The sequence below is a fragment of the Maylandia zebra genome, linkage group LG7, assembly GCF_041146795.1.
Source record: "Maylandia zebra isolate NMK-2024a linkage group LG7, Mzebra_GT3a, whole genome shotgun sequence".
NCBI classification, from domain to species: Eukaryota; Metazoa; Chordata; class Actinopteri; order Cichliformes; family Cichlidae; genus Maylandia; species Maylandia zebra.
In genome coordinates, this window is record NC_135173.1 from 26,847,281 (window position 1) to 26,982,532 (window position 135,252).

General features: G+C 39.2%; 4 protein-coding genes across 12 annotated transcripts; 2 read left to right on the forward strand and 2 right to left on the reverse strand.

The window, feature by feature from the left end:
- The first annotated feature begins 17,360 nt into the window (after positions 1–17,360).
- pot1 (protection of telomeres 1 homolog) lies at positions 17,361–74,924 on the forward strand. 5 transcript variants are annotated; one of them, XM_076886147.1, is made up of 20 exons: positions 17,361–17,414; positions 25,435–25,572; positions 28,241–28,313; positions 29,378–29,478; positions 36,976–37,083; positions 41,447–41,518; positions 42,411–42,534; positions 44,335–44,465; positions 44,652–44,948; positions 45,788–45,943; positions 68,808–68,989; positions 69,669–69,766; positions 70,458–70,484; positions 70,776–70,932; positions 71,316–71,524; positions 71,649–71,784; positions 72,503–72,585; positions 73,369–73,463; positions 73,819–73,920; positions 74,618–74,924. In XM_076886147.1, exons 2-20 carry the CDS (start codon positions 25,459–25,461, stop codon positions 74,645–74,647), a joined length of 2,295 nt encoding a protein of 764 aa, XP_076742262.1. In that variant the 5' UTR covers positions 17,361–17,414; positions 25,435–25,458; the 3' UTR covers positions 74,648–74,924. The 5 variants fall into 5 exon arrangements, with proteins under 5 accessions (XP_076742262.1, XP_012775905.2, XP_076742263.1 ...); XM_012920451.4 differs by having other exon boundaries at positions 73,844–73,924; XM_076886148.1 differs by having other exon boundaries at positions 73,844–73,920.
- Positions 74,925–77,747: 2,823 nt separating this feature from the next.
- Positions 77,748–85,296, forward strand: gpr37a (G protein-coupled receptor 37a). Of its 3 annotated transcripts, none has more exons than XM_076886149.1 (2): positions 77,748–79,062; positions 83,036–85,296. In XM_076886149.1, the coding sequence occupies exons 1-2, from the start codon at positions 78,157–78,159 to the stop codon at positions 83,879–83,881; spliced, it is 1,752 nt and encodes a 583-aa protein (XP_076742264.1). In that variant the 5' UTR covers positions 77,748–78,156; the 3' UTR covers positions 83,882–85,296. The 3 variants fall into 3 exon arrangements, with proteins under 3 accessions (XP_076742264.1, XP_004556330.2, XP_076742265.1); XM_004556273.3 differs by having other exon boundaries at positions 83,048–85,296; XM_076886150.1 differs by having other exon boundaries at positions 77,748–78,777; positions 83,048–85,296.
- Positions 85,297–105,238: 19,942 nt separating this feature from the next.
- Positions 105,239–114,227, reverse strand: spam1 (sperm adhesion molecule 1). The gene is made up of 4 exons (XM_004556272.3): positions 114,138–114,227; positions 107,730–108,654; positions 107,159–107,248; positions 105,239–106,412 (listed from the first exon to the last, which is right to left on the reverse strand). The coding sequence occupies exons 2-4, from the start codon at positions 108,642–108,644 to the stop codon at positions 106,083–106,085; spliced, it is 1,335 nt and encodes a 444-aa protein (XP_004556329.3). The 5' UTR covers positions 108,645–108,654; positions 114,138–114,227; the 3' UTR covers positions 105,239–106,082.
- Positions 111,174–128,121, reverse strand: hyal4 (hyaluronidase 4). 3 transcript variants are annotated; one of them, XM_004556270.5, is made up of 5 exons: positions 128,042–128,097; positions 120,312–120,446; positions 118,532–119,521; positions 114,138–114,227; positions 111,174–113,588 (listed from the first exon to the last, which is right to left on the reverse strand). In XM_004556270.5, exons 3-5 carry the CDS (start codon positions 119,486–119,488, stop codon positions 113,088–113,090), a joined length of 1,548 nt encoding a protein of 515 aa, XP_004556327.1. In that variant the 5' UTR covers positions 119,489–119,521; positions 120,312–120,446; positions 128,042–128,097; the 3' UTR covers positions 111,174–113,087. The 3 variants fall into 3 exon arrangements, with proteins under 3 accessions (XP_004556327.1, XP_004556328.1, XP_076742266.1); XM_004556271.4 differs by lacking the exon at positions 120,312–120,446 and having other exon boundaries at positions 128,042–128,121; XM_076886151.1 differs by lacking the exon at positions 128,042–128,097 and having other exon boundaries at positions 120,312–121,412.
- Positions 128,122–135,252: the final 7,131 nt, after the last annotated feature.

The following is a 135,252-nucleotide window of genomic DNA, read 5'->3' on the forward strand; positions in this document are numbered from 1 at the left end:
GTCCTGGCGCCTGGCTCTCATCTTGAATTAATTTTATCTGTCAGCCCCACCCATCAAACTCAGGGGGCGGGGTTAACACTGCCCATGCAGCTTCTCTAACATTTGATTGGTTGCCGTGCAAAATAAGTCAAAACAGGTCGATCCTAGATAATCGATTGCTTGTGTAGACTGGCTTGTGTAGCCAGGTGTCCCAGAATGCATTTCAAATCACAGGCAACAATGGTGGTGGTGTAGTTTTAAAATACCCCCTTTTCCTTCACCAACTACACTTTTAACAGTGTTTTAGCCGCGAATGTCGCGCCGTAATCTTCACATGTCTGGTCAGGTTGTCAACATAGAACATGTTTGCAAAAGTGCTCAGATGTTTTCAGAGATTTCCACATGTTGCATTCGCAGATTCTCATTTTCACAGAACGATCGTCTCTTTCCGCCTGGTCTTGTGTCTCTGTGCTTCTGCAACATAAAGAACGAACTGACATTTTTCTCACGAAACCAGCGATCAGCTCAACAGACCCTCAGTTTACCTGCATGCATCCTCCTCCTCACCTGTCAGTTGTTTAACACCTGCTGCTAATTCAAGAAACACGCCCACGTTACCTGGTGATAGTCACAGTTTAACTGTGCAGCCGGTACTCGATATAAAGCAATGTCAGCGCATTTCTCAAGGTTCAAGGTTCTTTATTTGTCACATGCATAGTTATACAAGTATAACACACAGTGAAATGTAGCCTGACACGCTCCTCGACATGTGCAAAAAAATTGGGGGGGGGGGGGGTGTGTAGAGGAAGAACATTATATATATATATATATACATTGGGTGAATGTGCAGTAGTAGCAGCAAGCAGGTGAATTCTGTACATTAATATGAATAGACATCTGACTATTTTACAGGATAGACAATATAAACATATTTAAAATTAAAGGAATTGAAATGTACATTTTTCTGCACAAGATAAGTAAATATAGTATTTTTCCCGAGCGCAGAGCTGCTGGAGCTTGTTTCCTTACAGAGCACTTTATAGGCGAACAGCTTCATCAGCGGCTGATGTCCAATCACCGGCACACAGCTTTGAAACCTCAGCTGAGTTTTAGCTCTCAGTGGTTAAACGCTGGACTTCATTCACTCAGGTTCTGTCTGTCGGGTCACGTTTACTTTGCTGTTTTATTTACAACTGAGCAAATCAGTTTGGCTGAGGTTAAAGTTACGTTTCAGAACTGCATAGTTTTACAGACCTTTAATGGTTCACTGACACATGTGTTAGACTGAACTATTCGCTTTTCTTTATCTGGTGTGTTTTGGATTTAACAGTGAATCTTGAGAGTAAACTGACTTTTAAAATGTTTTAAAGAAAGAGAAGAGAAGGCGCATTTCCACCGAGAGGAGCAGAGTTTGCAACAGCGTGTTCATCATGAAGACTGCAACCTGGATAGAAATATTATATCATCTGTTTTTTAATAGTTATTCAACTGTATTCTAAGCACCAGCTGTCTGTTAGAATATTTAGAGTTTACTTAAATAAAAATAAATGAAGTTAACATATAATTTGTGATTTTTTTTTCTCTTTTTTTCTCTTTTTCGGTCATGTTATGTTTACCTGTCAAAGGCTTGTTACAAACTATGAAACACATCGTGCAGACTTCTGGATGTTTTGTTCTTTATGCTGTAGATTTTCACGTCTCTGGAATAGTTGGCAGTAATAAGGATGATTTTCTGTAAAATCATATTGATATGACCCGTGACATATTCGTAGATGACCGTTAGATTAGTCAGCTGGGAAACTCTGTGTTAACTCATAGAGCTGAAGATATCGTGGATATGCTGACCTCGCTCCGTGGTGTACAGGTCCGTTTACCCCCAGGATTAATATTCACAATAAAAAGATTAGGAATATTACATCATGAAGTCTGTATGTGTTTCATAGTGTCAAACAACCTTTGTACAGTTAAAGCCAGCAGTTACTACATGACGGAAACACCAACGTTATCTCTTTTATGCGTTTATACGCAGGTCACACTGATGACTGAACAAAAACCCAAAGATCAGATGTTAAACAGATTTATTTGCTCTCTCTCCTCCTTAAACATGTTTTTAATGTTAGTTGTAATTCAGAATTGGCGACTGAAACACGTAGGACACATACGAACATCAGGAAATAAAACCTCGATAAAAATAATCTTAGTAAAAGAAGTCAGTGTCAACGGGGGTTATTACAGCTGTGTACCGGGGCCTGCGCTTTGTCGGTGGTAATAACAGCTCGATTGCTTGCAAGGCGAACGGGTCTATCCACGCTTTGCCGTGAGACTGGGCAGACATCTCCGAAATCATCGAAGCACTTTTGCAAAGAGGCTGTATCTTGACAAACAGACCAGACACATGAAGATTAAACCACTACATTCTCGGCTAAAAAAATATTAAAACGGTATTTGGTGACACACAAACAGGGTTTTTCAAAGTTCAGTTCTGTTAGCTTCCACATGCCGGTTGTTGTGTGCTAGAAACAATGGCCACCAGGCCAAAGCAATGGTTTTGACTCGATCAGCGTTAGCCCCGCCCCCTGAGTTTGATGGGTGAGGCTGACAGATAAAATTATTTCATGGTGAGACCTGAAGGAGTCAACTGTGCAATAATTAATTAAAATGTGAAATAAAGAAATAATTAATTAAATGTGTCATTAATTAATTAAATATGTCAATAATTAATTAATTAATGACATGTGTCATAAATATTTATTTCCGGTTTTAATTAATTATTGCCACATTTAATTATTTTTTTAATGGTGTATTTAATTAATTCATTATGGCAGTCCTGGCGTTCCATACAAATACCACTATTAGTGGTTTCCACTTAATAAGAACATCTCACAAACCTTCAGTCACAGAATAACAGGCATCTCACTTCACAGCACAAACCTGTCATATCAGTCTAAATTGTTTTTCAAGTAATTCTACATACTAAACAGACCAACGTTTAGTCACATTTTAAACAGATTTTTTTTGTTTGTTCCTGTTTTACCACTTGCATCTGTGGACAGTCTCAGAATGAAGACATAGCTATTTGTGAGTAAATTTATTGCTTTTGTGTTCGAAGTGGAATCAACAAGATTTATGAATCATTTGAAAGTTTCTGGCTCAAATAGTTGCAGCTAAGAAACGATGACCTGGATGACTGAGAACCTTCACAGACATGTAGAAGGCTTGTTAGACATTATGAACATCACAGATCTCTGGATTTTAGAAGAGAACCAACAAGGTACATGAATAAGACTGGAAAAGAAGGAAAGTGTCCTTTAGATCTAGTTTATCATCATAGTTTATATAGCACTTGTATGTTATTTATATGTTAAGTCTGTTGATTATATTTCAGTAATAGCCTGTTTATTTCAACATAGTGGAGCACAGTTTTTTTTTAACCGTTTATACTGCATCCTTTTTTCTTCCTACTTGGAAAGCCCACAAGTGTCCACGGCTTAAGCACTGGAGCCAGTTTCTTGGAGAGGAGCGAGACTGTCCCAGTCTGCAGTTGCCTTTGGTGAGAGGCGTTGGGCTGGGTATCCCCTTAGGTTTATGTCTGTATGTTGGAGTTATTCCCAGTGGATTAGTGGGTTTGTTCCCCGCGCCTTCGGGTCAGGGAGCAGGTCCTGACTGTCGTCTGCACTTTTGCACTGAACGACCGTTCAGAGTATCCATCCTTGCTGTAGACCCTGGATGGGGTGCTTAAGGGTGCTCCACCTGGAGACTCTGATGTTGTACTGAGATTTCAATGGTCACATGGGCAACAACAGTTGGAGGGGCGTGAATGAGAGGCACAGCCTGCCTGAGTTGTTCTGTTATTGGACTTCTGTGCAGACCACAGTTTGTCCATAATGAAAAACATGTTTGTGTCCATAAGTGCACATGGCACCAAAACACCCTAGGCCATAGGTTGATAATCAGTTGTGTAATTGTATCATCAGATGTGCTGCCATATGTTCTAGACACTTAAGCAGAATGTGGCTTGGGCAGTGGCGGAAGCAAAAATGGTGAGGCCATGATAAAAGACTTTCGAACTGCCTCGAAACAATTCTGGCAAACCATCAAGTGACTCAGGAGGGGAAAGCGGGGCTTTATTGAGTTTTATCGAGTTTTCCCTCTTGATGTGTTTTCTGTGTTTCTGCCATAATGATTAGTTAATAAGTTCCTGCTTTCTGCTTAGTATGAGTTGTTTTTCAGGGGGGTAAATATTTTGTTACCTTAATACTCCTGTTGCAGCTGGTGGGTCCACTCATTAGAGCAGGCAATAAACTTGAGTTTACAACTTATACTGATGCTTTACCTTTAAACATCTTTTTTTAATGATATTTCTATGTTAAGGAATGTTTAGCAGCACAGACTTTAAGTCTTTCTTGGCTGAAGGCCTTCCTCATCAGACAAGCAGTGTGGGCCGTGTAAATAGAGCAGGGATAGAAAGGAAACAGTGAAGTGTATCTGGGCATACAGGTATACTGGTTGACATGGGATGAATGCTTTTTGAGTAATGAATTCAGAAAGAGGCAGAAGCCAAGAATAACATATGCTGGAGACAGATAAGTGTGATGAGTAACACCTAAACAGGTTCAGCAAATAATTTGTTAATTGTTCAGAAATTTACCAGCGGATCACAGGTAGGATGGTGGGATGACACCAACTTGCTTGTCTTACACCTTCAAATAAAAGACACATTCAGTACCTTGTTGTGTTCATATGCATAAACAAGGATTTGAGTTACTAAATATAGTCCCATGTTTTGTTTTGTTTTTTGTCTTTTTCAGAAAAGTCAGTGGAACTAAAAATTAGATATGTTCATGCCAATAAATGGAGGAGAAGAGAGGAAAAGAAAAAGGAAAAAAAGGCTGAACTATATTTAGGCGTTGGCTGCTAGAGATTCCCATGATGCACTGACTATTTTTTCTTCAATCTTGGTCTTGTCTTCCTCCCATCCCCCCAACCAGTTATGGCAGATGGCCACCCCTTCCTGAGCCCAAGTTTCTGCCTGCTAAAAGGGAGTGTTTCTTTTCCACTGTCGCTTGCTTATAGGGGGTCGTATTATTGTTGGGGTTTTCTCTGTAGTATTATTATAGGGTCTTCCTCGGGCAACTGTTGTTGTGATTTGATGGTGGATAAATAAAATAAAATTGAACTGAATACTCTCCAAAAAAAAAAACCTTCGGGACAAGTTGAACAAGACTTACGGAAGCCAGCACACCTTAATATTAAGTTTAAGATAACTATAAAATAGAGGTAACTCATTCAGTTCAGGAATTTTTAAAAACATGTTTAGTCTTGTAAACAGTGCTGTGAAAAAGCCTTGAACCACCAGTGGCCCTGATGTTCATGAGCCCATATCTGGTCCAAGACGTTCTCGTTGTATGGCAAAGCCCAAAGTTAACTAGCAAACAAATAAAAAAAAGAGCACATAAAAAAACACAGAGGCAGCCGTCACAGGTGACACCTTGTAAATTTTTTTTATGTTTAAAAATTCCCACCATGCCTTGAGGGAAGTGTTTATAAGGTTTTTAAAACAGTTATGAATCTTAATGGTCAGAAAGATCCCCGGCAGGCAGATCAAACATTTTGACTTAGAGTGCTTGGTTTAGGCCTAGCCAAGGACTGTCTAACAAACTTGATTTGATCCATTTTAAAACATACAGTAATCTTTTAGCTAAGAAGTAGTGATACAAAATTTGGCATTCCAGACCACCAATATTTTTGGAGTTTTTAAACTTTTTTGGTAAATGGTCTGTATTTGTATAGCACTTTTAGTAGTCCTCCCTAGGTACCCCAAAGCGCTTTACACACCCAGTCATCCACATAATTCACACACTGGTGGAGGCAGCTACAGTTGTAGCCACAGCTGCCCTGGGAAAGACTGACAGAAGCGAGGCTGCCATATCGCGCCATCGGCCCTTCTGGCCAACACCAGTAAGCGGTAGGTGAAGTGTCTTGCCCAAGGACACAACGACCAAGACTGTCCGAGCCGGGGCTCAAACCAAATCAAATCAAATCAAATCAAATCAAATCACTTTTTATTGTCACATCACATGTGCAGGCACACTGGCACAGCACATGCGAGTGAAATTCTTGTGTGCGAGCCCCACAAGCAACAGAGATGTGCAAACACAACAACACAAACGAGCAGAATACAAGAATGGCCAACCTGAAACTAATAAATATATGTACAATATATAATAGTGTATGCATTTCTGGATGTGTATACTAAATATTTTCCTACGTGTGTGTGTGTGTGTGTGTGTGTGTATACACATTTTTACAAATTAAATAGTAAAAAAATAAAATAAAATAATAATAATAATAATAATAAAATATATAAAATATACAGAGTTGAATATGTGCAAAACAAGTGGCATTTATATACAGTGTGGAGTGCATAATGTTGAAGTTCCAGTAGTGAAGCTGAGGTGTCTATGACGTGTTCAGCAGTCTGATGGCCTGATGGAAGAAGCTGTCTCTCAGTCTGCTGGTACGGGACCGGATGCTGCAGAACCTCCTTCCTGATGGAAGCAGTCTGAACAGTTTATGGCTGGGGTGACTGGAGTCCTTGATGATCCTCCCCGCTTTCCTCAGGCAGCGCTTCCTGTAGATGTCTTGGAGGGAGGGAAGCTCACCTCCAATTATCCGTTCAGAGCACCGGCAACCTTCCGATTACAAGGCGAACTCCCAACTCTTGAGCCACAATCGACCCTTTTTGTGGTGGTTTGTCTTTCTATAAGAATTTTGAGATGTTTGGGTCAAGTGACTTTGTGATAACACATGCATTTGGAGAGCTGTATAGTATTTTTATCCAGTCAATGAAGAATGAGCCAAACCTAATTTCTGTGGAACTTCTTATATAAATTTCCAGTTAACCCGTTAAATGCTTTTATCTCCATCTAAATAAACAGCTATTCCTTATTTACCATTAATAAGTTGACATGGAATTATTGCCATGTTCAAAGTTTTCCAAAGGCAGCCTTTCAACTAGAAATTGCACCATCTTATCAATTATTTCATTAAATTATCATTTTTGTTTTCTTATGTTCCTAATTATATGTTCTCGTGGTGAGGCAGCATAGGCATCTTCTGATTATGTTTTTGCTGTAATTTTAATATTAAAGAGTTTTTTTTCTTAATTCAACAATAAGATACTGTTTTACTCTGCATTCCCAAAGAACACATATGTCATTCTTGGCAGGTCACTGTTTTCAAAGTATGTTACTCACTTGTTTTTGAAATAGTTAAGAAAATCTTGCTCTTTAAATAATGATGTATTAAATCTCCACTTCCTTTTATTTGTCAAAGAGAGACACTGGTGCATAATCACATTATAGTAATGGGATGAATCTGAGCATTTTGGATGTCCGTTATAATGAAGCTGCTAAAAAGTAGTATAAGCAAAAATGTAAGAGGTGTACTGATGAAAAGAAGTTGCAATCCTTGAAAATGTTGCATTGTAAAAACCAAAATGCTTCATGTACTGTTTAAGAATGGTTATAGACTACCAGTACCTCTGACTCAGTGCTTTACTGGACCTATCAATGGATTAAATGCTAAGCTGATACTTCCTCCTATTATAAGTGTGGTACCAGAGCAATCAAAAAGTGAAGTGAAGAAGGTATGAAAAAGGAGGGGTTATCAACATTTCATCCATGGCAAGAAATAAATTCATATTTTGAATATATAAATATTGTATATTAGTATAAGTATTATAAATCAACCTTCTGAATCTATGATAGTGTTGCTAATGGTGAAGTTTATAACGGAAGCTGATGGTTTTCATTGTGTCCTCTAATAGTTTCAGGTGAGTCTGAATAACATCTCTTACTATTGTTTCTGGGCCTTCTTCTCCCTTTGCAAGCGACCATAACCATGACTTTAACCGTAACTTTAACCATAAACTTATAACCTTAACCCTATCACATAGAATTTTCCAAAGTGATTCAGGATCAGAATGTAAAACACATTTACATGTATAGATTCATTCCAACTGGCACTCTTGCCTCCGAACATACCGACGGTTTGTCACATTCGTCGGTATGTTTCACGTTGGGATGAGAACGTGTTGACAACTAACACTGTCACCCTGACAACTATCAATACGAAGCTGCAAACTGTCACTATATATGGCTTCTGTAAATCCACCAAACTGTCTATAAAAGTACTTAATATATTAAAATATGAAGACATTATCTCTTTGCTAAGATACCTGTTTGATAATAATCAGGGCAAATATGATGTTTTCATAGCATTACCTTTACCTTTTTATACCTGACAAAACAGATTATGAAATGTGAATATTCACAACCTGAACCCTTCGATACCAAAGATAAAACATGCAGTTCCTGTTGTTGTTATTTTTTCCTGAGTATTACTAATGAAGATTACGATATGCTGCGAAGTTGCCGTCCTGAATCTGTCAGTGCAGATGAAGCCTGGAGCTGCACTGGAGCCTTTAGTTCAGTTATTAGTCATCAGTCCTCTCCTGCTGTCATCTAACATGTTGTCTTCACTTCATGCTAAGATGGAAGAGCTGAACTCCATCATGGTGTCTAGATATATTCAAATCAAGCCTTTTGTTAAAACGGTTGTCACAAGCAACAGTAAGTCAGAAAAATACCCTTTTCCAAGTCGTAGGCATGGGTTGCTATTAATGCCGGAAAACCATTACTGAGTGTGACAGAACAATTTCACTACACTGACTATTCAGTGGAGGTAATAATACTGCAAACTGTTGCTAGTTTACTCTCTACCACACCTAAACTTTGAAAGTTTTTGGATGCAACACCAGAAATTCCATAAGTTGCAGTTGCCATACTTCAGTATCTAGCTAGCGCTGAAAAAGCGGAGAAAGCATAAAGCGAATAATGTTTTTTAAGTAGCAGGTAATTCCTAAGTAGCATAATTCTAAATGCAACATTTCTATCAGCTCAACAAACACCAGCAAACACAAACTGTGTGTGCTGTTTGTCACACACCTAAAGGTGCAGCTGCTGTTTTTCACAGGGAGAGAATGAGACTGCACTCAGAGATGAAGAAAGGCAGGAAAGACAGCACAGGAGAGGAAGAAGACAGGTTAGTTTCAAAGGTAAAGACTGTTCAGTGCGATATAAAAAAAACCTTGAAATTTAAAGTTTACATTTAAGTCCTCATATTTTAAATCAGATATTGGGTGTGTGCGTGTGACAATATGCTTTTTCATATTGTAAAACATGCTGCAAAACAAACTAAGGTAAAGTATGTTATTTAAAATTTGCATGAAAATACTCTGCAGTCTAGTGCATGATAAACTGGTTAGGTGCATTAATGTTAAGAATTTAAAATAAAGCACTGTGTTGGACTGGTGCACAGAGACTGTGGTGCTCATGGTCAGAGTTGGATCACATTAAATATAGTAGAGATGAATTTGAAGTTAAGCTGATGGTGCTTAGATTCATTCACTGAATTCCACTTCATACTATTTGGTATAAAGGCAGCGTGAACAGTGTACTGACAGTGTAGCGGATGGAACAGGACAACTCATAAAACACCTGCTTACATCTTGTTAAATTCACAAAGAGCAGTAGGGCAGCAGTAGTCCAGATCAGCTGATCACAGCATGTACACAAAGAAAATCTGCCGGAGCCCATAATAGAAATTGATTCTTTTGCACATGCTGAGCCACTACAACCTGTTTCAGGGTTCTGCCAACTGCTGACTTCCATATTAACCTCTAACTGTACTAATTTTCTGTTTAGAATCAAATTCACTCTCTACAATGTAGGCAACAGAAATAAGAGCTATTTTGTTTTCCTTTTTTGTCTGCCTTTTTTCTACTTAGGTGATTCAAGCTAAGTAGACCGATTAGAATGAAAATGTAAACTCAATTAAAATTTATATATTATTACATTAATATAGTGCATAGTTCATTTAGTTTTGTACAAAAACAGCTCAAAGAAATGAAAATCAAAGACTTACTTTTTGCTTACTTATTCTGAGTACATTTCAGAGCCTGTACTTTTTCACTTTTACTTGAGTAAAAAGGTTGAATAGGGGCTTTTACTGGAGTATTTTTTCAACTCTAGTGTCTGTACTTGCATACAGAATGCCTGTACATTTGCCACCTCTGACCATTACACAACAGCGCTTGTAACAACATGCCCTGTATTAAAAGATAAAGTCCCTACAATGTGATAAAGAGAACAGTCAACCCCCAGCAATGGAGGAAGCAATAGTGACAGTGGGGAGAAAGAACTCACTTTTGGTTGGGCAGCACAGTTCCTGGCAGTGCACAATTTTCAGAACTTCTCCTGGTCCAACGACACAACATCACTGGCCAAGAAGGCTCAGTCTGCAAGATTATCGGTGTCCCTCTGCCCTCCTTAATAGACATTTATGAAACCAGCCTCATCAGCAGAGCCATCAGCAATGCTGGCAACCACCTCACCCTGAGCCTACTGCCCTCAGGGAGGAGATATCGGAGGCTCAGTGCTTGCTCCATGACACTGTTGAACAGCTTTATTCACCATGCTATAAGGAGGCTGAACTTTGTTTACCCCATCCACTGTCACTGTGAAGTTGTCTTACTGATGTCTTCATTTTATTCAACTTACTATACTTATTCAACTATTGTGTCATTGTTTTATTATGTGTTTTATCTTATTGTACAGTGTCCTTTGGTGTCTTGAAAGGCGCTTTATAAATAAAATGTATTATTATTATTATTATTATTATTATTATTATTATTAATAACCTCCTAAGGACAGAATAAAACCTTCATCAAACTAGGCTGAATGTGTTTTATTCACCCTAAAGGAGAATGAACTAAGAATGATGTGAGCATACACACTGCCAGCATGGCTGTGGACAAATGCAGCATTTTACTGTTCTTCTAATCCTGTTGTCTGCATAAGCTGAGAATACCACCTGCAGCAGACTTTAATATTTCCAGTTGATTTGTTTGTTTGTTTTTAATGAGGACCCTTCATAAGGGTTTAATCTCCAGTTGGAGACTACACAGTAAACTACAATGTATAAACAATGGTACAATGTACCATGTTTACTGAGGCCTAAGTTAACATCCTCCAAGCCAATAGCCATCATCATCTTGAGCATCATAATAAAAAAAACAAACATTGAATGTATTTAAGTGTAATTTATTGACAGTCCAGATAACCTTTTGCTAACCCCAACATGGAATATCTGCCACTGCTGATGGAGGAGTTTATTTTAGGATACAGTTATGTACAAAACAGCTCTGCAGTATATTAGGTCCATATAAGTTGTGCCTTCATTTGAGAATGCTATTTGTGCAAAGAGAGTCTTATATAAGAAGCATGTTATGAGTGTTTTAAAGTAGACTGGAATGCAGAACAAGACAGAGACTGACAAGTTGAGCAAACAAAAGATTTAATGTAACAAAAGATAATGCATCAGAAGTTAAAACAACAAGATTAATTCAAAAGGCGAAAGAACCAACACAAACACAATCAGGGAGAAATGGCAGGAAACCCAGGCAGAGCCAGGGGCATCAGAGGTTGATTCAGGCCATGGTGCAGATAGGAAGTGTAATCTTTAATGAAGAGTGTTTTGGAAGTGAAAAGATTGTTATGTGAGGGAGCTACAATTGCGGGTACCACCAGAAGACACATGTTAAGTGTGTTCTATGTCTTCTGCAGAATAAACCGTGAAAAGCCAAGCTCTATGAGCGTCTGTGATTTATGAAGAGCTGGAATTGTTACAGTTAGACAGATTGAAACTGGATGGATTGATGTTGAATTATTTTGGAGTATATACCCCACAAGTTGGATGCCAAGAGGAATTCTGGAATAACTTGATTTAAGCAATATTATTGAGTAAGCAGGTGAAGACTTGCCAAATGGCTGAAATGCAGCGACCCGGGTTTGAGTCCAATCCCTTTCCTGCATCTGCTTTCCATTCTATTGTTATATACTGTATGAACCACGAGTATGCCTGTAGTCCAAGAACAAAGTACTCTATTAGGATGATATAGTCCTAACTGGTGTTCTGGATTTAACAGGGAGTCAATAAAGAAATGGCATAAGAATATGGGAGAAATATGCTCTCTCTTTCTTGTCCCTGTCATTACTCCCACTGCAGAATTCTGGATCAACTGAAAGCCTCTCAGTCAGCCTAAATTACAACCTGGTAATAATGAACAGCAGTCAAGCCTAGGACTAGTAAATGCATGAGCTACTTTTTCCAGCATCATTCCAGTTTCTAATTTAGAGATATTGCATAAATGTAAGAAAGCAGTCCTACACATTTATTGAAGGGCATATTCTAGTTTAAAAATTACTCCAAGATTGCTCGCAAATCCAAGAAGAATTCACAGGAGCAAGGAATACTAAATACTGTTGTAAGTAAAACTGGGCACTAAACATATAGGAAACGTATTACCAAAATAAAACATGAAAAAACAAATAGAGACAAGGTCTCAAACATATGAACTTGACACAGAAAGACTACCATGGACTCTGGAAGGCAGACAAGAATAAGGGCACAGAAAGAAAGCACCAAGAGGACTCATAAGCCAAGGAACTAAGATTAGTGCCATAAATAATTAAACCACAGAAAACCAATAATAAAGATGAGAGTGATATCAGAAACCTTATGAACATAAGGAAACACAAAATTGACTGATTTATCACTTTTTGAGAGGTAGATATCCTCTGTTTCTCTGATATAGAGTCCCTTTTGTTCCTATGGGACCACAATGTCAAACATGGAGCACATGGTGACTGTAGCCACCAACATTTTTTGGTATGATTTCTTAGGTGTTGGAGAACTAAATCAATGGAAGAGGGGCAGACACGGAGTGAGACAGAGACTTCAGTTGCAAGGCCATTGGAGGATCCCTCCTGTCACAATCATCCATGCCAATGCACAATCTTTACGCAATAAAACTGACTGTCTTCAGTCAAATGTCAGTTTTTTAACAAAGCACAAGAATGTCAGCCTTATTACCCTGATGGAGGGACTTAAAATAAGGGCTTAATCAATGGTTTTAAGTCCACTTGGTGTGTGGTCAGAGGAGATACTTGTGTTTTTCTTGTATTGACTGAGCCTTATTCTAAAATGTTTGCTATGACTTGAATGAAATAACAGACTGTCACAGAATAAGTGTGAGGACCTGTCAATCCCAAAGGAGGAAATGGACATATTTTCAAATATCAAACCTTGGATGTGTAAAGCTTTGAAAAAATATTATAAATCAGAGGACTGTTGCATTTAACAGTCGGTGATGGTTGTGTTCAGGGCAGAGAGTTTTCTGGAATTTTTTCTATTTCTCTTCTCAGTGTCTCTTGAGCTTCCGGGGGTTCTTCACATTTTAAAAGGACTGCATTACTGATGTATAATGCATTCTTGTGAAAACTTCACTTTTGTGTACCACTCAGGAAAAATTACCCCCCCTTCAATTTGCCAGTAGATCGGTTTGAACCTTAACCAGCAATGAGTTCATGAATTTCTTTACAAATAAAATTTTAACTATTTGAGAAAAAATGATTTATAACCATCTGACAGACATATCATTATGTACAGCTACTTTGAGTACTGCTATTACATAGACCCTTTCTAACTGATTTGATTTACTGAGTTAACTTCAATAATTACTTCCTCCAAATCTCAACATGTTTATTAGACGTCATTCCTACAAGACTGCTCAAAGAAGTCCTACCATGAATTAATGGTAGGATTGATCATATTAATTTACAAATATGATGAGTCTGTTCTCATTACTGGGCCACAGGCCTTTAAAGTGTCATGCTTAAACCATTACTGCCATGGTGCTGGGTCTGGAGGCCCAGTCTATGTGTTTTGATTATTGGAATTCTGGGATTTAGTGGTTTTTCATGGTTTCGTTTTTTATTTCTTGCTCATTTAGTCATCCTTTTCTAGTTGTTAGGTTTTGTTTCTGTGTCTGTAAGATGTTTGAGATCTAAGAGAGGTGATCAGGGAATCGCAGGCTTCTAAGGGCTCACAGGTTTGGGAATCACAGAGAGAACTGGCTGATGCAAGGAACTGGCAATGATTAAATCTTTGTTCAAGCCTTGAGTAGCCAGCCGAATAGACGATGAACAGCGGGTGAGTCAGGACAGCTGATTACTGACAGGTGAGCTGCTGACAGGGAGACAGAGAGACAGAGAGACCCAAAACGAAGTACAATGTGCACAAACACCAACACAGAGAAGCAGGGAAGTGAGACTCAGGGATCATGACACAGAAAAACGTATTCACACTAAATGTAGGTGCTGTGGACCAAACTGTTCCAGAAACTGCCTCTTAGTGTTGAACTGACAGTAATAAAACTGTTATAGAGCTTTACTTACCGTTACCCTGTGGTGGACTGCTGAGCTGAGATGCATACACAAGGCTTTGCTTGTGTTTCAATATCACAGTTATTTAAATTTACCTAACATCATTATTTATCAAGTGCCTGTAGCGCATCAGGAGGTCATCTACTAGTTGGAATGTTGGTGGTTCTATCCCTGGCTGCTCCAGTCTGCATGCCAAGTATTCTTGATAGAAAGCATCTCAGTGGAGAGAGAAAATAAGGCATAGTGTTTGTATGAATGTGTTTGAATGGGTGAATGAAACAAGTTTTGCGTAGGAAAACTACATAGGAAACAGTCTATTTACTATTTAATTAATGTTGTTCCACAAGCAACACTTAAACTGTCCAAACACTTTGCTGTGAACACATAGCTTTGCAAAATAAAGTTTCTGCAAAGCCGGGAGACATTTTCTGGCAAAAACAAAGAAGCTCAAAGATACTGTTGCTTTTAAAAAAATTTCAGTTGCAGTTCGTTCAGATTTAGCGAGCAGAACTACTCACTTAGATTTAGGTTAGCTTAATAACATTTTTGGCTAACACAGAAACCTGAAAAACAGCACACATTATTGACCTTTTAGTGCATGTAGTAGGAGGGTTTTTCAGTACCATCTAATATTTTTCTGTTTCCCTTATCAGAAAGAAATATAGTCATTTGCTTCAGTATCAGATTTTTCAGAAGACAAATCTTCTATTCCACATCTTATTGCAGTTCTCATACCTCCTTCTCCATCTTTTGAGCTTTACTTCTATCCTACTTCTTGCACCAATAACCCATAGAGCTCACTTTGCATTTCCTTTCATGTACACATGCAGGAGAAACCTGGATGTTAACTTTGGGATGTATCGGAAAGATACCCTAGATATGTCGAACTTACATCATACTACAGGACCAAGCCAAAATACAAAACAGTTGAAGTAAGGAAACTGCAGAATGGATGTGTGGAGAAGGTGACTTGAGTGTGATGATGGAAAATCAAATGCTCAACTTACTTTTATAACTTCCACTTCACTTATTCCTGCCTTTTCTTATTTGTATCCCTTAAATTTCACATAATGTGAAAATATTTGATTGTGATATGTTTAAATTGGAATAAAGTGTCATTTGAATTGTTAATTTTAAATTTGAGTGTTGAAAGCAGCTTGTATTTTAATTGTAAGAGAGTGTGGCTGGAGTGTTCACACACATCTTCAACCTTTCCCTCTCTCTGTCTGTAGTCCCAGCCTGCTTCAAAATGGCCACCATCGTCCCTGTACCCAAATCCTCCACCATCTCCTCATTGAACGACTGGCGACCTGTAGCCCTGACCCCCATCGTAAGCAAATGCTTCGAGAAGCTGGTCAGGGACTTCATCTGCTCTGCACTACCCGACTCACTGGACCCTCTACAGTTTGCATACCGCCACAACAGGTCCACTGATGATGCCATAGCCCTGACACTACACACTGCCCTGTCACACCTGGAGAAGAGAGACACGTATGTGAGAATGCTGTTTGTAGATTACAGCTCAGCATTCAATACCATCGTTCCCTCGAAGCTGGACAGGAAACTGCAGGATCTAGGACTGAGCAGCTCCCTCTGCAGCTGGATCCTTAGCTTCCTGTCTGACAGACGCCAGGTGGTCAGACTGGGCAGCATCATCTCATCCCCCATCACACTGAACACTGGTGCTCCACAGGGGTGTGTACTGAGCCCTCTCCTGTACTCACTCTACACCTACGACTGCACAGCCACTAATAGCTCCAACATCATTGTGAAGTTTGCGGACGACACTACAGTGGTGGGTCTTATCACCAACGGTGATGAGACGGCTTACAGGGAGGAGGTCAGCACCCTGACCCACTGGTGTCAAGACAACCATCTCACCCTCAACGTCGCAAAGACAAAGGAGTTGATAGTGGACTTCCGGAGGTGCAGAGAAGTACACACCCCCATCACCATCAACGGCGCTGCTGTGGAGAGAGTGAGCAGCTTCCGGTTCCTTGGAGTACATCTGGCTGAGGATCTTACGTGGTCAGTACACACAAACAAAACAGTGAAGAAGGCGCAGCAGCGCCTCTTCTTTCTCAGGAGACTGAAAAGATTCGGCATGAGCCCCCGCATCCTCAGGACCTTCTATCACTGTGCCATTGAGAGCATCCTCACTGGATGCATCACCACCTGGTATGGCAACAGCACCGCCTACAACTGCAAAGCTCTCCAGAGAGTAGTGCGGTGCTCTGAACGGATAATTGCAGGTGAGCTTCCCTCCCTCCAAGACATCTACAGGAAGCGCTGCCTGAGGAAAGCGGGGAGGATCATCAAGGACTCCAGTCACCCCAGCCATAAACTGTTCAGACTGCTTCCATCAGGAAGGAGGTTCTGCAGCATCCGGTCCCGTACCAGCAGACTGAGAGACAGCTTCTTCCACCAGGCCATCAGACTGCTGAACACGTCATAGACACCTCAGCTTCACTACTGGAACTTTAACATTATGCACTCCATACTGTATATAAATGCCACTTGTTTTGCACATTTTCAACTCTGTATATTTTATATATTTTATTATTATTATTATTATTATTATTATTATTATTATTATTATTATTATTATTTTTTTTTTACTATTTAATTTGTAAAAATGTGTATACACACACACACACACACACACACACACACACGTAGGAAAATATTTAGTATACACATCCAGAAATGCATACACTATTATATATTGTACATATATTTATTAGTTTCAGGTTGGCCATTCTTGTATTTTGCTCGTTTGTGTTGTTGTGTTTGCACATCTCTGTTGCTTGTGGGGCTCGCACACAAGAATTTCACTCGCATGTGCTGTGCCAGTGTGCCTGCACATGTGATGTGACAATAAAAGTGATTTGATTTGATTTGAAGTTTAAACACAATTTGATTTTTGATTTTCTTTTTTTTCAAGACTGACTTTGATTTTGACTTTTCTTATTTTTTCAAGCATTACGTCTTTGATCATGTTTATGCAGTGCCCTGGGTTATTTTCTACGCATGCGCGTAGCAGAATCAGCCTGTCAATTCGAAAGCAAGCGAGGGAAAACTGCTGTGGTAGGTTTTTCACGTTTATTGACAGCGTGTATTATGCTCTTTCATTATAATGACTACTTCAGATTCGTTTTCGGATTTTCTTTTATTAACTTTAATTAGTTTGCAGATAGTTTGTTCGATGGGCGTTTGACGTCGTTGTACTTATGAAAAAGCGTGTGTTGCGAATCACCTTGTTGTTGAATTGTGCTATACAAATAAACTCGCCTTGCCTTACATCATACACAGCACATGCCCAGATGTTTTAATAACAAGCAGACTGCATTCTGGAGTTCGACCGACATCTAAATTAGTAGTATTATTTACGTAAAGAAAAGCAAGTTTATTTAGATCCTCTTTGTCTTCCGCGTGTCCACAACTTCTCAAAGTTTAAGCCATAAACGTGCAGCATTATGTGTCTAATATTATCCGAAATTCCCAGTACGAGGTATATATTTATAAAAAATATATGTATAGTATCTTCTGTTTCATTGCGTTGTTGTCCAGATCAGCAAAATTTAAATTGAAGCATTTCTGAGTGGAGTTTGGTTTGGGGTTATTTGAAAAACAGAACTTATTTCTCGCTTTTCCTTGTTTTCTACCTTAATCCATCAGGTTGCAGGGTCAATAAGAAGTCTTTAATTTTCCTTAAATAAGTGCTAAATGGGTTATGAGTTCGTGTTAAACTGGTTATGGGTTCACGTTAAACTGGATGCTAGCAAAGCTGCTAGTCTTTGTGGTAGTGTTTGCTAGCTAACGACCTCGTTAACAACTTAATTCCCTGTGACATTAGTTGAACGGAAGATAATATTACAGTACAACAGCCCGTTGTCAATACCCAAGTAGGCAAGTTTGTACTTGGTAAGTTCACTTGGAAGTCCAGACTTCCGAGGACTCTACACAAACTTTACAACTGGAAGCGGGGAGTACTTGATGACGTCACAGCTCTGCTCAGCTCACAGTGTGTTTTTACTGCCACCCCCTTAATTTTATTGTGATCAATACTTACAGAAATTCCTCTGATACGCCTAATCACTAGATTTCTTTAAAAACAGTTTATTTAGGAAAGTGTTTTTAATCACTTTGGCAAAATGCTTGGCTATAAAACAGCCATCCATGTGAAATTATTGGGAAAGAGTTCAGTAAAGACTCATTATTTACATTGGTGTGATCTTAGAAGATGGTAATGAACTTTATGCCACTATACTGAAATAAATATTGAATAATCAATATTCATTTTCAAGTAACATACGTATTTGTGTAACATACATGTAATTATAATCTTATACACCTCCACCTATTCTTAGTCTTATTCATAACCATTATTTTATTATTATAATTTGCCTTCTAACATCCATAGAATTATATGCTCTTTTATATCATCTATGATCTGCTTCATAGTGTCTAACAAACTTCATACAGTTAAGCATTAAGAGTCCCTACAGGACTGAAGGATACACTTCATCTCTCTCAATAACACATTTGACCTGTATACATAGCTCACACTATGTATTGAACAGAAAAGAAACAGATCAAATGTTACAATTACTTTATATCTTATACTATTATTCCTAGACTCTCAAAACTTACATTAAACAGTAGGTATTAACAATAAAGTTGACTAAATATTAAAAAGATGTAATTTGGTCTTTTCCAAAGAATAAATTTGCAAATATACTGACAGTTCTCCACGGAGACATAAAAATTAAATAAAATACTCAGTTATGAATCTTAACTTTAAGCTCAGGCAAACAGATTTCGCTCAGGGAAAAATGAAACACTGACATAAACCAAACATTGATTATTAGCCATAATTTAAGTGAATTATATATTTTTGCAAATGTTGTGCTCCTCTCATCATGCATATTGAAAAATAGCCTATGCGTACTGGCATTCTTGAAGTAAAGGTGCAAAAATTACATTTGTTTCTTGTAGAGAGGAAAGCTATGCTCCTTTGCTCCTTGTTTGTCATGAAAACGTGACAGAATTTGAATGTTTGGGAGGAAGAGAAGAGTAAACATATGTACACAATTCGAATGTGGTGTGTTTAAAAAAAAAACCCAAAAAGAAAATATGACACTTTTTAAACCTTTTGGAGCAACTCTCACTGGTAAAGACACAACAGACTTTAAACTGTTATATTTTACTGTAGCTACTACTGTAGCTTTATGATATTTAGTTAAGAAATACTAAAATAATTTAGATGGTTAAATTATGACTAAAACCAAATGACACTTTAGTCAAAAGACTATCATTAAAACTAAATTAACATTAGCTGTCAAAATTAATACTACTAACTTGTACAAGAACTGATGACTCAGTGGAAACAAAGAAGCTCTAACTAAGAAGCTCTCTTTAGAGGTTACCTTTTCTGCTGCTCCTGGCAGCAGCGATGACTGTTAAATTAAAAACCAAGAATATACTGTCTGCTTATTCTGTCTCTTTAGCAGTAAGTGGTTCTTCATTGTTGGCTAGCTGCATTGAAAGGGGAGAATCTACCTGTTAACCACAATATTTGGGTTTGTTTATATTGTATATATTTGTTTATAGACATTTTAAATGAGGACTGTGGACAAGAGCTGTTTGAGCGAGTTGTGCGCTAGTGGTTCACAGGACCCACAAGCTGAAGTTCAACACTGTCCCCCTTTTTTGGGGGGTTAATTTTTGGGGTTTGTTTCTGTCTTTTTCACTGAGTTGATTGTTCTGTCACAAGTTAGTTAAGATAAACTAAGTATATTAGCAGCAAACAACCAACCGAGTGATGTCACATTCAATACTGGCACAAACTGGTGCTACAGATGCTCTAAAAATGTTACATTTAACCCTTTTTTAAATCCTAGCTTCATGGACAGTGTTAAATTGATGAGAGTATTTTTAGAGTAGGGGTTCATAGTGTAAATTAGCCTTAATACATGTAGTGTTTCATGGACACTTTAAGATGCACTTGATTTACTGTGTTTTGAGTGGTTGTTACTGTTGTATTGACTTATGACATATGACTGTTCAGTTGGAAGACATTTCTCTTCTCCAGGATACGGACTGTTTCTGTTATTAGCATTTTATTAACTAATGCACTATTGCTTACAAAACATTCCACCAGGTGTGTGGCAGGCAGCATCTTCCTAACTTCAGCCATCTATCGGATTTGACTCCCTTTGGCAGAAGTTTCACATTGGGGAAAATTTGAAGTTGATTACTTTTACAGAAGCATGGGTTGGCTATTAACAGACAATGCTTACACTGTAAGTGCCTTATGATGCACATTTATTGTATTGGTTATTTACTTTTGAGATGGGTAATTATTCTCTGATTTTATTTCTGATTTGAACAACTGTTGATGGAATTACAAATGTAAACACAGCCTATAAGAAATTCTATACTTATTTAATTACAATTGAGTACTTACCTTGTATTTTGTTAATATTACATTGTCCCTACATTTTAAGAAAAAGAACTGATGACTTATGAGAGAGTGGTCCAAACTGTTTAAAATTACATGGACTATAAAACTCTGAGTCACTGACCTAGGCCTTTAGGTTAGATATGGAATTTTCATTAACATCTACAGCATTATAATGTCTTGTTTTCAGCAGAATAATAATTTTCATAAAGCACAGGGCAAGCTTCAGAATAATAACATGCTTGCTTTTCTTCATTGCAGCCACCAGAGAGTAAAGTGAATAGTCACTAGGCAGTTTAGTAGTTAGTGGTAGTCCCTAATAATAAAACATTCTCAAAGAAGAAACTTTGATAATTTGATAATGTATTTACAAAAGCAGGAGTGCGCCTATATGAACTTGCACATATATGTGACTGTCCCTTTCCCCTCTTTACCACAATGAATCTAAATTTTGTAGCAAACAATGAATAACTGTTCCCATTTTACCTGGTCTTATCACTAAATATTTGTGAAAGAGCAAAAGAGCTCACTCATCCTTTTTTACCCACCTGATGGGAGGAAAAGTCAAGTTCCCCAAGGCTTTTTAAGTGGTGACCACTCGCTGTGCCATAATTTGCATGGTGTGTGTGTCTTGTGACCTGCTGCTGGACATGCTTATGAGACAGTGAGGACATTTTACTTTCATGTGGCTGCAGCTTGATGAAAGTGAAGAAATTAACAATTTTAAGTATTAAAACCAACAAAACTAAAAATTATGTGTATATAAAATTTTAGGGACTTTGTCAAGTGTATGTATAGTTCAGGGCATTTTGGCTTTGGCTTCCTCTGTATAATTAGCTTGTCTCCCCCACAGACATAAGGAGCAGGCCCAAAAAGATATCAGAAAAGTCAAATGAAGTTAACATTAATGGAATCATTGTTATCTTTCTAAAAAGACAACATAGTGTGACTGTGTGTCTGTGTTTTTCTTTAAAAAAGAGGAAAGGAAAACTGCTTCTACTGCTGTATTGTCTATATGCTCCCAGCACATAGCTTTCCAACATTATTTTGCTTTAATATACAGTATCACTGTATATGTTTAATATGAAATGAATTAAAAGGGCTTCTCTGTATTGTAAATCATATTGTTGAGATTTTTAGATACCCTGGTATAGCCACCTAAGCGTAGGTTGGTCTGCTGCTTTTGAACCTGCTAGCCTCCATCCAGAAATACTTCTGTCTATTGACCTTGATGTCCTTGACCTGTCTCATGCCAGGTTATTTACCAGCTCAATAACCTGTGCATGCAGTGAGTGTGTCTGTTTCAAAATGGTTTGGATGAGCCACACTGCTGTTTAAATAGTGATTTGAAGCTACATAAATTAAAGCTGAGGCTTGGCACTTTTAATATAGTATTCATTTCTATACACAGATGCTCAAATTTGTTTTTTATAAAGCACATTTAAACGCAACTCACTGACCGAAGTGCTATACAAAAGACAGAATGGATAAAAATAAATGAGTGAAATGATAAGAAAGAAATCAAATGCATTGTAGTAGGTGCTAAACTGATAAAGGCAAATCAGACAGACTCAAATGCCAATGAATAAAAATATGTTTTAAGTCTTAAAATACTGAACGGAGCTGCTAGATGGTTCACTTTAATCATCAGATTGCTGTTTGTTCTTGAATAGATCATTTTAGTTCAATTGCAGCTTTTTTGAGACAGATATCACTTTATACCAAAATTGGGCTAAAAGGGACTTAAAAAGCTTCATAAAGCTCGGAGAACTAAAGAATCTAAAAATTATTTTACTTTTTTGTGACGAATGGCCATTTGATTCATTGTTAATTTAAAAATAATAACTAGAGCAAGTCAGCAATTCAGTGTCTGGTATCAGGTTATACAATGTGTAATGAAAAATGATTGTTACTGTTATTTTTTATTTAATTTAGATTTTGGTTGTGGAAAAGAATCTTTATGTGAGTTGGCAGGAGTGGATGCGTCCAGTCTTTCCCTGCATGTCCACAGAGAGCCCATGACTCACTACTGGAGTGTAGTTTTAAGTGATTTTTATAAACTGTGTTCTTTCATTGCGATTGTTGTCAACACACTTCATGTGCTCAGCACTCAAAAACGGCTCCTAACTTGATAAAAGCCCCTATAGGATACAGTGTTTGGCTCAGTCATACTTCAGTAAATCACAATGGCTTATGAGGGGGGCCAGTCAGTACCTATATTATACTGTGTGAATACTGAGCATCCTCCCACCCCAGCAGTCATGTCTCCAATGCACTTCTGCCACACTCTGTTTATGGTTCAGCGGTGAGCTGGTATTAGGTGGTTCATGTTTGGGGTTTTCAGTGATGCTCTGAGCAATAGGAAGGCTGTTGTCTAGATGGGATGGCAATTCCTACATTTGGCAGGGATCAGCTGTTGTCCCGGTGCAGCTGACTGTTGGCAGCCGGCTGGTGGCCTCTGTGTTGCTTCTTTGTCGGTGAATCCTCCTCCTGTCAGAGCAGACTGAGGATGACTAACAAGAGTAGCTGTATGCAGCTGTCATTATGAACTCATCACAAAGCTGCAGGCCTGTTCTTTCATTTGTAGGAAATAAAAACAACCAACTATTTAAATGCATTTAGTTTATGTAGAAAAGTAAAGGCAGTAATCACTTTTAGGAACATCTCCTCTTGACTTTTATTGTTCTTTTTAGAGGTGATGCTGCATTTGTTGATAGGCTTTATTTTGTTTTAAAATATTATTTTCAATCCAGTTTGGGTTCACTTAGTTTCCAGAGTAATTTTACTCATTTGTTTAGTGTTATGGTTTGAAAAATGGTTGGCTTTGTGGACATTATTTGTTTTTAAGTCTGTTGTATGAAGGTTATTTGTCAGGCTAAGATTTAGGAAAATCAGATTTTTTTTCTAGTTGAAAGTGCTAAATAAGTAACTCAAATAACATCAACCCCTCATAAATTTTACCATTCAAAAGTAGCTGAAAATCTGCCAGCACAGCTGCCACTCCTTGTCTCGCGAGACTGGACGGGTCCTGGCTTAAAGTTTGCTCAGCTTTGTGGCAAAGGATAAAATAACTGCCAATGGGAGTATATGATGCCTGACGTTGCTGGTAAATGGGTGTGAAACGGAACAAGTAAATGCATTTATGAACTCAACCCATTTTGACTTCTAAAATCCGCTATTTGCATACCAGAGTTTGCTTGTAAACCTTGCGTACACCATAAAGAAGAGCGCGCAGTTTACTCTTTGATATTTTTACATGATTTGTAGTGGTGTGCAGCATTAACCAGTTAAATAAAAATTATGGACTATTTTTTGGTGTTTGAACTAGAGGTGGGAATCACCATACATCCCACGATACGATATTATCACAATACTTAACGCACAATACGATATTATTGCAATTTTTTAAAATATTTTGTGATATATATTCATTTTCTCTAATATCAAAGTCTCACACTCAGTCTTTCTCTCATTTCAGTCAGTTTTATTGTTGACAAACTGAACGGTTTGTATTACAGTCTAGTCCAACTTAACTGAATGCAACCATCTGGTACAATTATAGCTATTCTGAACTATGCAATTTATGAAAACTATGCAGCCCATTCAGCAACTGAAGAATTTGAAAGTAAATTAAAACAAAATATAATTTTACATTAAATAAAAAAGTTTTAAACTTAATTAAAATAAAACATGTCTTAAATTAAAATAAGTAAACTGTCATGTTTATTGCTGCCAAAAAACAAGTTAAACACATTTGGACAGTGTCAGGATTCTTGCTCAGAAAAAGGATCAACATGCTCTGAAGTCAGAGCATGTTCCAGTCCACAAAAACTTTTTTGTAACAAAATATCGATTTCTGCTGTCCCTGTATCGATACATGATTAGCAAACAAAATATCATGATACTACACAGTATCGATTTTTTCCCCCACCCCTAGTTTGAACTGAGTTGCCAGATGAGTAGCCCTGCCACAGGCCAGGCTGATGAACCTACAGGTGTAGGTGAGCCTGTGAACACAGAGCAGCTCTGAACTCATGAATAAATCACTCATCCTACACTAATTCAGGCCTCAAGCTCCACCCCTTGGGTTTAAATCAGAGAGTTTTATTTGATGGTGTTTTTTTACCCTTGTTGAGTTTCCACCTGACTGAGCAGTTGAGCACACGCTCTGCTGAACAGCTCGTCTGCCTCGCAGGCTGTTCCTGCTTTGCTGTCTTCTCTTGGTTAGGGTACCACCAAGGGACTCGCCAGTCAAATGTGCTTGAGATAAAACTAACCAGCTCTGACATGAAGCAGCATGTTACCTGCTATGAACAGGGCCAATACTTTTCCTGGGTTTTTCTCTGAAATGCCTAAAAGATTTGAATCCTTCTGCTGTACTGTTGACATGGATCTGGTGGTACCTGTCACAGGTATGTTCAGGTAATGAGTTGTCTGTGGTAGAGGAAGGTTCAACCAGACTTTAAACAAACTGATCACACAGTGGATCAGTGTCTGTCAGCTGCTGCGGGTTCTATATTCTTGGGCGGATGACACATTCAGGTCTGAAGCTGCTGACATTCACTTTTGTCAACTGGATTGGTGGCAGACTGGAATTATACTAAACTTGTCCTTTTTTATTTTATTTAATTTTTTCTATCTCAGCCTCTCAGGTCTCACCTTGATGTCATGCCTGTCCATGTGCTGTTGGAGGGTACGGGGCCTCAGATACCAGCACATCTGACCAGGATTCCCATCTCTCTCATCACCACCAGCACAGATGTCACAGACAAAATAGTCAAGGTCTGTTACAGCAAGCCTAAAAGCAAAATATATAAAGTGCCCATGAACGTGTGTGTGTGTGTGTATGTACACAAATAAGATCTGTGTGTCCCAAGCAATAATGGCTTTGTACTGCTCTAGCAGAATGAACATTGTGTGATGATGGTAAATGGCCTGGTTCTTATATAGCACTTTTCTACTCTACCTGAGCATCTCTCATTGTCACAAGCACTTTTTTTCTACATCACATTGCATTCTGTCTAACATTCATACTCCGATGAATGCATCCGGTTAGTATCTTGCCTAAGGCATGCAGACTGGAGCAGGGATTGAACCGCCAGCCTTCCAAGTAGCTGCTTTAACTCCATAAATACAACCACCCAGACTCACCCAGTATAAAAACCTGCAATCTTAAAGATTACATAAAGGAGTTGACATCGTTTGTGCGCAAAGCATGTATAGTCCTAACTCTGGAAAGTGTATTAATGTAACTAATAGACTTGACCTGGAAGTTGCATCTGAATTTATTCATATGTGCATATATCAGTGTTTTATATCTATTTAAATTTTTATGATTGTGGCTCATGAAAATCAAAAATCAAGTATCTCAGATTATTAGAATATTTCCTTATATAAACCAGAAATGGATTACAATATAGAAATGTCAAATTTCTACAAAGGAGTATCAGGGCCACTTTAAGAAAAGAATATTATTGATCATTTTGAGAATAAATTCAGTTTAGTTGTTAAAGTTGAGTTGTAAAGTTGTAATTCTATTTCAAGAAAAAATGCTATATTAAAAAAAGTCGAAATGCATAGATTACTGTTGTTGTTGTTTCAAGCCAAACTGCCAGGGGCGCTATAGCCTCTACAAAATGCCTTGTGTGTAGAGAGTTAGTGAAACAAATTGATCAGTCGTCTTGTGATACAACATAAATATTCTTTATTGCACAAGGTGTAACCATTGATAGCCTTGCATCTGTCCACTGCCAGCCATTTCATTTTGGACAAATTCTCTCTTCTAATTTTGCGTGTGTGTGTTCCCCCCCCCAATCTGACCAGGCGCAGCTTTTTAAACCATCTTTTCAACGTCCATATATTGATCACTACAATATGTTTGTGTGCTAAAAGAGAAATCATTTCCTTTCTTGTTACTAAAACTGGTTCTGAAGTAAGATTAACTCAGAGAATGTAACCGTGGCGGCTTATGTTGGAAGAACAGCTGTAATCTCTACATTTTCTCTTTTTTCTCAATAGCATTTCAACTTTAATCTCAAAATGATCAATGACACTTCCCCGCTGTTTTTCTTTCCCTTTTTCTTTCTCCCTTTTCTTTTCCCCAGTGAAATCTGTCCCGTGTTTAGCAAGTGAAAATAAAATAAAAAAAATCAATAAAAGCAAAGGTGAATCAAATAGACCATTACGGCAAGGCTGGGATGGTCCATTTGGTAAAGTAAATCCATTGGGCATCTTTCTTTGCCTTTAGACAATAATTCTGATGGCAAAAGAGCCAAATGCGACAGGCGAAAAAAAAGAAAAAAAAAACAAAAACATCAATGACAATGTTTTTGTTTTTTTTGTTCTTTTTTAAATTGTGACCCTAAAGCTGTCTGTATGTTCATCTATATACTTGCTACTTGGTTGGGACTCCTTTTCCACAAATATCTACCTCAGTGTGGTGTGCCATTACCTTGTGGCACAGCTGAGATGTTACTAAAGGCCACGTTGCTTTGATAACGGCCTTTAGCTCTTCTTTATTTTGAAGTTGACATTTACTCATCTTCCTCTTGACAGTACTCCATAGAGGCCCTGTGGGGTTTAGGTCATGCAAGCTGGCTGACCAGTCAGGGTAACAACATGGTAGATATGGTAGAAGTTTTGGCACTGTGGGCAGGCACCAAGTCTTGCTGGAAAATGAAGTTGGCATTTCTATAAAGCTCAAATCATCACAGACTGTGGAATTTTGACACTGAATTTCAAACACCTTAGACTCTAAGATGAGAAAATAGACTGTTGCTCAGTGGTTCAAAGGCTTTTCAGATAAAAGTAAATTGTACCTCTTCAATCTTCACCCAGACTCCAGGACCTTGATTTAGAAACAAAATCTACAAAGATACTTGATATTAGGAATGCAACAGTGGTAGCTCCTTTCCTGAAGAAGCCCCTTTCTGTACGTGGTGGTTCATGATGCACTGACACCAGCCTCGGTCCACTACTTATGAAGCTTCCTAGTTTCTTGAATTGACTTTTCTTGACAACCCTGTCAAGACTGAAATCATCTCTGTTGCCTTTTGACCTTTTCCTAGCACACACTTCTCTTCCAGGCATGTTTCAATCAAAATGCTTTGATATAGCACTCTGCCAACAGTCAACTATAATGAGAAATAATTTGGAATTATTAGAATTAAAGAAAATAAGACCTGAAATGTATATAGATAAGGTGACAAGTTCAGAGTGCATTTTTCTCACTTTCTAGCTTCCAGTCCCCATCTTTTCATGATTTAGAGCACAGCAGTGATATAAGCACAATCACCTTTTGTCCTCTGGCCCATTTCTCAAGGTCTTATTAACATTGCTTGGTTTTCAGATTTGGCTTTGATATATTGACAGGAAATTTTGCAGAACGTCAGTCACAGCAAAATGCTTTTGAGTTCATTTTCACATCAGGATTTTTTTTTTCAATTTACAGGGGAAAGTGGTTCACAAGGGGCCGCTAGTGCCATTGAACAATGACAGTTTTATCCTGAAGATGGTCATCCAAGGTAATGTTTAAACAAGTATTAGCTGTCCGTCAATAAATTCAAATATGTGTGTGTTTTGTCATGCCTTTACTTACGGTTCCCATTACCTTCCATGTGTTTATGATAATGTGGTGGTTGGTTATCATGTCAAAATTTAGTTTCGTTTAGAGAGACTTTTGCACTCGACATTGTGTACATAAGTGTTTGCGTTTTATTTTATTTTTTTCATTTTATAATTTGTTTTTAAGTAAGACACTGTTTAATTACATCTGACTAAACAGATTTCTTGTGTTGTCCAGCAGTCGATTCAGAATACGAAGAAATTTAGTTTATTATCGCACACACCAAAGAGAACTAGTATACCCTCTTTAGGCATCTATTACAATAGTTTCCCAGTGTTAGTTATAACTAGTAATTCAAGTAGCCTAATAGTGTAGCTCTAGCTATAGTTGCTGTACATAATATAAACTATCAACTGAATTTTACCATGAGACCCATGTTCTTCATCTTTCACTGGGCCTGAGTTCAGTGTTCTCATTTGGAAAAGAATGGATTTGCTCACTTAGGGTTTTGAAGTTTCTGCCTCAGGCGGAGGAGTCCACATACATTATCTCAGCTTCCTATTCATGTGTAGAGGAAGAGTGGAACAGAAGATTGAAAAATGGTTTGATGCAACTATATGAATTTGGTAAAGAGCAGAAAGCAAAGCTGTGAATTTACAGGTTGATCAGTGTTACTACTGTCACCTTTGCCCACAAGCTGTGGGCATTGACCAAAAGAAAAACAATGCAGATGGAAGCAGTAGAAATAAGTTTCTTTCAAAGTGTGTCTGGACTAACCTAAGCGTTGGGGTGAGAAGCTTGCCCATTTGTAAGCGGCTCAGAGTAGAGCTACTGCTCCTCCACATCACAAGTTGAGGTGGCTTGATCATGAGATTAGGACACCTCCAGAATGCCTCATAAATGTGGTGTTTCAGGCATAGCCAAGGACTATTGGCTTTTGTACTTAGACTGCAGCTCGACCCCTTGAATTTACCTTTGCCCTTATCCTTTCCAGTTTTAACACATTCGTATGATGTTTTCCAGAAGAAGATTCCATGCTGAACAGCTCATCTCAGAACTCATCTGTCAATGTTGTTTTGTTTGGATCACTGGCCAAGAACTTCAGTCAGTCTGCCAACCAAGGGGTAGGTCTCTGAATTAGGGCTGTGCAATATGACCAAAATCTCATATCCCAATATAAGAATTCTATCGTCCCGATAACGATATAAATCAAAAAAAATGTAACATTTTCTGTAAATTCTGTGAATCTCGGGCAGCTCGACTTGCGGGAAGTGTTTCCAGCTGCGCGTCATGTAGCTGGAGTCGAGTGTTTTAACCGATGCATGAAACGATACATTTTTAGACATAAGTTGTAACAGCCGCCGTTTTCTTTGTGAGTATTTATTACACGGCGTGCTGCGGGGAAAAGCCTGTTCTAACGTTTGAGTCTAAGGTTTATTTTTTACCACCTGCCGGCTCTTTTTTACTTCTCATCCGTAAATAATCTGCTCTTTCACGTGATTCAGTTTATTTTGAAAAGTCTCAACAGGATCTTGAGCTTTATTATGAAAGGTTTATGTGGAACACAAACAAGCGGAAACGCGATGTTGTTACCGTCATTGTTGCTAACAACAACACATAAAAACAGGCACTTGTCTGTCAGTAGTGTGGTTATATAAAATATAAGAGAAAGAGAGAACTTTAAGAAATTAATATAGCCACTACAGTGATCATCAAAACGATGAGAAAATATTGCCGTAAACATTTTATTTTGCGACACCACGAAACAAACGATAGTGTAAAATGAAACTATAGATGTTTTTTTTTATCGTCATCCGATATATATCGAACAGCCCTACTCTGAATCTTCAAAACTAAGTCATTTTAGACTTTTGTCTTCACAAAGCATCAAGGCTGAATGAGATGGAGTAATAAATGTTGCATTTTAAAGTTTGTATTATTTACTAGGGGTGGGGGAAAAAATCGATACTGTGTAGTATCGTGATATTTTGTTTGCTAATCATGTATCGATACAGGGACAGCAGAAATCGATATTTTGTTACAAAAAAAGTTTTTGTGGACTGGAACATGCTCTGACTTCAGAGCATGTTGATCCTTTTTCTGAGCAAGAATCCTGACACTGTCCAAATGTGTTTAACTTGTTTTTTGGCAGCAATAAACATGACAGTTTACTTATTTTAATTTAAGACATGTTTTATTTTAATTAAGTTTAAAACTTTTTTATTTAATGTAAAATTATATTTTGTTTTAATTTACTTTCAAATTCTTCAGTTGCTGAATGGGCTGCATACCGTATTATCACGACCATAAGACGCACTGTACTAAAAGGCGCAGTCTCAGTTATGTGTGCCATTACTGTATTTAACACACACATAAGGCGCACTGGACCATAGGGCGCATACAAGTACCGTATGCGTATTTAAAAATAAAGCGGGAGCAAACCTGAATTCAGTACCTTACTCACATTTCTATTGCCGGTAATCGTCATCATCAACAACAACACACAAGCATACAAGTGTGCGTATTTAAAAATAAAGCAGGAGCAAAACAAAGTTTGGTACTCACATTTTTATTACCAATAATCGTCATCATCAACAACAGACAAGCATACAAGTGTGCGTATTTAAAAATAAAGCAGGAGCAAAACAAAGTTTGGTACTCACATTTTTATCATCAATCAAACCCATCGAAGTCCTCATCCTCTGTGTCTGAATTGAACAGCTGCGCTAAATCGCCATCAAACATGCCAGGTTCACTTTCTTCACTGTCAGAGTCACTTTCCGTGCCGTGCGGCTCCTCGGAAACGATGCCGGCTTTTGCGAAAGCTCGAACAACAGTGCCAGCAGACATGTTAGCCCAAGCATCTACAATCCATTGGCAAATTGTGGCGTAACTCGCCCGGCGCTGCCTTCCACTCTTGGTGAAACTGTGGTCTCCATCGGTCATCCATCGCTCCCAGGCCGCTCGCAGCCTTACTTTGAACGGGCGGTTCACACCGATGTCCAGCGGTTGGAATTCCTTTGTCAGGCCTCCCGGAATGACAGCAAGCTCACAGTTCCTTTGTTTCACTAGTTTTTTCACATCGGCTGTGAGATGGGCACGCATAGAGTCACAGATTAAGAGCGATGGTGATGCGTGGAAAAAACCACCTGGTCTCCTTACATACACCTCCCTCAGCCACTCTTTCATCATTTCCTCATCCATCCAGCCCTTTTCATTTGCCTTAATGATGATTCCTGCTGGAAACTTCTCTTTAGGCAAAGTCTTTCTCTTAAAAATCACCATAGGCGGCAGTTTCTGTCCATTAGCATGGCAGCCAAGCACAACAGTAAAAGAAGACTTTTCGTGCCCCGTTGTGCGTATCGCTAGCGTGCTGGTCCCCTTCTTCTCCACAGTGTGACTCACCGGGATGTCAAAAGTGAGCGGGACCTCGTCCATGTTTGTGATGTGGCTGGGCTGGATGTTTTTGTCGCCGATGTGTTTGCTGCAGTAGGAGCAGAAGATGGCCAGCTTTTCCTTATAATCCGCTGGAAGTTGCTGCGCTACCGTAGTCCTGGTCCGGATGGAAAAATGGCACCGTTTCATAAAAAGTGAAAGTGAAACTGCTTTTAGCCGAATGGTGACCGTCGAAACGCTTCTCCCGCTCGTTCTTTGCTCGATGATCCACCGCTCGAGTCTTTCCTCCAACTCGGGCCACCTCGCCTTATGTCCGCGGAAACTCAGCTGCGTTTTCTTGACCTGCCGGAGCTTGTTTTCTAGCTTCCTCCATTTGCGAACCATCGATTCGTTAATCTTAAATTCTCTCGCCGCTGCTCGATTTCCATGTTCCTCCGCGTAGCTGATGGCCTTCAGTTTAAACTGTGCTTCATAAGCCTGTCTCTTTGCCATTTTCAGGGTTGCGCCCACACTTCACCCTTTAGCGTTCTCATGGTGTTCTCTACTACGTCCTCCTTACAACACACAGGGCGCACTGCGCTATAGGGCGCGCTGTACTTTTTGAAGAAAATCTAAGACTTTTAACTGCGCCTTATGGTCGTGAAAATACGGTAGTTTTCATAAATTGCATAGTTCAGAATAGCTATACCAGATGGTTGCATTCAGTTAAGTTGGACTAGACTGTAATACAAACCGTTCAGTTTGTCAACAATAAAACTGACTGAAATGAGAGAAAGACTGAGTGTGAGACTTTGATATTAGATAAAATGAATATTGATAAAGTTTACCTTTATGTACAGAATCTGAATATCGCAAAATATTTAAAAAAAATTGCAATAATATCGTATCGTGCGTTGAGTATTGTGATAATATCGTATCGTGGGATGTATGGTGATTCCCACCTCTATTATTTACATTGAAAAACTAAGGAGTGGTTTTGTTAGAAACATCTAAAAAAGCCAGCACAGTTCTGGAAAAACATTCTTTGTACAGATGAAATCAAGATCAACCTCTACTAGAATGATGGCAAGAAAAAAGTTTGGAAAAGGTGTAGAACAGCTCACGATCCAAAGCATACCACATCATAAACACAGCGAAGGCAGTGCGATGGTTTGGGCATGTATGGCTGCCATCGACACTAGTGTTTATTAACCCTTTCATGCATAGCGGTCACTACAGTGGACAGCTATTCAAAGACTGTTTTTATTGTACTTGTGTCAGTGTTGATGGTATACTTGTACATAAACCACTACATTGGACACTGATGTGTCACTCAATACCCTGCCATCCACTGGTCGTTTAATGTTACTATAGATATATGACATGTTTCATTGTAATTATTGTTATTTAATCCCTAATTATTCATCTTTTCATGGCTAAAGATGAGGTTATCATAAATCATGCATGAAAGAGTTGATGATGTGACACAGGACAGAAGCAGCTGAATGAATTCTGAGGTGTCTGTCTGACATACTGTCTGCTCAAATTGAGCTAAATGCAGTCAAATTGATAAAGGAGTTTCATTATACAGATGAACAATGTCCCAAAACATACAGCCAAAGCAACCCATGAGTTTATTAAAGCAAAGTAGTGGAATATTCTTAAATGGCCAAGTCAGTCACCTGATCCCAACTGAGCATTTCACTTGTTGAAGGTTAAACTTTCGATAGAAAGGCCCAGAAACAAACAGCAACTGAAAGCCGCTGCAGTAAAGGCTGGCAGAGCATTAGAAAGGAGGAAACCCAACATCTGGTGATGTCACTGAAATGAAGGGATTGTGTTTAAAAAATTGCTTTAGTTCCCCACATTTTTGGTGCAATCTTTTTGTCCAGCCCACTGAATTAAAGCCAAACCGCAACTGCATCTGAGTTGTTTACCTAAAATTTACTGTGTTAATGTACAGAATCAAAATTAGAAAAAAGGGATCTGTGTCCAAATATTTAACTGTATATTTGCTATTTCCAGTCAGTACTGTTTGCCAGTGTTACAAGTGGCTCTACTTTGCAACAAAATTGGGAGGCCACACAACTAAGTTACGCATTAACTATTTTATTTGCAAAAGGTAGAAACGGGTCATAAATCAGTAAACAGTGGTGAGGTGTTTGCTTGAGGGTCTATCAGACTGGGAGGCTGTTTACCATGTGAGGAGCAGCAAGAGAAAAACATGTCAGTGCTTTATAATGGCCTTTATTATTAGCTCCTGATGACAACCAGTTGGCTAGAAATTCCTCGTTCCTTCCATGAGTGACATAACCTAACAAAATAGATTAGGAGGCTCATCACACCATTTAGAAAAAAATGTTAAAATAATGTTCACATCAAATGTCTTCACGAAGTCTAAGGAACACAAGCCATATCGCATTTTTGACCAAAAAGATTTGGCTTTGGTTTTATTTGAGCTGTTCTAGCTGTTATTAGTGAGTTGTTATTAGTCTTTAGTGAACACTTAAATGCAGGGTTTGGGATTTGCCAATGATTGCCGCAACTGTGAGAGACCAAATGAAACTATCCATAATAATATTTTTTTTGTTATTTCTGAAGTTATTCAATTTATCTATGATGTTACTTTATAAAAAAAAATACTTTTATTCATTAAAGACTAACCCCTACAGTAAATACATTTAAGGAATACTGGCAGATGATTGGTTTAGAAACTGCCGACCCTCACCCATCTTTTATCTTGGTCTAATTATTATGATTAATCACTGGCTCTCCCATACAATGTCTTTTGTCCTGTCTTCCTCTTCTCACCGCCAACCGGTCGTGGCAGATGGCCGCCCCTCTCTGAGCCTGATTCTGCCAGAGGTTTTTTCCTGTTAAAAGGGAGTTTTTCATTCCCACCAAAGAGAGGGTGTTCAATACCCTGCTCATTTGAAACTAAGAACTGACACTTACAGAGTGTTGAATGAGGAACAATTTTTGTAATGAGTTGTATTATGTTATTTCCAAATGGAAATTAGGGCTGGGCGATATGGTCTAAAATCCATATTGCGATATAATTTGAAGCACGTGCGGTTACGATATATACCGCGATATATTCTTTTCTTCTGTATAACGTATTTTCCACACTATAAGGCACACTTAAAATCCTTTAATTTTCTCAAAAATCGAGTGTGCCTTATGTGTGAATTCTGGTTGTGCTTACTGACCTCGAACCGATTTTTGACGTGCAGAAATCTGTTTAAAAATGTTTTGATGGATTGTCAGAGCATTACGGCTGCCATAGTGAGGAGCTTCGCGGAGTAATCTGGGTCCAAAACTCCGTCCGCCCCAGGTCCCAAAGTCAAACGAACACTGAGAGTTAAAAAGTCTAAATTCTTCCATCTTTAGTAAAATCATCAGCATTGCTGCTTTACCAGGTGTAACAATTAAGTTTAACATCCATGCATCCATGAAAACAGAATTTATTAAATTTAACGGAGTTACAAGTTAACGGGAAGTTAGCTTGCTAGTTTCCACCTAAACATGACATACCATGTTCTGACTGAGAGATTTTTGAAACTAATTAAAACGTTCAGCTCTGATACCACTTCCAAAATAATGAAGACAGAAAACTAAACAGCAGTGGCGTTTCCAGGGTTACTGAAGTTGGACTACCTGGTATATAATGTTGTGCTAAGTGATTGCTAGCGACACAGCTACGTTAGCATAACATTAGCACAGTGAAGCTGGAGGATGAACACCAACTTTTTTTTTTCCACTCATTAAAAGTTAACGTGAGGGATTCTGGTGGTCAGGGACAAATGCAATTGCATAGCAGGATGCTGTACACGGGCCAAACTTCAGTCAGGAGAACAACTGAGATTATTCATCCACAATACGAGGTTAGTTATTAATATACTGCAACAACATGGGAATAGAGCAGCTGCGAGAGAATTCAACATTAATGAATCAATGTTACGGAAGTGGAGGAAGCGCAGTTTTTGCCTTTCCCCGTATTTCAAAAGTGCTTCATCTCTTTGCTATGACTGTCGATCGGCATAATTTGCAGATGATAATGGTTTTACCTGCTGCGATGCTTTCGATCAAAACAGGCACAGCGTGATGGCATCATCAACATGCCCTATCACGGTATAGTCAAAATCTCTATCATTGGCCAAATTTATATCGTTTCTATCGTACATCGTTTCTATCGCCCACCCCTAATGGAAATTATAATTTTCTTTCATAAAACCTGTTACTTAAATGTGTAATGAGCTGAGGGGCATTCGTGTGATTTGTGGATGAATATAAAATTATTTCTTTTTTGTTTTGATTAGCTGAATCACTTTGCACATAGAGTATTTGAAGAAATCAGTGGTGAGTTGTGTTTGTGTCTTTGATTGGTTGAAGTAATGGAATCTTATGCTCTAAAAAATACAATAGTATAAAGTATACGTTATCAATGTTATCTTATGAATTTTATTTTATTGTAATAACAAATATTTGCAAAGAGCAAAGACTTGTCATGTCTCCAGGACATGTCTCCATTTGGTAATATTAAAGACTGGATTTTAACACTTTAAATAGCTTTAAAGAGTAGACTTTAATGGTGAGTTCTGTTCTGTTCACCTGATTAGTTCCTCACGTTTCAAGTGTAACACTAAAATATCTCGGTTAGCTCCTGTCAGTTTTGCTCCAGCTCACTGTGACAGTCTGCTATGATACTGTACTGTATAACATCTGTGACATTTTTGCAGAGTTGAATTTGTTTGTGTCCAGGGCAGAGACATTGAGTACATCAACGATAATCCTCCCCAGCTGCATATCACTATGTTTTTGGTTTCCTCACAGTAGCATTTTCATGGAACTCAAAGCTCCCATAAAGCTTGTTAAAGGCTGGAAGTCATCACAGCTTGAGCTGTTGCACTCAGCCATATATCCCAAAGATTTTGTCAGGCTGTGTCTCTGTAACATGATTATTCAGAGTATCTGCTGTCCCCTTGTCAGCCCTGAGGGGAGGCTTTGAAGCCATATTGGGGTAGCTGACATGCCAAACAAAAGACAATCTACACTTTTCTCACCAGCTTATCATCTGTGGGATGTGTTGACGTCTTGCTCCCAACACAAAAGTCTCTCAGGGCGCAATATTTGCTGCTCCAATTCTCCCTCTGGAAGAAAAGTTGCATGATTTGTCTCTCAGCTCTCTGGGTTTAAATTTCTGATTTCTCCTGTTATTGTTTTTTTAATCTTGTGTTTTCTTACAGGATGTAGTGGTGGCCTCTGGCTTCACTGTGGGCAAATCTCCCACAGTTCATAAGGACAATCTGCACCCCTGTAACCTGCTGCTAACAGAAGATGGAGCCTGCATTTATGTAAGGACCAGTAACTAATATAATGTATACATTAGCATTAGGCATTAATGCAAAAATTCTGTTTCATATTCACAATTTGACAGTTCTTTGATGCTCCCTGTCTTTAATTTATTCTTCAGAACTTTTTATATATGTTGACTCATATATTTTCGTGTTTAAAAAGCAACACTAATCATCCCTACATCAATTTTCTTAACTACTTGTCCAATATATGGTTTTCGAGGGCTGAAGCCTATGTCAGCTGACATTGGGTGACAAAAGTAAAAGGGACTAATGTAACAAAAAATTAAAAACAAAATATATATATATATATATATATTATAAAATTATTTTTAAGTTCAATAACTCCATGATGTTTCATCATAAATAATCAAGATTATAATATTAACTGAAACAGGGGTCGGCAACCTTTCTGATGATGAGTGCCATTTAAAATTTCCTCTGAAGTCAATGTGCCATATGATTGCATTAGCAATAAATTTAATAACGCTCTGTCTTAACAGTTACACACTATATAGAACCACTTTATAGAATTATATTTGTTCGCAGATGTTGGCAGCTATCAGTGAATAGTTATCAGCTATTTTGAAACAAAAAAAAGACACTTTTTATCCATAACAAAGACTCCATAACAGCAAATGAACTGTACAACAGAAAATACAAATGCTATTTATGGTCTCCTCACAACAATGATAAGAAAAATAAACTGGGCCAATATGGCATGTTTGTTAATACACTCTGATCTCTGGTCTCCCACTCAGAGACTCAGGTCTCCAAGTGTCCAGCATTCAGACGGCTACCTGAGGACACTCATGTGAGAGAAAATCTGCTCACACAGATATGTAGAGCCAAATACTGTCAATAAGGCCTCTGCAATGTTCTGAAGACAGTTAAACTTGTTAGGTAGTGATGCACAGCAGGTGAAAATGCAGCTCCATGAACATGCACAGCTGTGGATTCCAGCTGCTTCGATGTTGCATTAACTGGCATTAACTCAGCCAGTTAATGCGAGACAAATCTAACTGCTCATTAAAGATTTCTGGTTTGATCAGAAAATAAAATATTGGTCCATACACCTGAAAGTTCCAAAAACATCTTGTGAATTCTGTCTATGGATGTATCTCTGTATTTCCGTGGTGCTGATGCTGTGCTGAGCGGAAAGCTCCTGAAGCATTTGAAGTGTCGAAATGTGGAAAGCTAACAACGTCCCTCTCACCAGTAGGCTAAGTGATTTTTAGCCAATTACAAGTTGAATCTGGTACTTGGGGTTGTTAGTTAAGATACCGTCATTAAGAAGAGGCACAACTAATGTGTCTATGCGAGCTAATTTGCGATGTGCACCGCTGGCGCGGCCAATTATTTTTTAATGCACCTTCTCAGATTAATTCACTGTGTGTGAAAAATCAGCCCGGGCATTTTGACTAAAGACTGGCCCACCAGGTATTAAAACCATAAAGCCTTTGTAACTACTTGTTTAAACCAGGTAAAATGGATAGGGTGTTTTTAGAATGGGGGGAAAAGGGATTGAAATACATTGAGGACTTATATACAGATGACAAATTTATGTCCTTCCTTCAACTTCAAGAAAAGTTTCAATTACCTCAATCACATTTTTTTCGTTATCTTCAAATAAGGAATTTTGTTCAACAAAACTTTTCAGACTTTCCACTGAAGTCACGAAGTTATACTTACTTTGATATAATTCGGAAAGCAGATTTTAAACATTTGATATCTCAGTTTGTTAAGTGCTTTACAATCCCAGTTGATTCCGACCGAATTAAGAAAACATGGGCTGAAGACCTCGGGGTCCCTCTGTCGGAAGACCAATGGTCAAATTGTTTGTCCAATATTCAGAAAGGCTCAATAAATGCCAGATATAAACTAATCCAGTTTAAAGTCATTCATAGACTACACTTTTCTAAACTTAAACTTAACCGGATCTATAATTCTGTATCCCCCTTATGTGACAGATGTAAAGTCGGTGAAGGTTCCCTTGCACATTTATTTTGGCATTGCCCGGTTTTGAATGCTTTTTGGAGCCGGATTTTTATGTGGTTTTCAAACCAATTTAGGAAAAAAGTACCACGTGATGGTACATTGGCTATACTTGGATCATTTGCATCAGTCGAATCTTTTTCCTTTTCACAAAAACAGATAATTACAATGGGTATGCTGGCTGCAAAGAAACTTATTCTTTTACAGTGGCGGTCTTCTTCGGCCCCGTGTTTTAACAGGTGGCTTAATGAGATGGTGTCTGTGGCCAGGGTGGAGCAGATAAGATTTGATAGAGAGGGGAAACTGGCGAGTTTTTGTATGATTTGGCAACCATTTCTAGAATTCTTAAAAAAATAACTGATCATAATTCATGCCTCACACTCCGCGTGAATTATTTTATTTTATTTTTTTTGTTTTTTTGTTTTTTTCTTCCTCTTCTTTTTCTTCTTTTTTCCTTTCTTTTTTTTTCCTTTCATGCTTATAAGTTCACAAATGTTAAAAACAGTAATTGTTCTTGGTTGATTTTGTATAAGCATGTTATGTTTAATTTAAATGCAAAAATAAAATGTAAGAAAAAAAAAGCCATAAAGCCTTTGAATGAAAACAAACACTGTTGTGACAGGGATGTACAGTCTTGTTGGTATATGTATGATTTCTCTACATTTTACATCAGATAAAAACTTTGGTTGTAAGCTTCAGATAATTATTTAATAACATTTTAAATGAGAATAAGAAAGAAAAGTATTTCTTTGTGCCCCCCTTTCCCCGTTAATGCCCTACCTGGCCCCCTGGCAAAACTTTGCTAGACCCGCCCCTGCACAGTTACCAGCTGTCAGCTACTTAGAAACAGATCCTGGTGTTATTTGTCTCTCAGAAACCGTTCATAACTTCCCTTCAACTCATTCATGTCACCTAAAAGGTAAACCTGTTTCTCCATCACCTGTTCAGCTCTGATGATCCAGTAAGGACATCTCCTGGTTTCATCCTCATGTTTCCCTCTCACCACATATCCAAACCAACATCATGACCAGCAGCTTTACAGCTGTGGCTCCAGCAAACATCAGCTGATACTAGAAATTAATATTAAATAAATTCTAAAAACAGCTGATCAAGCTTAAACGTGCTGCTGTTGTTTAGCGCGACATCTGGCGGTATCTTCTTTCTGGCGCAAAGTGGGCGATAAACAAACAAGAGAGAAAAGCTGATCAGCTGATCATTGATCAGTTTCAGTAGCAACAGGAGAGAGAGGGGAGAGAATGAGAGGGGAAGAGGCAGCTGTGCAGCAAAGACAAAGAATAATTCCAGCTTTGTGTCTTTTTCATTGTAGCTGAAGTCCAGGACAAACTGCGTCCCCTCTCAGCTCAACACGAAACGCGTAATAATTTCTCTGAATGCGGGACGATTCCGTCTTTTTACGGGACGGTTGGCAACTCAACTAACTAACCTTATGAATAAAATAAAGTTCACTATCAGTAACAACATAGCACCCACCCAGCTGTATAGAAACTCCGTCATGCTAGCTAGTACGCAGTACGAGTTATTGTAACTGACTGTAAAATGTCAGCACAACGAAAATAAACTCCACCTAAACTTGGTTTATATCTGACACAGATAGACTGCAGGTCATAACTTCTTACCTGAAGTTCAGTTCACCTGATACGTGGACCGGCAGCTGCCTCGGGGCTCTCCTCCTCCTGCCTCCGATCTCCCTCATCCACCTGCTGGCCTCCACCACTTGTTAATTTTACTGAATCTGTGGAAGGTCTGCGATGCCACCACCAAACAACACACCGGCCAGCATCTGGCCAATCCACCACCTTTTATTGTTTATACCGTTACAAAAAAAAAAATAAATCGGGCCACCCAGCAAATGCCCGGTATGCTCGATGGCCAGTCCAGCCATGGTCGTGCCATCAGTTAAGCCTTCACGTGCCAACTGTGGCACGCATGCCTAGGGTTGCCGACCCCTTAACTAAAACATTACATTTGCTGTTATTAATAAGTAACATTTAATCACACATGCTTTACTAATGTGACTACTACTGTTCTGCATGTCCTCCTACAATCCAAAGATATGCACTTGAGGTTACCTGGTGACTCTAAATTTGCCGTATATCTTAATGCTGTTGCATTGCAAATCACATGGCATTATGTCTGCCAAGGAGATGTACAGGAAACTTTATAGAGGTCATATAAAGTCATGTTAACAGTTCATTAAAATCCATTTTGATGACGTCCAACAAGGTCTTCAAAATCATCTTAAACATTTATTAGTCTTAAATTGACAAAAGGCCTTATAACGTAGGGGGGGGGGGGGGGGAAATCACTAAAGCACCTCACCTCACCTCTTTCTCCTGTCTCCTTTTAGGTGTTGCGTCCAGTGCTTCCTAACCCCAGATCCCCACCAGCCAACAAAAGGAGATCCCCAGTCTCTGCTGAGGTCAGAATGAGTATCCTGTTTAGTTATAGAGATTGCTGGAGTGTGTCTTGGAGGTCTGGTAGCTGTCAGAATGCTTTATGTCATTTAAGGGCTGTCCTAACATACCCTTCCGTGAATTGGGATGTCCCCAGACTTTTGTGTCTGCCTATTTGTCATTGTTTAACAGCTTCTTTAAGCCTTTAAAAATCGAGCTTTGAATAACTGCTTGCTAGGGATTGGAAGTGAACCGGGTCTTGCAGAAAACCGGTTCTCAGTATTCCAATTCCTTGAAATTCTTGGTCAGTTAATGAGAACACAATGACAATCGATAAGTGAATCAATAAGGAATCGAATCGATCAGTGATATCTGTAATGGAATTGAAATTGCTAAACTTGTGTCAGTTCCAATCCTTAAAGCTTGCTATTGCTGTTTTCACAAATGGCTTAAAACATGTACAAATCAGCAGATGATGATAATAAGTATATTTTTAGCTAAAGCCAAAATGCTTAAAAAAAACCCTCAAATTACACAGTTAATTGTTTAATTGTCTAAATGACAATATTCAGAAGCCTTAAAACCTAAAGCTGATTTTGTACAGAAAGTCTGGATTTTTGGCATCTTAAGCCATCCCCTCTGTTCAACGATGGCTGTTCACAGTGGCTGCTTCTGGGACTTGCTCAGTTGTCTTCAGTCATAATACAAAATATTAAAGGAGCACAAGGAAGATGTCAGAAATGAACAGATACTTGTTTTTGTATAATTGTAGGTAGTAGCATTTAACACCTCAAATACAGGACATGTATTAAGTTGCAGAATTTATCAGTGCAGAATTGACATGATCTGTCGGCGTGTCTGTGGCTGAATGTTAACATGCTCATATTGGTGTTTTAACACAGTTTTGCTTCTCCTCAGCTTTCTTCAGCCAAGGCTCCAAAGTACACATATGCCAAACTGGACAGCTTGAAAGCTGGATCTGTTGTCAATGTGTATGGTGTAGTGGTGTTCTTCAAACAGCCTTTTAAGAGCCGTGGTACAGGTCAGTAAGGAACCCATATCAGAGTTTAGTTGGACTTTTAACCAGAAGATAAGGTGGATAAAGCTGTGCTAGTTGCTACTTAAGTAGCTTCACTCAGCAGGCTATTTGTTTCCGTAGTAGCCTTCGTCAAAAAATGCATTCATCTTCTATCGATGTTTGTGGCAATGTCTGGCATTAAAAACAGAAGCTCTTCATCTCCCCGACCACGTGATCTGCAGCTCAGAAACAGGTTTGCTGTCCTGTATGAACTTATTCACTCTAACCTGTCTATGAAGCCCTCTGAGCATCCACTTTTGCGTCTCTCTCAAAGAATTATTTAAACATAAAAAGAACCCCCTCAGATCTTGAGCCCCTGGCATCCCATTGTAATTTTGGCGTCATGGTTTTTCTTTATTAATTCACCGTAACTTTAAAATGGATCAAACTATGTTAAACTCAACTTTCTGTAAGACTTTTAACTAAAGTTAAACCACTTTTATTCTATCAATTCATCTTCATTCATGCCTTTATTATATCCAAACTATACTTTTGCAGTCAGTTATAGACTAAATATAACACTGATGGAGGACATTTTTCTGCAAAATAATTATTTTTACTTTTGATACTATATGCAAAACTTTCAAATAATACAATTTTATGTGCACTAAAGTGTTTTCATAGTTCTTTATTACTTCCATTTCTAAAGAAAGTCTCTTATGTAGCATGTATAGAGGCTTGCTTATTTACAGGTGAGTGAAATCAATACTCGTGGTTTGAGTATTGGCATGATTTATGAACACAAAGCACAAAGGAATTCACAAAAAGATTGAGTGAATAAATGAACCACAAAAAATCAAATTAAGTTATTTTTTATTGCTATTCTTGGCAGTGATTATTCCCATGCTGACACTGTTGCAAGACAGCCAAGAGGCCATCGAATATAGTTAAAAATGACAACAAAGGTTTTCACGTGCAACAAAATTAACATAAAAATAAACATTTTATTTTTAACCAATTGGATGGAAAGCAGGGGCTGAAGCCTCCTCTCCAAAAGAGAGTTGGGGAATGGCTGCAATCACAGCATTGTAAGATGGTGAAAAATGTACCCTTAGACCCCCTCCTCGATTCAGAGATGGTCTTTCCCTTTACTTTACCCTCTGTGAATGGTACTCATGACCATTGATCAATGGTTCTTGATCAGTGATCATTAGAATTTGCGTATTAATGATCAGGGAACTGACCTCCCAGCCCATTGTTCATCAGTGGGCTGGTTTCAGTCATTGTTAAAATGTACTGTTTATAAGATTGGGGAAACCTGCAGTCAGCTGACACTGAAAAAGTCACTTGGATGAGTGACGAAACATTTCTCCTACTGAAAACACTACGTCCAGATGAACAGAATCAACCTTTTCGGGCTTCTGTTTAATAGTTTCCCTTCCTACTCACAGTCATTCAGCCAGTCTGATTTCCCAGTTATTTGGGACAATCTGTTGGGGACAGTAGCTAAACTGTAGCTAAACTGCTTTCGCTTGCACCTACTACAGGTACCTGGCTAGCTACAGGATTTTCACAGGTGTCGAGCTGTGTCTTCAGTTCACTGAGCTTGGCCTCCAAAGCTAAAGCCAGGTTGCATTAGAAGTATCATTACCAAAAAAGCCCAAGGAATAGCTTAACATTTGACACACTGAGGAGGAAGGTTCAGGAGGGACAGGTGAAGAAGACAAGTGTTGGTGCTTACTGTCCTAGTCTCTGAAACAGTTGAATTGTTTTTATGGTAGACTAGACACTTTTTTCTGATATCATAAAGTTCTCTTTTCACAGATTTCTGCTCTAGCCTGAAGATTACTGACCACTCTAATGAAAAGATTGGCTGCACCATCTTCTGTGAGAAACTGGAGGACCATCCCAAAATCTTTCGGAATGGAGACATTGTTCGCATGCACAGAGTTAAGGTGCAAGACTGCAGAGTGCATTTAGTGTGTTTAGTATCTATATTTTGCCCTACTGATTTGTAAATTTTCAGGTGAGAATTAAATATTGCAAAATCACCTCTATTAATAAATAGTAATATTAATGTATTGATGAATAATCTTTATTCATGTGAAATGTAATAAATAATTCTACATCTGTCTACACAGGCTCAAGTTTTCAACAAGTCCATCACGCTGGTCAACACCTTTGGTTTTTCTGTGGTGACATTTGATGGGGTGAAAGGTGCACCGGTCGAACCGCGGACATCCAGCCGTTCATTCCACTTTGACCCAGACGACCAGCGGACGGTGGAGGAGCTACGATCCTGGGCTGCCAGTCAGGCTCTCTTCGCCTCAGTTACCAGCACAGTCCCACTGTCTGCTGTTCAGCCCAAAGCTTACTTTGACCTGACCTGCCAGCTGCTGGCCAAGGCCCCTGTTGATACCACCTGCACCTTGTTGAGGGTAAGAAACCTGAAGAAAAGCACTTTTCAATGCCATGTGAATGTTTTTGAAAGAATTTGTTAACCTTTGTTTTCCACGTGAATTAACATCTGTAATCTTGTGGCTTCAACTGGGAAGAGATCTCATGTGTTTTGTTTTGCTACTGATGTGTTTTACTTTACACCTCAGGTTTGAGAACAGAAGCTACGCTGTAAGTGGTGACTGGTTTCCTGCCAGTGATGGGGGAGATAAATTTGAATAGGATTTGGCAGTAAACGCCAGGCTCTTGCCAATCAGCTCTCACCCACTTCTAGAGTCTTTTGTTATGCAACAACACATACAATCAGGAAAATATGTTTTTCAAATTATAGCAGGCTATTTGATAAAGAAAAGAAAACCTCATCAAAAAGAAGATCAAAACTGTCAGTGGAATGTGGTGATTCACTCAGACACCAAAAGTGACAATTGGTGGAAGAATACTTGCATCCTTGTAGTCTTGGGATCATGTGTTGGTGCCACCTGACCAGAACCTTCAAATCCAGAACCTTAATGTTGTAAGAGGCCAGTGACAACTCACCATGCATAATCTTTCTCTGTTCCATTTAGTAATGCCTGTTTTCAAATAGCTGTTCAGGCTTTGTGATTCTTTCATGATTCTATTCCAATACAGCGTGATATTGCTTCTGCTTTTTAGGCACCATGTTTGTATTCAGGCATAGAGCTTTTTGAGACTGTACGGGCTGCAAAATGCTGCAAAATTAGAGTGACAGATGAGCATCACCTGCATGTTTCTGTGCTTTTATCAGGTCAAAAATGTGTGTCGTGCTCATTACCTATATCATGTTTTTTTATTTTCCCAGGTGTGGGATGGGACCAGGTGTCCTCACACTCTGCTGAAGGTAATTGTTGAGCCACATGTCACAGAGGGACAGTTGTCCTTCTCCAAGGAGAGGGAGAACCTCATTGCCGATGTCCTCGTCTATGACAACCATGTGGAAGTGGCTAGAAAACTGAAGGTCAGAGATTATAGATAATCTTAGAGCTAAATCTTGTGATTACCCTCAGAAATCACATTCATCTTCATCTTTACCTTTACTAATTTACTCTTTGCGTATATGGTACGGAAGCCTGTGTGAATAAAAACAAACAAACATATTTTGCAAAGTACACTTGGGTACTGTTATAACTGCAGGTAGCTGGTTATTAAATATTTCATTGGCATTACGCTTTCTTTGGTGTCACACGAGGCAATCATTTGACTGCCCCATAAACAGCCCTTATTCTTCTCAAAGAAGCAATTAAAGTAATTGAAAGTAGAAAAAACTGAACGTGTAAATTTATACAATGAAGCCAGAAGGAGGAGCTGCTGAGAGAAACCAAGGGACACAGGTGGTATTAGATGTGTCAGAAGGCCACAATGGCTGCAGGACTACTTACTTCATACAAACTGGGACAGTAGCTTCTCAAAACAAAGCTGACAATGGTTGGTACATGTAATAATGTTAATAAAGACACAGTCTCAATTCATTTTTCCTATCATAAGCCAGATAAGCGTAATATTTCCTCTGAATACGGGACGATTCCGTCTTTTTACGGGACGATTGGCAACTCTACTAACTAATCTTATGAATAAAATAAAATTCACTATCAGTAACATCAAAGCACCCACCCAGCAGTATATAAACTCTGTCATGCTAGCTAGTACGCAGTACGAGTTATTGTAACAGACTGTAAAAAGTCAGCACAACGAAAATAAACTCCACCTAAACTTGGTTCATATCTGACTCAGACTGCAGGTCATAACTTCTTACCTGAAGTTCAGTTCACCTGACACTCGGACTGGCGGCCGCCTCGGGTCTCTCCTCCTCCTGCCTCCCCTTTCTCTCATCCACCTGCTGGCCTCCACCACTTGTTGTTACTGAATCTGTGGAAGCTGCCATAGCTACCACCAAACAACTGAGTTATTTTTACACCCCGGCCAACATCTGGCCAATCCACCACCTTTCATTGTTTATACCGTTACAAAAAGAAAAAAAATCATCGACCCACCGAGCAAATGCCCGGTATGCTCGATGGCCAGTCCAGCTATGGCCGTGCCATCAGTTAAGACTTCGAGTGCCAGCTGTAGCACGCGTGCCTAGGGTTGCCGACCCCTGCTCTATAGCAACCAGGCTCACACCTGCCTGCTTAATGAGCTCTGTCTGTCACTGCCAAGATTAATATTAAATCTTGGCAGAGTCTTCTGTTTCAACTGTTGCTGTGTCCACAGTGTTTGCTCTACATCCATCATTTTACCCTCAAAACGTAGCCACTGTTGTTCTCTTTCCAACAGTGTGTCTTTTAAAGTTCAGCGATATAAAATTTTTAAACTGTATTGCTCAAAGTACAGGGATAACCTTCTAACTGACCCATAGAAAAACATTGTATTTTTTTTTAAAGTGAATTTGCTCTTTTCTTTTTTTTAATTATTCTTTTTTATATTAACCATCACATCTCTATATCTATACATACATATTTATATACCTAAATGAGTATATACAAAGGAGGAAAGAAAAAAAGAAGAAAAAAAAGGGGAAAGAGAGAAGAAAAAACAAACAAACAAACAACAAAACAAAACAACCCCCCCCCCCCCCCCCCCCCCCAAAAGAACAATACACCTGCCCAGACCAATATATATATAAACTTGGAGCAGATATGGGAGGAGGCCTTCCCTCCCAGTTTACTTATTGAAGTAATCTATAAAAGGTTGCCAAATTAGGTAAAAGTGTTTAACATTATCTCTCAGTGAAAACTTAATTTTCTCCAGCTGTAAATGATACATTGTGTCTACACAATGCATCATTTCAAGCAGAGTGAGTTGGGGAGGGGTTATTTTTCCAATTTAGAAGTATAAGGCGTCTTGCAAGCAGTGCTATAAAACTCAAAACATGAATTTGTTTGTTATTTAAGTATTTAACTGTAGCTGCACCAACAAGTGCCATTACTGGGTCTGGGAGGAGACGTATGTGACAATGAGGCAGAATTCTGGTCACATCGATCACATCTTGAGTTCACCCCTGGAAACATCCTTGAAACCTTCAGTTTAGACAAATGGAGCCTATGTAGGACCTTAAATTGTAGTAGTCCGTGCCTGCAGCAGACAGAAGTGGAGTGAATGAGTTCTTGTGCTTTAGTTCATTGATCTTCAGTGATGTTAGTATCCAGTTCCTCACTCCAAGCGTTTCTCAAGTGGTCCAATGTAGTTGTACTATTTGCAAAAGTTGGTTGTAGATCCTGGAAATAGCTCCTTTCTTTAGCGGGTTCATCAGGAACAGATCATCTGAAACTAGTTTTTGTGGTTCATTCGGAAAGGATGGAAACGTTTCTTTAATAAAATGACGTATTTGTAAATACTTGAAAAAGTCTGTTTTCTATGGAAAATTTTTGCTGAAGTCGTTGAAACGAAGGAAAAAGATTATCAATAAACAGATCCTTGATTGTGTGTATCCCTTTGGAAGTCCATAGCTGGAATGTGGATCCTGAGAACAATGTGTATGCTTGATTATGAGTTAATGGTGTAAAGATTGAACATTGACGCCAATGAAAATGCCTTCTAATCTGAGACCAAATTTTTAGTGAGTTGGATACTACCGAATTTTTACATTTATACTTACCCGGATCTGAATTTGAAAAAACCAAAGATTTAAGAGTATTAGGGAAAAAAGTCATACTTTCCATCCGTTCCCAATCAGGTCTATGTTCCCCACCCCAGAATGACATACAACGTATGTTACAGGCCCAATAATAGAGCTGAAAGCAAGGCAACCCCATTCCTCCTGTAATCTTGGGTCTTTGGTCTTTATTCTGGGTGTCTTTTTGTTCCAGATAAACTGAGAAATTAACTGGTCTATTTTCTTGAAAGAAGTTTTTGTGATCAATATTGGGATACATTGAAACAAAAATAAGAATTTGGGTAAAGTGCTCATCCTAATGATATTTATTCAGCCAGCAAGCGAGATGGGCAGTTTAGACAGTCTTTCCAAGTTCTTTTCAGTTTGATGGTATAAATTAATAAAATTATGTTTGAAAAGGCCAGAGAATTCACGGGTTACATTTATTCCAAGGTATTTGAGATGGTAAAAGGAAACGAAGTCAATGTAGTGCTATCTAACTTTTCTAACGAACTAATAGGAAACAATATGCTTTTTCTTAGGTTGATTTTGTATCCAGAAATTTTCCCAACTTCAGTTAAAACTCATAATTTTTGGCAATGGTTTAATAGGGTCAGTGATATATAGCAACAAATCATCTGCATAGAGAGACACCTTGTGTTCTACACCAAATCTCCTTATTCCTTTATAATTCTTTGTAGAGCGTAATTGCATGGCGAGAGGTTCTATGACAAGTGCAAATAGCAATGGGGTCAGAGGACACCCTTGTCTTGTAGAGCGGTGGAGGAGGAAAGGACTAGAAATTATCGTATTTGTGTTAACCGAGGCCTGAGGTTTTGTGTAAAGCAGCTTAACAAAGGAAATATGATTTGGGCCTATGCCAAACTTTGACAGGGTCGGGAAGAGGAAATCCCACTCGACACTGTCAAAGGCCTTCTTCGCATCTAGTGAGAGTAGTATTTCAGATTGATCATAAATATTATGTGTATATATAACATTTAATAGCCTTCTAATATTAAAAAATAACTGTCTATTTTTTACAAATCCCGTTTGATCCTCCGACACAACTGTTGGGAGAACTATCTCTAATCGCATAGCCTGAATTTTTGCCAATATTTTATTATCTACGTTCAATAGACTTATTGGTCGGTACGAACCTGGCTCCAAAGGATCTTTACCAGGCTTGTGGATTAAAGTGATAGTGGTATCATACATGGTTGAGGGTAAGCATCCTTTAGATAAAGCTTCGTTATATACCTAAAAAAAAAAAACATTGTATTTTTAGTGAGAAGTTTATCTCAACATCAGGAATGACCCCACTTTTTAAATTGCTTCTGTGACCACATTTTTGACAGCAGGAACATAAAGAACACACTGTTGTGTAGAACAAGTCCTCGGGATCCTCGTGGTTTGAAACTGATTTTGACAGGAGTTAGAGTCTTGGATTAAGAAGCAGTTTTTCAACAGGTGCACCGAGGTAGATTTGACAGGGTTTTGCCACAGAATAATAGTATGTCAGTAGTTAGTGCAGGCCTACTGGATAGAGCATTTTGCTTGGCCTGCTAAATTCAAGCTTATTGTTCATTGGTGGATTTCTCTTCTGCACACAGGTGGTTCAGATCTAGGCAGTTGGAATCAGATGATGACTCTTGTGACTGGATGATTAAACTTACAGCATTTAGCTGTCTAGAGTGAATTCTCCCACATTTCAGTCATTCAGTGATTTAAAGAATATGAACTTTTAATATTCATTAAGATGTTTTTGATTCTAAATTTTCTTTTGTCATTACTCAGCTTTCTCAAATGTACATTTTAAACCTGTTCAGCTACTTTCCAACTTCTTCTGTGTAAATGTCAGCTTTCATCAGTTCTCCACTTTTCTATTTAGGTGAAAAGCAATGTGAAAGCTATCAGCATTCACATTGCAGTTTCTTCCGAATATACATTTTCTAGTTAAACATATGTTTTCTCTACTGTTGGAAAATGAGATAAAGAAAATATATGTTAATGGTTTACGAAGTAAAATTTTATTTTAGACTAAAACACCAAACAATGCCCTGAGTCACTTCAACCCAAGGGATACCAGCATGTACTAAAAATGAAGACCATACAAGGGTTAAACAGACCGTCCAAGTCTGAAAACCCTCCAATGTGAATTAAAACAATCCTGATAAGAAGAGTGAGGCAATTAGGGTAATTAATTGATGAATTTACTCAGGTCATCTTTGTCTAATATTAAAATTAGTTTGATGATCTGAAACATATAAGTGCAACAACACTGCAAAAACTAAGAAATCAGGAAGGATGCAAATACTTTTTCATGGTAATGTATAAGTCTGTGAAAGACGGTGACAATAGTGGGCGAGCATATCCATCATTATTCAGAGCACCAAGATATAAATCATATTGTGTCAGTTAAGTATGGAACAAGACCACACAGTTTTGTAGTTGGAGGTTGTCAGGTACATCCTGCTTTTTACAGACTGGTTCATTATAAAACTCTGAATACATTGAATGAGTTTGCTGTTTATTCACTTCTAACTGACACCAGTTTATGAAGCATTTCTCATGCTTTCGATTCAAGTGTTGCATCAAACAGATGAACTTAATTAACAACCAAGCTTTTGAATACAAGTCAGCTTTCTTTTTTTGCTTGTTAACCTGAAAGACCTGACCAGATGATCAGATCTGCCATACCAATGAACTATACCTACATTTTTAAAATTAGGATATTTTAGGTTGTTGCAGATCATTCTCCAGGCATTCCTTTATTTCATTTTATTTTTAAAATTTTCCTTTCCTTTCCTGCAGCCACTAATTTCATTTACTGCTATAAAAATTAACTTGATAGTTCCTGCAGAGAGCATAATGGATGCGTAATCTGTTTTCTTGTTCATAGGTTTTGTTGTGTTGCATTACATAAGGGTCTTTGTGTTGTGAGTTGAGGAGTAGCAGATGGATGCCACTCATATTCATTAGGAGAAATGTAGCCTTTTGAGAAATATAGCACTTTGAGAGTCGTGAATTTTTACCAGCCAAATAACACTACAATTTGTATTTTACTTGCACTATGTATTGTTGGTTTAGTGCAGTGGTTCTCAAAGTGTGTGGCGTGCCCCACTGGTGGGGTGCAGAGTTCTGACAGGTGGGGCACAAGTTACCTGGCAAAAAAGTCATGCAGAACTAATGTTTAACGTCAGAATCACTTTTACTGCCACAAAGACGTTTGTGGCAGTTACGTTAATATTATGCACATCCGCTGCAGTAATGCAGTAATGGATTTTAATTACTCCCAGGAGAAAGTAATTTGTTTTCCTACGGGTTACATTATTTTAACATTTCTCTGTAAAATGACGTGAAACGCGTCATCTCATAATTACCAATTTAATTAATACAAACTCATAGGCTACAGTTTCACACACCAGCACAAACACTTATTCTAATGAGGACACACATGAACTTTCTCTTAGTTTTTAGTTGTGAACAAAAAGCTGACAACACAAAGCAAAGATATAACCAGTATAAAGAGATTTTAAAGAAACCGTCACAGTGATTCTACTTGAACATGAACAGGTAGAAATGGAGACTATAGCCTGATTGCTTATCACTACTTCTGTTACTTGTTAAAGTTAATGGTCTGGCTGCTGGGCTGGCGTCAATATTCACTCAACTTTAACATCACTCTGGGTTCTTGGCTAGCTTGGCGTTAGCATGCTGTCTGTGCAGAGGCTTGCAATGAGCCGATGCGTTAGCAGCATAATGCAGTTTGCATTTCACCATTGTACTTTTGTCCTTTTATGCAGTAAAAATAAAAGTAATGTCCATATCCACTATGCAGACTGGGCCACTATTTTTCTGCTCCCGCACATGAAATGAAATCAGCTGATTCTAGCACAAGTGCAAGTGGAACCGATAAGCAGGATCAATAGGCAGGCAAACTAACAGTTCAGAGAAATTGAACTGCAGGATGATGCTATTCCTATGGAGCATTAATGGCAAGCAACAAGAAACAGGGTTTTTTTTTATTTTTATCATTATTGCATATGGAACAGAAAAATCCTTTCTTTTTTTTTTTTTTCAAGGGAGTTGGTTTTGGGGTCTGCTTCAAATGGCAGTTCTCCTGGACTGCATTTTCAAGCCACATTGTTAGTGTTTTGGCCCATGTTATTTTTCTGACCCCCAAGGGACTGTACCTGGTTGAAGCTGAGTTGAGAAGTCATTAACCAAGTTTGGTAAAAATGGATAACAAAGACAAACATCAGCAACATGATGGGGAGATACACTTCAATTACTCCTATAACTGGAGGTGGGGCCTAGCAGACAACTACTAGCTACAGCTAACCAATGTTAGCACATGTCATAGAGACTGCACTGCTAACTGAAAGCTTTACCGAATGGATAAGTTATGAAAAAACACACTCATCCACCATACATCCATTAGGGGAAAATTAGGGAATAATATAGCTATATAGACGCTTCTTTCGTTGGCTGGTCCTTTTTAGAGGTACAAACTAGTATCTCGAACCAACAACCTTCTGACTAGGAAATGACCTGTTCCATCTCCTGAAAGCCACCCCGTGTTTTTATTTAGACATTTCATCTAGATCCTTCATGGTGGTTTCTTAATGAGGGCTGAAAGCCATGATTTGAGATCTCGATTTCTCCACGAGAAATACTTAATGAAACTGGGATTTGTGTTTTCTGTGTGTATCTGCATTCACCTTCTTGGAATCTCAGTATTTTTTTTATTTTTCATGCATGTTGTTTTGGAAGCAGGTTGCTCATATTCATTATGAGAAATATATTTCTATTTGAACAAAAGCTTACAGACATGCATAATAATAGAATTTTAAATCTTCATTTCTTCATTAGTCCATCTAAAAGCAATACTGCAGTAATTTTCATTTTTTATTTTTTTTATATTTTGTAACTCAGTATAATGTTTATGAGCAGACAATGGGAGCTGTTTCTTTCTGTGGAGAACTCAGTGAATTGCCACTTTTAATGTGACTGGAAATGATTGAAATTGCTCTGATGTTCTTTAATATTTAATTTACCCAATTTACCAACGGTTTGCCCCAGTGAAGCCAATTTCCTTTCAGTAAATTTCTCTCTAAGAAATGATTGTCTGTCAGTTGTTATAATCAGTAAAATTGTCAGGCTGAGTTAATCAAGGCTATTCTACTATTACACATACCAGCACATGTAAATGTTTTAAAACACCTAATCAAAGCAGTTAAAGAAATATTGAAATTATGTTGAATGAGATCATCTCCACACCAGTCTTGTTGATTGCAATATCCATTGCTTGTTATAAATGTTGTGGAGTGGAACAATTACCGTATTTCCCGGACTACAAAGCGCACCTGAATATTAGCCGCACAAGCTAAAATCAGGGGAAAATCCTGTTTTGTATATACATTAGCCGCACCTGACCAAAAGCCGCAGGTGTTTCAATGTTGACTTATCATATGTAAGAGAATGTGCACAAAGGGAATTGTCAGGAAAGAGATGGCTGTTTGGAGACACACCCCTTTTATTAATATTTTGAAAAACAAGTTATGGGTACATATTTGCATAACTTTTTAGGTATATGTACAAGTAGCGGTAATTACAAGTACGAAACATGTACTGTGCTTCATAAATGAGTAACAAATGTAGTACATAACAATAACCTACAGCACACCAGAAAAATAGATCCGGACTACCTTTTAGGCTCAGGTGCAGTGACACGGCTTTAACAAGAAGAAAAGTCAGTCATTCACCACCATCTTCCTGCGCACTAAAACCACCAAAGTCCTCTCCTCCAGTGTCGGATACGAACAGGCTCAGGATGGCTACGTCATCCACTCTCCGCTTCTCTCCTTTGTTGTCACTTTAAAAACCAAACAAATCCTCGTTGTCAGTGTCAGAGTCGAACACCCTCAGAAGGGCCGTGGCGGTGTCCTCCTCTCCATCATGCAGCAGTCCAGCCCTTCGAAATCCGTTGGTGATCATGGATGTTTTCACACTTTTCCACGCTGTCAGATTCCACCGGTGGAGTTGAGCATAACTTGCTTTTCGCAAGTTTATCGCCGCTCGTCATCCACGCCTCCCGCTGAATGCGTAGCGCTACTTTGAAGTTTGTCTTTCACGCTACTTGTACGGCACTATGTTGCCTGGCGGATGGACACGTGACCAACATACCACTCTTGAACCCCGATACTGTGTGTCTGATTACACGCCCTTCCGCCAGGCAACGTAGTGCCGTACAACAGCGGAACAAACAAAACAAATCGTCTTACGATATGACAAAAATCATGGACAATCCATAGAAAAGCTGCACCTGACTAAAAGCCGCAGGGTTCAAAGCTTGTGCAAAAAGTAGCGGCTTGTAGCCCGACAATTACGGTAATTTAAAATTAATAGTATGCATTTATTTATTTATTTGTTTGTTTGTTTTTATGATGTGATAACTGTGGAAACACAAACACTGCAAAATCCTTTCACTGACAGCATTGACATTTGGTAATTAAAGAGTGAAAACCTTTTTTTTTTTTTCCTTTCAGGTCATTAAAATGAAGTAAAAGATACCCATTTCAATACGAATTTAGCAGAAAATAAATTTTTACTGAAATATTTATCCCTACATCTTTGTTTCTGTGAATCAGTGTTGTTTACTGCTGTAACACTAAGCTGGTCAAAAATGTGGGAGGTCATAAGCTCATTTAGCATATTACATTTAATTATGTCAATTTCCTGTATCTGTCATAGATCAAAACATTACCCAGAATTCAAATGTCGAACGTCATATTTACATGCAAGTTGGGTCATGGTCTAAATTGTGGACCTAGTTTGGACATCGTATCGATGTCCAGAATTGGTTATGGATTGTTTGATTGATTATTTGATATGGCGATTCTAATTAGTGCAAATGTAGGTTATTCAAGGACAAATATAAATTATTGGAAATCCACATTCCTAAACCCCTCACTAAGAACATACATTAAATAAAAAAAACTTAAGCTGATTCCTATGTTATGCAATAAGTGAGCCCACGCTTGATCCAGGACTTGAGTTTTGTCTGCTTTCTTCATTTCATTGAATTAAAGCCAAACTTCAGAATAGTGTGCATCCAACTGTGTTTACTTTTGAAACCCAGAGTCTATCAAAGACTTGATGTGTCCGTAAAATTTCATTTGTTTTTAAACATGTTTAAACCCTCAAAAAGGTTCATTTGACAAAGTAATGATAAATAGAGCAGATAAAATAAAATGAACTGTTTCTTTACTCTGTGGTTTTATATCATTGCCAGCTTGATATAATGATTGAACTCATAGTAGCTTAAACTATGTAGAAATGGAGGGAAACTGGGATGCAGCCATTTGATTTCTTTAATGGTCAATTCTTGAAACGCTGTGAGGGGAAAAAAACTTTGCTTGCTTGAAGAAATAACTATGACAATGTGAACAAAACAATCAGTGTGTGCTCAACTCCTGCAGCTTCAACTCATTATATAATTTTTAGCGCTCATGCTTGACGAACTAAACATTTCCATGTCATTGAATCTTTTTGGGAATTGCGAGGTAGGGGGAGGGGTGTGTGTACTGATGCAGACACCCTTCACTCCACTCCACTTCAATGTTTCCTGTTTAGAGATGACACCATTGCGAAAATTATGCATTTATGTCAGCTTGGGGAGCGATTACCGTATTTCCCGGACTACAAAGCGCACCTGAATATTAGCCGCACAAGCTAAAATCAGGGGAAAATCCTGTTTTGTACATACATTAGCCGCACCTGACCAAAAGCCGCAGGTGTTTCAATGTTGACTTATCATATGTAAGAGAATATGCACAAAGCGAATTGTCAGGAAAGAGATGGCTGTTTGGAGACACACCCCTTTTATTAATATTTTGAAAAACAAGTTATGGGTACATATTTGCACATGTGCTGTGCTTCATAAATGAGTAACAAATGTAGTACATAACAGTAACCTACAGCACACCAGAAAAATAGATTCGGACTACCTTTTAGGCTCAGGTGCAGTGACACGGCTTTAACAAGAAGAAAAGTCAGTCATTCACCACCATCTTCCTGCGCACTAAAACCACCAAAGTCCTCTTCTCCAGTGTCGGAAACGAACAGGCTCAGGATGGCTTCGTCATCCACTCTCAGCTTCTCTCCTTTGTTGTCACTTTCAAAACCAAAGAAATCCTCGTTGTCAGTGTCAGAGTCGAACACCCTCAGAAGGGCCGTGGCGGTGTCCTCCTCTCCATCATGCAGCAGTCCAGCCCTTCGAAATCCGTTGGTGATCGTGGATGTTTTCACACTTTTCCACGCTGTCAGAATCCACTGGTGGTGTTGAGCATAACTTGCTTTTCACAAGTTTATCGCCGCTCGTCATCCACGACTCCCGCTGAACGCGTAGCGCTACTTTGAAGTTTGTTTTTCGTGCTACTTGTACGGCACTATGTTGCCTGGCGGATGGACATGTGACCAACATACCACTCTTGAACCCCGATCCTTCCGCCAGGCAACGTAGTGCCGTACAACAGCAGAACAAACAAAACAAATCGTCTTACAATATCACAAAAATCATGGACGATCCATAGAAAAGCCGCACCTGACTAAAAGCCGCAGGGTTCAAAGCTTGTGCAAAAAGTAGCGGCTTATAGCCCGACAATTACGGTAGTTCTTTTCAGCACTGTAGCTAGGCCAACAAAGAGTCCGAGCTCACTTGAGCCAAGCGTTGCTTTAACTTTAATCAGTAATGACTTCATGAATTTCTTCACAAATAAAATTTTAACCATTAGAGAAAAAGTGACTCATAACCCTTTTCTAGACATGTCATACAGCTGCTTTCAGTACTATTGAAACTAGCTAATTACTATTATTTTCACCCTTTTAATCTAAGATTTTTCTAAGGTATAACAATAATCTTAAGGGGATTTCACAAACCAATAGGTGATATGGAGCCTGTTTCACCTTGTAAATTTAATATGGGTAAGATTGGCATTTTAAAGAAGCCAGATGCATTAAAGACAATTAAATAATAATAGGATTTATAGGATTTATTTTTCCACCGTGGTAGTTTACTGGACAAGTGACAACATAACTTACTACTATATAAACTAGCTGATTTTGAAGGAGCTCTTTGAATTTAAAAAAAATAATCACTAGATGATTCAGAAACAAAAAAAATGCTTCTATTTCTTGTGGTCTTGTTTTAACTTAGGTCTCAGAGTACATTTGATGTATTTGAATTGTGGTGTACTTGCTTTGGTCACAGCCCCCGTCTCCCATTGAGTTGACGTTCCAGCACAAAGAGCTCCACTGTCGAGTCATGCTGTATCTCTCTGGCTTTTAAAATCCATTTCCTGCAGCTCCATAAATAAGCCATTTTAAAATGAACAGTTTCTTCTTCTCAGTGAAGGCAAAAGTTGCTTTTTTTGGCTGCTTTCACAGGCTTCTGATGCTCAATAAAGCCCAAAGCAATCTTTTGAACTTTACATAGTCTTTTATGGAGCGACCAAGCAGCATTAATACCATAAGACGGCGGCAGTGGCGTCTTGGCTGTCGGGTGGTGAGCAGACAGTGGAGTGTTTAGTTTTCGTACAGACTCAAAGAGGATGCCAGAGGCTTCTCCACTCTGTTTCTTTGGCCTCTTTTAAAGGAAAATGATTTGTTTGCAGGGGAAGCAGCAGGGTACTATTTTTCTGTCAGAGGCCGATCACTCTCTGAGCTCTGGACCAGTGCATTGAGTTCTATATCCCATGAAAGCCCCATTTGGCCCCACATACATAAATGTTACCCCTTCTTTGCAGAATTGTTTTAATTCAATCACATTGGAGATGTTTTGAGTATGAATGGCCTGTTTAAGGTCAGGCCAAAGCATCTTAATCAGATTTAAGTCTTGATTTTAACTAGGCCACTCCAGAACCTTAATTTTCTTTAGCTTCTTTTTTTTTTTTTTAATTTCAGTTTGCTGTCTTTCTGAATATCCCAAGTGCATTTTAGATTTGATGCACAAACAATGGCTGGAGGTTTTGTTTTTTGCAGCATTTTGTATGGTAAAAAGCAGAAGTTATGTTTCCATCAATTACAGCAAGTCATCCAGGTCTTGAATCAGCAAAGCAGCCACAGACTATCACACTACAACCACCATCATGTTTTACTTTTTGCATGATTTTCTTTTTATGAAATTCTGTGTTAGTTTTATGCCTTGATAAAAGTTTGTCTCATCAGTCAACACAGTATTTTTTTCAAGTCTTGAGGATGATCAAGTTATTTTTTTTGGTAAGTGTGAAATGGGTCTTTGTGTTCTGTTTAGTCAGCAATGCTTTTTTGCCTTGAAACTCACCAAAAGTATGGGAAATCTTTTACAGACAGATAAACAAAGGCAAATGCTCACATCCAGGAGGTGAGGAGCTTCCTTTCCCGTCCGGTGACCCCTTGTGTATAAAGGAATAGCTAAAAGAAGCTTTTCTTATATCATGTCTACATGCCAAATTATCCTTCTGAGATTAGTTATCCTCCAAAGAATGCAAAAAATGGTTTACTGAAAAATGATAAATGTAAATGAAAGCATGCATTTGTTGACGTGAGAGAATAGCTTCATCACCTTTTGTACGCACTGCGACCTTAGTCTTCTGACCAGATGAGTTAGGTTCTTGTCTAAACATAGTGCTGTTTTTCTCAGCTGCTCATTATAATCATACCTGGGGTCTCTGGGCTGCTGCACAGGATTTAATGTGTGCATACAAACAACAAGCTCGAGTGGGCCACATCTGAGTCGACACTGCATGACACTGCCGTTATTTGTCCTTCCTTCTGTCCTCTGGTGATTTCCCTCACTCTTCCAGCTTTAGTCACCCTCTCGTTTCTCGCTACACCTTTTTCCAAACACTAACTGTGGTAAATTCTTTTAAACTGTCATGTAGCAATAAGAAAACACTGCCATCTTCAGAGTACTTAGAGTTGTTTCTTCTATCTCACGCTGCTAAATATTCAGGTCTTTGGAGACCAAACAAAACTGAGACTCTGCAATCAAAAATACTCTGTATGTGGTCTCACTGGCTGCCTTCTCCCCCAGTGGCAGTTATATGATCTTAATAGTAGTTTTTATTTAAACATAGTGTTTTTCTATGCTCTTAGGAAGTGCTCCTGACCTTGTAGAGTGGTTGAAGTAAATTTAGGTAATAATGGTTACTGCAAAGGTTAGGATATATTTTTTGACATCTTTTAATTAGTAGGTGAAATTAAAATGGCACGTAAGCATTGTACGTGGTCATGTGATAAAAGGAGATTGATATATGGTAAAGGGAGAGTTATCGAAAAAAGGTTTATTTACATCTATCTGACTTCTTTGCTCAAGGCTGCTGGCACATGGTGTGCTGTGGTATTATTTTTGTTTGTTGTGCATGAATGCAGGAGCTTAGAGATTCCCACATGACACAGAGGAAGACAGCAGTGACAGTTGGTAAAGACATCTATTGGTTAAATAAGCTAACTGCACTTGATGAATGCCTGGCAGCACATATGAACCAGCTAATGGATGAAATGCAACTGGAATGACTAACTGAAAGCCAGACAGTTATGATCCCCAGAAGAAACCATCCCATCCAGCCAGTCCTGGCGTCATAGTGGCTGAAATGAACAGGCACATGATTCATTACATGAGGGGCCCAGAAAGGAATTGTTAGACACACCAGATACTGGTAGACAGAGCAGTCAATCGAGACTCTAAGACCATACTGACCAATCTGTGCACTGCCTGGATTGATTGCAAAAAGGCTTATGACTCAATGCCTCACATGTGGATCCTGGAATGCATAGGGCTATACAAGAAATTAATTGGGGATGTGAAGAACAACACTAGAGGCCAACTTCAAGGTAACTGCACAAGTCACCATCAAGTGGAGGATTTATCAAGGAGCCTGATGCTCACTTTGTTCTGCATAGCCCTGAATTGCTCATTAACAAATATTAGGAAATATTAGCCATGCAGCACTCCAGCCAGGAGTGATCACTAGGATCTACAGCAGGGGTCGGCAACCCTAGGGTTAACTGTTGGCACGACCATAGCTGGACTGGCCATTTGCTCGGAGGGCCGATGATTTTTATTCTTCTTTGTAACGGTATAAGCAATGAAAGGTGGTTGATTGGCCAGATGCTGGCCGGTGTGTAAAAATAACTCAGTTGTTTGGTGGTGGCTATGGCGGAGCTTCCACAGATTCAGTAACAACAAGTGGTGGAGGCCAGCAGGTGGATGAAGGAAAGGGGAGGCAGGAGGAGGAGAGCCCCGATTCAGCCGCCAGTCCGAGTGTCAGGTGAACTGAATTTCAGGTAAGAAGTTATGACCTGCAGTTAGGGCTGCACGATTAATCGTTAGAAAATCGCGATCTCGATTCATACTTATGTGCGATCTCATTTCCAAATGACAATGATTTAAAAAACAAAACAAAAAAAAACAAAAACGACCACGACGATTGTACCGCATTTTGATCCGGGACGTAATCTGCATGAAAACAAGCGCTCACTCTTCCTGCTCAACAAATGACAAGGGCGGAGCCTTATACCACGTGATACAGAAGCTGTGCCGTGTGATGCTAAAATTAGCAGGGAAAAAACAACGTTGAGCACGTCAGGGATGACGAGAAAGTGACAGGAGAAAATCCGTCCCGGTCAACCACCCAAACATCAATAACGGGAACCTTATACAGCGCTTCCCTATACACGTCGAACTCCCGCAGGCACAAAGAAATTACGGAGGCTATCACTTATCACCTGACCAAAGATATGGCTCCCATCAACACTGTGCAAAACGAGGGATTTAGGAAAATGATCAACACCCTAGACAAACGCTACACAGTGCCGTCCAGCAACTATTTTTCTATTGTTGCACTACCTGCTCTATACACGCAGTGTCGAGCAACGGTGGAGACGGAATTTCAAGCAGTACATTTTGCGGCAACAACAAAACGTGAGACATTTGTTGTTTTTATGTTTATTTATTGTTTTTATGTTCAGTCTCAACTGTTACGAAGTTGATGTGGAGTTAATAAGTGCAATAAATATTTATACTGGAAAAGAAAATCGTGAGAGAATCGTGATCTCAATTCTAAGCCAAAAAATCGTGATTCTCATTTTATGCAAAATCGTGCAGCCCTACCTGCAGTCTATCTGGGTCAGATATGAACCAAGTTTAGGTGGAGTTTATTTTCGTTGTGCTGACTTTTTACAGTCAGTTACAATAACTCGTACTGCGTACTAGCTAGCATGATGGAGTTTATATACAGCTGGCTGGGTGCTATGATGTTACTGATAGTGAACTTTATTTTATTCATAAGGTTAGTCAGTAGAGTTGCCAACCGTCCCGTAAAAAGACTGAATCATCCCGCATTCAGAGAAAATATTACGCGTTTCGTGTTGAGCTGAAAAGGAACACAGTTTGTCCCGTACTTCAGCTACAATGAAAAAGACACAAAGCTGGAGTTATTCTAACGTTACGCTGCACAGCTGCCTCTTCTTCTCTCATTCTCTCCCCTCTCTCTCCTGTTGCTACTTCAATCATGAAACTGATCAATGATCAGCTGATCAGCTTTTCTCTCTTGTTTATTAGCAAAGTTTTGCCAGGGGGCCAGGTAGGGCATTAACGGGGAAAGGGGGGCAAAAAGAAATACTTTTCTTTCTTATTCTCATTTAAAATGTCTGGCTGTTATTAAATAATTATCTGAAGCTTACAACCAAAGTTTTTATCTGATGTAAAATGTGTAGAAATCATACATATACCAACAAGACTGTACATCACTGTCACAACAGTGTTTGTTTTCATTTAAAGGCTTTATGGTTTTTCCTATAATACCTGGTGGGCCGATCTCAAGTCAAATTCCCGGGACAATTTTTTTAGTCCCAGTCCAGCCCTGGGCACGACACGCAGTGAATTAATCTGAGAAGGTGCATTAAAAAATAATTGGCCGCGCCAGCAGCGCACATCGCAAATTATTTCGCATAGACACATTAGTTATGCCTCTTCTTAATGACGGTATCTTAACTAACAACCCCAAGTACCAGATTCAACTTGTAATTGGCTAAAAATAACTTGGCCTACTGGTGAGAGGGAAGTTGTTAGCTTTCCACTTTCCGACACTTCAAATGCTTCAGGAGCTTTCCGCTCAGCACAGCATCAGCACCACGGAAATACAGAGATACATCCGTAGACAGAATTCACAAGATGTTTTTGGGACTTTCAGGTGTATGGACCAATATTTTATTTTCTGATCAAACCAGAAATCTTTAATGAGCAGTTAGATTTGTCTCGCATTAACTGGCTGAGTTAATGCCAGTTAATGCAACATCGACGGAAAAAGTGTGGACTTTATACCAGTTTTTGAATTGTGTTGATAGGCCACGTAAAACCAGAGTTATGATAAAAAGTATTGCAATGTTTGTTTTTTTCTGAATACTATTATTGTTTATATTTACTGCAGAAAGAAACGTTTAAAACGGCATTTTATAAGGAAACTGCTCGAAAGCACTCTCAGCCTGTGAGCAAAAACAAAACCAAAAAAAACCCCACCTTTTCCTATTGGTGGAAATATTTACCATGTCGACCAATCAAAAAGTGATATGGCAACATGGCATTTAGTTGTTTAGGAAGTTTTAGGAGTGTTTTGAGATGTGAGAGATTTGCGACGTTTAACGTGTTTGGAGTCTAAAGTTAGTGTGTTGTCTTGTGTACACTGAAAAAAAGGGATTGGCCAGCTCTTGGATTTACGCAAGCATCTTGTGTGTATTTAACACAATTGCCTCATGCTTTAAAGTTAAGTTTAACTATATAGTGTAGAAACTACATGATATGCAAAGAGGCTAGATTAAATTGTTCATATCATGTTCAAGTGAAGTAAGTCAATAATATATCAATGTTAAATCCTGCGACACTGCACGGGTTTCAGACTCGCGCTCTTTGGATCGGGGTTTCAGGAAGGCATCCATCTCAGTCAAGTCAAGCAGCCACCTCTACTTTTTTTGGTATACTGAAAAAGTAAATTGGGTGGTTGTTACATTAAAAAAGTCTAACTTGTAATTTGAACACAATAATTTCATGTTTCTATGAACGTAATTAAGTCATGAAGGATCTGTACGAAATTCAACAACTTAATTTGTTCTTGTTGAGATGACATGATACAATCTAGTGAGAGTTGCTGAACTCATGAAATTCACAAGATCGCACAAGATTTCAAACTGCAGGAAAATCACTGGAGTTATAAGAGGCAGACAACTACACACACTACGTGCATGCTATTGCTTTTTGTTGTGGATTATAATAATAATGGATTGGATTTATATAGCGCATTTCAAGGCACCCAAAGCGCTTTACAATACCACTATTCATTCACTCTCACATTCATACACTGGTGGAGGCAGCTACGGTTGTAGCCACAGCTGCCCTGGGGCAGACTGACAGAAGCGAGGCTGCCATATCACGCCATCGGCCCCTCTGGCCAACACCAGTAGGCGGTAGGGTAAAGTGTCTTGCCCAAGGACACAACGACCAGGACAGAAAGCCCGGGGATCGAACCGGCGACCTTCCGGTTGCAGATGCGATTCCCAACCCCCTGAGCCACGGTCGCCCTTAACCTGTCAAGGACAAAAACAAAAAAATTCTGCATCAAATACAGGAAATCATAGCTTTCCTGAATTTCCTACATTGTTGGCATGGTGGTTAGTGCTGTTGCTTCACAGTAAGAAGGTCCTGGGTTCAAATCCACATTCTGGCTAGTTTGCAGTGGTATCTCTCTGGGTATTCTGGTTTCCTCCCACAGATAAAAGTCATGCAGTTAACTGGTGATTCTAAATGACCCGTGAATGTAAGTGTAAATGGTTGTTTGTTTCTATGTGATAGACTGGTGAGCTGTTCAGGGTGTACCCTGCCTCGTAACCTATCACTTCAGGGTTATTTCCCAGCCCCCCTGCAACCAGGATAAAGATAGGAGGATGGTAGTTGTTGTAGACCCATTCAATTTTTATGGTAACCAGGATCTAGACTTTGTTGAACATTATGTAAAATGAAGACAACATGTAGTATTTAAGTGACCAAGTAGTATTGGTGTAAAAGTTATTGAATAGTGTTGAAATAAAATGACAAAATTGTGAAGGATTAAAACATTCCAAGAGCTCAACTTACTCCATCTGAACATGTTTCAATCGCGTTTTATGAACACAAAATGTACAGGTTTACTGAATATGAAAAGGTTGTGCTGATTTAACTCAGTTGTTTAAGTTTCTGCCAAAGCAAACAATTTGTGTGCAGCCAATGTCCACTACTGAATCAGGTTAGGGCTGTTCAATTAATCGAATTTTAATCACGATTACGATCTGGGCTTTCAACGATCATTAAAAATGACTGAGCCGATTATTAGCCCCTCCCTCGTGCTTTACTCTCGCGCTGCTCCTTGTGGCAAATTGAGCGCACCTCTCTGCATTTCGAACACGCGTCACAACAAATTAAGAGGACCCGAGGGAAGCTCGGAAAGCTAAGCAGAAGTTGTTTGGAGAGGAGAGTGACTGCCGCTGGTTGAAAAGAGAGGTAAAAAAAAACTTCAGTGGTGTGGAAACATTATGGGTTCGCAGAGTCAGACATCAAGTAGACATAGTGTGTAAACTTTGCTACGGTGTCGTAGCTGCACCACAGAGCAACACTGCAAAGTTCACTAAACATAGATGTTTACATTTTTCATTTACTTCTTATATTGCAAACATTTGCACTGTTATCAGTATTTGCACACTATTTTATATTATTTTTTAAAGTCATTATTCAATACATTGTTATTGTTAACCCTTTAAAGCCGGTCAGAGCAGCACGCTCCGTTTTGCGTAACTATTTTTAAATCCCTGTAGAACCGGAACCGCGTAAGCTAGCGCAATAATTTTTTTTGCATATGAAACAACACGAACTATCGCATGTCCGCCATTTCCTGCCCGAAACCGGAAGTGACGTCATTTTCGCGGAAAATGTAGTTTTTTACTTGTACTCCTTAAAAGCCTATACTGGTGTTTTTATAAGTCATGTTTGACTCTATACTTTTCTGAATAGTTTCTGTGATGCTTAGAACTTGAATTGTGCTGCTTAAAATAGTTTATTTTGATGCACCTGTTGTTTTCTTTGCAAATTTGCATCATAGGATTGTTTTTTGTTTTTCCTGCAGTATATAAAAATTGGTGTATCTCCAAAATAAAACTATGAAGACACTCAAAATAAGTTTCCTGTTATTGTAAACTATTTTTTGCAACTTTTTTGTATTTAAAGTTTTGAGGGATAAACCTCTTAAATTTCTCCAAATAGAAATATATGTAAAAAAACCAAAAACGATTTTCAATTTTTTTTGTAGTTTATTGCACTTTTTTTGCAATTAATGTAGTTACTATGGACTTAATGCATACATATTATTAAAATATGGGCTATAACAGCACGGGCAGCACGGTGGCACGGTGGTTAGCACTGTTGCCTCACAGCAAGAAGGTCCTGAGTTCAATTCCAACATCAGGCCGGGGTCTTTCTGTGTGGAGTTTGCATGTTCTCCCCGTGTTTGTGTGGGTTCTCTCCGGGTACTCCGGCTTCCTCCCACCGTCGAAAGACATGCAGCTTGTGGGGATAGGTTAATTGGATAATCCAAATTGCCACTAGGTGTGAATGTGCGAGTGAATGTGAGTGTGAATGGTTGTCTGTCCCTGTGTGTTAGCCCTGCGACAGACTGGCGACCTGTCCAGGGTGTACCCCGCCTTTCGCCCTATGACAGCTGGGATAGGCTCCAGCGCCCCCCGCGACCCTGAAAAGGATAAGCGGAAGTGAATGGATGGATGGATGGGCTATAACAGTTGTATAGCAACTTGAAATGCTCCCACAAATGGCACTACAGCATGTAAAAAAAATAATATAAGCGCTGGCGGACTTGGTTCTATGGTAGGTCTTAAAGGGTTAAATAAATATCGTCAAATAATCGAGATCTCAATTTCAGTGAAAATAATCGTGATTATCATTTTTGCCATAATCGAGCAGCCCTAAATCAAGTAAATCCAACATGGCCTTTTTTTCAGTGTAGTTGGTGTGTAGTGTAGTCAATAGATTTGTTGTGTGTGTCAGAACAACGAGGCGACTGCTGGGTGTTACAGATGTTACAGGAGTGACACATCTCCTGTTGTTTATTTTAAAAAATGCATTGGCTGCATTTTTTAAAGATGATCTTAAGTACAAGTTTCCTACTCCCACCCATTGTCATAATTGTCTGTTTAGTTATTCATTTTCGTAGTCTGTGGCTTTCATATCTTTCATATTTGTATCATCTTGTTTTTTGTTGTTCTATACTTTCCTACACATTTTCCTAAATGTAAATGGTAAATGGCCTGTATTTGTATAGCGCTTTTCTAGTCCCTAAGGACCCCAAAGCGCTTTACACAACCTGTCATCCACCCATTCACACACACATTCACACACTGGTGATGGCAAGCTACAATGTAGCCACAGCCACCCTGGGGCGCACTGACAGAGGCGAGGCTGCCGGACACTGGCGCCACCGGGCCCTCTGACCACCACCAGTAGGCAACGGGTGAAGTGTCTTGCCCAAGGACACAACGACCGAGACTGTCCAAGCCGGGCATGTTTCTTGCTTTTACTTCCTGTTTGTTTACATCATAGGTCTTCGGGGAATTTTTGCTTATTCGTCATTAGTATTGATTAATTGTTACTAAATTTTTATTTACAGTGTAATGAATTAGGTTTACATTATCTTCATAGCTTTGTGGCTACAGTGCCTGCGGTAGCTGGTGCATTATCCTGCACATTGCAATGCTTTGCATTGTCAAGTCAACTCAAGTCATCTTTATTTATATAGCACATTTAAAAGACATCAAGTGTCGGCCAAAGTGCTGAACAGAGGGATAATATAATAAGGAGAATTAAAATAGAATGAAAACATTAAAGAAAGATTGTAAGACATCCATATATGTTGTCATCCCAGAAGAAGCCGTTCTCATTGCAATTCTTAAATTCTTAATCAAAGCTTAGAACAACTTCGTAGTGATTAGTTGTCACACTCACATGTCTAAGAACAACTGGGTCCAAGCCATAACCAGATCTTTGTGTTGGTGTCAAGGATTCAGGACTTTAATTAGCCTTTGGCCATATGTATGTGTCTAGCTCTCAAAGCGTCAGTGAGTCGCTCGGACACTTGATTACTGAAGTGTTTTTTGATTGCTTTTGGCTACAGGATCATCACAGCTGAGAGAGGAGAAAAAACAAAATGACAAACCCCCCAAATCCAATGACCAGTCTCTGAATCACTGTCACCACCACTGACTGTAGGTTTGGTGCAACATTGCCATCTGCTGATAAGTAACTGGTATTAAAAAAAATATAGCTGGAGGAACATTTTGCAGCTAAGTAGCTTAATTGACAACGGGTCAATAAACACGTTTGGATATAAACAACAGTGTCTTAGAAAGACAGAAAAGTGCTTTTTCAGAAGTAAAATGGCCACAGATTCACCAATCTGGAAAAAATGTGGAAGAATTTCAGGATAGGGCATTATGGTCGTGCTGTGGTTAGCACTGATGCCTCAAGGCAATAAGGTCCTCAGTTTGAATCTATTATCTGACCCAGATTATTACATTTGGGATGTATGCAGGATTCGACTATATGAACACTGACATGTGTGCACTTTGTATTCATATTATTAACATTCCTTGTGTACACGGTATTAAAGTTTTGAAGGACGTTGAAGTTTTTCAAAAACAACACAAAGCATCCAGGTGTTGTTACGCTGCTGGGACGACAGCTCTCAGAGTTAGACGAGGCTCTATAACTATTTTCTTCCTGTGATTAATGTTCCACATGTCGGCGTCACTGAAGTCGCACCGAACCCCGAGTTGTTACAGATGGTGACTTGCATGGCACCAGTGAGAGAGTGGGAGAATGTTTGTTGTTGCTCAGACTGAAAATAGTTACATCATCTGTTGTTTGTCTTTTGTCTTGCCAAATGTTTTTGTGAAACACTGAAGCCACAATACATTTACAACAAACTTCACAATTGACTTGGCATTTTTGTACTGATGTCTTCATCTCTCTTGCAGGTTACTAGTTGAAAACATGTTTTGTTTGGTGTTTGTTTGTTTTTTTGTTTTTATAGCATTTCAATACTAAAAAGTTTTGTCTTTTCTGACTATTTTTTTTGGGGGGGGGGGGTCCCATCAGCCTGGAGTCTTCCTGAGGATCTACAACCTGCGAGCAATTGCAGGATCCAGTACAGTGCCTGGTCTTACCAGAAGCCAATTACAGGTAGATCACCTGGCTTTTCATCTGCACGGAGGGACGTCATATGGCAGAGGGATCGGGATTCTTCCTGATAACAGCCCTGACGTGCAGGAGCTGAAGAGGTACGGTGAGAGATGAGAGAAAAATGTGGTTTGTTCCTCGGCTGCAGCAGAGGGGTGGAGCAGTGGGTTCAGGGTGTGGTGTCAGGTGATGACTGACTAAAACTGACCTCCATCATCTTATTGTGACTGTTTGGGTAGTTTGCCGGGACATGGCGTGAGAGCATTGTGGGGAGCGAAGCAGGAAGAGACAGCTTGCAAGCTGTATGAACTGAAATTGTAAAGCTTTTGTAAACAAACATTTACGTGCATTACAAGTCTGTGTGAGTGGAGTCCTTTTGTCACAGCAGCACTGGACAATATGAAGAAAAATGCATTTATCAGTAACACACAACTGTGCTCCCACACTGTTTTACTAGTAACTATACCAGTTGAGTAAGTAAGATCTACTTTAGACACTTTTTTTGAGAAAAAGTGTCTTGAAAAAAACGTTTTAGGGAAGCCTACTCCATGGTGTACACAGCTGTCCATAACGGAGTATTATCGCCACCAAGACTTGATCTTGGTTAAGAATCAACCCTGTATTATGGATGCTCTTGTTTTTGTCTGTAAACTATAATTTTATTGTAGTATTTGATTCATGTTCCTGGTTTTATTTGCTAAGTGTGTAGTATTTTTTTGTCATCTTTGTTTTTGATTGCATCACTAAATACATTTCTTTTCTTTTTATTTCTGTCTATAGAGTTATTGAAGCTTTCCAAGAAAATGATGAAGAAGCACTCTCTGAACTCAATGACTCAGATCTCTTGGAGGTCTGGAAAACTCCACCAGAGTCTCTTGGTACGAATGAGCTCTAGATGTCGCACTTCCGTACTAACTATGGTCACTGCTGCTCCTACTGATTAAACTTAAATAGATTTCAAACAAGTCTGATTTTACAGGACACTTATATAATCGCTCATGCAGTAATATTATGTGTATAACATTCCAAAAACTGTAAATTCCAAATCCACAATTTTGTTTATACCTTTGTTAAAAAAGATGGAAGATATCATAGTTTTGTTTTTATTGTGATTGCGAAAAACAAATATGCTGTATTTGAACTTCATGTTTTACCTTAACAGACTTCGAAACATTACAGGAAAATAGGAATAATAATTGAATTCATGACATAGTAACAGTGGTATAGTTTTTTTTTATAAAGTACAGTTAGTTTAGTTTTAAAACCCAAATTAATTTACTTTTGTCCTTTGAAAGCTTCTGTTTGTGTAATGCTTGTATAGTGTTTACCTTTTATCTGTACTGAACAGCTAAAGAAATTTATAACTAAAACTGTAGTGTTGAATTTACTTCTATGTAGTTCTTCAGATATTGCTTTACAAACTGTTGTACAGTACCAAGGAGATGTTTAATTCAGGATAGCGAGCTTGCTGTTGTGTGCTAAATTTAAGCCTGTCCAACTTAATGCTTATTTATTTGCCTTCTTGTGTTTCGTTCCGTCTTTGATGCTTCGATTTGTTCTGTGTTGTAGATGGTGAAACACTGGATTGCAGTACAGGTATGAAATTCGGCACTGCATTGGTAATTGCTAATTGGTTTGATTTGGAAGTGCAGGTAATGTATTATAATGAATATAAAGCAGTAAATTAGGACCAATCCTGTCTAAATAAAAACGACTTTTTTTAAAGTAAATCCTTAATTTATTTTAAAAATGACATCTGTGTATAATTTCTAATGTGGTTTTATATTTATTTACCATTTTAATAATTGTTATCCATTCTATTTACTATTTACTACCAAGTGTTTAATGATGAACATTTTTCCTCTGTGGGTTGGTGTTTGTGTTCAGAGAGAAGCTGTGGCCATGACATGCAGAAGGTGACACTATCTGAAGTTAAGCGGAGTGGCCTGGGTCGAGTTCACCATGTCAGGGCCCAGCTGAAGGCCTATGAACCCCACAGACTGCATGAGGCACTCAAGCTTTACTGCAGCAAGTGTAAATCAATGTAGGCACATACGCTGTGTTGTTGCTTCATGTGGTAATGTGTAGATTTTAGTGCTGTCAGTGTTAATCTCATTAAAATGACATTAATGCCATAACTGCAAATCTCCGTTAACGAGTTACCGCAGATCGCCCCGCTGGATGGCGCTAACGCATTAATGAGCTAACCGCGCTAACGCATTAATGAGCTAACCGCGCTAACGCTTTGACGCCGTCCAGCCCCACGCAAGGGCGATCCGCGGTAACTCGTTATCAGAGATTTTCCGCGTTAATGCAGTTATGGCGTTCATTCATCATTTTAACAAGATTATCGCTGACAGCACTAGTAGATTTTGATTTGATCTCAGATGGTGTTGATATATAAGTTTAAAATGATGATGATCTCAGGCAGGATGTCCCAGATGATGAGCTGTTGGAAAGTATCTTCTCTGAGGCATCAAAGGACTGTGGACCCTGCAGTCCCCCACCATGGGTGCTCTCTGGACAGGTCAGCCTCCCAAGACACGCCCCAGGTCCCTCAAACCGAGCTCTAACTGTTTACCTGCTCACTCAGCTTATGTTTGAGGGCAAAACCAAGGATGTCATCTTGCTCATGGGTAACAATCCGCAATTATTAGAAAGCATAAAAGCTAAAAACATATCAAAAGAAATATCAAGACTGGTCTAGGAATCCTTCCATCATCAAATCCACAAAAACTCCGATATCTTGGTATCTTACAGGTTCAACACTGGAGGAAATGTGCCAGCTCATGGCCAGCTACCAGAACATCATCCCCGTAAGGGCATCAGGAGGTCACCTGTCTCTGTTCGACCTATCTGCACCTTTTCTGTTCAGAGGCAGGAAAAGATATTACGGGTCAGAGATAAATCTCACACACTGATAGAGCGCTGGTAGAGCTAAGCAGGAGCTTGATCAGTCATAACGATTCCATCAATATTGACAGCCACTGATTATTATTTATACTTTAAATGTTTTTCAAATTTATATATTAAATGGTTATACGCACATGCAATTTAAAGATTGTAACGAAGACAAATAACAAATAAATAAAACACACCCTTTATAATGACTCAAATACAAGCGAGCGTAGTCATTTTAAAGAGTGTGTTTGAATTTTCTTGACCCCGCCCACTTAAATAATGGATATTGAGAGGCTGTCACAGGCTGTTATTTTCTGTCATTTTTATCTCTTTATTTTTATATAATTAAATATTTTAAGAGAATTCTTAGGAGTAACTCATTCATAACAAAAATACAGAACAGATGATGCTTTTATTAATCCATTATGTCACCACAAGATGAATTTCCACAGTGAGACAGTATGTTTGGTTTTGTGTGTCTGCTGTTGTTGCCTTGTCATTTTTCTTATTCATAAGTTACTGTCCTTAAACAGATTGGCAGTTCAGAAGCTTTTATATAAAAATGTTTTTTGACCTTCAAATTCTGATTCAAACAGTCGTGTTAGTTCTTGAACATGTCGTCATTGTAGTGTGTGTGTGTGTGTGTGTGTGTGTGTGTGTGTGTGTGTGTGTGTGTGTGTGTGTGTGTGTGTGTGTGTGTGTGTGTGTTCCAGCTGTAAGCGGTGTTCCAAGGCTGCAGTGAGGGAGCAGAGTTGGGAAGGAGTTGAGATGATAGATGAGAAAATTATCGCTGAAGGTGAGACAGAGATTTGTTTGAATCATCAGACTGTTGGAGTAAATACTGGTGGTGGAGAAGAGCTGAAAGCAATTAAAACAAACAGATAACACAAAATTGCCAATGCTTCATGTTCGTAGGGACCTGTGGGTTTGGTTTTTGTGGGAAGGGCTTTATTTTAAAACGTGAGATGAAAGCGGGCTTTGTAGTAAAAATGAATATGAAAAAGTAATCATTTTTTCTCCCGACTATCTTGTGTTTTTTTTACAACTTTTTCATAACTGAAGCCAAAATCATATTTCAACTTCCAAGTTCCAAGCAGCGCAACAAAGAACGAAGTGAATAATGTGGAGACATTAATGTGACTATTGTGGCAAAACAAACTCGTCGATTGTCAAATGTCAGCTAAGACTTCTCAGGCTGCACTTTTTCCTCTGTGGACATTGGCACATTTGAGTATCTTTGTGTTTAGAGTGTTGGTTAGACAAAACAAGACATTTAAAAATGGCATCTTTGGGAAATTTCTTATGCATGTTTTGGTCTCAATAAAAAAATTTTTAAAATTGACATTAGGGTGCAGCCCTGTTTTTTAGGATATCATAACTTTAATTAGGTGTTGACCTTGAATGCATCAAGAACAGATTCAAAAGTTATTATATTAGAAACCGCACTATTCCTGTGTTTGTGTCTTTTTCTCACTTAAGTTTCCTCACTGAGTTGTAGAAATTCCTGGCTGATCTCTATCCAGGTCAATTTGAACTTCTGAAATAAATCAGGCGATGTTTCTGCTTATTTGGCCTGCAGCTCTCGGCATTCAGCCGCTGCAGTTCATCCTGCTAATGAAACTGGAGCTGCAGGATGCCACCGACACGCTGGATGTCTTCCTGTGGAGACACGCTGTGAGTTTCACATTCCTGTTGTTTGGTGTCAGATGGGATTAGACAAAGGGAGAACATCTGGATTTATTATATATTTCACTGTTGTCTTGTAAAATTTTGCGCTGATTGAGTTTTTTGCCCTAAAGAAGTCAGGTCCAAAATTCATATATTTTGGTGTTTTGGATGTCAACAAATCAAATTCTGAATTTTTAAAAGCTCTTGTCTAACCAAGAATGTGGGTAAAGTAGAAACATTAATTTGCTTCTTACAGCAAGATATAAATAAGAGGATAACTGAAAGTAACTTTTGTTTATAATGTCTGTGAGCTTTGTAGATGTAAATGCTAGTTGTGAGTTTTACTCTCTTTTTTCACCAGGAATCATTCTTTGGTGTGTCTGCAGAGGATGCTTCAGCCAATCAGGAAGCTCAGAACAGCATCTGCCAAATCATGGACTCTCTCTGTCCACCAGGTGGCAATGTGGGTATGTCTGTCAAACCCATACACAGTACATAAAAAATTGACATAGCTTCTTGGTCAGAAAAGTTGAGGATGTGTGCCTTAAACCTGCATGTTTTTTTTTTAAAAAGGCCAATAGGTCCCAGCTCCTCTGGTCATATTAAAAAAAAGGTCTGGCTGTATAGAAATCTCCAGTGCCTCTCAGCTACCTGGATCTCTGACGTCAGAAAAAAAAGCTTCTGTGTTTTTCATTGCAGTTGCTTCTTTCATGCTTTTTGGAAGTCCAGTTTGAAAACAGAAAGATGGAAATTGGAAAACACTCATAAAAATGTGACATGACTCATGTCCATCTTTCATACAGTGTGCATGGTCAAATCATTAGAATAATTCTTCAGTTTTAGTTACGGAAACATAATAACTTTAGATCTAAATTGTGTAATGAACTGGACCAAAACATAGAATCAGACATGACATACTGAAAGCTTCAAAGGCATTAATTTGGCTTTTTAATATGTCTAACTTTACAGCTCTGTGGTAGAGATTTGGGGAAACAAAACATTGCACAAAACAGTATGTGAACAATATATATATCTATATATAACAATATACAAAAAAAAACTTCCTGCAGCTTTGCAAAACCAGAAGCAGCAGCAGGCTTAATGTCAGCCGCAGGTTTGTGTTGCTGGATGCTTTGTCATGTCTGCCTGTTCGTCCTCAGGTCAGCACCCATGGCTTGATTTATGTTTGATGGCATATCAAGCAGAGGACGACGATGGACAGACTAAGACCTGCTATCAGGTCTGTCACACGACTGTTGTGAAACCCTCATCTGAATGATCTGACACCATCTGCACCACCTGTGGGAAAGATTCAGATAAAATTCTGATCAGAGGATTCTGATTCTGTCTGTTGTTGCTTTATTTCTTTACATTTCTATTTATTGTGTAAATAAAGTTAAAAACTGAATAAAATACCAACTGCATTTTCTTGCCATTTCCTGTGCTGCCTGGGTAAACTTTTGATGACTTTTCAAAATAAAAGGTGATTTTTTTTTTTAAATTACAGTGTATCCAGTAAGTATTCACAGCATTTCACTTGTTCCACATTTTGTGACTTTTACACCCTTATTTCAAAAATGGAGTAAATTCATTTTTCAGTTCAACATTTTATACACAATGATGACAGCATGAAAAAGGTTTGCTTGTAATTCTTGCACATTTATTACGTGAGTATTCACAGCCTTTGCTCAATAGTTTAAGTACTTTTGGCAGCAATTACAAGGTTCAAGTCTTTTTGACTATGGCCAGTTTCTCCCATAAGGTTGGATAGATTTTCAGATCTCTCCAGAGATTTTAAATCGGGTTCTGAGTCTGTCCAAATCTGTGCCATCCTGAAGCTATTCCTTTGTTATCTTGGGTATGTGCTTAGAGTTGCCCGATTTGAATATGAACCTTTGCCCCACACTGAGGTCCAGAGTACTCTTACACATTTTAACTGAATGAAGGAGCTTAGATTTTTCATGCAGGGCTAAAGACTGTTCAAATTTGGCCTCAGTCTTTCCTGAAGATTCTTATCCTGAATTCCATGACACCACTCCATGACCTGAACTCAGTGTGTTTCCCACTTTTACCAAATGCTTGAAGCTAGGATGTCTAATGTTATGAGATCATGGTTACCACATTAATATTTCTCCCTGCATACTTATTATATCTTGTGGCAACTTTAACTCCACGATTGCTCTGAACGCATCCTTCCAAATCTGAGAATTCTGTCTGGAGCTGGATTGTCAAAATCGTTTTTTACAAAATCTTTTTTCAGGAGATATTTTTCTTTTGCTAATTGCTCTGCACAGGACAAAGACAACACTTTGCTCCTGGTTTTTATATCATACAAACAGGAAAGAAATGACATACCTAGTATCAATGTATTAGGATGGTTTACTATATATTTCTTAAATCTATCTGTTATTCGCCAAAAAAAAAAAAGTCATTTGTCAGTCAAAATGCTATAATTCTCTACATACGTACGTACATACATTCAGAGAGAGGGAGAACCATAGCACATAAATCTGAAGTAAATGTGCCATGAAAAGGTTTCCAAGCAGCAACTGACTGTTAAGTCTATATTTATTGTTGCCATTTCAACAAATGCTAACATGAAATGTATTTGCAGGTTAAGCTTTTAATTTATCTTTGGAATAATGTATGGCATCACATTCTAGTGTCCTAAAACGCTGAGCAGCAATATTTGCTCTTTATGGATGCAGTCTCACTCTCCATTCCTCCAAACACCTTTCAGCATTTATCTGTGGGTTTGCAGCACCGTCTGCTGGTCTACTGAGTATATTCGTGATGTGATCTCGTCCCCCAATTAAGCATTAAGTGTGAATGCCCTTAACACTTGCAATCGTGGTTTTAAAAAAAGAAAGTACACTCTTTCATTTGCAAGGTTTAAACTATCAAGACATAATCAAAAATAATATGGTCCTTTGCAGGTCTTAAAATGAGGTAAATACCACTTTAAATGAACAACAAAACATGCCATGCCACTGTGGCATTGTTTATTTAACAAAAACTCTAAGGATACCCTATTATTGTAGGATAGACGCCCTTTCAGCAGTAATGACGTAAAGTTATACAGAAAACAGTTCCTCTATCAGTCTCTTACACTGTTGTGGAGGTTTTAGGGGGGTTTTGGGGTTTTTTGTGTTTTGTTGTTGTTGTTTATTGCCTCTCCTGTCTGCATGTAGCAATCCGAATTATTGTTTAAAGCCCAAGAAAAATGCCAAACAGATTTACTTTTCCAAGTGGACCTATTGCTATACTGGCCCACTTGATTGTCATAGTTTTTTTTTATCTTTATTTTTTATTTTAAGTTATTACAATCAGAACGGGGGTGGGAAAGAGAAATAAGAAGAAAAGAGAAGTTGGGAAGAGAGTTAACAGAAAGAGAGGGAAAGAAAAATGGAGAAGAGGGATAGAGAGAGAAAAGACACTGAAAATCTGCTTCACCACCTGCTAAAAAAACAAACAAGCAAAACGAAAACACAGCAGGGAAATCACAGTAACAACCAACATAAGCATAAATAACAGTAAATAATAAATACTGAATCTTACTGAGCAGCACATTAGCACGATATGTTTAGAGGCAGCAGCCAACCAAGACGTGTCTGTGAGTACCTGTTTGTACACCTGTGTGTGTGTGTGTGTGTGTGTGTGTGTGGTATTTATAAGGTTTCTCCACCTAAGTGTCTAATAGTAGGTGTGTGGAGCCATAGCCCTGCCCCCAGGACATGAAGCAGGCATGGAGGAGATCCGGGCCCCAGACATCCCGAGGCCCCTCAGAGCACGAGAGCCCAAGGAGGACCACACACTCTCCTTTACACTAGGCTCAATTCATGTCTGCATCATGTGCACCTTTAAATCCTGTTTAAGTTTGAATAGTACAGGTCAGTACTAGTGCACTATTTAATACCCAAATTTTCTATCTGATGGCACACAAGAGTAAAACAACAACAACACATTTCTTTTAAAGGAAGTTTCAACTTATATGTGTTGTTGTTGTTGTTGTTTTTCGTATGCTCCCCTTTAGTGCCTGAAAACCTTTCACATGAACTCTTAAGTACAAAAATATAAATGAAATAAACATGTTTCCAAATTCTGGAGCAACCATAAACATCATTTTTCTGACGATACACATCGGTACCAAAGCACGTTTAGAATATTGGACGGTTTAATGTAGTATCCGGTGGGATTCAATAGCAGGTTAAAGAGACGATAACAACCACCACCCCCGGCCCTAGTCCCCCTCCCTCCTCCTCTTCTTAGACGCTCTGTCACATCGAGCTTGGTCGTGTCTCGCATTCGTCGGTGCTCCACTCCGGTCCCCGGGCGCTCCGGACCTGCCACGCGTGCAGAAACGTACTGTGGACCTACTCAGGAATTCTCCATCCCAACACCCAATTCCTGACGCTGAGGATTTACTTATTTAGTTCACAGTTTTCAGCCCAGTTTAAAAACTTTTCCGATTAGATTTTTTTTTCTCACCGGTGATGCCTCCGGACTGGAGACGCACTGGGACGCACCCGAACGTGAAAGGTGCAGCACTCTTAAACGGCCAAAGACTTCGAGGAAGCTCTGTGTACACAAAAATGAAAGAAAGTTGACGGTTTGGCGGCAGATTTGAGTTTAAAAACTATCAAAACCCAGAGATGGATCAATCGATCACACGGTTTCATTTTGCGGTTTAGCCAGAGCCATGAGGATGTGTGCAGCCCTGAGTCTCCTGTGTTTGTGGCTGTGCAGCGAGGCCGTCGTTTGTCAACTTCACTGGGACAAAACAAAGACGACGTTTAGTCCTTATAATAAATCCGCCACCGTTGAAAGGAATGTGCACAGCCGGAGATGGCGCACAGTCAGCCAGGAGGACCGTGGGGGGACACGCAGTACGAGTGCAGAAGCCTCATGGCTGGTTCCTCTAAACTCCTCGTCGTCTGAGCTGCCAGAGAAAAAGATCACCAGGCGCTCTCTGCGTGAAGGTGATGCCCAAAGTGGAACTCGGTCATTTTTACCAGAAGTTTTAGTTTTAGGCACGAAAGAAAATGATAAAGATGAGCCGAGCAATGAAGTGTCTAAACAAACCCAGCATGGACACAACTGCACGCGCAGGATGAGTGGACGCACACGAAGGCAAAGGCGGGTTGCCGTATCCGGCAGGGCGACGCACAGCGAACCGCTACCTGTGGCCATGGCGCAGGAGCTAGAAGCCGACCCCCCCTTCAGACTCAATACAAGTGACTATGAGGACGAGTACTCTCTCCCGGACTTTCCCGACACCACGCGGCTCGTTCCGGTGAACACGCGAACCAGACGCAAGCAGGTAAAGAATCCATTCTACCCGGTAACCGCGGAGTCGTACGGAGCCTACGCTGTACTGATAACCGCCGCCCTCATCTTTACAGTGGGCATCATTGGGAACGTGTCGATCATGTGTATTGTATGTCACAACTACTACATGAGGAGCATCTCCAACTCGTTGCTAGCCAGCCTCGCGCTCTGGGATTTCGTCATCATCTTCTTCTGCTTGCCGCTTGTGGTGTTTCATGAGCTCACCAAGAAATGGCTGCTGGGAGAGTTCTCATGCAGGATTATCCCCTATCTGGAGGTGAGAGGCAGGGTGGTGGGGTAGTGATGGTTTGGTAGTCCCTCATGGTGCAGCAGATATAATTGTAGCCGAGTTCATCTTACAGGTGAGACCATCGCGGTCAAGTGAACCTCTAAATTGTTTTGCACATCTACACAAAGCGCTCTCCTTCGTTCTCCTCCTCAATACACAATAAATCCTCCAATGACTACCTGAGACTGGCTTCAAAAGTGAGTCAGTCCATATATCAGTTTTTATTCCAGGACCAGGTCCAGGACCTTTTCCCCCTAATCCCCAAGTTTCATTTTATCTTCTTTTCAATTTTGCTGGTAATGAGCTTTTTCATTCATGATTTCTTGAAATGTGACCTGCATCCACAATATATCTGTACAGAGTTCCTTCTCAGCCAGGTGCATAATTCCTGACATGTTAAAAGAACATTATTCTCAACTTCAACACGTGTTCAAAACATTAATCAAAAGTGGCTCTTCATAGTTGACATGAAACTTTCAATACATTTCTCCACAGGCTCATCTACTCTACATCTGTGCTAAATTTTATTTCAAAATTAAAGGTCAACTCTGCTCAAATTGAAAAACTTAAAGGGATGTAATAATGTCATGTTAAAAATGTACTAAACATCGTATATATGATAGTTGACATGAAATGTTCCTCTTGGAAACCCACACTGTGTGTGTAGAGTTTCATCTTAACCCACTGCATAATTTCAGGAGAAATAAAATTACATTTCTGGTCAAACCCAACATGCTCAATCGAATATAATATCACATTAAAAAATTACTCTACATATGTGCCACTGCATGTTATGGAGGCCACACGTGAACTCAAGAACAGCTTTAGTGCTGGAGTTTCATCCAAAGACAAAATACTAAATCAAGTGGAGCCAGGAATATACATTCTAGGGAAAACTACAGGTACATAATAGTGAAAACATGTAGCAAGGAGCACACAACTATGGTAGGACAATGACAAAGGACAGCAGAAGACAGAGATAATAAGTACACACTGGATATCAAGAGGAGAGGCAACAGGCTGGACACACGGGTGGAAGCTATAGACATAACAAGGCAGAGGAAGCAAACAACATGAGCCACAGAGAGCAATGGTTACCATAGTAAAATAGGAAAACACAACTACATGGGCAACAAGGCTTAACTTACATGGAGGAGAACAGGAGAACTACACAGATGAAGATGAGAAGTCACAAGAATAAATGCAGATGAGACTGGGACAGCAAGGAACACAGAACGGAACAAATTAATATCAACGAGACAGGAGAAGTAAAACTCAATACCAAGTACACAAGACTGTCATTTCCTGCCTGGAAACTGGTTGTAGTTTTGCTGACCCAAATGCTGTAAGCAAGAGATGAAGGTTACTAAAGTGAGCCTTTTTAATGAATGTGCGATAGACGGTTCAAAGCAAAAGCCAACACCCAGGAGTCAGAAGGAATAATTACTAAATTGGGAAATGCTATGGAAAACACAACAAGTGGAACAAAGGACAAAGAGAGACTGAGACAATAAATATAAGAGACAATGATTGAGGCAAGTAGGGAGCAGGTGGAGAACCACTGCTAAAACTAGACGACGAAGCACAGATGACAAAAGACTGCTAAAGTAAAAATAGAAAGTGACTAAACAGATGGCAGCCTCAAACACAAAGACTTGACATAGCGGTTCATGATGGAGGAGTCTATACTTTCTGTGATCCTGTGACGTAAATTTTGTGATCAGACAGTTAGTGTGGGGGTCTGCATGCCTGCCTCTTTTTGTGACCTCATGAGTTGTCCAATGCATTAACTATGTGAACATCAGGTCTCCAATAAATGAGTATAATCCAGGCTTAAAACCTGCTTAACAGTAATATCTACTCGGTTGTTGGGGTGTGAGGTCCCTGTGTCCGCAACAGAGTATAATCCAGGCTTAAAAAAGATATAAACTGTACAAAACAATAAATAGGAAGGGGTACACATGGAAATAACCAGAAACTGACACAAAGAACTAAACGGTAAATAGGCTGCACTTTGCTACTCCACCTGAGTACTCAAAGCGCTACAATATGCTTTATCCATCCATTCAAAGGAGCACTTTTTGCTACATATTCTACAAGGATAGTTTAACATGAGGACTGAAAGAACTACGGATCGAACCACGACCCGTGGTCTACGATGCTTCATATTGTGGCAAACAAAAAACAACAACATGGATCAAATTGAGAGCCAACAGAACGTTAAATAATGACAAAAATTCAAAGACTATAACAGAAAACCCCAGGTCCAAAACCCTGGGGCAATCAGAACGTTTTCATAACTTCTTCTGTTTCCCTACATATTAATGATTTCATAAGAAAGGTTAGGGACAATAGGCTGTACATAAAAGAGATGAGGTTTAGCTGACACTCATCAGCTACAGCTGCCTGTTTCTGGATACCCCTAAAACCAGTATCCAGATGGGTAATAAATGAAATGTACCCATGATACAGAGGGAAAAAATTCCTTTCAGTCAAACTGTTTTTTATAAAAAAATATTTCTGCTTTAAAGTTGGACCTTTATACCATGACTCTTCAGGGACTGACTCACTTTTAAAAGCATTTATTCTCACAAATGTATTCATTTAATTTTAATTTTATTTTATTTAAAAAAACATTTTTTATCTGAATATCATCTCTTCTACTGACTCTATTACAAAAGACATCATACCTTTGCCTTTGAGACACTGACAGTTGTTGTTCAATTGGTGCTTACCTAAATTCCCATAGCAAGTTATCATGTCTGCAGCTTGTGACAACTGAAAGGGTTTTAATGTGACATCTGGAGACAAAAGGTCTTATTTATTGTGTTTAAGCTTCTTAGCAGTGGAAGCTTTTTGTCTGAGGCAGTGACCTACATGAGTTTATTGACGTCATCACCTCGCCTTATTGTCACCTAATGTAGCGAGGTGTGGTATGTGGCTCCACTGCAGAGGAGGGATGGCGCCAGAGAGGCTGGCAGGGCAGCTGGAGCTGATCAGCCAATCAGCCAATCCTTTATCAGGAGGTCCTGCCAAAAGCTAGATAACTGAAAAGCTGAAAAGTGAACAGCCTGATCAAAGTGAACACTGTAAATAAAAACATTGCAACAGTGGGTGTGACACACCTAAAAACTCTGCCGAGTCTGATTTTAGATCTTTAATTGATTTATCCAGTTTGGAACAGGCCAACATAAAATTAGTTTTTTTATGAAGACCTTTTTTAAAGTCTAAATTGATTATATCTAATTTTTTTTCAATATGACAGTTTTGACCCTGATTTTGCATTGTGGGTGTATATCATGGGGGAGAGGCGGAGACTAATGATTGACTGCTCTTGTGTCACGTTTGTTACAAGTTAAGAATGAGCAATTTGGGATACCACTCGCACCAGCCAACAGGTAAGACACACAGTTTCTGATTATCCATCCTGCCTCTTGCCCTTGACACACGCCCACAATACAAAGTGGTCAAATAAATGTATAAATTGCTTTTTCCCAAAACTCTGCTGACAGTTCTGTGTTCAGGTTCTGTAGCCAGGCTTCCTGTATAAAAGCTGAAAACATTGGAGTATAAAAACAAGTGTTTGGAGGCTTCATTAGCACCAAGAACTCATAAATAGTCTGGTTAGCTGAAACTGTTTCAAAACTAATTATCTAATTTGAGTGTAACTAAAAAATGTGACTATGGAATATTGTATTTAGTACAAATGTGAAAATGATGCAAACTGTCCATCTATACATAAAAAATACACACAATTTATGCATACAAAAAATATATATACAATTTTTTAAGACACGTTTCTGATATATTATCATGGTTAATTTTTTTTTTAGATTTATTTGAATTTAATGCTAACATTGTTAGAGACAAATTCTGGTCTAAAGTACTTTTTATTTTTACTTTACGTCACATAATTGTTACAGTTATGAAATTGTACTTTTAACTTTTAACCTGATTCTAGCCTTTCTCCCAGGTGGTTTCTCTTGGGATCACAACCTTCACACTGTGTGCTCTGTGCATTGATCGTTTCCGGGCAGCCACCAACGTGCAGATCTATTATGAGATGATCGAGAACTGGGCATCTACCACTGCAAAGCTGGCGGTCATCTGGGTGGGCGCTTTGCTGCTGGCGTTGCCTGAGCTGCTGATCAGACAGCTGGTCACTGAGGACGACGAGCCACCTGATGTGACACCATGTGAACGTTGTGTAGTTCGCATCTCAACAGACCTCCCGGACACACTCTATGTCTTGGGGCTCACCTACAACAGTGCACGCCTCTGGTGGTACTTTGGCTGCTTTTTCTGCCTGCCAACGCTGTTCACCATCTGCAGCTCACTAGCGACTGCCCGCAAGATCCGCAACGCCGAGTGGGCCTGTGTCCGTGGGGGCAAGAAGCAGCTTCAGCTGGAAAGCCAGATGAACTGTGCCGTGGTAGCTTTGGCCATCCTCTATGGGTTCTGCATCATTCCAGAGAACATCTGCAACATCATTAATGTGTATATGGCGGCCACCATTCCCAGGAGAGCCCTGGACATTCTGCACCTTGTCAGTCAGATGATGCTCTTTTGCAAATCGGCTGTGACGCCCGTTTTGCTGTTTTGTCTATGCCAGCCATTTGCCAGAGCCTTCTTGGACTGCTGTTGCTGCTGCTGCGACGAATGTGGCCCGCCCCACTCCCCCACCACTGCCACTAGCAACATTGACAATGAGTGCACCACCACCGAGCTTGAGCTGTCGCCATTCAATACCACCCGCAGGGAAGCATCCACCTCTGCCACCTACTCTGCTGTGGGGACAAACTACTGAGGTCAATAATCAACATTGCCATTGTACCAATCCATAGCTATGATTTTGCACGCAAGGGTTGACCCTGCTTTCCAGCACTCGACGCTTGAGAGGGGAAGTACGATGCGATGATATGATAGATTATTGACAAGCGCTCTCTCCTACAGTGTCTAAGAGTGGAGCTACACCTGAGTGAGACACCTTGTCTCCCCAATTTTAAACCCAAACAAACATTCAATTCAAAAGCTTAGCAAAAACTTGTTTCTAAAATATCTGAGATAATTCAAAGGACATACAACTATATATAAAATGAACATTCTATATATTAAGTAGTTAGTTACAGTTTGTTCCATTATGAGAGGTGTTACACCAAACGCCCTGAATTGTCTAAAACAACCCGATGTACGGCAGGGCTGGAATGGCTGCAGTGAAAGGAATGTTTGGCTCCTGTGGACACAGACCCTGAGACTGAGCTTCATCTGATGGGATCAGCAGATAGTTTTTTGTTTGTTTGTTTTTAAAACACCCCAAACTCTTGAACACGCTTATGTTTACTGACTCACCGAATGAACCTGCTCTCTATCTATTAACTGTTAAAAGATTTTCTATATTTGAATGAACAGTATTAGCCACTGGCAAAAACCTCAGCATTTTTAATGAACTCACTGGTATTTTTACTGAATCTGAGATCAGTTGTAAACTACTTTTTGTCACTGTTTACAAAATCTGAAACAAGACATGGTTGGTACATTTCTGATGTCACGAGAGTTTGTACCGTAATTCAATTTGTTTACAGATACTTTTGTAATTCTCCTCCGCACAGTTTAACTTTCAAAGCCAGAGGAGCGAATTTTACCCGTGGTTGTGCAGAAATGTTTTCACGTAAATATGCAGTTGTTTTAGCTCCACCAGCATTTCCTTCTGTGGTACAGACATTAGTAACAGTTAGTGCAGTACCTAGATGTTTTAAATATAGTCAGTCACAACTGTTTTTTTTCTCTTTCTGTCAAAAATTGTAGTTAATTATAGAAAAGTATATAATTATTTTTTTTAAAGAAATTTACATTGAAATAGACTTCATGTCTGTTGGCCCTTTGACACACTGGTGACCTGTCCACAGTATACCCCACTTCTTATCCTCTAGCAGCTGGGATAGGCTGGAGCCCCTCTGCAACCCCTAATTGGCCACTAACCTTTCAAAGAAAGATTTTAAGATTGTATTTATATTATTGTAGGTTTCTACCTTACAATATACAGTGCCTTGAGGCAACCACTGTTGTAATTTGATGCCACACAAATAAAACTCAATTGAATTTGAAGTAAATTTATATAGTAGTCAGTTCCCTTTCTCCAAACGGTCCTTTTAAGAAACTGTAACCAAATTATAATTTAGTATAAATAAAGATTTCATTAAAAAGCATTTTCCATGAAATTCATGCAACATTCAATTTTTAGTTTTTATTGTTTTGTTTTGTTTTGGGGTTGTTGTTTTTTACAAAATGAAATATCACATTAATAAAAGAAAAAAATACATATCTTTGGAGTATGGTTTGAATATGATATTGTCTTTTTTGTGCAGCAAATTTCCACATAGTCACTTCAGTGTGGTCCCAAGTAGGGTAGGTTTTGATTATCGATTTATCAATTAAAATCGATTCTGGCTTGGATAACGTGATATCGATTCATTAAAATCCTGAATCGATTTTTTAATATAAATTTATTTTGGCCGAAATAAATTTCACCTGAGAAATGCCAGAATCTCAGGTGAAACCTCACAAGATTTCAACAACCACCAAACAGCTAAAACAGTAAATGAGAGCAGGAACACGGATTCTGCACAAAGACGTAAAAACAAAGCGCTGACGGATCAGAATCAGTGAGATGTCGCCTTTCTCACCCGACGGCACGGACAGTCGGGGCTGAAAGCCGACAGCTCGCTGATTCTGATGTTTCGGCGGGTCCATGCTTTGTGTTTACGCCCTTTTTGCGCTGATTCTAAAGCTGTTAGTTTGATCTCTCTCCAAACAATATTGACCGAACCAGCAGCAAAAGAAGATCCAAACTGCGCTTCACATAAACATCGTCATGAATTCCCTCTGACTTTTGCTGTTTTGCTTCCACCACGATAAAATCCCACTTCATGCACAGCTCTCTCTCTCTCTCTCTCTCTCTCTCAGTGTACTTCAAGAACAGTTTCCCGTCTAAAAATCTGTTTTCTGCATTATTCGCTTGCCTATTATGCACAAGTCTACCGTTGTTTACAGCGCTGTCAGACACTGTTATTTTTCCTTTTACTTACTTCCAAAAACAAAGCCTCATTTCTGCTGTTCAACAGGCTTCTGAACAAATTTAAACTTTTTAAAATTATGCAAAATTGCAAAACGCTTAGCTGTGTCTCTAATCAAACCTCTGTAACTTTGCTCTGCTTCACTTCAGCAGCATCAGGTAATGTTCATATGTTGATTAATGGTTTTCTTTCGTTTTTGATGTACTGCAGAATATTTTTATAAAATCCCAGGCCAAGAAAGTCGCCTTCATGTTTTTCTGTGTTTTATCTTCAGCTACTTTGACACAAAGGCATCTGCTGTGATGCTCACACCGTTGATAAAGTCTCAGCTTTCTTTTTATAGATATAAAAATATGGAAATGTACTGATGTATGATCTGAATTATAATATTTCTGACTCTCTGAGGCAAAATTTCCCCAATTCAAATCGAATCGAATTGAACTGGATCGAATCATGGATCGAATCGATTCGGGACCTTGTGAATCGGAATTGAATCGATTCTAGAAATCAGTGACGATACCCAGCCCTAGTCCTGAGCTGTGATCAAACACAAAGCCCTTTAAAAAAACAGGTAATGTTTCTGTAAGAGTACATATAAGAGTACAGTGTTTCTATAAGCCCTCACTTATTACTGAACTGCTCCATTTAAATTTCTGCAGTCTTCAGAAATAATGTTACTGAATAAATGCTTTCTCCACATGGTAACATTTTTCAAACATGATTTTTGTTTCACAAAGTTGAGGTTGGCTGTAGCATACTCCTTTGGATTTGATGTTTCTTTTGATGAGTTAAAAAAATTTGTACCAAAATTCACTACTGAGAAATTAATCTCATCTTGCAGATTTCCAGAGACTAGTTCCTAGAATGGTACTTAGCTGCTATGAGCCTGAGTTCAGTCAAGTTATTGGCACATTTAAATGTAGTGATGCCAGGTAGTGATGTGGCTTGGTCAACCGGGCAAAGATCGAGAGGTGCCAAAATGCAACCAAAGTGTAGTCTGGCTTAATGTGCACCTAACTGACTTAAGATATGACTGTATGAGCACGTTGCTCTTTACAGGCATTTTAATAATATATCACTGCAGGAGCTCAGGGATTCGCTGATAGTGCGATGCTGCAAAAGATTGACAAGATTAGACTTTTGTCAAAGTTTAGCTGTTCGTAGAGCTTTAACACTTGGAGGACAAGAAAACATTTCTAAGTGAAGGATAGAAGTAGAGTGTGAGACGTCATTGCCATACATCCAGAGCACACAGCTACTATTGTTGCTGCAGTTCAAATTGAACTCGTTTACTCAGAATTGCAATCAGTCCAGTTAACAGTTGAACCTCCTTAAAACATGAACAGAAAGCAGACAGAACTGAAAAGTCAAATCAGAAATATAATTTATTATGAAAGTTTTTTTTCCCCTCAAAAAACTGCTCTGATAGTTTATTTGCTGCATCACATTCAGCACAACCCTCAGCTGTTTTTTCTCTCACCATAATTTAGTCATCATCGTCACCATGCAACTAACGTGGACAGAGCACGCCATTGTCCATGCTTCGTGTTAGGGAGTTTGTCTCTCAGCTGGGCCGGCACAGTGAATAGTGTTACAGTGCTACAAACTGCACATCTAGCCTCATTTATGCTAAGACAATAAGTTGTTGCTGATGGTCTTTTTGTCCTGAAACAGTGCAGTCAGTAAACAAAAGACTGTAGGCAGTTTCTTCTTCTAGTGAAGTTCTTACTCTTAATTTAATTTTGTTAATACATGTTTCTAATTAATATTTTAATTAAATTAAAGTGCACCCCAAGACTTTTTTTTTTTACTTTGCTTTTGTCCTTTAAGCAGTTCCCCTTACCAGGCAGTGTAAGTACTGTTGTAAAACTGCACAATGCTTTGAAGGCACTGATTTCAAAGTCACTTTCCTTGTTCGTGCCTATGAAAACAAATCTAAACACATCAGTAAAACTTCAAAAAAGAAAATATGTTCCAACACGTACACTGCTGATTGCAGCACTGAAGATGATGATGAGCTTATACAGAGGTGTTTCTTGACATGGGCTGAAAGATGTTTTCACATTTAGGCCGTATTTACACCAATCAAAATGCTCCTTATTGTTAACATAAATGACTTCTTCATTTCAGGAAAAATACCACTCTCTGTGTTGCACTGAAGTAGCAGGTTAAATGTATTAACATGGAGGCAGTGGCACTCCTGTTACTCATTTTATTTAGGCTGTTTTAGGCTATAAAACAAAAGTTTTTATGTTTACATAAATATTTTAGCGTAAGTGCTGTTTCAAGTGTAAATACTGTGTAATGCAGGTTACCTGTAAGTTACAGTAGGCCTCACTACAATCATTAATACTTGTGAGTAATGCTGGACTCACAAAGAAGTCCTACCATTAATTAATATTTCAATCTTAAATATGAACAACCTATCTCTATTAATCAGCTATGTACCACAGGCCTTCAAGCTTACAGTTATTAAACCGTTACTTTAAAAGCCATGACTTGATCCAGATGTCTTAGTTAATTATAGGCTAATCTCCAACTTTGCTTTTATCTCAAAAATTCTTAAAAGAGTGATCAGAAAAACAATTAACAGATCATCTGTAGAGGAATGGCTTATTGGAAGAGTTTCAGTCAGGTTTCAGAGCTCATCACAGCACAGAAACAGCTTTAGTGAAGGTTACAAATGATCTTCTTATGGCCTCTGACAGTGGACTCATCTCTGTGCTTGTCCTGCTAGACCTCAGTGCAGCGTTTGATACTGTTCTCAATAACATTTTATTACAACAATTAGAGCATGCTCTAGGTTAATTATGGTGTTCCACAGGGTTCGGTGCTATAGGACCAGTTCTGTTTACATTATACATACTCTGGATGGCATTACCTTGGCCTCCGGTAACACTGTGAGGAACCTTGGAGTCATTTGTGAATAGGATATATCCTTCAGTGCACATATTAAACAAATATGTAGGACTGCTTTCTTCACTTTGTGCAGTATCTCTAAAATTAGAAATATCCTGTCTCAGAGTGACGCTGAAAAACTAGTCCATGCATTTATTACTTCCAGGCTGGACTACTGGAATTCATTATTATCAGGATGTCCCAAAAACTCCCTGTTAGCCTTCAGTTAAACCAAAATCCCGCAGCAAGAGGACTGACAGGGACTAGAAAGAGAGAGCAGATTTCTCCTGTATTGGTTTCTCTTCATTGACTCTGCGTTAAATCCAGCATGAATTCAAAATCCTGCTCCTCACATACAAGGTCTTAAATAATCAGGCCCCATCTTATCTTAATGACCTCGTGGTACCATATCACCCCATTAGAGCACTAAGTTTTCAGACTGCGGGCTGATTTGTTGTTCCAAGAGTATTTAAAAGTAGAATGGGAGGCAGGGCCTACAGATTTTAGGTCCCTCTTATTTTTTTCAGTTGTTGCCTGTCCCGTTCGGCACAGTAGAAATTAGAATTATTGTCTGAAGGCCAATAAAAATGCCAGATTTTATTTTCCCAAGTGGATCATTACGGTTTTGTCATAGTAGTTCACTTGATTGATCTTTACTATTTATTTATTTAAATAAATAAATATTTAGCTTTTAAGGAATTTCAAGCGGAACAGACAGGACCAGGGTACAGGAAAGCGAAAGTTCAAGAAAAGGAGAGGGAAAGATCAACAGAAGAGAAGAGGGAAAGAGAGAAAAGACACTAAAAATCTGCTTTTTTTCCTGCTGGGGGAAAAAAAGAAAACAAGCAAAAAGGAACAACACACTAGGAAAACCACAGCAACAACCGAGATAAGGATGAATAACCTTAAGTAACAAATACTGAACAGTACTGAGTGGCACACAAGACCAACAATGCGGTAACAACAACATGCTTAGAGGCAGCAGCCAAGGAAGATAGTGTGTCAGTGAACACCTGTGTGGATGAGCGCGCTTGTGCTCATTCACAGTTAAACAGTTACAGTTTCACCATGTAACTATCTCTCTAGGGGCCTCTGACGAGCTCATGGGCCGCAATTGGTTGATTACTGTCAGATGTGTGGAGCCAAGAGTGGGAATCTGAAAAAGCAGAGAACAGATATAAAAACAGAGGCAGAGGAAAACAAACTTTGGCAGAAATACAGGGAGAACAGAGGGATCATGACAGAAACACTGTTAAAACAAAAATCACACAAATTTCCTTACTTTTTATGCAAACTTTATTTCATAAGGCTTGAAAAAAAAGCATTTGAGACTTTGTACTCATTAGTTTACTTTGATAGAATCTGATGGCCATTGGAAAGAAGGTTTAGAGCACTTGCACATTGGCTTCATTTTTCAGACCAAAAATGTATGTCAATCTTATATAAAGTCTGTTGATTAGCTGTATTCCAACATGGGATCATTTTAGATCTATTCTCATATGAACTCAAGCATTGGGAAGTATGGATATTAACCTGATGGTGAAACTAAAAGGAAAATGTGGGGCTCACCAAACTTAGTAAATGTGAACTATTTCATTATGATTCAGTGGTTCATTGTTGGCCCAAAAGTTGTTGTTTTTTCTTAAAAATCTTTACTTTCATCTCATCATTTCAATTAACAGTGAATTTGTATTTATAGCATTTGTGTCCTCTGCTAATGGCATAACATTCTTGTTTAATTGTGTTCATAGCAGAATGATCCTGATGAGGCTCTTTTCATGTAAACCAAATTCTTCTCTAATCATCAGTTTGCCTTTGATTTGTTCTCTGGCACAAAATGTGCATGTTTAAGGCTTTTGTAAATGAAGCTGGCAGCCCCTGTTGCTGCTTCAGTAACTAGACAGCACCATTCATTCAGAAACAAAGGGGTGATGGGTACACAGGCTTCAGTATTGAACAAGCTGCTCACTGACCTTCTCCCAATTGCTCCCAGGGCTGTTTTCTGGGATAAGAAAGATATCCCCGGAGGGCTGGAACTGCTGCCTCTGACTGGTGGAGGGGAGCCAGGCTTCCAAAGTAACCAAACTACTTATCCAGGATTTTGCAAAGCACAAGAAGTTTGGTGGTCTTAAGCAAAACAGCCATAAAGCTAACTATCATAAAAAACTATGAAAAAACATGAAGTTCCTTAATGCAAGACAGGGCTTGCTGCCAAATTGCCAGTTCCATGTTTCTGTTTTTTTTTTTTTTGTCTTGGTTATAGAGCAAACACAATGCAGTTAAAATCTCCCTAATCTATTTGAGATAGCAATGTTCAAATGTATCTAATGACTGGCTCTGCTCTTTACTTCATTTACACAGGTGATTTTATGTGTACCCATCACCCTGGCTTCATGCATACAAGCAACTGAATTTGCTCTAACAGACCTGAATAAATATCAATGGTATTGAAAGTAGCTGTACATAATGTTATATCTGGAGATGGCCATGAGTATTTTTTTTCTCTAGTGGTTAAAATTTTATTTGTGAAGAAATTCATGAAGTTGTTAATAGTTAATGTTAAAGGAATGCTTGGCTCAACAGAGCTTTGACTTTTTAAAGGTGTGCATTTGAGAATTATACCAGGGAGTCAAGTACTTCCATTGCTTTCTTTTTCACAGGAGCTACAGTATTCAGAGTCGTAGGTAGTGAAGAAGTAAAATTATTAACAAAATGGGCATAAAATAAACTTAATAATAATAAAATAAACTTAATTGCAGCACTTTCAGAAAGACATCCACTGTGATGAAGTCTTTTCCCCACTGCTGTTGCCATTATTGTAAATTTAAATGTATTAAGAAATGATCAGATAAAAGAGAGTTTTCAGGAAATACTGTTAAATGTTAAAATGCCATATGTTAGAACAAGATCTAGAGTGTGATTAAAGTGGTGGGTGGCATCTACCATGGGAGAGTTAACGGGGGCTATGCTGCCTCTAGCTGAGCTGGCTACAGGGGTCTGGCTAGCTATGGGATTTTCAAGGGTGTGAAGCTGGGTCTCCAATTCAGTGATCCTGGCCTCCAGAGCTGCAAACAGGCTACATTTGTTACAAGTATTGTTATTACTAAAGGAGTCTAAGAGTAACTAAACAAACAAACCAACACAATGATCAGAAGGAGCGGCAGGTGAAGAGGCCATGCTGCTAGCAAGTTGTTATGAGCTAAGCTAAGCTAACAAACTCCTAAAGACAAAAAACTATAAGTCTGCTGACTGATGTGAAACTTATTGGCACAGTCTGCTGCTGGCTTCCACATCCAGAGAACAAAGAGACAAAGAAGAGAAACTTCAAGATGTGAAAATTTTGAATTTCCAGGGATGCTATAAAAGACATGTTTCAGGATTTTGCCTCAAACTGATGTTTGTGGAACCAGAGAGTTCATGAATTGCAGATGTTTTTCACTTGTCAAGAGAAATAGGAAAACACAATACAAAAGGCCCTTTTAAATTAAAGTCCAGTTAAAAGTTCCTTTAGCCAAAGTTAATGTGATAACTGGGAAACATCAACAGTGATTGTGAATATGAACATAACAAGCACCTCTGTTAGACAGTGGAAAACATAGTAGTGCTAAATGCTAAAAATGAACCACCCAATGCTAAAAATGAACCACCCAATGCTAGCATGCATCTAAGGCAGTGGTTCCCAAACTTTCTTTGCTGGGCCCCCCTTTGTTTTACAAGAAAAGTGTTGCCCCCCCCCCCACGCACGCACGCGCGCACACATCCTCCAACCACACACACCCATATTTTGCTCCATTGCGGTTTATTTCACACCTCAAACATTTAGTAAACAATTAAGCAAATACAAGTAATCAGCAATAAATTACATGTCGTAATAAAATAAACTACTAACTCTTTTACGCTAACGTCCGCACCTACACGGGTATTTTTGAAAACGTAGCTGTTTCGTCCACACGTAAACGACGTTTCGAAACACCGAAAACTGAGATTTTTTAAAACTCCTTTTTTGCGTTTACGTGTGGACGAGGAATACAGAGTTCGTCACGCAACGTCAAAGGTATGTGCCTTTTTTCACGTCACGCTGTGCGCCACGTTACTGTTTACATGAGATGAATTGCAGAATGGCAGATAGAGACAAAATACTGTTAATCTGACTATCTGCAGGTTTTACACGCTTACATATACACAAGCAATTACTGTCCCTCCATTTACAAAGGCAGAGGCGTCACGGTGAAATTATTTTACGTGTAGTTGTTTTTTTCCTGTGTAATAATATTCAACATTGCTATCAATACATTTTTCAAAAAAATGCCTCTCTGTGCAAAATGGGTTTAAAAACATAAACAACCGTGGGATACTGTTTGTCTGTGATTTGAACCGGAGGAACAAATCGTGGCAGGATCAGCCTGATATTATTTGTATCCAGCTGTAACTTTACTGTATAAAGTATAGTATACTATGTATATCTCCAAAATGTCAGGAGTAGTTTAGTCATTACAACAAGTGTTTGTGAACTAAAAATCAAGAATGTGGGATACTGTTTGTCCGTGATTTGAAGAGCCCAGCGCTGCTCCCGACGAAGGGAAAACCAATTCTGCAGGGGAGACCTACCTTGGCACTTGTGCAGGTGAAGCCAAAGGGAAGATATGCTTCACCATATTTTCTAGTCTTTGGCTTACAATGAAGTTGGTTTGGAAACATATTCAGCGATGCTTCATCTCCTGCTTTGTGTTTCTGTAGGCACCCGTGCTAGCAGTGTCCAAGCGTTTTGTTTTTTTCTCCCCCCCTTTTCATCCCGCGCCCCCCCTGCCATGGCTCTGTGCCCCCCCTAGGGGGCGGGCCCCACACTTTGGGAAGGTCTGATCTAAGGATTACAGTATGTTAATTCTAAATTGCTCTTAGGTGTGAATGTATGTATCAATGCCTTTCGCTCTCTCTCTGTTGGCCCTGCAACTGCCTAACAACTTGCCCAGGGTGTACCCTACCTCATTCCCTATGGCATGGCTCTTGCCCCACCACGACCCTGAATTGGATAAGTAGAAGAGAATGAATGGATGGATCGATGAATGTTTAACTGTATTTGTTTTGTACATTAACACTAATAGCCCAGGTTCCACCATGCTCTTATCATAAGAACCTGTTGGTTACACTAATCGTGCTAAAAGGAATATTTTCTGGACACTGAAATATGTATGCAGACGGTGTTTTGTTCAACAATCTGAATTCTTGTTTTAGGCTGTGTTAAATCTAGTTGTTTCATTATTTCCTCAGGACCACTTGCTGCTTTGAATGACAATACACAAAGAGAGACCATGTTATGCTTTCCGGGGCTTCCTCTTTCCTTTGGAGTATTAAAGCTTTTGCTTCATATGTAAAACATTTGCAAAGTTGCAAAGGCCAAAGAGACTTTCTCCCACTGCCTGATATGCCTTATTGGCAGGCTTTCTTTTGGTATGTTTTTTCCCATGGAACACATTTGCATAATTCCTTCCTAGCAGCATGTTTGGTACATGCTTCAACAAAGCTGGTTATAGCAGACGCCTGGGAAGAGTTTAGCTAGAGGTGTCACAATAGTGAGATTATGTGCACTAATCAAGGCAGAATGGGCTTCTGGGATTGCGAAAGAAAGAAAAAAATGGAGACTTTCAGACCGAGAGTGAAAAAAAATACCACATAAGACCACAAACGTAGTAAAGATGACATTTTGACATCCAAGTCTATGGAGAATGACTCATTTTGGGAGCCTGCAGGTTGTTGCTTGCTTTAATCAAAAGAGCATTAATCTTGACAGCTAGACTGATCTGTGAAATCAAATAATATCACACAGTCTGTACCACACAAACTGCATAAAAACTGCATCAGTTTTTATCACAGCCTCCTATAGGACCTCATACCTTGTGAAAGACAGGTAACTTTTTGGGTCTCAGTCAGGAACAGCCAAAATTTTATGACTTGATAATTGCCTAATCGGACTTAGTGACCACTGCAACACAATTTGTAATCTTTTAGCTGAACTTTGGCTCCAGTTTTTAACAAAAACATTTCATTTAGCTACAGTTTCAGTGTTATATATTAGGTTCACATTTTTACATGCAAGATACTGCTAAATAGCTTACGATCATCAGGAATAACTGATACCTCTGGTTGTAGCATCCAAATCTAACGTGGGAACATTAATGTGTGCTTAACCTATCTGAAAGAGAACAGGGTGAAAGAAGATAATTACGAGGAGAAAAGTGGGGGAAATGATCATGGGGCCTTTCTGCCCAATTATCACAATGAAAGAGCCTATTAATTGTGCGTCAGTATCCATAATATATCTGCTCTGACAGAAAACAGAAGCTGTGATCCTTTGGTAAATTGCAATCTGGCTGCAGAACCTGGATTTCTAATTGTGTTCCCCCAAAAGTGCTGGGTGAAAGGGTGGGGTAGGATCAGCATGGGAAGCGAGTGCGTTTCCTCAGTGAAGCATCAGTATGGTCAGCAGAACATTCAGTCACAGCCAGTGACCTAGAAATGCTCTGCAATCCCCAACAAAGCAGAAGAATCAGGACAATAAAGCTCTTATTACCCCCGGACGACAGTTTCCATCTGACAGAACAGATTATACAGGCAGCTGAGCTGAGCCAAGCTGGGCCAGGCTGGGACCAGACTGCCAAAGCACAAAGGGTGACGGCTCTACCAGGAAGAGACTGTGGATCAGTTCTTTTTTGACAGTTTATACATGTACAGTGAGGCCTCACGGTGGAAATAGTATCACCAAAGAGTGACGAAATTATGTTCATCTGTCTTGTTCAACTTTCCCCTCTACACCTAACCCTATGCTGAGGTTTAGTTAACAGTGTTGGATGTATTTGTTTACTTTTTAAAATGACTAAAATAGTCGCAGAATTTGTCTGACTGTGTAAATCACTGCACAAAGCTGCAAAGTAGTTATGTACCCAATCCTTTGATTATGTCTGTGCATGTAATTGTAAGGTCACTTAGCTAGATTTCAGAGGACAGCTGTTACACTGTGATTCAGTATTATGTTTTTGATCATTAATGTCTGTCAGCTGTTAAGGAGCTCTAGTTCAAATGTTAAAGACGCACCTGTAAGATAAGTACACCAGTGCTGAGATACCAGTGAAGAGGAGAACAGGACCCCTGGTTTAGTTGTTCCTTTTTCTTTTTTCTTTTTTTTTTTACAGTCTTTAAATCCAAATTTAGTAAAACTATGAGATGTATTTTTATATATAAAGCTAACCAGCAGTGTATAATCTAGCTGCAACATTAAGGTGATATGCAAATCACCGATAAGTATGATGACTGATGACAGTATTGTTTTATGTAATTTCATCTGAATCTAAGTAATAAAAAAGTAGTGCCTATTGTTTTTCTACAGCAGTTTACTTCTGATCACATTCTAATTAACTGTGTAAGAATCAAAGAAAAAAACAAAGCAAAACAAAGAAGGAAAAAGCTCGGAATTTCAAATGGTTGCTAAACTTTTAAATCACAGCAGAAACCAGGAAGAGAACCCAGACATAAAATATTCATGCAGCCCACAACAGGCAGGCAGATACTGAATTCTTCTGAATGCTGACCACTCCTGAATATAGATGAGAGGACGTGAACAGAAGCCAAACATGTGTTCTAACATAAAATGTCACTGTGCCCTGGAATTCAGTTATTCACACAACTAAACAATGAGTGAATGTCTCAGTACTGCACTCTGCACATACCACAATACAGCACATTTTTACAGCGGACAATGCATCCTGTTGTCACTTTAACGTTTTGAATCATTGTATTGAGGCAGGTTAGTCTCCACTTATTTCCAGTCTTTATGGTAAGCTAATCTAACCAGCTGTAGCCCTGTGTTTAACATGTGGATGTGAGTGTGGTAATAGTCTTCCACTCTGCATCCCAGTTAAACTTTTCCTGTAAAATATGAGCACTTTTAACTCAAATCTCCCACTATTATAAGTGATCATCTTTTCTAACACTTAGGGTTGAAATACCACAGTAGTAATTCTTTCTGTTTTTTATGGCAGAAACATTTATGGAATTGTAGAATTTTTAGCATGCGTATTTTTGCATGCAACTTTATTTTTCAGTGCAAGAAAAATGCCCTTTCTGGACCTCATTAAAATTCAGTTGAATGTCTTGCTTATTCCAGTTGTTTGTAATGCATATCTTTTTAAGAGGTGCAAAAAATTTTGATTTGGAAATAAAATGATGTTCTTTTTTCAGATAGAAAAGGGGGTTGCTTAAGTTGGTGTCATAGAAAGAGCACCACCTGTGTCTGTTATTAAAACACACCTGACACTAAATTGTTCAAAAATCCTAATGCTAAGCATGTTATATTCACTACTCACTAGTACAGTGACAAAGAAATTATGTTAGTTGCAGCTGATAATTGTTATCATAGTTATTTTATTAACCAGCTGGCTTTAAGTACCACAGCAGATAAGAGCCAATGCGAGGGCCAGTAGCAGGGCCTGAGGTTGTTAATTTTAGCATCACAATGTTGCATTTTTTATTGATTAAATTTTGGGAGGCTTTTATTGTGTAAATGCCTAATAATAATAGCATAAGGCAGTATTTGGTTGTGAATTTTGTGCTGGTAAAAACTCCTACTGTGGTGACCTCTTGTGGTACGATAAGAGCCATTATGGAACATGGCACAGGATATACCCAGTTCTTTCTGATCTTTGGTGTCAATTATCGGTATATAATTGACAGGTAATCACAAAAACACAGGTTAAGTCCATTTTAACCCTTTTTTAGTTTAGACATATTTTATGAAAGAAGGCTGTTGAAATGAAATAAAAAGTTCCTTTAAACAAACTTATGATCGTCTATCCACCGGAGGCAAAGGCAAACACACTCACTTACTCACTCACAAACACCCACACCAAGACACACAAATATAAATGTACATGGAGGATGGAGTGTGTCCTATCAGCAGTGCGGTTCCTTGTGTTGATGACTGCGTCGTGAATGACATTGAGCGTAATGACCGACCGGCATGGCTTTTCAGTATAGCACATGCAGTCAAAGTTTTTGTCGAACAAGTTGATGTCATCTTGTGAGAGACCACCGCTCACAGTCAAAGGTCCACCCCGGTGTTGCTGCTTGATCTGGTAATTTTAGTTTTATTAAACTTGATGAACTAATGATACATATTCTTGTTAGTAAATGTAAGAGAAGTTGGGTTAAGTAATGGCAGGGTGCAAGTCTTTAGAGCATCTTATTGATTCAATGCTCAAGATTATTTTTCACACAAAGCGATTTCTCCAGGATTTAGTTTTTTCCCCATGCTTTGCAGACAGCAGTGAAACCTTATGACTTGCTCTTTTTTTAGCAGAAGATGTGTTGTGTTCTCAATATACTGAAGAAAAAGAGCTGACTAAGCAATTGCTTGGCTTTCCCTTTGGTCTTCCCTTGTTGTATAACAGAAATGTAGCTACTCAGTAGGTACAGTTAATGTCTCTGATGTTCTCAATTCACTTGGAACAGTTACAAAGTTACAAGAAATATTGATAATAACAAAATGTTTCCACTCTGAATTGCCAAAGGCTGTAGGGGGATATCTTTTTATCCTTAAGAAATGAAATCATCACTTGAAAGTATTTTGTATTTACCTTGGTTACCTTTGTTTAATATAATTAAAATGTTTGTGTTGATCTGAAATATTTAAATGAGTTGATTGCAACAACTAAATAAATGTTAAATGGACTGCTGTTTATATAAAGGTTTCGTATTCTACTTCTACTTTACTATACTAGCAGTCACCTATGGTGATAAAATGCCCATCCCTACGAGTTTGAAGGCAATGTTTGGGCTCAAAAGGTGGTTTTAGTGTCAGGCTTCCAATTAGGTTATGGTTAGGTTTAGGCTGAGGTTTAGGATTAGGCATTCATTTTTGATGGTTAGCGTTAGGATAAGCGGCTAATGTGTGTGTGTGTGTGTGTGTGTGTGTGTGTGTGTGTGTGTGTGTGTGTGTGTGTGTGTGTGTGTGTGTGTGTGTGTGTGTGTGTGTACTTGCGTTAGGAACCACTAGTAAGCCTGCAGTGTCAGAGCGAAGTGCTCTACTTTGGTGAAATGGTATTATGAGGTCTTTAAGGTAAGATGAGGCCTGATTATTTAAACACTTAGTATGTGAGGGGAGGGATTTAAAATTTGATTCTGGATTTAACAGGGAGCCAATAAAGAGAAGCCAGTATGAGAGAAATATGCTCTCTCTTGCTAGTACCTGTCAGTGCTCTTTAACCATCTATTCCTCAAATCTACATCTCTCCTAAGAAGAAATTAAGCCTTTGGATCAAATGCAGCATTTTGGATCAAATGCAGGCTTTTCATGGAGTTTTTAGGACATCCTGATGATAATGAATTTCAGTAGTCTGTTGCCGGTTAACCTGATTAGTTTTCAAATGTTCATCCAATTGTTTTTTATAGTACAATTTACAAAAAATCTAATTTAAAATGAGTTAATATTTTTTTAACATTGTGTTTCTTCTCAATTCAAACATTTAATATGTTTGTTGTTTTATTGTGAATAAAATATGGGTTCATGAGATTTGCAAATCATTAAATTCTGTGTTTATTTACATTTCAAACAGTGTTAAAGCATTTTGTGAACTGGGTGTAGTTTTGCAAGGACCATCCCTGGGATTAACATAGTTTTAACAGTTATTAAAAAAACCCTTGACCTTAGAAAATGTTTCCTAACCCACATAATGACAGTTTTATTTGAGTTCTATTTATTCAACACTACACTCTTGCCAAGTTATATTTAAAGTAGAAAGCATTTCAGAGCTGCTGGCAAACTTGACCCTATAATAAATCCCTACTAAACTCTCAATCAAACTTTAAATATAAACATGTTAATCAGGTAAATGAAGTCTCATTAATTATGTACTTACTTGTTCTGCGGGTCCAATTTGTTTTGGTCCAAAGTAAGCCCTCAGTGAGTAATTAATACCCGTTAGTCTCCTCGTTAAATAAGCTCTTGCAAGTGCTTGAATTATAGGTGGAACAATTGTGGTAGCTTGTCAGAGCTGAATGATCTGCTTCCTTGAGGTGTTCCCTCCTTTTTGGGCTGTCTTGATGTGTTCCAGGTTCCCTCCTTACTGCCTGGAGGAAGATAGCTGAGGAACCTCTGGGTTGAGAACAATCTGTCCTACCGCTACCACTCGCAGACAAAGTCTCTGTCCAGACACGCAAAGAATGTGAGTGTTTGAACTTGGTCATTTGTTTGTGGAAATGTAATAAGAAGGAAATCCACCTTTAGGTTAGTTATCAAAGTGATAAAATGTATGGACCAGATGGCTGGTTTCACCAAAGATCTTTACTCATAACAACAGATTTTGCAAAGAAAAGCGTCTGGACTTCTTTAAGTTGCTTGAAGACGTTTCACCTTTCATCCGAGAAGCTTCTTCAGTTCTAAGGTCAAATGGTGGAGAGTCCCAGATATAAACCTAGTGGGAGTAACCCCCCACAGAGGGACAAAAGGACCCCCTGATGATCCTCTAATCGCCTGAGCCAAGGTGTGAAACTGGGTGTGGGTCCCAATCAGCCAGAGTTTCGGGTGTGTTCATTGTGAAACCTGGCCCCACCTTATCATGCGAATTCCTGAGGTCAGATGGCCCAGGATGTGAGTGGGCGTTAAGGCGTCTGGGAAGGGATCTCAAAACTGGATTATAGATGGTAGAGAGTTGGTGTCGTAAACCCCCGCCTCTGTTCAAAGATGGTCGCTCACAGTGGACATAGATGGCTTCTTTCACTCCTCTTTCAAACCATCTGTCCTCTCTGTCCAAAATGTGAACATTGGCATCCTCGAAAGAGTGTCCTTTATCCTTAAGATGCAGATGGACTGCTGAGTCTTGTCCTGTGGAGGTGGCTCTTCTGTGTTGTGCCATGCGCTTGTGAAGTGGCTGTTTGGTCTCTCCAATGTAGAGGTCTGAGCATTCCTCGCTGCACTGTACAGCATACACCACATTGTTAAGTTTGTGTTATGGCGTTTTGTCTTTCGGGTGAACCAGTTTCTGTCTGAGCGTGTTGCTGGGTCTGAAATGCACCGGGATGTCATGCTTGGAGAAAACTCTCCTGAGTTTCTCTGATACGCCGGCTACATAGGGGATGACAATGTTGTTGCGTCTGTCCTTCTTATCCTCCCTCGCTGGTGTCTGGTCTTCTTTTCTGTGCCTCTTTGCTGACTTTAAGAACGCCCATTTAGGATAGCCGCACGTTTTGAGTGCTTACTTTACATGTGTGTGTTCCTTCTTTTTTCCTTCAGGCTTAGAGGGAACATGTTCTGCCCGGTGGTGTAGGGTCCTAATTACTCCAAGTTTGTGTTCCAGAGGGTGATGGGAGTCAAAGTGGAGGTACTGGTCCGTGTGTGTGGGCTTCTGGTAAACTTCGATGTTGAGTTTGCCGTTCTCTTCAATGTGCACGGCGCAGTCCAGGAAAGGCAAACAGTTGTCCTTTGTGTCTTCCCTGGTGAACTTGATGTTTTTATCCACAGCGTTAATGTGCGCAGTGAAGGATTCCACTTCTTGTGTCTTGATTTTGACCCAGGTGTCGTCCACATATCTGTACCAGTGGCTGGGTACTGTTCCTTTGAAAGAGCCAAGAGCCTTCCTTTCCACTTCTTCCGTGTAAAGGTTGGCTACAATAGAAAGACAAAACGCCAAAACACAAACTTAACAATGTGGTGTATGCTGTACAGTGCAGCGAGGAATGCCCAGACCTCTACATTGGAGAGACCAAACAGCCACTTCACAAGCGCATGGCACAACACAGAAGAGCCACCTCCACAGGACAAGACTCAGCAGTCCATCTGCATCTTAAGGACAAAGGACACTCTTTCGAGGATGCCAATGTTCACATTTTGGACAGAGAGGACAGATGGTTTGAAAGAGGAGTGAAAGAAGCCATCTATGTCCACTGTGAGCGACCATCTTTGAACAGAGGCGGGGGTTTACGACACCAACTCTCTGCCATCTATAATCCAGTTTTGAGATCCCTTCCCAGACGCCTTAACGCCCACTCACATCCTGGGCCATCTGACCTCAGGAATTCGCATGATAAGGTGGGGCCAGGTTTCACAATGAACACACCCGAAACTCTGGCTGATTGGGACCCACACCCAGTTTCACACCTTGGCTCAGGCGATTAGAGGATCATCAGGGGGTCCTTTTGTCCCTCTGTGGGGGGTTACTCCCACTAGGTTTATATCTGGGACTCTCCACCAGTTGACCTTAGAACTGAAGAAGCTTCTCGGATGAAAGGTGAAACGTCTTCAAGCAACTTAAAGAAGTCCAGACGCTTTTCTTTGCAAGCTCCTTTGACTACGATGACCTGGATGACTGAGAACCTTCACAGACAACAACAGATTTTAAATGTTGTTTTTACATAACAAAAGAAAGGGTATATTTTAAATTGTGCCAAGTAATTAAATTCTGTAAACTGTTTCTACAAATTACTAACTTTGATTAACACTAGTCATTTTATACAGACCCATAATGTTTCTGTTTCAATGTTTCTTACGCATACTCCATGTAGTTTCACTCACATATATGTATACTTGTATGCTTTTTATTTTATTTTGTTTATTTATTTGTTTTCCCCTTGTTGTGTATTGTTTTCTCTTCTTACCTTTGCACCTTTGTGGTCCACCTACCCAATTTCATTGTGCAAGAAACTGCACAATGACAATACAAAACTCTAAGTCCAAGTCTGATTTTAAGGAAATCTCTTGTTTGGTTAAGATTTGAAACCCAATAAGTCTACAGTACAAATAGTCTAACCTTTGTGGAACTATACACGGATGGGAATCAAGAACCAGTGCCCAGTAGTTCAGAGAGCACGATGCCATAGTGCAAACTGGATCCAGGACAGAAAGCAGCACACAGACAGCATGCTAACATTAAGCTAGCAAAGAATCCAGAGTAAAGTTAAATCTGAGCAAATGCTGATCTCACCCCAGCAGCCAGACCCTGAACTTCAACAGGTAAAAAAAATGATGATCCTCTGTTTCTACCTGTTCAGGTTTCTACAATATAAGCACTGTGTTACAAAGACTGGTTTTCCTCTGCTTTGTGACCATACTTAGCTAATGAGAGGAAGATAATATGTATGTCCTCATTAGGATAGGGATTTGTGCTGGTGTGTGGGACTGTAACTGATAGGTTTATATTCTTAAATTATAATTGTGAGACAACATATTTAAGTTCATTTTACATAGAAACAGTGATGTAATGTACTGCATTACTGTAATAAAAATATTCTTTATAGTATGTGTAATACGTTACTCTTTTGAGAACCAAAAAAATGACCCCAAAAGTGATCTCAACAAAGAGGGGAAATACCTCCAACATGCAAAAGCATTTGACCACATAGCAGGCAGTCAGTCTGCAAAATAGTAATATTGTAATTCTGTTTAGCAATCATGATTACAACAGTGAGAACTGATAAGAGAATTGAATCGATAATGGAATCAGAATGGCTAAACTCTTATCGATTCCCAGCCCTAGTTCTTTAGTTGTGGAAAAAATCTTAAATTTTTGAAACAATGTAATGTTTATTTTTATAATGTTGAGTTTCAGGTTCTTGGGAGGCCGATAGTGTTCTGTTGTGTATTCTTCTATCTGTGTATGCTTTTACTGCATTACATGTTTGGGATCATTGCCATGCTGTAAAAGGAAACTTTTGTCAGGCGGGACGGACTCAGGCGTAGACTGAGGAATACAGTTACACAGTTCTTTATTAAGCAACACCAGGTGCTCTAGATACAGGTGGGGGGAAGGTGGGGGTTTCCAGGGATCCACTGGGTTAGTGGAAACGGGATCGCCACACTCACTCAGCTCCTCTCGCTGCTCGCGGGGAATTCCTTCCCCACACTCAGGGGATCCAAGGTTCATGATTCGGGACAGGTCCAGGAAATCTATTTACAAAGCTAGCACTAGGAGAACCAGAAGTTTGCAGAGCCGAGCTTTTACTAACATGAGTTACTCAATATTCCAGCGACGAGTAGCTCAGCGCTCCTGCCTTATGAAGAGGCCAGCAAACAAAGTGATGAATCACAGGTGGGTTATTAACTGCAGGTGTGTAGGTGAAGGCGAGAGCCCAACATGAGCTCCGCCCAGGCAGGGCGATAGTACCGCGCGCGAGAAAGCAAAAGCCAAACCAAAATATTTGTAGCCGCGGGGCTGACCGGGCAGGCGCAGGGACTGTGGCAGCTGTTTCAAATCACAGTCTTTCCAAAATCTGACTTTACTTTTCTGGATTAAGTAAAGTCCAACATCATTAATCCAACATCACTAGCTGAAATGCAGCCTCAAAGCACAACAGAGCCTCCTGTGTGTTTTACAGATGGCTGTAGACAATCACTGTTTAACCTCTCTTTTGACCTCCTACTTACTTATTGACAATAATGTTTAGCAAACATTACAAATTTGGTTGTTGTCTAATTTGGCATTCTTCTGCCTTTTATTCCCATTTCCCTTTGTTAAGAATGGCCTCCTGATAACCACCCATGAACTGTGACCATTTCTGATGAAGCTTTAACTATGAATGGATCAGCTGAAGAGCCAGAAACATCTCCCAAATTCTGTATTAGGCCCTTGCTGGATTTTCCTTTTTTCTTAAGGACATGACTTTTAGATCCTGTCCTTCTGTTGTACATTTTTCATACATTAAAATGGGAATAAATTAAAATAAATTAAAATAAAATGTTTTTACAACATATAATGTGGCTACATATACATTTTAAAAGGAGTTCTTAGCTAAGTTATATTTCTCATATTTCTTTATTTCTTATATTTTGTTTTGTTTTTTCTTTTTCTTGTATTTTGTACACCACAATTGCTTCCTTTAAAAATGTCCAGGCACAAGGACTAGACTGAAAATCACTGAATAAGGAGTCAGTGTCCAAGGAAAATCTTTAAAGACCTTCAGAAAGCCTGGAGAACTTTAAACATTTTTTTAAGGAGTATGGAAAAAATAACATATTTGGTCAGTCATGGGAAAGTTAGGATTAAGGTGCAAATTTATGTGTTGCAAATCATTTTTGTAGGTTGTCACCATTAGTTGTTTTTTTCATAATGTGGCTTAGAAAAATTTACTTTTAATCCCGTTAATAAACCTGGTAAAGTAGCCATATACTTAAAAAGATCTATCAAACACAAAACACACTCATTCTCTTTGTGACACTCGTGTTTATTTCATTCATCAAATCATTCTGATTTACAAGCACATGAATAAGATGCTATAGAAGAATGATGTCACTGTTCTGAGGACATGAATATTTGCATGTATTTGTATTGTTGTTGCTCTGCTCATGTCATTTATTAAGGAAACGTCTCCATTTTTTTTGTATTATTTATTATTATTTGTTGATTCATACACTCAGCGGCCACTTCATTAGGTACATCTGTTAAACCACCCCATACTGTTAATGTGTCATCAGCCAATTAGGCCAGCAACTGAATTTAGGTGTGTAGCATGGTCAAGATGACCTGCTGAAGTTCAAACAAAGCATCAGAAGGGGCACTTTTTCTATTCTAACTGATCACTCAAAGCAATTTTAACTACAGACCCCAATTATACACTGATGGATGAATCTGGGCCAGATTCAAAGTTCAAACCTATATGACTGGCCTATTTAAATTCATAAAAAAAAATATGACTGACAGTCCTGCTCAGATGTTTACAACACAGGTAATGTTTAAAAAATGTCCTTCCAAATAGAGTCTTTGTAATGTAACAGACAGACGCTTCATCTACTCAACTTTAGATTAAGGTATATTTTTCAAAATTCAGTTTAGTTGAGCTGAGTTTAGTTTAATTAAGGCCCATTTACTTTTAAATAGTTAAAACTGAAGTTTAAAGTATAGCTTGTCTTAACAATTATTATTATTGTTGTTGATGTTGTTGTTATTAGTATTAATAGCACTATGTTTTGAGGGAATCATTTACTTACATTCCTTTCTGTTTTTGGAAAATAGATGAATGATAGATAATCACATGAATGAATTCTACTTTCCTCACACATTAAATCCAAATGAGTTTCATGGTGGTTGGGTGTACTAGTTTGGGAGAACAGTTCCGCCCTGCGTAGCACTGACAGGTAAAGTTTTCAGCCCAGGCACTGAGGTCAGCAGCAGAAGGGAGGCCAATAGCCACATACTTCCTATCAGCTTGTATGATGTGGAAATGGGTGGGGTTTAGGTGCAGGTAGTGGCGAGAGTTGTTGCTCTTCCGGACACAGCGGCCCTTCCCCTGACACAAGACTTCGCTGCAGAGCTTGGCGGCTGCAGTCACATTAGCAATGTAAGGGTTCAATGTGGATCTCAGGTACTTGGACAGAGCATCACAGGACGCCTGCAAAGACAGGAGTTTATATGAGAGGTTCAGGTGTTCAAAAAGTATGTACAAAAAAAATCTTAGAACTTCAAGATGAATGTCAGCTAAAATATTTTATTGGGGTAATTAAAGTCCAAATAAAACATATTGCTTAATGGATGTTTGTGTCCAAAGGAGGAACGTCAACTGGACTGAGAACACGGATAGTGGCAGTAAGACCATCTAAATGGTCTGTTTTATTATTAATTAGAATTTGCATTCAGTTGTGCCACTTTAAATTGGTTGTAAGACAATAAGATATTGTGATTGTGTGAACATCAAATGACAAGAAAAAGATATACCAAATCAAAAAGCGGCTGCAGCAAATGAAGCTGCAATACCTCTTTCACATGTCTGGTAAACACAGATAAACAGTCACAACTGTTAGTTCCTCTTAAGAGAGGAAACAAAGGCATGTTAATTATTTGTTGATGCAAGGCTGGCCAGTTGTGTTCCTGTTTTCAGACCTGTGAAGAGTTACTAATATAGAGTTTTTATGGCTAAAGACAAATGCAGAAACTTCGGGTGGCTCGTGTGATACTTGAAGTCTTTTCTCTTCTCATGAAACAAACAAACACTGGATTTGCAATGTTGAGAAGGAATCACATTGCTCAGCTGGTAGATTTTTAATGCTGACGTGTCAATATTGTGTTGAGTTAGAATATCCCTTAATGATAGGAGATCTGATCAAAACATCCAGTAAATATCAGTAAGCTGTGAATTACCTTGTTGTTGTAGTCTCTGGCACCTCCCCATATTATGACCCCAGAAGCTCCAAGTGCTGCAGACTCTCCGATCGTGCTGATTAGATCTCTCTGAAAGAGCAGGAACGAAACTTTTTTTTTTAAATAAAAAGGCTCAAAGTAATTTAATGCCCTATCCTCGAGGCCCCCAAAACACCCCCCAGCTTCTCTCTCATTCACATCTTTTAGAATCCAGTATAGAAAACCTATAGATAAACCTTGGTAGAGTTGATATAAGGTACTACAAACTGTTCAAAGTGAATGAACTCCAAACCTTCATCACATTAGAGTTCTAAATTGAGGCCTTCATTCTCCTTTCAGAGCAGTATTAATTGATGTTTTTATGTCATTTTCAAAAGTTTTTAAAACATAAATCTTCATTTGTTGAGTTGTTTTTCTGTTGTGTTCTTGTGAATGCTTTTTGCTCTTACGTGAGAAATTTAATAACTATTTAGGTTCAAATGACAAAACCCTCATGTGATGGGCTGTTTATTGTAATCATAAAGATGAAGTGAATGATGTGCATAAATGTGATTTTAACACAAACACTCACCCTGGTCTGAAACTTTGTGGTCTGATCCCGGTACAGTGGCCTGCAATAGACATAGACTGGCATAACGTAAGGACGTTTAGGCAATGCTGCCACCCTCAGAGCCTCAAGAACACGGTTACGAACAAAGAGCGCAGCCCGGGGAGAGTTCCTCAGATTCTGGTGAAGGTAGACTGATGGGAAGAGAGCTGTGCTGCGTTCCCACAACCAAAGCATCTGGTTGTTCTGCTTGTGGGTCTTGTGGGAGCACTCTCCCGTGTAGCCAAGCTTGTTCCATCCATAGTTGTAGCAATCAGGAAACAGGTAGAAGCCCCATCGGCGGTTTGGACGCTCACCAGTACCAAGGCTAATGGTTTTTTCCATGAAGTGACGTCCAGCCCGCTGGAACTGTTTCTTTGCCAGTTTAAGAATTTGCTCTAATGATAAAAACGGGAGCATCTGCAGGGTACGACTGATGGACAATTTCTGATAAATGCGTTTTGAACCCCAGTTCTGGTCCCACAGGGGGCGCCAGGATTCCCAGTCAATGACAGCCAGCCCAGGAGAAGAATCCTGGGAGATGTAGTGATTTATTTGTTTTTGGGCTCTGGCCAGGTGCTCTGTCAGGTTGCCATTTTGGGGGACCCCACCGCTGTAGAACTTATGCTTGACAGAATCAGCTCTAGGGTAATGACCAAGGCGGTCCTCATAGAAGATGGTGAGAAACTGGCCTGGCACAGCTGCGGGTGTCGTCACTGACTGGAAGGCTGCAGTGTCCAACGGGATGTGAAGACGTTTACAGTGCTCGACTGGCGCGTTCCATATAGCCACAAAGGAATGGTTATTGATGAGCGGTGGCTCAGTTGGAGGTAGGGCAAGGGCTAAGGTGATAGATCCAATTACACAGAAGCCAACAGAGGAGAAGAAGGATGGGGCCATGGTAATAGGTCTGGACAAGCAGGGCAGACAGTGGATAAAAGTCAGCAAACATCAACATAAATCACAGCTATTTTTGACAAACTCTGTTTTCTCTTTAAAATAACCAAACTCCGTCTTCTTAAGATGGGCTAAAAGTGGGAACTTTTGATCACATTTGAAGTTATTTGAAATATGACTCTCGGTGAAAGATGACTTCATAATTTTTACATCTCAAACAATTAATGGAGAAAACAGTTATTAGATGCTCTATTAGATCATCAGTGGATACAAAATAGTTCTGAAAGAGCTCCACTTGAAGCTGCAAATGTTAAATACTACTTTTATAATATGAATATAACAGGACACAAAGCTGTTTCTGCAGTTAGAATGTAAGATACTTCCTCCATTATTATTTTATGTGTGTGTGAAAGAGAAATATGACATAGCTCTGCTACATGCATGCTCTGTGCTCAGAGCTTAAAATGTCAGCAGTGGCCCCAATTTATGTAAATGATCATTATCAGCAAAACAGGGAAAATTAGAAAATTTTAGGTGCTAGAACGTACACATAAGTGCTTGGAATGATGAACCAAATCTCGAAGTTCACCCAGTGGCTGAACAATCTGCTCTATTCACCTACAGTAGTGTAAGGACACTCCCTGCGTGTTCAGAGTTCAAGTTCACTTGCCTAATCATCATCTGTAGGGGAAAATTTATGAAAACAGACTAATTGTAGTCCCTAACAATTTCATATGTTCATGCCATAAACTTTTATTTCATTATATATTTAAAAAATATTCATATTTATGACTAATTCTAAACAGCATATCATTTTAAAAATGATATTGTGTAGGAGAACTGAACATGTTATCAAGTCATGACTCGAAATGCCATTAATACACATTCTAAAAAATATTTAAAAAAATATGATTTATTTAATTTTAGTGTGACTTACTGATCTCTAACCAGGAACAACAACAAAATAGATTTGGCCTTTTGGACTGAGTCCTTTGCAGTTCTTCTTTTTCCTCTTGATCAATAACCATTTATACTGACAAAATTAACTTTTTGTTTGTGGATGATACTATTTGTAAGCAGCAAAATAGTCATTTACAGTGGATTTGGAATGATAAAAGTGCTAAATAATGATATAAAATAAAGATATTTGTAAAACCTTCCTTCATATTTGGTGTTCAGATAGAGCCCTTGTGAATGTGAATACATATGTTAACTACATTCTGTTTTTGATGTCCTTTTTGCTCATCCTGGTAAATCAATATAAAATTATAAATAAAATAAATATAAAATGACTCAAGGATTTCGCAGTATATCTGTAAACAAATTGTCCACATTTTAAAAAGATCAAATCTTTTTAATAATATCCTTTATCTTACAAGGTTATCTCACTATTCTTTTCAAATCAGTCAACATTTTTTGAATATAATAGTGTTTTAGCTCCTACCTGTTGCTGTCTTCAGTGGCTTGTCATAATACTTCAGTGTTTCTCAAGTAATTTTTTTGCTGTTTCATATGTCAGAGGAAACAGTTTCTTCTCTCTGGTAGATCCTTATCTAATTAAAATACTAACTGGTGAGTGGTTTTAGGGTGTCAGGTTAGAATAAATGATGCAAAGAATTTGGAAACAGTTTTGGACAAATACAATCAACACTAAGATAATTTAGTGAAAAAGGTTTTTAAAAAGTTGCATATTTGCAAGATGAAAGTAAAACTCAGAGTGCATGAAAAACAGAATGGTAACGAAAGTTAAAAAATAAACAACACAAGTTAAAACAACAACAACAGCCTGGTTCATGCATAATATTTCTGGTTTGTACTGATTTATCACAAAAATGACACGATGATGGCAACATGTTTTTCATACTTTAGCTTTGTGTCAATTTCATTTGTAAATCAGGAGATTGTAGTGCATATAGTATTTTAGTTACTTAAGCCTTCAGAGTTTTGACAACATAAATTAATCTTATTTTAACAGAAAAAGTTATTTAAAGTCAAAACTTTTCTGTATAAAAACATATTTGCATACTTATTATTACTTATTACTAAATATTCCGAAACATTTTCTTCGTTCTTTAGAGTTTGTCTCTTAAAAAAAAAAAAAAAAAAAAAGATTGGATCCAAAGATTGGATCTAGCTGGGACTTGATGTTTGAGTTAAAAGGGCCTCTGAGCAGAAAATATTCTTGCCAGGGCAGTCATCTCACACCAGTGACTCATCATTATCATTAGTTCAGCCTTCTGTTCCTTTTTCTCACTAACTGGGTCTGAGGTTTAATGACTGACTGTAGAAAAGGTAGTCAACGTTTTTCAAGACACAGTTTTTTCATTGTTTGAAAACCTAATATAAAGACAAAGATAAATAATGTCAACGGAACGTGAATCTGCCCCATCAGATTCATATCCAATCTGATCTGGATCAGTAGATGATCCAGTTGGCTGCAACTCAACTCACTAAGCGGAAGATGTTTCTTTGTTACTTCCCCTGAACTCATCACTTTATGTAATAATGGCAGGAAAAGGAAGAAACACACTGTAGCTTTGGAAAGTGTTTATTAGCAGTGCATTTACAGTCAGGTAACATTTTTCATGTGTTGCATACTCCTTGTTACATATGTAGTTTACAATCTTAAGATTTAATAAAGAATACAGTGACTACAGGAAATTTACAATTGCTACACAAAGTCTGAAGTAAAAGCCTAAAAACACTAACCTAAAGGCAGGCTTGAGCCGTCCATGTGACGTGCTTCATTGTTGCTTAATGTTAAATACTAAAATTTATTGGAGTACCCCTTCTACCCCTGTTTTCTTCTGTCTCTTTGACTACATAAGCAACATAGGCTGCCTTTTCATCAGCTATTTAAACTGCAACAAACTGCCAACTTCTCCAAAGGTAATGTTTCAGGTTAGTGTCATTACTCAATACTGTTTGTTCACTCTGAATGTAAAGCAAACTTTAGGGGATTGATTTCATTTAGAAAAAGTAACAACATTAAATTTTATTATCTAATGACTTTGAGCCAATGACTTGAGAGCCACCATCTACCGGAACCAAATTCCTTGTATGTGTCTGCACATATACTTGGCCAATAAACATGATTCTGATTCTGATTCTTTAAACTGTTTTTGTTAGGAACAAGGATACCGAATTAGAAGATTTTCTTACATTGTGTTATGATTGGTAAAATCAATAAATTCCTAATACATTAATGAAAGTTAGACCATCTACAGTTTTATTACTGAACAAACAGTATTTGCTGATGGAGGCTGGTTCTAAAATGATAAATGGTGAATAGATATGACAACTTTGTTTTGTCAACTTTGGCATCGTAGTTATAAGTATGCTTTATACTTGGAATTATCCAAAGAAAAGCACTTTGGGGGACACAGAGAGAGAGAGACTGAATAAAGAGTTTCACGAGAACCTGAGGTATCAAAAAACTGGTAAACTTTGGTAAAAAGGTGAAATTAAAGGACCTCAGTTTCCAGAGGCTGTGTCTGTCAGATATAGTTTGTGCCATCTCCTGCATCCAGTTGAGTGCTTCCTTGCACTTGGAGTTGTACATTCAGAGACAGTAGCCATTTACCAGTCACACTGAGATGAAGTAGAATCAAATACAAAATCCAGAGATCAATAATATAAAAAGTCTTTCTGTTCTTCAGGGTAACAAACCCAACAGAATGTATTCTGAAGTTAAAAGCAGCTATATGCTGCATCCTAACAGGCTCCAAAACGGTTTGTGACATCTCCTGGAAAGACTACAAGTAATAAGTAACAATACAAAAATATAAATTTGTACATATACCGCAAAGTATAGTAACAGTTCATTCAAGGTATTGGAAATAAAGGATGTCTTTAAAAATGCATCAAGTCTTTGTAATTGTGCTCCTATATATGTATGTGCAGTATTGTATTTTGAGCAGCCTTTGGTTTTTGTGGACAAAGCAAAACGGAGGATCATCATGCGACAAGCCAGCTCTGCCTTTTTTCATGAACTATAAGGCATTTCACATGATTTCTCTGCAATATGAGTTACAATGAATAAATTCAAGCATGTATATTGGCTGTGCAATTCCATTTTTCCTTCTGTTTCAATGGGTACACTGCTGATTTAGGCCACAAATAATGTTTAGTCCGAATAAATGAATAATTGACTGACAGGCAATCATTTTCTGATTGGGTAAAATGTTTTCATGAGACATGTTTTCTGCATGTATTGTATTTCAGGTGGTATTTTGCAACTGTTTATAGCACATTTATCAAACAGCATCAGCAAGACGTTCCTATTACTGCAATTAGCTTTATGGTGCATAAAGTCAAGTTTATGTCAGTATCCTTGGATAAAATAAAAAATACATTTTGAATTAGAACATTATATTTACTGCAGTGTTGACATGTCACATCTACCCGCAGCTAAATTGAAACTAACTTTCTCTTTTGAAGCCATCTTCAAACATATATCTTTACTAATAATAAATTCAACAGGAGCAACAAAGTTAAGTGATGGCTGACGCAAGTTGGCGCTGCTGCACTCTCTCCTGCCTCCTGCTGTTCATCCTGTTCATCCTCCCACTTTGTCCTCTTCTTGTCGTGATCTTCGTACTCTTCCTCTTCCTCCCATGGCCCTTTATCTTCTCTCACTTTGTTGATGCTGTCGCAGTTCTCACCATTGTGGCCCTCATAGCAGTGGCAGCGGAACCTCTCCATTAGTAGCTGCTGTTCATGCGGTGAATGCCAGCCATTCACAGTAAAGTCCCCATCCTCAGAGGGATGGATGCGGTAACTGTCAGCACTTAGGTGGAGGTAATGCCGGGCGTGGGGGTCCCGGCGGATGCAGCGGCCATTACTCTGGCACAGGAATTCACTGCAGATTTCTGCGGCCCGTGTCACATTGGTGATGTACAGACCCAAGCGGTGGCTTAGGAAGGACTTGACGTGGGTGCAGCTGTGCTGTGGAAACAAGGTGAAATTCGTAATAGCTTATATGATACTACAGCCAAAATTTTGAGTTTAGTGGCTTCACATCAAGTTCTGCTTTAAACCCAATGATGAACCAGACTCACTATGACAAAGATTCGCCAGTGCCTAAATATAACCTTAAAATGAAAATGTATAGGTTGGAATGGAGTGGCATCCTCACAGATTCTGATTCCTCATGGATGATGAAAGAAACTTTCAATTTCAGCAGAGGTTGAAATAATTATTTCCCCCCACTGTAAAGCAACTTGAAGAGACTGTTATTGTCAACTGGCTGGAACAATATAAATAAAACTGAACTAAAATGAACTGAATTCCTAAAGATGTGTTAGGAGCTTTATGTATAACATCGCTGCACATTAAAAATATTAATCACAAACGTCAGAAGAGCATATGCATGCACAGTCACCTCTTGTGATTTTGTTAGATGTTCATAAATAAATCTCCATATGCACCAGCATATATGATGAAAACATACTATAAATAATTTTACTTTGTTAATGTAGGGCAAAGACCACCTACCCTGGATGAGGTCAAATTTAAATCTCCCCAGATGACAAATCCTGCAGTTCCCAGTGCAGCACTCTCCCCTATGGTGTGGATCAAATCGTCCTACAGGAAAAATACAGGTAAACCATCACATCACATCACACATGTCTGTCACCATCACTACCACGCCACCATTTAAGGCAGGGATCTCAAATTATTGATGGCGAAGTGATGATGAAGTAGCTGAAGAAAAAAAAATAAAATAAAAGAACAATAAAATAATACAAAGGTCAACATATTTGAACATTGAATTTTTAATACTGCTTGGACCACACTGCAGTGTGGTCCAAGTGTTACAGTGTTAGTAACAGTGTTTGTCAGTGTTACAGTGAGAAACTGGTTATGTTGTGCAAAGCTCCACAAGATCATACTTCAAAGAAATTCTTTAAATAGCCTTCTTCTTTTCAAAGACATCAGCTGTTAACCTGCCGAATCAACAGATCATCCTCAAACATTTGGTTTTCCCTGAACCTCCAGTAGATGGCAGTAGGGAGCAGACTCAGAGTATAGCCTGACTGTTTAAGCACATTGTTACTGAAAATGATGTTTACTGCATACAAAAATTAATAATTATATGACAATTAATTTGAAGGGGTGGGTTGCAAGTTTAACTATTACTAATATGCAATCATATTAAGAATTACAGAAAACAATATTTGCTTTTTGACTTTTTCTTTGGAACATCAGGATTGGTGATTTAAATCTTTAAATTGAGGCCAAATGATGATTGTTTGCCAGTCATTTGAACACACAAAATTACAACATTTTCCACTATAAAATGCAGAACTGATCCCTTTGTCACATTGTCCCACATTGTGTTTGTGTGTCTGTTAGTACTCTGATGATTCCTTGTACTTTGATTCCTTGTTCCTATCCCGTTAGGGTTTTATTTATATATTTTTTATTAAAGCTGCTTTTGTAAGTTGACCTCATTTCCAGAGTCTTGCATTTGGGTCTATATTTGAAGCTTGGTAATGCACTAAAATTGACTGAGAAGATTAAAGTTTCTCCAGGATCTTTAATCCTGTCTTCTGTGAAGTATATCACAAAGGCTGCCATTCATATTTTAACACAAGTTTAACATATTTTATTCCAGCCCTACTGATTTTGATGAATGTGTTGTCTCTATTGATGCTGAAAAAGCCTTTGATCGAGTTGAGTTTGAGTGTCTCTTCTTCCACAGATTTTGTTCTGGAGCAAATTTTATGGTTTGTTTTTTTGAGTGGCACAGAAGTGTAATAACTTGCTTCAAGGACCTTGTCATAGCCTGGAAACTGGCATCATTTAAACAACTTGCTAATACAATCTACCACCATCACACTTTTTAAGATGCTTGCAAGCCAGGCACTTTATTTGTTTCCAGATTTCAGGCTCAAGTCCTCTACCGAGGCCAACCATACAACTTTATCCAACCAACAGAGGGCTGATCTCCCTGCTTTACAGTAAAATGTTAAACTTGACACATACCTCAAAATGTTATGGGAAGAAGATTTAGACTTAGGCCTCTGTACTCACAACTTGACATCATTATGTGCCCGCCACTGTTAATCCAGTTCAAAGTGGTGCATGGAGCCCACTTCTCAATATCCAGATTATCTTCTATCTATCCTGAAATCACTGCATATTGTGATAGATGACAAACTGCTGAAGCTTCACTGATCCATGTCTGTGGCTCTATATTTTTCTACCACTAGTAAAATCCTGCTTTTTTTCTAGTCAAACGTTTTAGAGACCAGTATGGAACAGGACTGCACAGGTGCCAGTACTGTTACATATACAGTATAAGGAGCCTTAAGTCAATGTGGAGGCTGAAACATATTTTCCTTTGCGGCTACCGCTGCTGTACTTTTTATCCCTTCCAACCTTTATCCTCTGACTCATTCTGACTTAACTAAGGTTTTGCTTATGTGTGCCAACCACCTTTTGCATGCATCCTAAAATGCAGTTCAAATAGGAAAGAATATGTTCTGCTTAGAGGTTTCGATTCACATTTATTCATAAGACTGAAAATCAGAAAATTCAGACATTGCCTAAAGTTCTTGTTGTATGGTTTTGGAATTTTAAAAACCAAAAAGGCTATTACATTTTAAATTATCTTTTGAAAATGCATGTTGTATTTAATTAATCCACAATTTTTTAATGGATTTTTGATCAGAAGGAAGGAAACAGCACAATTGTCTTTTATTGTCTAAGGAATGCAGTGGTTTTGATGTCATACATTTAAGACATATAGTGAAAGTGGCCAAGAAAAGGAAGGTACTAATTTAAATTCTGATGTTATGTCATACTCCGCTGAGCTTATTGAATTTGAGCATGAACCTCCTTTAATTTCTCAGGAATTTTGCAGAGGTTTGTGATGAAACTTAGCACACGTATTGTGTGGGTATCCAAAAAGAGGAACTCATTGAGTATTTCATGTCAACTATCAAAGAAGATTTTTTAAATGCATTTTTGATATATCATCATGTTTAACTGACTTTGTTCAGAATTGAACCAGCAGTTAAACATGGTTCGGGCATCTGACAAGGATGCCCCCTGGGTGCCTCCTGGGTGAGGTGTTCTGGGCATGTCCCACTGGGAGGAGGCCCCGGGGCAGACCCAGGACACGCTGGAGAGATCATATCTCTCGGCTGGCCTGGGAACGCCTTGGTGTTCCCCCGGATAAGCTGGAGGAGGTGGCTGGGGAGAGGGAGGTCTGGGCTTCTCTGCTTGGGCTGCTGCCCCCGCAACCCGGCCCCGGATAAGTGGAAGAAAATGGATGGATGGATGGATGGATGGATGGATGGATGGAAGTTCAGAATTGTCATTTATGTTTAAAATAATTTTACAGTCCAATAAATCTGGCAAGATTTGAATGACTTTCCCATAGAAGTTAATCATGAATGAGGAATTGCATTACCAGTCAAATTCAGAAGACAAATGAAAGAACAACAAAAAAATATTCTATTGGTTCTATTTTGTCTTAGTTTGCCCAAGATAACATGCAACAAGGCCGACCTACCACCCCTAAGCTGCCACAGGGTGAGATGGGATTCATCCTGGACAGGTCGCCAGTTTGCAACAAGACTAATGTAGAGACACAGACGACAATTAATTAAGCTATTAACCTAACCCCACTAACTGCATGTCTTTAAACTGTGGCAGGAAGCTGGAGTACCCAGAGAGAGCCCACACAAGTATGGGTAGAACATGCAAGCTCACACAGAAAGGCTCTAGCCAGAAGGACTAAAACCCAGAACCTTCTTCCTGTGAAACAACAGTGCTAACCACTGTGTTATGGTATGTCATAGTGCTTTAAATAACAATTTAAAAATCAATAAAAAAAAATGTAAATGAAATATTGGGGAAAAAAATAAATTGTAGGTTGGATTTTTTTGTTTTTGTTTTGTTTTTAGGTCTGCTTCAAAATTCAGATAAAACTGAGGCTATTGTACTCAGCCCTGAAAATCTTTGTGTCTATGGCATGGTACGGCTGGCATTACCTTCTCCGCGGTAATGGAGTGGTTTCTGACCATGATATCTCCTTCAATGCACATAAAACACAAATTTAAAACTACTCTATAATTAGAAACATGTCTCATTGTGATGCTGAAAAACTAATTCTTGCATTTATTACTTATAGGCTGGACTACCGCAGTTGATTATTATCATATTTTCCTAAATGCTCTCTGAAAAGCCTTCAGTTGATCCAGAAAACTGCAATAAGAGTAGTGGCAGCGACTATTTGAAAGAGCATATTTCACCACATACTACTATATCTGTCCAATGGAGCATGTTGCTCTAGCCATACTTGTGGTTCTTAGGGTAGATCCTTCAGCTTTCAGGCCTTTCTTCTGTGGAACCAGATCCCAGTTTGGAATCAAGGATTATTGTAGGGTCTATCTTACAGTACAACGTATTTTGAGTTGACTGTTGTTATGATTTGGTGCTTTGTAAATAAAACTGAACTGAATTGACTTGAATTGAATTGGAGCAGGTAACCCTGAACCCTCCCTTAGTTATGCTGCAACAGGCATAGGCTGCGGGTGATCTCTTTATTTAATTATTAGTTACTATAATCTCTGTATCTCTTCCACAGTGTGTCTTTTGTCTCACTTCCCCTCACCTCAACTGAAGGTTTCGTTTTGACAAAAGGGATTTTTCCTTCCCACTGTCGGCAAGAGCTTGCTCATGGGGGTCATCTGATTATTGGGGTATTATCTTACACTGTTAAGGAACCGTTGTTGTGATTTTGTGCCATAAAAATAAAATTGAATTAAAAGTATCCCTGTGAAAGGAAAACGAACTACTTTGTTGCATAATGGAAATTTTATCCAGAACACACAGTAGAAAAAAATATATAATATTTTGGTAAACTTTGCTCTTACTGTAGTGAGAAAGTTGAGGGCCTCATCTCGGTAGCCCAGCCTCAGGTACACATAGGTGGGAAGGTCATACTCCTTTGAGGTCAGTGAGGCGACTCGGAGCGACTCTCTGATCCTGTGCTGGGTGAAGTGCAGGTTGCTGATGCTGTTGCTGTGATGCTTCCTGATTGTGACAGAGGGATAGAGGGCCATGCTGCTGTTCCATAGCCACACCAGCTCGTCATTCCTCAGCCTCTCCAGCAGGGGGCAGAAGCCTGTATAGTTCTGATCATGCAGGTTGTAATTGTGGCAATCAGGGTAGAGGTAAAAACCCCAGAGGGCACTGGGCCGGAGCTGTCTCCCCAGCTGAATGGTTTTTAGCATGAACATCTTGGCACTTTTCTCAAACCTCCGCCGTGCCAGTTCTTCCACTTGTGCTGCAGTCACGTTGATGTATGCTTTCTTGGTTAGCTCCTTTGATTTGCGTCTATAGATGTCCTTTTTGTGCCAATTACGACTCCACTGAGGTCGCCAGAACTCCCAGTCAATAACAGCCAGGCCACGAAAGTCCTCTGCAGGTATGAAGTAGTTGATGTCCTGGTGGGCTTTGAACAGATGTCGGTCCAGGCTGCAGTTTTGAGGTAGGCCACCAAAGACGGCTTTGCCATGTGGGGTGTAGTGAGGGTAGTAGCCCAGCCGGTTGGCATAGAAAATTGTGACGTTCTGGCCTGTCCAATCAGCACGTGGGCTTCCCTGGATGTGGAATAGGTGGTTAATGTTGGTGGTTATGTTGTACCTGAAGGTGCACAAGTCCAGTGGAGCATTCCAGGCAGCAATGAAAGGTTTTCGGCCAATCAGAGGCAGTTTGGCAGGTTTCTGACCAAAAGCTGAATGAAATAGCAAAATCAGCCAGGAGCAGGTGAGCGCAACAGGTACAGCATGGTGGGAGGAGGATTCCCCAAGTACTGGCACAACAGGCATTCTGGGATTCAGAAGGTGCAGCTGTCAGTCATCCTGACAAAGGGAAAAGTGACAGGGAAAAAGAAAAACAAATGAAAAACAAAACTCAGACATTTTTTTCATCTGTAAGACTTTTTTTTAAAATTATTATTTATCTATTGTTTCACCTTTGTAACCTGCATGAAATTTGTTGTATCATCTGTCTAATGAAAGTTACAATAACAAAATAGTAAAGGTAAGGATGGCTACAAAACAAAGCAACGCAGAGCAGGATAGTAAGATTTTCTCTGGGGATTTTTCATATATTTCACGTGGCACCACTTTGGGTCCTGACCTCAGAGTTAAGAGACTCTGTTTTCACATATAATGCAGCATTTCACAAAACTGACAGAGACTTTTTTATGTATAAAATGTTGCAGTACATCTGGTAAGCTCTCCTAAATTTCATTTGCCCTGACTGTTTTTATATTGTTTGGCAATTTTATTGAAGTCACATTTGATGAGCTCAACAGTTCTTCTGAATTAACAATGGTCTGGTTTAACTGTTTATTTCATCTTTCAACACAATAGAGGATCGTCAAAGCTTCAACATCTGACTTTATGAGTGTGCGTGTACATGGAAATTTGCTGTGTTCAAGTCTTGATAATATGTTGCATTCACTCAGTTTTGACATTCTACATTATTTACTCTTGGCCTTTTACTCTTTCCAAAATACATAAATGATTAAAAGGATTTGCATGGTATGAGTCAGAGGTCACATAGACTAAGTCAGTTGACACCAAGGTACATGGACTTCTGCTAGACAGAGCACGGCTTTTCTGTGCACATGTATTCTCCCCTTACCATAACTGAAGCCTCAAGCTGTAATGACAGGTCTTCCTTCCAAATGTCTCAGCAAGTTTCAGTGTTTGCTGCATCCCAACTTTTTCAAGCAAACATCCAGTCACAGAGCAGAGACAACAATCAGATGTCTGAAACCTGGATGTTCAAAAAAATTTCATTTGAATTTCTTCATTAACGAAAATGCAATTTATTTATATGCTATTTATTTATTGATTACCCTTTTAGTCATCTAGTGTGTGAGCAGCTTACTGGCTGAATGTTTAGTAAAGTACTAATGGCAGACAAGAGGTGATCTTATTTGCTGAATATGGTTTGAATTTTGAACTAGTTATAATTGTAAAATATTTTATGCTAAAAAATATTTGAAAAGCATTCTGTTTTTTTTTTTTTTTTCAATAGTCACCCCAAGAACCTTTATATTGTAAGGAAAATGCCCTACAATAATAAAGAGAGAACCCCAACATTCAGAAAACCCCCTATGAGCAAGCACTTGGTGACAGTGGAAAGGAAAAACTCAATTTTAACAGGAAGAAAACTCCAGCAGAACCAGGCTCAGGAAGGGGCGGCCATCTGCCATAATCGGTTGAGGGTGAGGCGAGTAAGACAGGACAAAAGACAAACTATGGTAGCGAGCAAGGAATGAATAATAACTAATGATTTAATGCAGAATGTGGTATTAACACAGAAGAAAAACTCATTGCGGCACACCATTAGAAGCAGCCGATGCCTTCTGTTTACTAAATCCAAATTAGGACGTGGTTCCACAGAAGTGGGGCCTGAAAGCTGAACTGAAAATATGTGTTAATTTACCTGTTATTGGTTTAGTTAAATAAATGCATTCAGCTTATATCTAATTACCTGTTATGGCATCAAACATTCAGGAACTTTTTGTAAAGAATGTTGTATAGTACATATATGACAAATGCAAGAAAAACAAAACGCCCCTTTGTCATCATATAATAACCCCTTAGTGATTCACTATATCTATATTATATCATTCAAGAGCATGCTGTTAAACAGTGTCACCAGTTAGTAAAGGTATTAACTGGGACAGTGACCAGCTTTCAGCAAGAACCTGTGTTGTTTTCTGTTTCTTTTTTTTTTTTTTTTTTTTTTTTTCTAAATGACATCAGAAACAGCAGTATGCGACATTACGTGATGGCAGAGCTTCAGTTCATCCTTTGCCTTTTTTTTTTTTTTTTTTTTTTTTTTAAATAAATAGGACAGGGGGAATGAATGAGAGAAAGAGGGGGAGAGAAAGAAAGAAAACCAAAGGGGAGAAGAGACGGTGAGAAGGGGGGGGAAGAGAGAGAAAAAAAAAAAAGAACTCCTGGGTCACCTGTATGGAGAAAAAAAACAAACAAACAAAAAAAAACCAAACAGAGGAGACAGCAAACAACAAAGAGCAACATAATAATAGAGAAAACAAAGCACCATCACAATAAACTAGCTAGCCATAGATATCAATATTTACTAAGTAATAAACGATATTGTGCAGCACGCAAGATAGACAGCGCACAGTGTGCTTTGAGGCAGCAGCCAAGAAAGCTTTAGTCCGCGTCTGTGAATACCCATGTGTGCATACCTGTGTGGATCAGCATGCTTGCATTCCAAAGGTTTCTCCATGTAATGATCTGCTAGGGAGTGTGGGGGGGCCACAGCCCCGTCCTCCAGGGTGTGAAGCGGGTATGGAGGAGATCAAAACTCCAGACATCCAGAGGCCCCCAGAACACAAGAGACCATGGAAGACCAACAGAGGGGCAGCCGCGCCACTGTTCCAGTAAGAGCTGAGGAGAGTCCCAGATGAGGGCTCGCCCAGCAGCCGCGGAGCAGAAGTCAGGGGCAGTTGCAGTGACGCGCCCGTGAGCTCCGCCGGCCCCCAGCTGTGCCTGAGTGACCGAGCCCCAGGCCGAGAGGCCGGGGGCACCCCACCTCCAAAGGGGGCCGAGCGAGCCCCAGGCCCCAGGCCCCGACAAGCGGCCGCCAAGGAGTGAGCCAGTGTGTACCCGGACGCCCACCCCCAGACACAAAGAACCACCAACACACCGACACCTGAGGGAGTCCGCCACCGGCAGGGGAAGTGGTGGTGGGTGGAGATAGGCCTCCAAACCTTGGAGGGCCTGAGGTGTCCCCAGAGAGGTGGCGTCTGATACCCAACCTGACATATAGACACAGACATACGGGCACACACAGACACAAACATCCATTCCCACCCTCATGCTCTCATATGCACTTACTCCACACTCAACCAACGTGGAGACAGACATAAAGAGACGCTGTACACACAATCACACTCCCCAAGCGTACTCTACAAACCGGGTCTAGGTACCCTTGCCCCTGGAGGGGGGAACTGCACCCAGACCCAGGTGGTGTTACCCTTTTCCCTGCGGTGGGGAGAGGCAGACCACCCCGACTCCGCAGCAGCAGGGAGGCCCCACACCCCAGACCGCAGTCGGACGGCCAACTCCTCCTACTAGCCCTCCCGCTCCAGCAGGCCGCAGAGAATGGGGGTGGGAGAAGACTCCAAACCTCCCTCCACCCGCTCATTGTAGTGTTGATGCATATGTGTTCTAAGGTGCAATTAAAACCCAGGAGGGCATGGAGCTACCTGCCAAGGAGCAGCAGGTAAGCGCATAGTCCCTCCTGCTAGCCCTCAATGACTAAGTGTATTTAAAATTGAGAGGTGGGCAACGACGTCAGGGGTGAGGTGTACACCCTGATGGTAATTTGGACTCCGTGATGGTGCCCACCCCCAAGATCCTATATGTATGTGTAATGAGAGTGTGAATAATGTGAATGTCTAAGTTGTGGGATAAAATTGAGGCAGAGGCAGCCAGAAGGGGACAGGGGGGGGGGGGGGGGGGGGGGGGGTAGCCTCCTCTGCACCCTGGTGACATATCCCCACTCCAAGGCCCTGCATGTGTGCATTCTGGCTAGAACAGGCCAACATCAGCCTGGCAAAGGCTCCAATCTGGCCCTTTGGATAGCTTTTGAAAATGTGGAGGAGGGCATATCTTTTGGACTTTTAACTGTTTTTAAAAAAATAAATTTTACTGTTTGTCCTGCTGATAAAGACCCTCCCCACAGCCATTCATACTGCAGCAATAAAGTCAAATCAAAGTGGGTTGTATGTGGCCCCCCAATATATGATAACCTTGATAGCCCCAGTCTAGAAGTTTGGATGTTAAATTGTTTACTTTTTCACATAACATTTTCTTTTACAGAATGATATGTGATAAAGTAATGGTGTACATATGACATACGTTTGTTACAGAGACCGTTTTGTGACCATTTTGTGAATTCCTGTTATTAAAGCTCAAGGTGAGCATTTCGCATCACCAGCTTATTTACACCATGGTAGCAGTGGTAACTGAGAAGCTTGGCTACAAGGTTAACAGTGCAAAGGAGCAGTACCCTTCATGGAGGAGGCTAGAAACCAGGCTGAAGGTAGCAAGGCGTGAAGTTATCTAACTAAGTTATCTAAAGGGATGGCTAAAATGTTCAAGCAAGGTGCCCATAGCTGAGGTCTTAAAAACCGCCAAGGAAAGACTCACAGCCTTGGCCAGCCACCTGAAGAGGTATACCAGAGAGACAAACGCCAGGAAAATAAACAAACTGAGCCATCCAAGGTGTACTCTCAGTGGCAGAGGAACAGTATAACAACCAAGGCTGGAGAAGGAACAGTACTGGATGGGCATTTGGGAGAAGGAGTAACAGAGAGTTTGCATCCTTTCCAAAGTTTCATGTGTTCCTTCCTATGCTGAAAATACAACCTGAGGCTGTAACGAGTCCTGTGTAATTAATATAAATCTTCTATTTTATCTTCTCACTGGTGTTCTTGAGATATAATGATACAGCTTTTTATATTTTGTTCTCTTATATGGAAAGTTTTTTTTTCTCCCTCACTTTCAGTTTTGCTCAACACACAATATGAGAATCAAATTACTTTCCTTTATTTTTGCAGTCAGTTTCTCTCTGTATTCATTTGACTGCACTTACTGTTAGCAATTTAGTTTTTAAAGTTCACTATACTGTAGAATTACAGTAAATGCATGGATGATTTGATCAGAGGAATGTTAGTGATTATTCTCTTTGTTAGTTTTTGTTTTGAGCAAAAAGGTTGAGCTGATTCAACTCGGTTTTATTTGACTTATATAGCACCAAATCACAACAATTAGCTTCAGGTGCTTTATATTGTAAGGTAAAGACACTACCATATTAAGAACAAACAGAGACAACTCTGACATCATGTGATCCCTTATGAGCAGTGGAAATGAAAAAACTCCCTTTTAACAGGGGTTTCTTTTGTTTGTGTTGTTTCAATGAATGGGACGAGAACAAATTCATCAACTAACACAAGCAAGCTTGATTGACAGTCTAAGTTCACCATTGATGGTGAGCTGAACTAAGCTTTCATATTCTCCACTAAGTGGTCCTTATCACGATAAATGATGAAGGAGAAGCCACCGATTAAACATGCTGGAATTTATATTCAAAGTCTGGCTTTATGTCAAAATAAATTATTTATCCAGAGTAGCTCCGAACCACAACCCGGTCTGGCATTGATTAAGATAAGAGTTTGTTGGTGTCTGTGGTCCTTGTGGACTGGCTCCACTCATTCAACAAATATTGTACAAGAAGGTATAAGAATGTCTAATTTTCAGTGATTGTAGGAAAATTTGGGTGAATATGACCTACAGTTGCCAGTGTCTGAAATTTTGGGTTTATGGGAGGAATGTTGACATAAAGTGGTATAATTTGCAGTAACTTACTCTTTTGTAAGTTCATATACAGTTTTGGAAGAATGGCAATTATTATTTTTGGTGAGTCATCTAGGTTTTGCTGTACAGCCTCCACAACCCTTGTGACCTCAAAGAAGCTAATTTCACACCTCTGTAGTGGACCTCAGAAGTAAATGCTACTCCCTGTGCGAGGTGTTTCTAAAAGAGGACAATGTTCTGAAAACAGAAATGTGAGGAGAGGGAGACTCATTTCCTGCTTTTGATGCTTGGGAACTGAGCCAAGTTCCCTGTGGGCAGGGCAGAGCAAAGAGTCGAAATAAAAGATATTCTGACATACACCGTCTGTCACATAAATATGTCTCGGCGCCAACTAAACATCGCCAAGTCACATTACTGTTCTTCAGTCAGATTCAGAAAGCTTTTAACATTGCAGGCTTCCTATCCGTTGGTTATGTCTGATTAAGAAGCAGACCTGATTTTAAATCCAACTTCCGAACTAATAAAATGGCCTCAATAAAACAGTTGAATAAAGAAAAAAATAAACATCCTTACTAAATTAACCTACATGTGTATGTAGAAGTAGAATGGGAGACAGATCCTTCAGCTTTCAGGCCCCTCTGCTGTGGGAGCAGTTCCCAGTTGGACTTGAGAGACAGACACCCTCTCTACTTTTAGGATTATGCTTTAAACTTTCCTTTTTTGACAATGCATATAGTTAGGACTGGATTAGCTGACTCTGAATTCTCCATTAGTTATGTTGCAATAACCCATAGGCCATTTGGGTTAGGATTGGGCACAGGGTTTCCCATGATGGACCAAGTGATTCTTCTTCAGTCACCTCTTTTCACTCACCATGTGCTTATACACCACTTTTTATTCAGTCATTAGTGTTTCATCTGGCTGTCTCCCACAGCAGGTTTTTTGCCTTGTTTTCCTCCCCTCGCTGCTTACCACTGGCAGCAGATGGCCACCTTTCCCTGAACCCGGTTCTGCCAGAAAACTGAGAGAGCTTTTCTTTTGCACTGTCACCAAGTGCTTTTTCATAGGGGGTCATCTGATTGCTGGGGTTAACCTTACAATATATAAAACCTTGAAGCAACTGTTGTTGTGATTTGGCACTATTTGAACGAATTGAATTTAGTTCACTTAATGGATAAAAGGTCTAGGATGTCAACTGGTTTTAGGTGTAATCAAACAAACCTTTAGGACAAAAGGGTTCAAAGAAATGAAATGACAGTGAAATGAACGGCATTAACAATTCTGATCAACCATTTATAGAATCTGACAGAAAAGACACGTCATTCCAACCCAGAACAAGCCTGATGCGCAAGACTCAGGCTCATGACGGGAATCGTCTTCTTAAAAGCTATTGAAATATTTGCTACAGTATAGCGTCTTGCAGTTTATCATCTTTATACAGTGTACTGTGTACAAACGTGAGAGTTGTGTAACAAGTCTACCCAACTGATTTTGTATTGTATTTTCTCAAACTGAAAGTGGCCTTGCAGCTCGTCTCTGCTATCATCTCTACGAGCACTCAGTAACACGACTCTGCCTCAGAATTTTCCACGAGGCACAAAAAAGCTGGTCCAACCATGTTAACCAGAGGAGCGAGAGAAGCCTTTTAACACATGTTATTGCTGAGCAAATGTGGTCCTGATTCCAGAAAACAAAAGCTGGAAAACAGGAACTACCAAAGTTGAAATTTGTACCCCCAGAGTCTATGGCTCATTGTAAAGAATTCTGGTTTAGGCCATTTCTGCTTTTGCTTCATTTTCCAGACCTGGAAGCTACTTTCATCTTTTATAAACAGTCTAATGGTAGCTACCATCCCATCAGGTGTCACCTGGGCCCTGTACTATTAAACCAGCTCAGCATGCCCAGGGTTTCTTTCTGTTATCTGGATTCACTTACTATGACAACAGCAATCAGGCAAGTGTTCACACAAATGTGATTATCAACTTAGGTGAAACCAGTTTCCCCTGTGTGGTAACATGAAATGTATGGCAAATGCGCGACCAGTCATATTAATGGTTAAGCGCTGCAGAGTGGAAATATTTGAAGAGGTTAACATAATACTAACTCAAAGCAAGCGCAGCAGTGTAAATGTATTTGACAGGAAAATCACTGCACAACAATTTCTGTTAAAAGCTGCAAGAACGTATCAAATCAAAGCACTTTAGGTGCTTTGATCAATAAGACTGGAAAAGAACTGCTGTGTTAAAAACATTTAGCCTGTTTGAGACCAGGAAAGGAAGCCGACACAAATGCCAACTGTGTAAGCTTCCAGACCTATCAATATCACAATTATATGATTATATTATGAGAGAATTTGAATGGATTATAATCAAATATTCAGTAAATTAATGTTTAAAAGAAATTTTTAGTTTTCATTCTTTCAGTATGTCAGAAAGAATAACTATAAAAACAATAGTCGATAGTAGGTTTAATCTATGCTCAAATTTGAAATAAGGTCAGCAATTACAGTATAGGTGTATGGTATAGGTGAGTATCCAGCTGCTTTTAGTAACAACACTTGAAAACTGTGCTCTCTCTTGTTGTCAGGTATTCTTGCTGTGACACTTTATGAGTCAAAGCATCCTTAAAATGGGATTTTATTACTGCCTCTGTTACAGCTGATGCACAGCTTGTGCCTGTTGGGTAAAATCTCCACTCAGATGCTTAAGAAATTTGCTGCCGTGCATCTGATTTCTCAATGGGGAAAAACTCCTCACTTTGAGGGTTATTTTTTAACATTGAGCCAACATTCCTTGGATGATTGGGCACTCCTATCCTCCTCCTCCCCTTCCTGCATCACCCAGAGCATTCACCAAGGGTGGCTGCTTCCCTCAGGGTTTAAAAATACTTTTATCTTCCTCTTTGTGCAGCAAAACAAAAGGTCCCAGAAAGGCATGATCTTTCAGCCTGATAAAATAAAAGTTTTTAACAGTTATCCGGTGAAAACATGCTAAGGGTGTAAGAGCTCACCTATAGATGCAGGAGTCATGGTGGCTGTCTGTGCTGCATGCTTGCATTCATTCCTTCTTGCAGTCTGAAATACAAGCCAGCCATCTGCACTTATATACAGCACAGAGAGGAGACGAGAGGGAGGAGAAAGTGTGACTACCACAACACAGTGATTAGAGAGCAGAGAGGGAAGGAGGGAGGAGGGAAGAGAGGCACAGAAACAAAGGAGAGAGAGTGAGGGTTTAAATTCGTTAGCTTGTAGAGCTCATCAGATGTCTGATCCTCCCTGGAAAAAAAAAGTCAATTCATCCACATCAGTCAGTCTAGAACACACATGTAAACAAAAATGTCATCAACTGTCTGTGAGAAAGTCTGACCAGATCTAATCTCACTTTTTTGCATATGAACTTTACATTCAATTAAAATAAATAAAATAAGTTGTCCCTTGCATTTTTTACTCGAATATATTAGTCTATACGTAGTATTAACATCATATAAAGATGGATACAGCTTCTGGGTGTGAAAAATGAAACCACGTTTGCACTGTCTTAAACCTACATTATTTTTAATGGCATTTGTGTTATATTGTACAACAGTGTGCCGCCTACTTCATGTCTCAGCGTAACGGCCTTTGTTGAACTAAAGGCTCCTTCTTGCCCTGCTGGAGCTAGAACACCAGAATCATGTTTCTCCTAAATGGGTTCACCAAAAAACAGATGCCTTGTTATAAATGAGCTGAGACTAATTTGGTTCAGTTACCAGAAGGTTGCTGAATCAATCCAAGCTCCTGCTGTACATGTGCATGTATCCTCAGGCTGAGTGTGTGTGTACCAAAAACAAATAATCAGTTACAAATAACAGCACTGTATGAATGCCTGTTTGACTGGATCAGTGAAAACTGTAGAAAACTGTTTCAGAGACCAGTGCAGCATAACAGATGTTTGTATATTAGCAATTACAAATTTGAAGGAGATATCTTCTGACATATTTTTTTATCACCTAGGAACAATTTGTATTAGAGCCTTGATTTTTTTTTTCTTGACTTGCTCACCAAAGTAAAAGAAAATGTAGGCCCGTGTTTAGAAACAGTACCTATGTTTTAAAATTAAGTGACTTCTAGCAGTTGTGCACGAAAGGGTGTAAGAATAATGTGTTCATTTTTCTCTGGCAAATTCTGAAGAAATATGTAAATATGGACTTTTTTTTAGAGCTCTGCTTTAGTAAATCTGAGACAGTGTAAAGTAAGTTTTGGTTTATTTTAGGAAACAAATACCACCAAATTACCAATCAACAGTAATTCATTTGTGTACTTTTTCCTTTATAACCCTGGCTGTACTAATAACAGTCAGTGTCTTTCTTTGATACAGAGGAAATCTTATAGGCCTCTGCCTGTCACTGTATATTGAGGGAGCAATCGTTATGGAATAGAACTTGCTAGAGACTCTACTCATTTTGAAGGTGTCTTTATTATTAACTTATGTAGTGGCAGTTCAATTTCAATTTCAATTTAGTTTTAATTGTTTACCACCAATCCACAACAGTAGTACAGAATAAAAACAATATTAGAGAGAAATTCAAAGAATCGGAAAATCTCAAGCAAGCATGAGGCAACAGTGCTAAGGGAACAACTCGCTTTTAATAGGACGAAGCCTTCAGCAGAGTAAGGGAGGGGCAGCCATCTGCCACAACCGGTTGGAAGTAAGAGGAAAGAGAGGAGAGCCAAAAAGAGACAGGATAAAAGAAAAGCTATAGGTGAGAGTGCCAGAGTTTAGAGAGGCAGAGTTTATTAATTACTAATGATTAAATACAGTGGTGGTGTATACACAGAAAGAAAGAGGACAGAGATGAGTGAAAATAAAATAAAATAATTTCATCTTGTGAAGTCCCCCAGAAGCCTAAGCCTATTGCAACATAACAAAGGGAGGATTCAGGGTCACCTGATCCAGCTCTCACTATAAGCTTTATCAGAATATAAAGTTTTAAGCCTAATCTTGAAAGTGGAGAATGTCTACCTCCAAATCTAAACTGGGAGAGAGGCCTGATAGCTGAAGGCGCTGCCGCTCATTGTACCGATAAAAGTGCTAGGAACCAAAACTAAGCCTGTGGGTTAACAGCAAAGGACTCTTGTAGGATAATAATGTACTATGAGATAATTAAGATGTGATGGGGCCTGATTGTTCAAGATTTTGTTCATTTTAATTCTGAATTTAACAGAGAGCCAGTGAAGAGAAGCCAGGATAAGAGAAATATGGTCTCTCGCTTTCTATTCTCAATTAGTGCATTCTGAAACAACTGAAGGCTTTTCAGGGAGCTTTTGGAGCAACCTGATAACAATGAATAAGTCGTGTGTAAACTAGCTTTTGAGCATCACTAACACAGGATTTGTACAATTTATTGTACAAATTAAGCTACAAGTACGCCCAATTACATGCAGAACAGGAAGCATTACAGCAAAGCATTATGTGAAACAAAGACTACAAAATGAGGCTTGAGTGGTCTATCTCACCGTATCCATGGGAAAATTATACTTTCTGTTTAAACCACCACAGACCAGTCAGAGGGCCAGTGCTGGCCCCTGTCTACTGGCGAAAGTGTCAACAATGGGCATGCAAGCATGGCGCAATGGAAGAAGGTGGCCTGGTCTGAATCACATTTCCACTGCATGTGGATGACAATGCTGAGAAACTTCAGATCCAACCATCCATGTTGATTTTTCTTTGACATTTACCACCTACCTAAGCACTGCTCCAGACCATGTACACCCTTTTATGAAAATGGTATTGCCCAAGGGCTGCGGCCTCTTTCTGTAGGATAATGCGCCACAAAGTAAAGTTCAGGAAGGTTCAGGAATTGTTTGAGAAGCACAACAAGTTTGAGGCATTGGCTTGGCATCCAAATTCCCCTCATCTGAATGCAATTGAGTATCTGTGGGATGTGCTGGACAAACAAGATTGATCCATTGAGACTCCACCTTGCAATGTATAGGACTTAAAGGATCTGTTACTATCATCTTAGTGCCAGAAACAACGGCACACCTTCATATTTTTCATTATATATTTATTCTATACTAAAACATTAGTAATAGGCGGTATAGCACAAAAAGCTTCAAAGGATACATCCTCAATAATAAATGGGATCTATGGTTTATTACTGTATGTGAGTGCATTAGTTTTAGTTAATACTAATTACCTAGTAGCAGTTAATACTTCAGTCATAAATCCTTACTAGATGTCAGTGTTACTTAACTATTGCTAACATCGCTCCAATGCAAAGTTACACTTCTAGACCAGTGTTTTAAAAAGATCCAGGGAACTTTCTATAACACTTACATCCTGGTGTAAAACCAATCCTATAACCTCCTTTTAAAATTCTTCAACTAAAAGCTCAGAGTTTACAGTACATCTCAAAATAAATGTACAAGCATTTCAGCTTCTAATGTACACTGTGGTGCACCATTAGTTTTTTTTCCCTGTGTAGAACATTCAAATGGGTCATCTCATACAGGACATGCCAGTCTGCTAGTTTAATAAGTATAACCACATAAACTTGACAGCCCTGAAGAAAATCAGCTCAGTCAAACAGAGAACATGAAATCTCAGAGGGCTCAAAAGTCATTATTTTCTTCTTTCCCCAAAGTAAAATGCAGCTGTTAAAAGCAGTATCACCTTGTCTCCACATTTGTTAATTTGTATTCTCCATCCTCTGCACAGCAGAGTGTCACTGTGCTAATTAAATGATATTATATATATGGACCTGGCACTTTAGCCAGGGCTGAAATTCCAGTGGTTAACCACACATATTTACAACAAGGAGACAAAAGTCACAGGGAGCCCAATTCTTGCAAGCCCCTATATTTAATATGGACATGGCTTTTCCCTTTTAATGTTCTTTTCAGACTACAGAGTAAACCATCCAACTAAACAGTATTTACACAAAAAAATACAGCTACTTTGTATTCGTGGAGAGACATGTCATTATGGAGGAAACCGTTCTTTTACTGAAAACTGAAACATTTGTTTTGTTTATTCACTATCAGCTTCAGAGCATGTTTCTGATGAAGCTTCTTTTTTCTTTTATACAAACTTAGCAAAAACTTAGCCTGGTTTTCACTTAAATTTCAAGTAACTGTGAGTACGATACTCCACTTGTTATCTTTGATAGAGTGATGTGAAAAACAGGTCTCACTGGCCTGAAAATATGTATGGGCTCTTATTGTTTTTAGGCAGGCTGCTGATTTACAGTATATGACATGGTATGTGAAAATTGGACCCAAAAGCAGACTTATTGCACAAATAGAAACATTTACAAGATTTATTTACAACAAACCTGTCAGAGCTTCGCCGTGTGGAGGTGAGGAAGAGCACACCCAAACGCGAGACTCACAGGTTGGTGAAGGCTGGAGTTAATTGTGAAGAATGGATGAACAGAACATAAGGTGGCTGAACTGACTGAACGAATGAACGACTGACTGACTGACTGAATGGATAGACACACATGTGGGAGAGACAACAGCAATGACAAGACCATGAGCTGGAGAGAACTGATGACTTAAATACACAGACTAATAAGGATGATAATGAGAGACCGGTGAGTACACAGCTGAACATAATCTGACTAATGGCACATGGAAGTAACTGGAACAGCAAAACAGGAAATGAGAACGAGTGACAAAATAAATTGAAGTTGAACAAACTGAAAATGATGGGTCAACAACGCAGGAACCCTGACAAAACCAAAACTAAGTGGTCAAACATGACTCGGGCTGCAACGTTCAAAGAGGACCTAGAGTCAAAAAAAAAGGCAGTGGCCGGAGAAGGTTTGCATAAGAGTGGAACACACGTAATGGGGAGCTCTGATCACACGATGGTGTGATGAACTCTGACTGAAACGAAGCAGGCTATGACTGTGCAGGGCTTGCACGAGGCTCTGGTAGTTGCTGCCCCTTGAGCTCATGTAGAGGGGAACCCACTGCCTTGGTCCCTGTAGCAGGTGGTGGTGTGGAGACCGCAGATGGATGGGCAGGCTTGGCTGAGGCAGGAGGCGGGACTCGCTGAGGCCAGTCTTGTGTCTAACAGACCGATGCCTTCCGCCCTCCAGCTCGGCTTGACTGGGCCAGAGTCTATATATGTATATTTGCAAAAATACATATACACATATAGAACATGCAACAGAATGGAAGATCGTCTCTCACTCAGAGAACTAAGGTTACAAAGTAACCATGCATTCTGTAGAGACCCTGCTTGAGCACAACCACCTCATCCACACTGCCCCTATAAATGAAAAATCTTGTGTTTCTTGATATCAGAACTTGTGCATTTATGAGTGTTCAGATGTGAGTCACCAACTATTGGTGGTTCAGATGTTTTTTACTCTTACAGTAATCTCTGATTCTTGCCTCCTTTGGATCGTTTCTCTTGGCTTGTCCTATACATTTTTCTGTATTTGCTTCTGAACACATCTTTCTTCTCTGTCTTTTTAAATCCAACATACAGTATACATTTCAAAGGTTAACACTGACGCCTGCAAGAGATTTTAAAAGACAATGGGAACGTGCCATCAGTTTAGACTGGGTCTTAATTATATGCTTCGCATTGTTGTGTAAGAGGGAGCACTTTGGGGGGTGTGAACAGAAATTCAAGCAACACTGTTTAGTGAAGTTTTTTCACTGTTTGTGTATTTTTCGATGCTCTATAGCAACATCTTTACAACAGTTCCTTCAAACAAAACTGTGTTTACTTAAGCAAAATAAACAGTTTTCAGTGTAAGCTAGCTTCAAACTAAGCATCCCTAAATAATTGAAGACTGTTTCACATTAGAACAGAGGAGCCAGAGAGTTGGAAAAAGTATGAAGCCAGTTAAGCTCAAGTCTGACGAAACAACGCAGTACGCACTGGTTTGGAACATAAACTATATAATAGATAGACTTTGCCACTATGACATCATACTAGGGTTTCTGTACTCCACACACTGAAACATCATGCTAAGTTTTTGTTACCATATTTTTTGTGTGTTTGTTCTGTGTTTTTATGTTTTTTTTTTACCCAGAAGCAACTGTCAGGATCTGGGCAACACAAGGAGGCCAGAGTGAGTTAAAAATCTTCACTAACAAATCCTGAACAGGGGGAGCACTAGGAACATGGGAAAGACCTGAGGGAAGCTGAACTGACATTCCAGCAAAGGACAAGGGTAGACTGGGATAAAGTCCAAGAAAAACAACTCATACATTTAAGAATTATTAGTTCGGGCTTTAAAATCCAGAAGTCTGGTTCAAAATCAAAAATGTACTCACTTATCAAGATATAGTATTGCAAAATTTTTACACTTTCAAAAAAGTGTCTTCACTTTGAGAAAGAAGAGCTTTTAATAAAGTACAATTCAAGCCTTTGGACAAAGTCAGGAAAACTGAAAGACATACAAATATTACCTCAGTCTGTGTGTGTGTGTGTGTGTGTGTGTGTGTGTGTGTGTGTGTGTGTGTGTGTGTGTGTGTGTGTGTGTGGGCGTGTGTGTGTGTGTGTGTGTGTGTGTGTGTGTGTGTGTGTGTGTGTGTGTGTGTGTTGAGGGGCATTTTTTTGAACTCCTCAGGCAGTGTGATCCCGACAGCACATTCGTTTCCACTACCTCTGCAGATGAAAGGCACATACCATGAACCCAAACTACCCTTTCTTCACCTCCTCATCCCCCTCACTCACTCACTCACTCACTCACCCATGTGCGGAAACCCCAGCGTCGGCTGGCTGTCGTGGTCATAGGCTCCTCGTGGAGCGCATATGGACTTCATTACAGAAATGGCTATGCTCAGACAGCATGGATCCTACTGCTGCTTTAATGACCTCAGTTGTAATGAGGCTTTGAGAATGAGAAGGAATACTTGGCTAAAAATGGTGCCTGGAATCAATACTTACCACATGATACGTTGAGTTTCAGGATAAACAAAGTTGATTTTCTTCAGAAAAATTTGCCAGGCATTTACTTCTCCACTACTACGATAATTTAGTTTTGATAGACCAGGGATTGAAAAAGCATAATTGTGCTTGTTGGAGAAAAAGGCCATCAGTCCTTCAATATTTGGGGAGTTTCAACTTTCAGAGCCAATTCAAATAATTTCCATTTTGTCATTGTTACGTTTAGATAAATGTTTGCAGTCATGTATTTGTTAATTCAGTTAAACACAGTACTAGAAGGACAGTAAAACATTGTTAACTGGCTCTCAAGAAAAAAATAGCTGTGTT

Bases quoted from the DNA above. Each gene is read 5' to 3' on its own strand.
- spam1 (XM_004556272.3), bottom strand. From the start codon at position 108,644: ATGGCCCCATCCTTCTTCTCCTCTGTTGGCTTCTGTGTAATTGGATCT. The intron at 107,249-107,729 runs GTGAGTGTTTGT...CTGCTCTTTCAG, and splicing joins CCACAAAGTTTCAGACCAGG to AGAGATCTAATCAGCACGAT. The intron at 106,413-107,158 runs GTAATTCACAGC...CTGTCTTTGCAG, and splicing joins CCAGAGACTACAACAACAAG to GCGTCCTGTGATGCTCTGTC.
- hyal4 (XM_004556271.4), bottom strand. From the start codon at position 119,488: ATGCCTGTTGTGCCAGTACTTGGGGAATCCTCCTCCCACCATGCTGTA. The intron at 114,228-118,531 runs GTAAGAGCAAAG...TTTTTCCTGTAG, and splicing joins CCCTCAACTTTCTCACTACA to GACGATTTGATCCACACCAT. The intron at 113,589-114,137 runs GTAGGTGGTCTT...TTGTTTCCACAG, and splicing joins TAAATTTGACCTCATCCAGG to CACAGCTGCACCCACGTCAA.
- pot1 (XM_012920449.4), top strand. From the start codon at position 25,459: ATGCCTGTCCATGTGCTGTTGGAGGGTACGGGGCCTCAGATACCAGCA. The intron at 42,535-44,334 runs GTCAGTAAGGAA...CTCTTTTCACAG, and splicing joins TTTTAAGAGCCGTGGTACAG to ATTTCTGCTCTAGCCTGAAG. The intron at 70,933-71,315 runs GTAGGCACATAC...TGATGATCTCAG, and splicing joins TGCAGCAAGTGTAAATCAAT to GCAGGATGTCCCAGATGATG.
- gpr37a (XM_076886149.1), top strand. From the start codon at position 78,157: ATGAGGATGTGTGCAGCCCTGAGTCTCCTGTGTTTGTGGCTGTGCAGC. The intron at 79,063-83,035 runs GTGAGAGGCAGG...ACCTGATTCTAG, and splicing joins GGATTATCCCCTATCTGGAG to CCTTTCTCCCAGGTGGTTTC.